The sequence below is a fragment of the Oncorhynchus gorbuscha genome, linkage group LG14 (assembly GCF_021184085.1).
Source record: "Oncorhynchus gorbuscha isolate QuinsamMale2020 ecotype Even-year linkage group LG14, OgorEven_v1.0, whole genome shotgun sequence".
Classification (NCBI taxonomy): Eukaryota; Metazoa; Chordata; class Actinopteri; order Salmoniformes; family Salmonidae; genus Oncorhynchus; species Oncorhynchus gorbuscha.
In genome coordinates, this window is record NC_060186.1 from 3035748 (window position 1) to 3146768 (window position 111021).

At 46.1% G+C, this 111021-nt stretch overlaps 2 protein-coding genes, 1 long non-coding RNA gene, 8 other non-coding genes and 3 pseudogenes across 11 annotated transcripts; all 14 read left to right on the plus strand.

The window, feature by feature from the left end:
* Nucleotides 1-19277: 19277 nt before the first annotated feature.
* On the plus strand, nt 19278-42119 carry LOC123995974 (transmembrane protein 19-like). Its single transcript, XM_046299626.1, has 8 exons — nt 19278-19622; nt 20594-20744; nt 21553-21666; nt 26844-26981; nt 28532-28608; nt 28727-28904; nt 37838-38047; nt 41166-42119. The coding sequence occupies exons 2-8, from the start codon at nt 20615-20617 to the stop codon at nt 41324-41326; spliced, it is 1008 nt and encodes a 335-aa protein (XP_046155582.1). The 5' UTR covers nt 19278-19622; nt 20594-20614; the 3' UTR covers nt 41327-42119.
* Nucleotides 22952-24950, plus strand: LOC123995977 (annotated as a pseudogene).
* Nucleotides 32029-32101, plus strand: trnak-cuu. The gene has a single exon. It is a non-coding gene; the product is annotated as a tRNA-Lys (tRNA).
* Nucleotides 32558-32630, plus strand: trnak-cuu. Its single transcript has one exon. It is a non-coding gene; the product is annotated as a tRNA-Lys (tRNA).
* trnak-cuu lies at nt 32993-33065 on the plus strand. Its single transcript has one exon. It is a non-coding gene; the product is annotated as a tRNA-Lys (tRNA).
* Nucleotides 33840-33912, plus strand: trnak-cuu. Its single transcript has one exon. It is a non-coding gene; the product is annotated as a tRNA-Lys (tRNA).
* trnak-cuu lies at nt 36047-36119 on the plus strand. The gene has a single exon. It is a non-coding gene; the product is annotated as a tRNA-Lys (tRNA).
* Nucleotides 36913-36985, plus strand: trnak-cuu. The gene has a single exon. It is a non-coding gene; the product is annotated as a tRNA-Lys (tRNA).
* On the plus strand, nt 37587-37659 carry trnak-cuu. The gene has a single exon. It is a non-coding gene; the product is annotated as a tRNA-Lys (tRNA).
* A 2016-nt stretch (nt 42120-44135) lies between the features above and the next one.
* trnak-cuu lies at nt 44136-44208 on the plus strand. The gene has a single exon. It is a non-coding gene; the product is annotated as a tRNA-Lys (tRNA).
* A 396-nt stretch (nt 44209-44604) lies between these two features.
* Nucleotides 44605-48917, plus strand: LOC123995980. The gene is made up of 4 exons (XR_006831932.1): nt 44605-44754; nt 44967-45066; nt 48453-48530; nt 48689-48917. It is a non-coding gene; the product is annotated as an uncharacterized LOC123995980 (long non-coding RNA).
* A 2135-nt stretch (nt 48918-51052) lies between these two features.
* On the plus strand, nt 51053-90080 carry LOC123995849 (annotated as a pseudogene).
* A 7638-nt stretch (nt 90081-97718) lies between these two features.
* LOC123995978 (uncharacterized protein RP612-like) lies at nt 97719-98879 on the plus strand. The gene has a single exon (XM_046299629.1). It carries the CDS (start codon nt 97796-97798, stop codon nt 98732-98734), a length of 939 nt encoding a protein of 312 aa, XP_046155585.1. The 5' UTR covers nt 97719-97795; the 3' UTR covers nt 98735-98879.
* Nucleotides 98880-105068: 6189 nt separating this feature from the next.
* The window catches only part of LOC123995850, a 110988-nt pseudogene continuing 105035 nt past the window's right edge, over nt 105069-111021 (plus strand).

Genomic DNA, 111021 nt, shown 5'->3' on the forward strand with positions numbered 1-111021 from the left:
CACCCCCCTCTCTCACCCCCTCTCTCTCTCTCTACACCCCCTCTCTCTCTCTCTCTCTCTCTCTCTCTATCCCCCTCTCTCTCTCTACACCCCCCTCTCTCTCTCTACACCCCCCTCTCTCTCTACAACCCCCTTCTCTCTCTCTCTAGACCCCCTCTCTCTCTACACCCCCCCCTCTCTCTCTCTCTCTCTATCCCCCCTCTCTCTCTCTTTCTCTCTCTCTACACCCCCCCTCTCTCACCCCCCTCTCTCTCTCTACTCCCCCTCTCTCTCTCTCTCTCTCTCTCTCTCTCTCTCTCTCTCTCTCTCTCTCTCTCTCTCTCTCTATCCCCCCTCTCTCTCTCTACACCCCCCTCTCTCTCTATCCCCCCCTCTCTCTCTACACCCCCTCTCTCTCTCTATCCCCCCTCTCTCTCTCTTTCTCTCTCTCTCTACACCCCTCTCTCTCTCTACCGCCCCTCTCTCTCTCTCTCTCTGTCTCTACCCCCCTCTCTCGCTCTCTCTCTACACCCCCTCTCTCTCTCTACCCCCCTCTCTCTATCTCTCTCTCTACCCTTCTCTCTCTCTCTCTATCCCCCTCTCTCTCTCTTTTCTCTCTCTCTACACCCCCTCTCTCTCTACACCCCCCACCCTCTCTCTCTACAACCCCCTTCTCTCTCTCTCTAGACCCCCCTCTCTCTCTACACCCCCACTCTCTCTCTCTCTCACCCCCCCCTCTCTCTCTCTACACCCCCTCTCTCTCTACACCCCCCTCTCTCTCTCTACAACCCCTTCTCTCTCTCTCTCTACACCCCCTCTCTCTCTCTACACCCCCCTCTCTCTCTACACCCCCTCTCTCTCTCTACAACCCCTTCTCTCTCTCTCTCTACACCCCCTCTCTCTCTCTACACCCCTTCTCTCTCTCTCTGCAACCCCCTTCTCTCTCTCTCTACACCCCCGCTCTCTCTCTACCCCCCTCTCTCTCTGAGACACGACCACATGGTACAGCATCCAAGCTGGCAGCGCTGCCAGGCCAGTCTTATCATCCAGATCTCATCAACCCAAGAGACTACATCCTCAACATCAGGTAGCTTGACTGACATATATCCTCTGTCTCTGACAGCTATGGCATCAGGGGGAAACAGAACACAGGAGAGTGGGAGTGTCTCTGCCAGCTATGGCATCAGGGGGAAACAGAACACAGGAGAGTGGGAGTGTCTCTGCCAGCTATGGCATCAGGGGGAAACAGAACACAGGAGAGTGGGAGTGTCTCTGACAGCTATGGCATCAGGGGGAAACAGAACACAGGAGAGTGGGAGTGTCTCTGACAGCTATGGCATCAGGGGGAAACAGAACACAGGAGAGTGGGAGTGTCTCTGACAGCTATGGCATCAGGGGGAAACAGAACACAGGAGAGTGGGAGTGTCTCTGACAGCTATGGCATCAGGGGGAAACAGAACACAGGAGAGTGGGAGTGTCTCTGACAGCTATAGCATCAGGGGGAAACAGAACACAGGAGAGTGGGAGTGTCTCTGACAGCTATAGCATCAGGGGGAAACAGAACACAGGAGAGTGGGAGTTTCCATGCTTCCAATGTCTTTCCATGACTAAAGTTCCAAATGGCACCCTATTCCCTATATAGAGCCCTGTGGACCATGGTCGAAAGTAGTGCACTAAATAGTGAGTAGGGTGCAATTTGGGACGTAAGCCCATGTTTTCATGGAATTACTACAGTATCAGTCAACTGGCACGATTCTTAAGCTAATTCTATCAAGGACAGAGCGCCTCCCTTTACCCTGGTGTGTTGTCTACACTGGGGCTGCCTCCAAACCAAACTCTACTCCCTGTCATGTTTTGTCATTTATTATCTTGTCTTGTCCCTGTGCTTCCCATTCTATTCGTTTCCCTCTGCTGGTCTTATTAGGTTCTTTCCCTCTTTCTATCCCTCTCTCTCCCCCTCCCTCTCTCACTCTCTCGCTCTCTCTTCTCTCTATCGTTCCGTTCCTGCTCCCAGCTGTTCCTATTCCCCTATCAATCATTTAGTCTTCCCACACCTGTTCCCGATCCTTTCCCCTGATTAGAGTCCCTATTTCTTCCTTTGTGTTCCGTTCCTGTCCTGTCGGTTCCTTGTCTAGAATTCACCGTGCTGTGTTTGTGTATCGCCCTGTCGTGTCGTGTTTTCCTCAGATGCTGCGTGGTGAGCAGGTGTCTGAGTCTGTCTGGTTCAAGTGCCTTCCCGAGGCAACCTGCTGTTCACCTGCTGTTCAAGATCGAGTCTCCAGTTTGTCCTCGTCATTTCGAGTGAAAGTTGTGTTTTTTGTTTGTATTTACTTTACTGGATTAAAGACTCTGTTTTCGCCAAGTCGCTTTTGGGTCCTCTTTCACCTGCATGACACTCCCTTTACCCCGGTGTGTTGTCTACACTGGGGCTGCCTCCAAACCAAACTCTACTCCCTTTACCCCGGTGTGTTGTCTACACTGGGGCTGCCTCCAAACCAAACTCTACTCCCTTTACCCTGGTGTGTTGTGTATACTGGGGCTGCGTACCAAACCAAACTCTACTCCCTTTACCCTGGTGTGTTGTGCATACTGGGGCTGCGTACCAAACCAAACTCTACTCCCTTTACCCTGGTGTGTTGTGCATACTGGGGCTGCGTACCAAACCAAACTCTACTCGTTTTACATTTACATTACATTTAAGTCATTTAGCAGACGCTCTTATCCAGAGCGACTTACAAATTGGTGCATTCACCTTATGACATCCAGTGGAACAGCCACTTTACAATAGTGCATCTAAATATTTTAAGGGGGGGGGGTGAGAAGGATTACTTTATCCTATCCTAAGTATTCCTTAAAGAGCTGGGGTTTCAGGTGTCTCCGGAAGGTGGTGATTGACTCCGCTGTCCTGGCGTCGTGAGGGAGTTTGTTCCACCATTGGGGAGCCAGAGCAGCGAACAGTTTTGACTGGGCTGAGCGGGAACTGTACTTCCTCAGTGGTAGGGAGGCGAGCAGGCCAGAGGTGGATGAACGCAGTGCCCTTATTTGGGTGTAGGGCCTGATCAGAGCCTGGAGGTACTGAGGTGCCGTTCCCCTCACAGCTCCGTAGGCAAGCACCATGGTCTTGTAGCGGATGCGAGCTTCAACTGGAAGCCAGTGGAGAGAGCGGAGGAGTGGGGTGACGTGAGAGAACTTGGGAAGGTTGAACACTAGACGGGCTGCGGCGTTCTGGATGAGTTGTAGGGGTTTAATGGCACAGGCAGGGAGCCCAGCCAACAGCGAGTTGCAGTAATCCAGACGGGATATGACAAGTGCCTGGATTAGGACCTGCGCCGCTTCCTGTGTGAGGCCGGGTCGTACTCTGCGGATGTTGTAGAGCATGAACCTACAGGAACGGGCCACCGCCTTGATGTTCGTTGAGAACGACAGGGTGTTGTCCAGGATCACGCCAAGGTTCTTAGCGCTCTGGGAGGAGGACACAATGGAGTTGTCAACCGTGATGGCGAGATCATGGAACGGGCAGTCCTTCCCCGGGAGGAAGAGCAGCTCCGTCTTGCCGAAGTTCAGCTTGAGGTGGTGATCCGTCATTCACACTGATATGTCTGCCAGACATGCAGAGATGCGATTCGCCACCTGGTCATCAGAAGGGGGAAAGGAGAAGATTAATTGTGTGTCGTCTGCATAGCAATGATAGGAGAGACCATGTGAGGTTATGACAGAGCCAAGTGACTTGGTGTATAGCGAGAATAGGAGAGGGCCTAGAACAGAGCCCTGGGGGACACCAGTGGTGAGAGCGCGTGGTGAGGAGACAGATTCTCGCCACGCCACCTGGTAGGAGCGACCTGTCAGGTAGGACGCAATCCAAGCGTGGGCCGCGCCGGAGATGCCCAACTCGGAGAGGGTGGAGAGGAGGATCTGATGGTTCACAGTATCAAAGGCAGCCGATAGGTCTAGAAGGATGAGAGCAGAGGAGAGAGTTAGCTTTAGCGGTGCGGAGCGCCTCCGTGATACAGAGAAGAGCAGTCTCAGTTGAATGACTAGTCTTGAAACCTGACTGATTTGGATCAAGAAGGTCATTCTGAGAGAGATAGCGGGAGAGCTGACCAAGGACGGCACGTTCAAGAGTTTTGGAGAGAAAAGAAAGAAGGGATACTGGTCTGTAGTTGTTAACATCGGAGGGATCGAGTGTAGGTTTTTTCAGAAGGGGTGCAACTCTCGCTCTCTTGAAGACGGAAGGGACGTAGCCAGCGGTCAGGGATAAGTTGATGAGCGAGGTGAGGTAAGGGAGAAGGTCTCCGGAAATGGTCTGGAGAAGAGCGGAGGGGATAGGGTCGAGCGGGCAGGTTGTTGGGCGGCCGGCCGTCACAAGACGCGAGATTTCATCTGGAGAGAGAGGGGAGAAAGAGGTCAGAGCACAGGGTAGGGCAGTGTGAGCAGAACCAGCGGTGTCGTTTGACTTAGCAAACGGGATCGGATGTCGTCGACCTTCTTTTCAAAATGGTTGACGAAGTCATCTGCAGAGAGGGGGGAGGGGGAGGAGGATTCAGGAGGGAGGAGAAGGTGGCAAAGAGCTTCCTAGGGTTAGAGGCAGATGCTTGGAATTTAGAGTGGTAGAAAGTGGCTTTAGCAGCAGAGACAGAGGAGGAAAATGTAGAGAGGAGGGAGTGAAAGGATGCCAGGTCCGCAGGGAGGCGAGTTTTCCTCCATTTCCGCTCGGCTGCCCGGAGCCCTGTTCTGTGAGCTCGCAATGAGTCGTCAAGCCACGGAGCGGGAGGGGAGGACCGAGCCGGCCTGGAAGATAGGGGACATAGAGAGTCAAAGGATGCAGAAAGGGAGGAGAGGAGGGTTGAGGAGGCAGAATCAGGAGATAGGTTGGATAAGGTTTGAGTGGAGGGAAGAGATGATAGGATGGAAGAGGAGAGAGTAGCGGGGGAGAGAGAGCGAAGGTTGGGACGGCGCGATACCATCCGAGTAGGGGCAGTGTGGGAAGTGTTGGATGAGAGCGAGAGGGAAAAGGATACAAGGTAGTGGTCGGAGACTTGGAGGGGAGTTGCAATGAGGTTAGTGGAAGAACAGCATCTAGTAAAGATGAGGTCGAGCGTATTGCCTGCCTTGTGAGTAGAGGGGGAAGGTGAGAGGGTGAGGTCAAAAGAGGAGAGGAGTGGAAAGAAGGAGGCAGAGAGGAATGAGTCAAAGGTAGACGTGGGGAGGTTAAAGTCGCCCAGAACTGTGAGAGGTGAGCCGTCCTCAGGAAAGGAGCTTATCAATGCATCAAGCTCATTGATGAACTCTCCGAGGGGACCTGGAGGGCGATAAATGATAAGGATGTTAAGCTTGAAAGGGCTGGTAACTGTGACAGCATGAAATTCAAAGGAGGCGATAGACAGATGGGTAAGGGGAGAAAGAGAGAATGACCACTTGGGAGAGATAAGGATCCCGATGCCACCACCCCGCTGACCAGAAGCTCTCGGGGTGTGCGAGAACACGTGGGCGGACGAAGAGAGAGCAGTAGGAGTAGCAGTGTTATCTGTGGTGATCCATGTTTCTGTCAGTGCCAAGAAGTCGAGGGACTGGAGGGAGGCATAGGCTGAGATGAACTCTGCCTTGTTGGCCGCAGATCGGCAGTTCCAGAGGCTACCGGAGACCTGGAACTCCACATGGGTCGTGCGCGCTGGGACCACCAGATTAGGGTGGCAGCGGCCACGCGGTGTGGAGCGTTTGTATGGTCTGTGCAGAGAGGAGAGAACAGGGATAGACAGACACATAGTTGACAGGCTACAGAAGAGGCTACGCTAATGCAAGGAGATTGGAATGACAAGTGGACTACACGTCTCGAATGTTCAGAAAGTTAAGCTTACGTAGCAAGAATCTTATTGACTAAAATGATTAAAATGATACAGTACTGCTGAAGTAGGCTAGCTGGCAGTGGCTGCGTTGTTGACTTTGTAGGCTAGCTGGCAGTGTTGTCTACACTGGGGCTGCCTCCAAACCAAACTCTACTCCCTTTACCCTGGTGTGTTGCGTATACTGCGTACCAAACCAAACTCTACTCCCTTTACCCTGGTGTGTTGTCTACACTGGGGCTGCCTCCAAACCAAACTCTACTCCCTTTACCCTGGTGTGTTGTCTACACTGGGGCTGCGTACCAAACCAAACTCTACTCCCTTTACCCTGCTGTGTTGTGTACACTGGGCTGCATACCAAACCAAACTCTATTCCCTTTACCCTGGTGTGTTGTGTACACTGGGCTGCGTACCAAATCAAACTCTACTCCCTTTACCCCGGTGTGTTGTGTACACTGGGCTGCCTCCAAACCAAACTCTATTCCCTATGTGGTGCACTACATTTGACCAGAGTCCTGTGGGCCCTGGTCAAAAGCAGTGCACTAAATAGGGAATAGGGTGTCATTTGGGATGCAGAGGCTCTTTTCTTAATGTGCCTCTTCTACTCAAGTCAAAATGGCGCGCTTCATCTCAACTTGACTACTGGGTGAGCAGCATGCCACACCTTTCAGACAGACCACATCCAAGGAGTGTTTGGAAAAAACATCTCCCTTCCCCTTCACATCTCCCTTCCCCTTCACATCTCCCTTCCTCTTCACATCTCCCTTCCTCTTCACATCTCCCTTCCCCTTCACATCTCCCTAACCATCACTAACCATCTCTGTCTGTGGTGATCAATATGTTGAACATGGAGACACTAACCATCTCTGTCTGTGGTAATCAATAGATTGACATGGAGACACTAACCATCTCTGTCTGTGGTAATCAATAGATTGACATGGAGACACTAACCATCTCTGTCTGTGGTAATCAATAGATTGAACATGGAGACACTAACCATCTCTGTCTGTGGTAATCAATAGATTGAACATGGAGACACTAACCATCTCTGTCTGTGGTAATCAATAGATTGAACATGGAGACACTAACCATCTCTGTCTGTGGTAATCAATATGTTGAACATGGAGACACTAACCATCTCTGTCTGTGGTAATCAATATGTTGAACATGGAGACACTAACCATCTCTGTCTGTGGTGATCAATATGTTGAACATGGAGACACTAACCATCTCTGTCTGTGGTGATCAATATGTTGAACATGGAGACACTAACCATCTCTGTCTGTGGTAATCAATAGATTGAACATGGAGACACTAACCATCTCTGTCTGTGGTAATCAATATGTTGAACATGGAGACACTAACCATCTCTGTCTGTGGTGATCAATATGTTGAACATGGAGACACTAACCATCTCTGTCTGTGGTAATCAATAGATTGACATGGAGACACTAACCATCTCTGTCTGTGGTAATCAATATGTTGAACATGGAGACACTGACCATCTCTGGATGGATGCTTCTGTAAAAGTAACTCAACTCAGCATATATAGAAACATCCTCTCACTGTACATTTTAAGTTTATTTTCAGCAAACTTAACATGTGTAAATATTTGTATGAACATAACAAGATTCAACAACTGAGACATAAAATGAACAAGTTCCACAGACATGTGACTAATAGGGGAGGGCAAGTAGCCTCGTGATTAGAGTGTTGGACTAGTAACCGAAAGGTTGCAAGATCAAATCCCCGAGCTGACCAGGTAAAAATCTGTCGTTCTTCCCCTGAACAAGGCAGTTAAACCACTGTTCCTAGGCCACCATTGAAAATAAGAATTTGTTCTTAACTGACTTGCCTAGTTAAATAAAAATAAAAATAGAAATGGAATAATGTGTCCCTGACCAAAGGGGGGGGGGTCAAAAGTAACAGTCAGTATCTGGTGTGGCCACCAGCTGCATTAAGTACTGCAGTGCATCTCCTACTCATGGACTGCACCAGATTTGCCAGTTCTTCCACCAAGGCTCCTGGACATTTCTGGGGGGGGATGGCCGTCACCCTCTGGTCCAACAGGTCCCAGATGTGCTCAATGGGATTGAGATCTGGGCTCTTTGCTGGCCATGGCAGAACACTGACATTCCTGTTTTGCTAGAAAACACTCACAGTATGACTGGTGGCATTGTCATGCTGGAGGGTCATATCAGGATGAGCCTGCAGGAAGGGTACCACATGAGGGAGGAGGAAGTCTTCCCTGTAACGCACAGCGTTGAGATTGTCTGCAATGACAACAAGCTCAGTCCGATGATGCTGTGACACACCGCCCCAGACCATGACGGACCCTTCACCTCCAAATCGATCCCACTCCAGAGTACAGGCCTCGGTGTAACGCTCATTCCTTTGACGATAAACGCGAATCCGACCATCACCCCTGGTGAGACAAAACCACGACTCGTCAGTGAAGAACACTTTCTGCCAGTCCTGTCTGGTCCAGTGAGGGCGGGTTTGTGCTCATAGGTAACGATGTTGCCGGTGATGTCTGGTGAGGACCTACCTTACAACAGGGATCCTGGGTCCTGAAAAAGGGGCGTTTCTATTTTGAGTTTATGTGGCTCTTCTGAGTGGTTCTGTTCTCTTCTGGGTGTTGGAAACACACCAATACCCATTGGGTTGATTGGTTGACTGGTTTATTCTGTAAATGTTCCAAGAACTGCCATAGGCTAAGCACAGGACCAAATATTTATTGACCATGGAATCCAAAATATCCATCTCAGGTTCGTAAATGATGTCCTAGTTTTTCTGTGTATTTCATCTCTCTCTCCGTCTATCTTTGAAGTATGCATGCACACACCAACACACACAAACACACACACACATACACCACACATGCACACACACACACACATACACTACACATATACACACCAACACACACATATACACCACACATACACACACCAACACACACACATACACTACGCATACACACACCAACACACACACATACACTACGCATGCACACACCAACACACACAAACACACACACACATACACCACACATGCACACACACACACACATACACTACACATATACACACCAACACACACATATACACCACACATACACACACCAACAACACACACACATACACTACGCATACACACACCAACACACACACATACATACACTACACATACACACAACAACACACACACATACATACACCACACATATACACACCAACACACACATATACACCACACATACACACACCAACACACACACATACACTACGCATACACACACCAACACACACACATACATACACTACACATACACACAACAACACACACACATACATACACCACACATACACACACCAACACATACACACACCAACACACACACACACACATACACTACACATACACACACCAGCACACACACATACACCACACATACACACACCAACACACACACACATACACTACACATACACACACCAACACACACACATACACCACACATACACACACCAACACACACACACATACACTACACATACACACGCCAACACACACACATACATACACTACACATACACACACACACATACACTACACATACACACATACTCCACACATACACACACCAACACACACACATACATACACTACACATACACACACCAACACACACACACACATACACTACACATACACACACCAACACACACACATACATACACTACACATACACACACACACATACACTACACATACACACACCAACACACACACATACACTACACAAACACACACCAACACACACACACATACACTACACATACACACACATAAACAAGCACCGTCGCCCCACCTTCCACACACAACTACAGGGAAGCAACAACAAAAAACTTGCTCCCCAAGAGAAGTGCATTATGGGTATGATAATCTGGGACAGTGAAGGGAATACAGGCCATTCTTTCCCCAAGCAGACTGAACATCATGACATCACCTAGTTCTGGGAACAGAGGTCCATGTATCCAGCCATAGAGACGCAACTGTGTTCTATGTTATACAATCTAACTAGTGTTCTGTGTCCATTTTGAATGGCATGTCTTCATTCCTTCGTCCCCCACTATACCATGAGACAGACATGTCTTCATCCCCCCCACTATACCATGAGACAGACATGTCTTCATTCCTTCGTCCCCCACTATACCATGAGACAGACATGTCTTCATCCCCCACTATACCATGAGACAGACATGTCTTCATCCCCCACTATACCATGAGACAGACATGTCTCCATCCCCTCATACCCCACTATACCATGAGACAGACTATCTTCATCACCTCATACCCCACTATACCATGAGACAGACTATCTTCATCACCTCATACCCCACTATACCATGAGACAGACTATCTTCATCACCTCATACCCCACTATACCATGAGACAGACTATCTTCATCACCTCATACCCCACTATACCATGAGACAGACTATCTTAATCACCTCATACCCCACTATACCATGAGACAGACATGTCTTCATACCCCACTATACCATGAGACAGGCATGTCTTCATCACCTCATCCCCCACTATACCATGAGACAGACATGTCTTCATACCCCACTATACCATGAGACAGACATGTCTTCATCCCCCACTATACCATGAGACAGACATGTCCTCATCACCTCATACCCCACTATACCATGAGACAGACTATCTTCATCACCTCATACCCCACTATACCATGAGACAGACTGTTTCATCACCTCATACCCCACTATACATGAGACAGACTATCTTCATCACCTCATACCCCACTATACATGAGACAGACTATCTTCATCACCTCATACCCCACTATACCATGAGACAGACTATCTTCATCACCTCATACCCCACTATACATGAGACAGACTATCTTCATCACCTCATACCCCACTATACATGAGACAGACTATCTTCATCACCTCATACCCCACTATACCATGAGACCGACTATCTTCATCACCTCATACCCCACTATACATGAGACAGACTATCTTCATCACCTCATACCCCACTATACCATGAGACAGACATGTCTTCATCCCCCACTATACCATGAGATAGGCATGCCTTCGTCCCCCACTATACCATGAGGCAGACGTCTTCATCACCTCATACCCCACTATACCATGAGACAGACATGTCTTCATCCCCCACTATACCATGAGATAGGCATGTCTTCATACCCCACTATACCATGAGACAGACATGTCTTCATCCCCCACTATACCATGAGACAGACATGTCTTCATCCCCCACTATACCATGAGACAGACATGTCTTCATCCCCCACTATACCATGAGACAGGCATGTCTTCATACCCCACTATACCATGAGACAGACATGTCCTCATCACCTCATCCCCCACTATACCATGAGACAGGCATGTCTTCATCCCCCACTATACCATGAGACAGACATGTCTCCATACCCCACTATACCATGAGACAGACTATCTTCATCACCTCATACCCCACTATACCATGAGACAGACTATCTTCATCACCTCATACCCCACTATACCATGAGACAGACTATCTTAATCACCTCATACCCCACTATACCATGAGACAGACATGTCTTCATCCCCCACTATACCATGAGATAGGCATGCCTTCGTCCCCCACTATACCATGAGGCAGACGTCTTCATCACCTCATACCCCACTATACCATGAGACAGACTATCTTCATCACCTCATACCCCACTATACCATGAGACAGACTATCTTCATCACCTCATACCCCACTATACCATGAGACAGACATGTCTTCATCCCCCACTATACCATGAGACATGATACCATGAGACAGACATCTTCATCCCCCACTATACCATGAGACAGACATGTCTTCATCCCCCACTATACCATGAGACAGACATGTCTTCATCCCCCACTATACCATGAGACAGACATGTCTTCATCCCCCACTATACCATGAGACAGACATGTCTTCATCCCCCACTATACCATGAGACAGACTATCTTCATCACCTCATACCCCACTATACCATGAGACAGACTATCTTCATCACCTCATACCCCACTATACCATGAGACAGACTATCTTAATCACCTCATACCCCACTATACCATGAGACAGACTATCTTCATCACCTCATACCCCACTATACCATGAGACAGACTATCTTCATCACCTCATACCCCACTATACCATGAGACAGACTATCTTCATCACCTCATACCCCACTATACCATGAGACAGACTATCTTAATCACCTCATACCCCACTATACCATGAGACAGACATGTCTTCATCCCCCACTATACCATGAGATAGGCATGCCTTCGTCCCCCACTATACCATGAGGCAGACGTCTTCATCACCTCATACCCCACTATACCATGAGACAGACTATCTTCATCACCTCATACCCCACTATACCATGAGACAGACTATCTTCATCACCTCATCCCCCACTATACCGTGAGACAGACTATCTTCATCACCTCATACCCCACTATACCATGAGACAGACTATCTTCATCACCTCATACCCCACTATACCATGAGACAGACTATCTTCATCACCTCATCCCCCACTATACCATGAGACAGACTATCTTCATCACCTCATACCCCACTATACCATGAGACAGACATGTCTTCATCCCCCACTATACCATGAGACAGACATGTCTTCATCCCCCACTATACCATGAGACAGACATGTCTTCATCCCCCACTATACCATGAGACAGACATGTCTTCATCCCCCACTATACCATGAGACAGACATGTCTTCATCCCCCACTATACCATGAGACAGACATGTCTTCATCCCCCACTATACCATGAGACTGACATGTCTTCGTCCCCCACTATACCATGAGACAGACATGTCTTCATCCCCCACTATACCATGAGACAGACATGTCTTCATCCCCCACTATACCATGAGACAGACATGTCTTCATCCCCCACTATACCATGAGACAGGCATGTCTTCATACCCCACTATACCATGAGACAGACATGTCTTCATCCCCCACTATACCATGAGACAGACATGTCTTCATCCCCCACTATACCATGAGACAGGCATGTCTTCATACCCCACTATACCATGAGACAGACATGTCTTCATCCCCCACTATACCATGAGACAGGCATGTCTTCATCCCCCACTATACCATGAGACAGACATGTCTTCATCCCCCACTATACCATGAGACAGACATGTCTTCATCCCCCACTATACCATGAGACAGACATGTCTTCATCCCCCACTATACCATGAGACTGACATGTCTTCATCCCTTCGTACCCCACTATACCATGAGACAGACATGTCTTCGTCCCCCACTATACCATGAGACAGACATGTCTTCATCCCCCACTATACCATGAGACAGACATGTCTTCATCCCCCACTATACCATGAGACAGACATGTCTTCATCCCCCACTATAGCATGAGACAGACATGTCTTCATACCCCACTATACCATGAGACAGACATGTCTTCATCCCCCACTATACCATGAGACAGACATGTCTTCGTCCCCCACTATACCATGAGACAGACATGTCTTCATCCCCCACTATACCATGAGACAGACATGTCTTCATCCCCCACTATACCATGAGACTGACATGTCTTCATCCCCCACTATACCATGAGACTGACATGTCTTCATCCCCCACTATACCATGAGACAGACATGTCCTCATCACCTGTAATGGCATTGAATAGAAAACTACAAAACCTACAAAAAAAATACTTCCTGAATGGATTTTTCTCAGGTTTGCGCCTGCCAAATCAGTTCTGTTATACTCACAGACACGATTTTAACAGTTTGGGGAACTTTAGCGTGTTTTCTATCCAAATCTACCAATTATATGCATATCATATCTTCTGGGCCCGAGTAGCAGGCAGTTTAATTTGGGCACGCTTTTCATCCAAAATTCCGAATGCTGCCCCCTACCCTAGAGAGGTTAAAAGCTTACAAACAGGGTTGTCAAACGTTGAGATACTGTTGAGATACATATTTTTTTAGATACATTAAACATCAATTATCTAAAACGTGTAAACTCCGATTTTTTTTCATAATCAGATATGTTGTAGCTTAGTCACTATTCTACATCATCTGAGGTTTTTGTGTTGGGCCCACCATCAGTTGAGACACAACATGCTCTCTGAATACAGGGTGGGTGTCATGTTTTGGCTGATAAATGTACTAAAATAGGAATCAAATTGAAATGTCAACTTTAAAATGGTACCACAAAGATGGTTGGAGGTCCACACATCAGAGAATGGTACCACAAAGATGGTTGGAGGTCCACACATCAGAGAATGGTACCACAGAGATGGTTGGAGGTCCACACATCAGAGAATGGTACCACAAAGATGGTTGGAGGTCCACACATCAGAGAATGGTACCACAGAGATGGTTGGAGGTCCACACATCAGAGAATGGTACCACAAAGATGGTTGGAGGTCCACACATCAGAGAATATTGACTCGGTGTCCACATCACTAAGGAATTATCATGGTCCACATACACCAACACAGTCGTGAAGAAGGAACGACAACATCTCTTCCCCCTCAGGAGGCTGCTAAGATTCAGCATGGGGCCCTCAGATCCTCAAAAAGTTATACATCTCTACAATTGAGAGCATACCTCTTGGTATGGCAACTGCTTGGCGTCCGACTGCAAGACATTACAGAGGGTAATGAGTATGGCCCAGTACATCACTGGGGCCGATCTCCCTGCCATCCAGTACTTCTACACCAGACAAGGTGTCAGATGAAGAAACCTAAAAATTGTCAAAGACTCCAGCCACCCGTCATAGACTGTTATTTCAATTACCTTACAGCAAGCGGTACCGATGCACCAAGTCTGGAACCAATTAGGACCCTGAACAGCTTTACCCCCAAGCCATAAGGCTGATAAATAGCTAATTAAATAGTACCTGGATTATCTGCATTACCTTTTTTCACATATTATTGCTTTGACCATTTATTATCTTATTAAATTATTATTATTATTATTATTATTTTATTATTTTTATTATTATTTTATTATTATTTTATTATTTATTATTTTTATTATTATTATTATTATTTTTTTTATTTTTATTATTATTACTATTATTATATTATTATTATTATTATTATTATTTTATTACATTGTGTATTTATTCCTTGTGTTATAATGTTTCTATTATTTTTCCTCTGCATTGTTGAGAAAGGGCCTGTTGGTAAAGCTCACTGTTTACACCTGTTGTTTACGAAGCATGTGACCAATGACATTTGAGTTGACTTGGTAATGGACAAATGTATTCAAATGTATTGACCCTCCTGCAGTCCCTTCGCTGTGGATCAGGCATGTTCCCTCCTCTGCTTCCTGAAGTCAACAATCAACTATTTTGTTTTGCTGACATTGAGGGAGAGGTTGTTGTCCGGACACCACTATTTCACTTACCTCCTCCCTATAGGCTGACTGTCCAGGCCTACACCACAATGCCAGTTCACTTACCTCCCTCCCTATAGGCTGACTCGTCGTTGTTGGTTATCAGGCCTACAACCGTGATGTCGGACCATGGAGACTAGATGATGGAGTTGGTGTCAGGCCTAAAGCCACACAGTGATGGAGTTGGTGTGAACAGGGAGTACAGCAGAGGACTGAGGACACACCCCTGGGGGGGCCCTGTGTTGAGTCAGTGTGGAGGATGACTTGTTGTCAATCCTCACAGCCTGTGGTCTGCCCATCAGGAAGTCCAGGATCCAGTTGCAGAGGGTGGCGTCCTGACCCAGGGCTCTGAGCTTGGTGTCCTGACCCAGGGCTCTGAGCTTGGTGTCCTGACCCAGGGCTCTGAGCTTGGTGTCCTGACCCAGGGCTCTGAGCTTGGTGTCCTGACCCAGGGCTCTGAGCTTGGTGTCCTGACCCAGGGCTCTGAGCTTGGTGTCCTGACCCAGGGCTCTGAGCTTGGTGTCCTGACCCAGGGCTCTGAACAGGGTCCTGACCCAGGGCTCTGAGCTTGGTGTCCTGACCCAGGGCTCTGAGCTTGGTGTCCTGAGGAACCAGGGCTCTGAGCTTGCTGAACTGTAGTCAATGAACAGCATTCTCACATGGGTGTTCCATCACAACACGTTATTTGTTTATTATACAACGTTTGGGTCTAATCCTGAATGCTGATTGGTTAAAACCGCATTCCAGACGGTGTCTATTCCACAAGTTACCACCGGCTAAATCTAGGATGTTAAAATGCCCATTTACTCTGTTCCATCAGACTGCACAATCCACAGTCTCATCAGCCCAGCCAGGCAATTTATAAACTTGATCTCCACTATAAAAAGCATCTAGACATTATCTCACATTTCTTTTAGACTAACATGTAGTTTTCAACAGCTTGGATTTGAATAAATCTCTCTGACATTTGCAAAAAAAAATAAAAAATTCTAATTCGATCTCCACCAGTCCCATTGAAGTGAACGTGTCGGGGACGAGAGACAGGCAGCGTTTCTCAGCCAGTCAAAATCAGGAATCAGTTGGCATCATTTTGATGGATATATGCAAAAAAAATGTAAATTGAAAAAAGGTCAAACAAAACGAAGTGCAGCTAGTTTGCAGACTTTCCTCGACGAACTACACCCCGGTGTCAATATATCCTCCAAACACCAGCTTCTCGGGCCTTAACACCTAAACGCCAACTGCTTGAGAGTGCTTAGTCATTATGAGTATAATGTGTGTTAGACCGAGCTGAATACATGGGTTGAAATCTGGTTTGAGTGGATTCATGGATCATGGATTGATGTGATTTAAAGTGGGGTGAGGTCCCCCTCTACTGGCCGGATATTGTAACTACAGTGATCCAGTTCTACTCCTGAAATAGTTTACTGTCTCGGCCCTGCCTGTGGTTTTGTTGGGTGTTTTGTAACTCTGATAGGCCTATTCATTAATTAGTCTCGGTCCAGCCTCGGGGTTTATCGAGGGTTTTGAAACTTTGATAGACCTATTACTTAATTAGTATGTTCAGCCTGGGGCTTTATCAGGGGGATTTGCAAATCTGATAGGCCTATTCCTTAATTCATGCTTCTGAATGTTGCAAGAATCTCCCCCACATATGTCCTATAGACCAGACGTGGTTATTACTCTGACGTAGATACGATCTAAACCCTCTATGAATGTATTGTGAATGTTTATAAACGCGTTAATCGACCCTGCCACACGAGCATGCTTTTGCGGCACAGTCGATAGCGCGCCGGACCTCGGGCTCGATGGTCGAGGGTTCGAGACCTGCTCCCTGGCTCGTCTTTCTTGAAGGCAGGGCACATTGAAAATAATAATTGGTACGAATCAATATTTTTAACGACATACTTCTGAGATAATGTCCGTGTGGTTGAACTGTTGGAACCAACACACCACTTTGAAGCCGTGTTTCCTGGTATTACAGGAAAACAGCTATGAAGTTTCCTGGTATTATGAGGCTCAATCAAAGAGTCCTCAGTCAGTGGCTGGGGCTTCTTGATATCACGTCATACTACTAATTATTTGACATGCTTTTTGATTCAGGGTGAATCCAAGTCCGCTTTAAAAAGTCACTATGACTGTTTGATTTCAGAAGGTAGTAGTGATAGAGGATTTTCGACCAGCAGACAATTTCGTTAGATTTGGGTAGGTAACAAGGGCTTTTAATCATAATGCTTTATAGTGTACACACTATTGTACTTTGATGGTAAACTATTGGCGGTGAGTTTGTTTGTAAAGAGTATTATGTTTAGCTTATATTTTAACAGAAGACCACTCTACTCCCGGAACTTGATGGTTTTATGAAATTGTAGTAATAGCCAATGCCTGCTAATCACTACTCTTATATTGACACACAGGTGAATTAATTGTTCATAAGTATATTCAACATGTAAGATACCTAGTAGCTTAGTTTATACCACTTTCTCGGATTCGATCCATATCTGGGCGCGAACTCGACCTCAGCCTTCTTCCATTAAAAGACGGTCATGTTACCTCAACAGCTAACTAATGAGGCGATGTAAGCGGGACACCTCGGCTAAGGAGTAAGTTTGACACATCTCCATGTGCTACGCTAGCCACTATAATAAAACACGCCTGGCTTACACTCTTCATAAAATGTCAAATTTATCAACATTGCAGAAACTATTCTAAAATACTACTTATGAACAATGTAGATGTTCCTACGCATAGAAAAAGTGTGATTTGTTTCACTTTTTCTATTTAAAATAAATAAACAAATCACACTTTTCTATGCGTAGGAACATTCTACATTCCGTTCATAAGTAGTATTTTAGAATAGTTTCTAGCAATGTTGATAAATTAGGCCCCCCTATATATATATATATATATATATATATATATATATATATATATATATATATATATATTTATACAATGGTTTAATTCATAATGAATTAATCTGATATATATATATATATATATATATATTATATATTTCAATATATATTTTCCATATATTGACAATAATTTATATTTAACTTAACTTCATTATGAATTCAATATTAATTAACCTTTATTTAACTAGGCAAGTCAGTTAAGAACAAATTCTTTGGGGAACGATATCTGATAAACCAATCTGTACTTTCTGTAAAAGTACCACCGGTCTCTAAAAACGCGCTCTGATGAATGCAGTGTACCAGATCTTGTAACAGCGCATGATCAGCCATCTCTCATGTGATTTCCATTATCTCAGTCTTTTATAGTATTTCTACAATGGTTTAACTTTAACACTTGCCTCTAATTTAACAAATGACTGTACACTATATGGATTATTATCATAACAAATGCACTGATGTGGTCAAATGATATATAGCCTGTCAATATGTGTTGCATGAATTCACAATTGAAATACAATTAAATCGAAAAATGATTTAATTATTACTCGGAAGAATTTCACACATTTTCAACATATATTTTCCACACGCTTGACAAGCAGTTCCCTTATTCCACCACTTGGCACTGTGCCTACGCATGTTTATGGCTGTGCGTACATTTACTCAGTCACGCTCAAGCAAACGTTCATATTGATTCATCTCACAATTTGCGTGGAAATTATCCCACGCGTGGTTTATGCACAGATTTGTGCCTGCACATGGTTGATACATGAGGCCCCTGAAATTCATGATGTTTAAATGTATGTAAGTAATACATGGATATCCTAATAGTGAAAATAAAAATCACATTAACGCCGAATAATATATTTCATTTTGTATTTATTACTCAAACGTATTGATGGATTTGTTTTTGGTGAATAATTTATTTTTTGTGAAATATGAAGTTTTAATATGACAGATTAGCGGAAGTACGCGTGTATTTCTTTAAATCCACATCCGGTTCTCAGTCAACAATGAAAGTGAACTTGCTGGGGAAATAACAAGGGAATGTATAGTATTTCATTACGTATTAAGTTTTCTTAGGGAGTTGAGAAAATTGAGTAGGATTTCCACTTTGCCTGTCTTTGGTCCACACTCCAGTCCAGTTGGTGGCGGTAGTGCACCTTAAAGTTGGTTTCCAAACGCCATATATAAAATCCACAGAAGATGAAACAACGAGTCCTGTGTTTTGAAATCTGACTCCGCTACAGGACTGTGACAGCTGTGCATCGTTTCATCTCGCTAAGTTATCTTACAGGGAGAGACAAGTTTCATTAACGAGTTATATTGGCACTTCCCCCACAATGGAAGAAGCAGGATACAAAGCCATGGCTTCGGCTACTTCAGGTGCAACCTTTTACCCTATTTTCTTTAGTCCACTTTCCGACTTATTAGTTTGCTAGCTAGCTGCTAGTCCCACACCAGTAGACAACTAACGTTAGCTAGCTGCTAGTCCCACACCAGTAGACAACTAACGTTAGCTAGCTGCTAGTCCCACACCAGTAGACAACTAACGTTAGCTAGCTGCTAGTCCCACACCAGTAAACAACTAACGTTAGCTAGCTGCTAGTCCCACACCAGTAGACAACTAACGTTAGCTAGCTGCTAGTCCCACACCAGTAAACAACTAACGTTAGCTAGCTGCTAGTCCCACACAACTAACAGTAGACAACTAACGTTAGCTAGCTGCTAGTCCCACACCAGTAGACAACTAACGTTAGCTAGCTGCTAGTCCCACACCAGTAAACAACTAACGTTAGCTGCTGCTAGTCCCACACCAGTAGACAACTAACGTTAGCTAGCTGCTAGTCCCACACCAGTAAACAACTAACGTTAGCTAGCTGCTGCCCACACCAGTAGACAACTCCCACTGCCAGTCCCAGACAACCAGTAACAACTAACGTTAGCTAGCTGCTAGTCCCACACCAGTAGACAACTAACGTTAGCCCACACCAGTAGACAACTAACGTTAGCTAGCTCCCCACACCAGTAGACAACTAACGTTAGCTAGCTGCTAGTCCCACACCAGTAGACAACTAACGTTAGCTAGCTATCCGGTCAGTCTTAGGTTTTTAGGAGTAATGGCCTGGTCCTACCTAGCCTGGGCAGCTGTTAGTGGGTTTATGATGGAGATCCATAAAGCCCACCAGCCGCTGCTCAGACTAGCCTGGTCCGAGTTCTCCCTGGTGTATCAATGTGCCCACAGCAGTTGGCAAGACAGTACAAACAGACCTTGGACCAGGCTACTAACCGTCCCCTGTAAGCCATCTGTCATGTAACTAAACCAGTGCCCAAGGTAATGTCGATGACTTCCACAGGTTCTATTCACTTCTTCCACGATGATTTTTGAGGATGAGATACAAATGAAAGAATACCTCATGACGATGACTGATATGATCGTGTTGTGTGCCACCCTGGCCATCTCCCTCTTCTTCTGGATCATTTCCATCACAGCCAGCACATATTACGGTAAGACACACCTGCCTGCGTGGACATGCTCACACACACACCTTGTCAGTCATGTCCAGTGTTTTCCCTACCGTTGTGGGTTATAAAAGCTTGTTAACCCTTTTAAAATAATAATAAATGTTCTGCATAAATGTCATCAGATCTTCATCTAAGTCCTATTTCTAATAATAGATCAAGTTCATCTGATTTAAACTAATAAAACACAAACAATTGTCCTTTTGAATTTCTTTATTGAGAAAATTGATCCAACATTACATTTCTTTGTGGGGGGGAAAAAAGTATGTAAATCTCAAGATTTAATGAGCTCAAAGTGGATTAAAGTAGTCAAAAGTTTAGTATTTGGTCCCATATAGAAGATGTTTCAGAACACTTCTAAATTCATCTTGATAGTGCCATGATTAAGAAAAAAACACGAATGAATCATGAATCCGGATGAGTGAGAAGTTTAGAGGCTGCAAAACATGCTCTCACGGTTACCCATAAGAGGGGAGAATGTTTTGTTGCAGAAATCGACAATGCTAAAGAGTGCAAACTCTCAACACTATATAAGCAAGATGGGCCCCCCTTCCTAGCTCTGTTGGGCCCCCTTCCTAGCTCTGTTGGGCCCCCTTCCTAGCTCTGCTGCCCCCCCCTCCCCGCCTAGTTCTGTTGCCCCCTGCCTAAAAAGAGAGGCTTCTATTCACCTCATTCCAGAATATAGACAAGGAGAGATGGTTTCAGTAGTAGTTTGTTAAAGAGGATGAAGCACGACTTGATGAAACACTGATTATTATCTAGAGCTATAACCTAATTCAATGTGTCATTCCAGGCACTCTCCAGCCGGTGTCTCCGTGGCGATGGTTGTTCTCCATCCTGGTTCCTCTGACTCTCACCACACGGGCCCTGAAGAAGAGGAGTCTGGACCACGGCGGAGCCCTGGGAGGTAAACAAACAATGGAACATAAATCAACTAATCAAAATAAAAACCTTCCTGCTCAGGAGGTATTCTATGACTTTCAGCGGAAGAACTTCCTGTGTCTTCACCTTGTAGTTCTGTGTGTTTAATCAATCAAAACGTGTTATGACAGCCTCACCTACATGTTAATTCCCACGGATGTGTTGTGCAACCAGAAGCACGCCCCGGCACTTACTTAGGTCTACTTCATGTAGGAATTCAGCAGGGAGAATATGTATCGAATGAAAAATATCACTTTTATATACAGATGTTTAAGTTAACCAGGCAAGTCAGTTAAGGAAAAACATCTTATTTACAATGACTAGGAACAGTGGGTTTACTGCCTTGTTCAGGGGAACAGTGGGTTTACTGCCTTGTTCAGGGGAACAGTGGGTTTACTGCCTTGTTCAAGGGAACAGTGGGTTTACTGCCTTGTTCGGGGGAACAGTGGGTTTACTGCCTTGTTCGGGGGAACAGTGGGTTTACTGCCTTGTTCGGGGGAACAGTGGGTTTACTGCCTTGTTCGGGGAACAGTGGGTTTACTGCCTTGTTCGGGGGAACAGTGGGTTTACTGCCTTGTTCGGGGAACAGTGGGTTTACTGCCTTGTTCGGGAACAGTGGGTTTACTGCCTTGTTCGGGGAACAGTGGGTTTACTGCCTTGTTCGGGGGAACAGTGGGTTTACTGCCTTGTTCGGGGAACAGTGGGTTTACTGCCTTGTTCGGGGAACAGTGGGTTTACTGCCTTGTTCGGGGAACAGTGGGTTTACTGCCTTGTTCGGGGAACAGTGGGTTTACTGCCTTGTTCGGGGAACAGTGGGTTTACTGCCTTGTTCGGGAACAGTGGGTTTACTGCCTTGTTCGGGGAACAGTGGGTTTACTGCCTTGTTCGGGGAACAGTGGGTTTACTGCCTTGTTCGGGGAACAGTGGGTTTACTGCCTTGTTGGGAACAGTGGGTTTACTGCCTTGTTCGGGGAACAGTGGGTTTACTGCCTTGTTCGGGGAACAGTGGGTTTACCTTGTCAGCTTGGGATTCGATCCAGCAACCTTTCGGTTACTGGCCCAACGCTCTAACCATTAGGCTCCCTGCCGCCCCAATATGACAAATATGGGAAAAAAATAGTTGTTGTGTGTTGATGCAATGTCTTCCACTATATTCTCAATCCCTCGTGGGACCAACTGCTTATCTATTGGTCCTGTGGCGACTCGCCTACTCAGGAATGGAAGGTGCTCAACCAACAAGTCTGAACAGTTTACAACGGCTGCCTGGGGGAATTACTTCCAGACTGAAGTACAGTCCTTCAGTTTCACCAGGTCTGCACACGGAATAAGAGCTTCCCTTCCCTTAAACAGACTCACTTGGCGTGGAGGACTCTAGATGACTGCTTTTCCTTCTTAAGGATTCGGACAGGATCAGGCTTTGACTGTAAAAAGGGGACAGGTTTTGCCAGCTTCATATTATGGAAGAGGATCTTCTGAACGATAACTGCACAGCAGATAATCTGCCCTTGTATACATTCTACGCCTCTGTGATGATTGTGGAGTTCACCCTGGCTCTGCCTCTTAACCTCTCAGTGCTTTACCTCTTCATCTTCAAGCTGGAGTTCTGGAAGCTGAACTCCAACAACCTTTTCCTGTTCAATCTGGTGTTGGCTGACCTCCTTCTGCTGGGCTGTTTGCCAGTGAACGCCTACAACTTTCTACGCGAGAGCGACAGAGTGTGGACGGAAAGATCTGCAAAGCCATGCTCTTTATGCTGTTTCTGAACCGAGGCGCCAGTATCGGCTTCCTGGCTGTGATTTCACTCGATCGCTACTTCAACGTGGTTCATCCTGGGAACAAGGACTTTGTCCTCAAAAAGTCCCCTCATATATCTGTGGTCATCTGGCTACTACTGCTCCCTTTGACGGTCCCCACCATGCTGAAGACCGGCTGCTGTAGCAGTCATGGGGACATCACTGACACTCTGAGAGAGGTTGTGTTCTTCACCCAGATTCTCATCCCTTTCTTTGTGTTGGTGTACTGCACGGTCCGCATTGTCAACAGACTCAAAAAGAAGACGGTAGGTGACAGGACCAAGCTGCGTCGAGCAGTGTTTCTGGTCACCTCTGTCATGCTGCTCTTTTCTCTCTGTTTCCTGCCTTGTACCATCGCTAGAATTGTTCTGTTGACTGTCCGAGCCATGGATTTAGACAATGCTGAGAATATAGCTGTTCAGGTCTATGATGGTTTCATAGTGTTTTCCCACATGGACTGTCTAGTGGACCCAATTGTGTACTGTTTAAGCAGCACTAAGTTCAAACGCCTCTACCTGTCAACGTATTGCCCCTGTCTACTGAGAAACAACGCAGAAACGGTTGAAAGGACAAACCCCACACGAACCAACTTAAATCTAAAACGTAACAACAACACACTGTAGCTAGTAGTCTAAAACGCAACAACACACTGTAGCTAGTAGTCTAAAACGCAGCAACAACAACACTGTAGCTAGTAGGTAATGATACTTCTGGGTGTGGGCGTGGTTGTGGGTGTGGTCGTGGGCGTGGCCACAGTTTTTAAAGGGTTTCTTGCAGTTATACACTTTAATGGGGCTGAGAATTTTTTTGTATTAAAAAAAAAAAGAGAATTTTCTGCAATTCTACACATTTGACCATATGGCTTATGTCATATAACTAAAACTTTGTTAAAACAAGTCTATTGGGGCCCCATGCCAGGACATTTTTTAAAAAACATTTTAGATTCTCTCTCACTGTCTAGTTTTTTTATTTTGGTGATTGTTAGTTCTCAAAAATGATCTTATTTCAAAAGATATCGCTCCGTTTATCTTTTCTACATACTTTCTATCTGGTTTTAGTCGTTTTAAGTTCACACTGAAAACGTTTTCACCATGTTCATCTGTTTTGATGTGGCGGCCCGCCGCTGCTAAATGAATATAGGGGAAGCACTGGCATGTTCAGCTTTTGTTTGCCAAATCAGACTGTGATTCAATACGGGTTTCTGTTATGATCAGTCATCGGTTTCGTTCACCTGTGAAATCATCATGTTACATGCCAAGAGTGTGCAAAGCTGTCATCAAAGCAAAGTGTGGCTACTTTGAAGAATCTCAAATATAAAACATTTTGTTTTAACACTTTTTTGGTTACTACATGATTCCATATGTATTATTTAATGGTCTCTCGACTGGTACTGCATAATACTATTTTGTACATGCTTTGTTTGTTGATGAAACAATGTCCAATGTTTCCACATTAATTAGTTATTTTGAATATGAAATGCCAACCAAATAAAGATTGCCATTTCAAAAGCAAAGACTTGATAACGTGAATAATTTGCTGCAAGGCAGCATGGGAACAAAGAAACAGCAAGCAGAAACTGAGCAGAAATGTTTTAAAACATCCTTAAAAAATATCATTCATGTTTTATCTTCCTCATTTAAAAAAAATGTGTAATAATTTGTTGGGTGAGTTTGAGTTTGAGATTTGATGGATCTATATATATATTTATATTATATATATATTATATATATATATTATATTATATATATTATATTTATATATTATATATATATATAATATATATATTGATCCATCAAATCTCAAACTCACCCAACAAATTATTAGGGGAAAAAACTATTAAAGATTTTGTTAATGAGGCTCTTTGATCAGATGACCTCATACCATTTGTATGTCTCCGTGTCCAGTATGAGGGAAGTTACATGTAATTTTGTGAGCCAACGCTAACTAGCATCACCCATCTACTTCAAAGCAATGTGCTATCTACATCTTAACTTCCTTTATACTGGACATGGAGACATAATGTTATCCGAGAGTTCATCGGACTCTGGGGAAGTACATAAAGGGCCTCGTTGCCAATATCCCAAGTATCAGTTTAACCTTAGGAGTCTCTGTTGTGTGTTTTAATGCTATTATTAATTCTAAGATTCATCCCACACAGTTCCAGCAGCCCCAGGCGTATGCGTGTGAGAAGAGGGGTTGCCCCTGATGTCAGTCACACGTTAGCCAGGCCATCAGCAGTCCTCGTGATCTGGATCTGAGAGGAATTAATTAGTCACCATTCTTTTAATCAGGGTCTGTGCTGAATCACATTATTCAACTGACTAAAGCAGTTTATTCATGTACTAATTGGTACATTCCACAGCAGAATAGCCCATAAATATTTTTGGTATAACAGATTGTTCTTGCAATTCTCACAAGGAAACTGTGAGGAATGTTTTTTTGACATTTTGTATCCCAAACTATTTTTAAGAAAATCATGAGGGAGGTGTTAATTTTAGGCTCTTTTTAAACCTATTCATGCCTCCTGTAAGACCCTATGACCCTTGAACCGTACATGATACAGACATTTTGGAGTCAATATACTCCGTGTCCTCTCAAATATGGAGTACATCAACATTTATTTTTGAATCTAATCACATTTACTTTACCCAACATAACAAAAATATGAATATTAATTTGACAATATACTCCTCAACGTGGGTTCTCTAGTACTTTTGAAGATATAAACCCATTTTATACATAGAAATGTGCATTATAGGTAATTGACCAATGACATGATTGCACATTCAGCAAATCACCAGCAGGGGGAGTTTAAAGAAAACAACCGTTTTCCCCCATTCACTGTGTTGGTGTTCATAAAATGTATCATAACTTAAATCAGCAGAGAGCCCACTCTGGCAATGTGATGTATTTGTAGAGTATATTGTCCCAAACAATATAAAATGAACTAAATTTTAAAAAAAGTTCATTTTCAGATATTCATTTGAATATTTAATGTTGAATAAATGAATGCAATAATAAAAAATCAAGACATACTCCATATGACACACTATAAGGAGTATGTTGACAACAACACAGATCATAGGGTCTTACAGGAGGCATATATACAGTAGGTCTAAAAAGGGCATAAAATGGCCACTTTCATCATGATTTTCTCAAACATACCGAGAGAGTAGAGGTTCTGTAGCACTGTTCTGATAAGGTAGTTAGACCTAGTTTGTAACCTGGTCCCAGATCTGTCAGAGCCGGCTCCCGTGGTCATAACAACGGCCCAAAGAGTTGGCTATGAACAAGTACAAACAGATCTGGGATCAGGTAAGAGTGTTTTGAGTTGTATTGTTTTCATGCTTTTGTTCCCTGTCCCCTACAGCCCTGCTGGTCGGCTTCATCCTCACCATGGCCAACATAAGTTTCTTCTCTGCCCTGCTGGCTTTCTTCATCACTTCCTCCAAGCTGACACGCTGGAAAGGAGACGTCAAGAAGAAACTAGACTCGGATTATAAAGAAGGTAACGAGTTACAGCAGCTAGGACAGCGGCTAGGACAGCAGTTAGGCCAGCAGCTAGGACAGCGGCTAGGCCATCAGCTAGGCCATCAGCTAGGCCATCAGCTAGGCCATCGGCTAGGCCATCAGCTAGGACATCGGCTAGGCCATCAGCTAGGCCATCAGCTAGGCCAGCAGCTAGGCCAGCGGCTAGGCCAGCAGCTAGGACATCGGCTAGGCCATCGGCTAGGACAGCGGCTAGGACAGCGGCTAGGACAGCGGCTAGGCCAGCGGCTAGGCCCATCGGCTAGGCCATCAGCTAGGACATCGGCTAGGCCATCGGCTAGGACAGCGGCTAGGCCATCAGCTAGGACATCGGCTAGGCCAGCGGCTAGGCCCATCGGCTAGGCCATCGGCTAGGCCATCGGCTAGGCCATCGGCTAGGCCCATCGGCTAGGCCAGCGGCTAGGCCAGCGGCTAGGCCATCGGCTAGGCCATCGGCTAGGCCATCGGCTAGGCCAGCGGCTAGGACAGCGGCTAGGCCAGCGGCTAGGCCAGCGGCTAGGCCAGCGGCTAGGCCAGCGGCTAGGCCATCTGCTAGGCCATCGGCTAGGCCAGCGGCTAGGCCATCGGCTAGGCCAGCGGCTAGGACAGCGGCTAGGACAGCGGCTGGCCATCGGCTAGGCCATCGGCTAGGCCATCGGCTAGGCCATCGGCTAGGCCAGCGGCTAGGGACAGCGGCTAGGACAGCGGCTAGGCCAGCGGCTAGGACAGCGGCTAGGACAGCGGCTAGGCCAGCGGCTAGGCCAGCGGCTGGGCCAGCGGCTGGAGCCAGCGGCTAGGCCAGCGGCTGGGCCATCTGCTAGGCCATCGGCTGGCCAGCGGCTGGGCCAGCGGCTAGGCCAGCGGCTAGGCCAGCGGCTAGGCCATCTGCTAGGCCATCGGCTGGGCCAGCGGCTAGGACAGCGGCTAGGACAGCGGCTAGGCCAGCGGCTGGCCAGCGGCTAGCCAGCGGCTGGGCCAGCGGCTGAGGCCATCTGCTAGGCCATCGGCTGGGCCAGCGGCTAGGCCATCGGCTAGGCCATCGGCTAGGCCATCGGCTAGGACAGCGGCTAGGACAGCGGCTAGGCCATCGGCTAGGCCATCGGCTAGGCCATCGGCTAGGACAGCGGCTAGGCCATCGGCTAGGCCATCGGCTAGGCCATCTGCTAGGCCATCTGCTAGGCCATCTGCTAGGCCATCGGCTAGGCCATCGGCTAGGCCATCGGCTAGGCCATCGGCTAGGCCATCGGCTAGGCCAGCAGCTAGGCTTAATGACTCTCGAGATAGTCAGGCCACACTCCAGTAAGCAACAGCCCGCTACTGGATTGCATAGTCTGCCTCAGTCAGTAATATCTGGTTTATTTTTTTATTTTTTTAAACACCTGCGTAAGTCATTTGTCCTTAAAGGGATAGTTCACCTGTTTTGAAGTGTATCTTATTTAACAAGGAAACCCACCCCCAGGGAAGTCAAAAGGAAGTGAAACATTTTGGAGGTGAACTATCATTTTAATGTGTGTCCCCTTTGCCCTCCAGGTGGTCAGAGGAACTGGGTGCAGGTGTTCTGTAATGGTGGTGTCCCCACAGAGCTGGCGCTGCTATATATGATCGAGGTCAATCAGTCAATGAATTATATATTTGAATACATATAACAGCTGCCTCAGCCAAGTGAGCCGGCCACACATCTGTCACTCATCTGAGGTTATTTCCTTTGTGTGGTCCTGGTTCTAGGTGGGTCCAGGGGAGATGCCGGTGGACTTTGGGAAGCAGTACTCAGCCTCCTGGATGTGTCTGTCTCTGCTGGGCGCCTTGGCCTGCTCTACGGGGGACACCTGGGCTTCAGAGGTGGGGCCCGTCCTCAGTCAGACCAAACCCCGCCTCATCACCTCCTGGAGAGAGGTTCCTACAGGTACACACACACACACACACACACACACACACACACACACACACACACACACACACACACACACACACACACACACACACACACACACACACACACACACACACACACCTGGGAATCAGGGGTGAGGCACGCCCTCAGTCAGACCAAACCCAGGCTCATCACCTATGTAAAGGGCCATAGAGAGAGAGTGTGTGTGTGTGTGTGTGTGTGTGTGTACTACCATTCAAAAGTTTGGGGTCACTTAGAAATGTCCTTGTTTTTATGGAATATCTACATAGGTGTTCAGAGGCCCATTGTCAGCAACCATCACTCCTGTGTTCCAATGGCACGTTGTGTTAGCTAATCCAAGTTTATCATTTTAAAAGGCTAATTGATCATTAAAACTATTTTGCAATTATGTTAGCACAGCTGAACTTTTGTGCTGATTTTAAAGAAGCAATTACAACTGGCCTTCTTTAGACTAGTTGAGTATGTGGAGCATCAGCATTTGTGGATTTGATTACGGACTCAAAATGGCCAAAAACAAAGACCTTTCTTCTGAAACTCGTCAGTCTATTCTTGTTCTGAGAAATAAAGGCTATTCCATGAGAGAAATTGCCAAGAAACTGAAGATCTCGTACAACGCTGTGTACTCCTCCCTTCACAGAACAGCGCAAACGGTCTCTAACCAGAATAGAAAGAGGAGTTGGAGGCCCCGGTGCACAACTGAGCAAGAGAACAAGTACATTAGTGTGTCTAGTTTGAGAAACCGATGCCTCACAAGTCCTCAACTGGCAGCTTCATTAAATAGTACCCGCAAAACACCAGTCTCGAAGTCAACAGTGAAGAAGCGACTCCGGGATACTGGCCTTCTAGACAGAGTTGCAAAGAAAAAGCCACATCTCAGACTGGCCAATAAAAATAAAAGATTAAGATTGGCAAAAGAACACAATCTTAATATTTTATTTCTTTGGCCAGTCTGAGATATGCCTATCTAGATATTCCATTTAAAAAAATCAGCCGTTCCCAGCTACTATAATCATTTACAACACTAACAATGTCTACACTGTATTTCTGATCAATTTGATGTTATTTTAATGGACAAAAAAAAATGTGCTTTTCTTTCAAAAACAAGGACATTTCTAAGTGACCCCAAACTTTTGAAATTTAGTATATTTATGCAATGTAAAAATTTGGACACCTACTCATTCCAGGGTTTTCTTTATTATTACTGTTTTCTACATTGTAGAATAAGTGAAGACAAACTATGAAATAACACACATGGAATCATGTAGTGTTAAACAAATGAAAATATATTTTATATTTGAGATTCTTCAAAGTAGCCACACTTTGCTTTGATGACAGCTTTGCACATGCTTGGTATTCTCTCAACCAGCTTCATGAGGTAGTCACCTGGAATGCATTTCAATTAACAGGTGTCCCTTGTTAATTTGTGGAATTTCTTTCCTTCTTAATACGTTTGAGCCAATCGGTTGTGTTGTGAAAAGGAAGATAGCCCTATTTGGTATGAGACCAAGTCCATATTATGGCAGGAACAGCTCAAATTAGCAAAGAGAAACAACAGTCCATCATTACTTTAAGACAGGAAGGTCAGTCAATCTGGAAAATATCATGAACTTTGAAAGTTTCTTCCTGTGCGGTCCCAAAAACCACCAAGCGCTACGATGAAACTGGCTCTCATGAGGACCGCCACAGGAAAGGAAGACCCAGAGGTACCTCTGCCTCAGGATAAGTTCATTAGAGTTAACTGCACTTCAGATTGCAGCCTAAATAAACGCTTCACGGAGTTCAAATAACAGATACATCTCAACATCAACTGTTCAGAGGAGACTGCGTGAATCAGGCCTTCATGGTCGAATTACTGCAAAGAAACCACTACTAAAGGACACGAATCATAAGAAGAGACTTGCTTGGGCCAAGAAATACGATCAATGGACATTAGACCGATGGAAATGTGTTCTTTGGTCTGAAGGGTCCAAATTTGAGATGTTTGGCTCCAACTTCTGTGTCTTTGTGAGACGCAGAGGAGGTGAATGGAAGATCTCTGCATCTGTGGTTCCCCCCGTGAAGCATGGAGGAGGAGGCGATGTGATGGTGCTTTGCTGGTGACACTGTCAATGATTTATTTAGAAATCAAGGCACACTTAACCAGCATGGCAACCACAGCATTCTGCAACGATACGCCATCCCATCTGGTTTGCGCTTAGTGGGACTAGCATTTTGTTTTTCAACAGGGCAATGACCCAACACACCTCCAGGCTATGTAAGGGCTATTTGAGCAAGAGGGAGAGTGATGGAGTGCTGCATCAGATGACCTGGCCTCCACAATCATCTGACCTCAAGCCAAATGAGATGGTTTGGGATGAGTTGGACCGCAGAGTGGAAAAGCAGCCAACAAGTGCTCAGCATATGTGGGAACTCCTTCAAGACTGTTGGAAAATCATTTCTCGTGAAGCTGGTTGAGAGAATGCCAAGAGTGTGCAAAGCTATCAAGGCAAATGGTAGCTGCTTTGAAGAATATACAATATATACTACATGATTCCATATGTGTTATTGCATCATTTTTTCTTCACTATTGTTTTACAATGTAGAAAATAGTCAAAAATTAAGAACCCCTGGAATGAGTAGTTGTGTCCACACTATAGACTGGTACTATAGGTCAGTGTATTTGCACAGGAAGAACTCTCAACCAACTGGGAATTATTTGAAAAACTTTAAACCCGTGTTCTGCGATTACTAAAACTTACTGTATGCTTCCCAGTTGAAACCGTTCGTGCATACTGTACATTTAGTGATGTTTTTGTTCATTTTGGTGTCTACCCCCTTCCTCAGAGATTTCGTCAACAATAGGGATTTTTCAATTAAGTGTTTGTTGTCATTCAACGACAGACAACTAGTTTTCATACATATTTTTTTTCACTTGAGAAATACTACATCAAACATTTAGATGTAAAATTGCTTCCTCTGCAAAGATGACAGATGTCTGGAGTGTCAACTTGTGACTGTTATTGATATATATATATATATATAGAGAGAGAGAGAGTCTCTGTCAGGTCTGTCAATGGTCAGGGTTGGTTCACGCCCTGTGAGGCCTGTATGTGGGTGGTGTTAAATAGTGATGCAAGCCCGGCTAGCTCAGTCGGTAGAGCATGAGACTCTTAATCTCAGGGTCGTGGGTTCGAGCCCCACGTTGGGCGCTAAATGCTTTTGATTCGAAAGCCTTTCTTCTGATAAATGCGAGCAAATCAAATGTTATTTGTGTGATATAATACACAGTACCAGTCAAACGTTCACTCACTTACTCATTCAAGGTTTTTTTTTAAATTAATTTGCAACAATTTCTACATACCTGTCTTTGCATTGTCATTATGGGGTATTATGTGTAGATTGCTGAGGATGTTTTATTTAATCCATTTGAGAATAACGCTGTAAGGTAACACATTTGGGGGGAAACCAAGGGGTCTGAATACTAACCAACCTGGTCTGACAGTTATTACATGTTGGTGTGTTATTTACCAACCTGGTCTGACAGTTATTACATGTTGGTGTGTTATTTACCAACCTGGTCTGACAGTTATTACATGTTGGTGTGTTATTTACCAACCTGGTCTGACAGTTGTGTTATTTTGCGATGTTGTGGGTTGTGTCTCCAAGCCCGGCTAGCTCAGTCGGTAGAGCATGAGACTCTTAATCTCAGGGTCGTGGGTTCGAGCCCCACGTTGGGCGCTGACCTTTTGATTTGGATAACATTGATCCTCAGAGGCTTGGGCCTCGTTTCCTGGACACAGATTATAGTCCTCCACTGAAAAGCACTACCTCTGAACAATATCAAATGGACATGTTTTTTAGACTAGGACTTCATGGGTGTCTGGGAAACCAGCCTTAGAGGTATAGTGGTTAATACACATGCAACATAGTATTGGTTGACTGTTGCTTCATCACCCTAGGGATAAGTACATGGGTGATGAAATAGAGGACTGCTGAAATCCAAGATTCAGGGTTGGTTCAGACCCTGAGATCTGTCAGTGAGCAGGGTTGGTGCACGCCCTGTGAGGCCTGTATGTGGGTGGTGTTAAATAGTGATGCAAGCCCGGCTAGCTCAGTCGGTAGAGCATGAGACTCTTAATCTCAGGGTCGTGGGTTCGAGCCCCACGTTGGGCGCTGACCTTTTGATTTAAAAGCCTTTCTTCGGATAAATGCGAGCAAATCAAATGTTATTTGTGTGATATGATACACAGTAACCAGTCAAACGTTCACTCACTTACTCATTCAAGGGTTTACTTTTAATAAATTTGCAACAATTTCTCCATACCTGTTTTCGCGTTGTCATTATGGGGTATTATGTGTAGATTGCTGAGGATGTTTTATTTAATCCATTTGAGAATAACGCTGTAAGGTAACACATTTGGGGGAAAACCAAGGGGTCTGAATACTAACCAACCTGGTCTGACAGTTGTGTTATTTTGCGATGTTGTAGGTTGTGTCTCCAAGCCCGGCTAGCTCAGTCGGTAGAGCATGAGACTCTTAATCTCAGGGTCGTGGGTTCGAGCCCCAAGTTGGGCGCTGACCTTTTGATTTGGATAACATTGATCCTCAGAGGCTTGGGCCTCGTTTCCTGGACACAGATTATAGTCCTCCACTGAAAAGCACTACCTCTGAACAATATCAAATGGACATGTTTTTTAGACTAGGACTTCATGGGTGTCTGGGAAACCAGCCTTAGAGGTATAGTGGTTAATACACATGCAACATAGATGACCAGTATTGGTTGACTGTGTTGCTTCATCACCCTAGGGATAAGTACATGGGTGATGAAATAGAGGACTGCTGAAATCCAAGATTCAGGGTTGGTTCAGACCCTGAGATCTGTCAGTGAGCAGGGTTGGTGCACGCCCTGTGAGGCCTGTATGTGGGTGGTGTTAAATAGTGATGCAAGCCCGGCTAGCTCAGTCGGTAGAGCATGAGACTCTTAATCTCAGGGTCGTGGGTTCGAGCCCCACGTTGGGCGCTGACCTTTTGATTTAAAAGCCTTTCTTCGGATAAATGCGAGCAAATCAAATGTTATTTGTGTGATATGATACACAGTAACCAGTCAAACGTTCACTCACTTACTCATTCAAGGGTTTACTTTTAATAAATTTGCAACAATTTCTCCATACCTGTTTTCGTTATCATTATGGGGTATTATGTGTAGATTGCTGAGGATGTTTTATTTAATCCATTTGAGAATAACGCTGTAAGGTAACACATTTGGGGGAAAACCAAGGGGTCTGAATGCTTTTTGAGGGCACTTGGATATACAGTGAGGGAAAAAAGTATTTGATCCCCTGCTGATTTTGTACGTTTGTCCACTGACAAAGAAATGATCAGTCTATAATTTTAATGGTAGATTTATTTGAACAGTGAGAGACAGAATAACAACAACAAAATCCAGAAAAACACATGTCAAAAATGTTATAAATTGATTTGCATTTTAATGGGGGAAATAAGTATTTGACCCCTCTGCAAAACATGACTCGGTACTTGGTGGAAAAACCCGTGTTGGCAATCACAGAGGTCAGACGTTTCTTGTAGTTGGCCACCAGGTTTGCACACATCTCAGGAGGGATTTTGTCCCACTCCTCTTTGCAGATCTTCTCCAAATCATTAAGGTTTCGAGGCTGACGTTTGGCAACTCGAACCTTCAGCTCCCTCCACAGATTTTCTATGGGATTAAGGTCTGGAGACTGGCTAGGCCACTCCAGGACCTTAATGTGCTTCTTCTTGAGCCACTCCTTTGTTGCCTTGGCCGTGTGTTTTGGGTCATTGTCATGCAGGAATACCCATCCCAGACCCATTTTCAATGCCCTGGCTGAGGGTAGGCGGTTCTCACCCAAGATTTGACTGTACATGGCCCCGTCCATCGTCCCTTTGATGTGGTGAAGTTGTCCTGTCCCCTTAGCAGAAAAAAACAGTTATTACATGTTGGTGTGTTATTTACCAACCTGGTCTGACAGTTATTACACATTGGTGTGTTATTTATCAACCTGGTCTGACAGTTATTACATGTTGGTGTGTTATTTACCAACCTGGTCTGACAGTTATTACATGTTGGTGTGTTATTTACCAACCTGGTCTGACAGTTATTACATGTTGGGCTGGTGGGTTATTTACCAACCTGGTCTGACAGTTATTACATGTTGGGCTGTGGTTATTTACCAACCTGGTCTGACAGTTATTACATGTTGGGCTGGTGGGTTATTTACCAACCTGGTCTGACAGTTATTACATGTTGGGCTGTGGTTATTTACCAACCTGGTCTGACAGTTATTACATGTTGGGCTGTGGTTATTTACCAACCTGGTCTGACAGTTATTACATGTTGGGCTGTGGTTATTTACCAACCTGGTCTGACAGTTATTACATGTTGGTGTGTTATTTACCAACCTGGTCTGACAGTTATTACATGTTGGTGTGTTATTTACCAACCTTACCAACCTGGTCTGACAGTTATTACATGTTGGTGTGTTATTTACCAACCTGGTCTGACAGTTATTACATGTTGGGCTGTGGTTATTTACCAACCTGGTCTGACAGTTATTACATGTTGGTGTGTTATTTACCAACCTGGTCTGACAGTTATTACATGTTGGTGTGATATTTATCAACCTGGTCTGACAGTTGTGTTATTTTGCGATGTTGTGGGTTGTGTCTCCAAGCCTGGCTAGCTCAGTCGGTAGAGCATGAGACTCTTAATCGCAGGGTCGTGGGTTCGAGCCCCACGTTGGGCGCTGACCTTTTGATTTGGATAACATTGATCCTCAGAGGCTTGGGCCTCGTTTCCTGGACACAGATTATAGTCCTCCACTGAAAAGCACTACCTCTGAACAATATCAAATGGACATGTTTTTTAGACTAGGACTTCATGGGTGTCTGGGAAACCAGCCTTAGAGGTATAGTGGTTAATACACATGCAACATAGATGACCAGTATTGGTTGACTGTGTTGCTTCATCACCCTAGGGATAAGTACATGGGTGATGAAATAGAGGACTGCTGAAATCCAAGATTCAGGGTTGGTTCAGACCCTGAGATCTGTCAGTGAGCAGGGTTGGTTCACGCCCTGTGAGGCCTGTATGTGGGTGGTGTTAAATAGTGATGCAAGCCCGGCTAGCTCAGTCGGTAGAGCATGAGACTCTTAATCTCAGGGTCGTGGGTTCGAGCCCCACGTTGGGCGCTGACCTTTTGATTTAAAAGCCTTTCTTCGGATAAATGCGAGCAAATCAAATGTTATTTGTGTGATATGATACACAGTAACCAGTCAAACGTTCACTCACTTACTCATTCAAGGGTTTACTTTTAATAAATTTGCAACAATTTCTCCATACCTGTTTTCGCGTTATCATTATGGGGTATTATGTGTAGATTGCTGAGGATGTTTTATTTAATCCATTTGAGAATAACGCTGTAAGGTAACACATTTGGGGGAAAACCAAGGGGTCTGAATGCTTTTTGAGGGCACTTGGATATACAGTGAGGGAAAAAAGTATTTGATCCCCTGCTGATTTTGTACGTTTGTCCACTGACAAAGAAATGATCAGTCTATAATTTTAATGGTGGGTTTATTTGAACAGTGAGAGACAGAATAACAACAACAAAATCCAGAAAAACACATGTCAAAAATGTTATAAATTGATTTGCATTTTAATGGGGGAAATAAGTATTTGACCCCTCTGCAAAACATGACTTAGTACTTTGTGGAAAAACCCGTGTTGGCAATCAGAGGTCAGACGTTTCTTGTAGTTGGCCATCAGGTTTGCACACATCTCAGGAGGAATTTTGTCCCACTCCTCTTTGCAGATCTTCTCCAAATCATTAAGGTTTCGAGGCTGACGTTTGGCAACTCAAACCTTCAGCTCCCTCCACAGAATTTATATGGGGTTAAGATCTGGAGACTGGCTAGGCCAATGGGCAGCGTTGGTTCACGCCCTGTGAAGGCTGTATGTGGGTGGTGTTAAATAGTGATGCAAGCCCGGCTAGCTCAGTCGGTAGAGCATGAGACTCTTAATCTCAGGGTCGTGGGTTCGAGCCCCACGTTGGGCGCTAAACTTTTGATTTGAAAGCCTTTCTTCTGATAAATGCGAGCAAATGATATGTTATTTCTCACATGTTCCGATTACAACAGATAGACCTTACATTGAAATGCTTCCTGATTACAACAGATAGACCTTACATTGAAATGCTTCCTGACAAGGTCTTAACCAACAATGCAGATCAACAAATAGAGTTAAGAAAATATTAACCAAATAAAACTAAAGTAAAAAATGAAATAAAATGTAACCTTAAAGAACAATAACGAGGCTATAATAACGAGGCTATAATAACGAGGCTATAATAACGAGGCTATATACAGGGGCACCGGTTCGTCAGACACGAGAGGCTTGGTTGCAAAGAAAATCTGTTGACTGACTGTTCAGTCAACAACTTTTCACATTGAGAATAAGACTGTGGGTGAAATGCAGAAGGGTTGGAGTCAGTTCATTGAAATGTAATGTAAATAATGTCTATCTATTGACATCTCCACTAACAACTATTCACAGTGTTGCGTAACTGACTATGGCAGGTGATGTGAAAACTAGAAGGGGCGGGGGTTCCTGACTCATTTTGACATTCCTATGTGCTGGGGAATTCCAGCTACCCTCAGGCCCGGCTAGCTCAGTCGGTAGAGCATGAGACTCTTAATCTCAGGGTCGTGGGTTCGAGCCCCACGTTGGGCGGTTGTGTTTTGCGTTGAGTGCTCTCCTCTGAGACAGACTTTGACACAGTTTCAAAGTAGATCCATTAATCACTTCCTGTAAATAGTGTAGTCTTGCTGCATCCTGTTCCTAACAATGCTCCTCCCCATGAGACTAGTGAAACAACATGGTGTTAACTGTTCAACTGTTCTTTTCACAGGGACCAATGGAGGAGTGACCCCAGTGGGTCTACTGGCTAGCTTCCTGGGGGGCCTGGCAGTGGGCGTGGCTTACTATATCTCTCAGATCCTATTGGTCCGTGACCTGCACCTGGCTGATCCCCAGTGGCCAATCATAATCTATGGAGCCATGGCTGGCCTAATGGGGTCCATGTTGGACTCTGTCCTGGGAGCACACTGGCAGTACTCAGGTGGGTCTGTCAACGATGAGTTATTCATGTGTTATTATCAGGGATTAGTTATTATCAGGGATTAGTTATTCACGTTATTATCAGGGATTAGATATTCACGTTATCAGGGATTAGTTATTCACGTTATTATCAGGGATTAGATATTCACGTTATTATCAGGGATTAGATATTCACGTTATCAGGGATTAGTTATTCACGTTATTATCAGGGATTAGATATTCACGTTATCAGGGATTAGTTATTCACGTTATCATCAGGGATTAGTTATTCACGTTATTATCAGGGATTAGATATTCACGTTATCATCAGGGATTAGTTATTCACGTTATCAGGGATTAGTTATTCACGTTATCAGGGATTAGTTATTCACGTTATCAGGGATTAGATATTCACGTTATCAGGGATTAGTTATTCACGTTATCAGGGATTAGATATTCACGTTATCAGGGATTAGTTATTCACGTTATCAGGGATTAGATATTCACGTTATCAGGGATTAGTTATTCACGTTATTATCAGGGATTAGTTATTCACGTTATTATCAGGGATTAGTTATTCACGTTATCAGGGATTAGATATTCACGTTATCAGGGATTAGTTATTCACGTTATCAGGGATTAGTTATTCACGTTATTATCAGGGATTAGATATTCACGTTATCAGGGATTAGATATTCACGTTATTATCAGGGATTAGTTATTCACGTTATCAGGGATTAGATATTCACGTTATCAGGGATTAGTTATTCACGTTATCAGGGATTAGTTATTCACGTTATTATCAGGGATTAGTTATTCACGTTATCAGGGATTAGATATTCACGTTATCAGGGATTAGTTATTCACGTTATCAGGGATTAGATATTCACGTTATTATCAGGGATTAGTTATTCACGTTATCAGGGATTAGTTATTATCAGGGATTAGTTATTCACGTTATCAGGGATTAGTTATTCACGTTATTATCAGGGATTAGATATTCACGTTATTATCAGGGATTAGATATTCACGTTATTATCAGGGATTAGATATTCACGTTATTATCAGGGATTAGTTATTCACGTTATCAGGGATTAGTTATTCACGTTATCAGGGATTAGTTATTCACGTTATCAGGGATTAGATATTCACGTTATCAGGGATTAGATATTCACGTTATTATCAGGGATTAGTTATTCACGTTATCAGGGATTAGTTATTCACGTTATCAGGGATTAGTTATTCACGTTATCAGGGATTAGATATTCACGTTATCAGGGATTAGTTATTCACGTTATTATCAGGGATTAGATATTCACGTTATCAGGGATTAGTTATTCACGTTATCAGGGATTAGTTATTCACGTTATCAGGGATTAGATATTCACGTTATTATCAGGGATTAGTTATTCACGTTATCAGGGATTAGTTATTCACGTTATCAGGGATTAGATATTCACGTTATTATCAGGGATTAGATATTCACGTTATTATCAGGGATTAGATATTCACGTTATCATCAGGGATTAGTTATTCACGTTATCAGGGATTAGATATTCACGTTATCATCAGGGATTAGTTATTCACGTTATTATCAGGGATTAGTTATTCACGTTATTATCAGGGATTAGATATTCACGTTATTATCAGGGATTAGTTATTCACGTTATTATCAGGGATTAGATATTCACGTTATCAGGGATTAGATATTCACGTTATCAGGGATTAGTTATTCACGTTATTATCAGGGAAAAGTATAAATAACTACAGATATTGAATATATACTATATATATTCAGACCCCTCATCTTTTTTCACATTTTGTTAAGTTACAGCCTTATTCTAAAATATGTATATTTTTAAAGTCAATCTACACACGATGCCCCATAATGACAAAGCAAAAACTGTTGTAGAAATTTGAGCAAAAAAAAAAAAAAAAATCATATATAATTTACATAAGTATTCAGACCCTTTACTCGGTACTTTGTTGAAGCACCTTTGGCAGCGATTACAGCCTAGATTCTTCTTGGGTATGATGCTACAAGCTTGACACAACTGTATTTGGGGAGTTTCTCCCATTCTTCTCTGCAGATCCTCTCAAGCTCTGTCAGGTTGGATGGGGAGCGTCACTGCACAGCTATTTTTTAGGTCTTCAGAGATGTTCGATCAGGTTCAAGTCCGGGCTCTGGCTGGGCCACTAAAGGACATTCAGAGATTTTTCCCGAAGCCATGTCGTCTTGGCTATGTGCTTAGGGTCATTGTCCTGTTGGAAGGTGAAATTTGGCCCCAGTCTGAGATCCCAAGGGCTCTGGAACAGGTTTTCATCAAGGATCTCTCTGTACTTTGCTCTGTTCATCTTTCCCTTGATCCTGACTAGTCTCCCAGTCCCTGTCGCTGAAAAACATCCCCACATCATGATGCTGCCGCCACCATGCTTCACTGTCTTAGATGGTGCCAGGTTTCCTCCAGATGTGACACTTGACTTTCAGGCCAAAGAGTTCAATCTTGGTTTCATCAGACCAGATAATCTGGTTTCTCATGGTACCCATCCCCAGATCTGTGCCTTGACACAATCCTGTCTCTGAGCTCTACGGACAATTACCATGTCCGTGTGTCTTGGTTGTTGCTCTGACCTGCACTGTTAACTGTGATACCTTTTATATAGACAGGTGTGTGCCTTTCCAAATCATGTCCAATCAATTGAATTTACCACAGGTGGACTCCAATCAAGTTGTAGAAACATGTCAAGGATGATCAATGGAAACAGGATTAATCTGAGCTCAATTTCGAGTCTCATAGCAAATAAGGTATCTGTTTATTTTTTTATACATTTGCAAAAATGTCTAAATCTGTTTTCACTTTGTCGTTATGGGGCATTGTGGGCAGATATGTCTTCTTCGTTTAATACATTTTAGAATATGGCTGAAACAAAATGTGGGAAAAAGTCAAGGGGTCTGAATAATGTCTGAATGCACTGTGTGTGTTATTCATTTATTTGGATAAAAATGATTTATAGATGTTTGATATCCAAGTATTAGCAGGTGCTTGAAGTGTCTTTCTTGAATTTAAAACATTGCAGTCATTTAAAAAAAAACATGTCTTCTCCACTCTTACGGCTGTATGATGTCCCTTCTTCCCCAGGTTATGACGTAAGCCTGGGAAAGGTCGTGAACTATGCGTCTGTGACTACTAAGCGGATATGTGGGAAGCCTATCCTGGACAACAATGGCGTTAACCTCTTCTCTTCCATCATTGTAGCTCTGGTACTTCCTGGTGTTGCTTGGAGCTTCTGGCCTCACTAGGGAAGGAACTCTGTGCGCTTCAATGATTTTTGTATTTTGTAAAAAAAAAAAAATGTTTTGCTTGTTGTATTGAAGTCTAGTGTTTTTATACTTTACCTAGTATGGTGTAGCTTGCTGTCTAAGGAAATAGAGTTGCCATGCTACAACTAACCTTTACAACTCTGTGTTTGTCTTTGTGGTAATACATTTGTTGATCTTAGTTTAATCATCGAGATTTCAGTTGTTTCCTAAAATGCATTAAGTGTATGGACTATAGGAGAGGGATTTTTTGTTGGTTTGATTGATTGAATATTTTGCTAAACTTGTTGTAATACTCTTGAATAGGCCTACACCCTACACTAGAGAAGGGGGGAGAGAAGCCTACACCCTACACTAGAGAAGGGGGGAGAGAAGTGAAGGGGGGAGAGAAGCCTACACCCTACACTTGAGAAGGGGTGAGAGAAGCCTACACCCTACACTAGAGAAGGGGGGAGAGAAGTGAAGGGGGGAGAGAAGCCTACACCCTACACTTGAGAAGGGGTGAGAGAAGCCTACACCCTACACTTGAGAAGGGGGGAGAGAAGCCTACACCCTACACTAGAGAAGGGGTGAGAGAAGCCTACACCCTACACTTGAGAAGGGGTGAGAGAAGCCTACACCCTACACTTGAGAAGGGGTGAGAGAAGCCTACACCCTACACTTGAGAAGGGGTGAGAGAAGCCTACACCCTACACTAGAGAAGGGGGGAGAGAAGTGAAGGGGTGAGAAGCCTACACCCTACACTAGAGAAGTGAAGGGGGAGAGAAGTGAAGGGGGAGAGAAGCCTACACCCTACACTAGAGAAGGGGTGAGAGAAGCCTACACCCTACACTAGAGAAGGGGGAGAGAAGTGAAGGGGTGAGAGAAGCCTACACCCTACACTAGAGAAGGGGGAGAGAAGTGAAGGGGGAGAGAAGCCTACACCCTACACTAGAGAAGGGGGAGAGAAGTGAAGGGGGAGAGAAGCCTACACCCTACACTAGAGAAGGGGAGAGAAGTGAAGGGGTGAGAGAAGCCTACACCCTACACTAGAGAAGGGGGAGAAGTGAAGGGTGAGAGAAGTGAAGGGGGAGAGAAGTGAAGGGGGAGAGAAGCCTACACCCTACACTAGAGAAGGGGGAGAGAAGTGAAGGGGGAGAGAAGCCTACACCCTACACTAGAGAAGGGGGAGAGAAGTGAAGGGGGAGAGAAGCCTACACCCTACACTAGAGAAGGGGGAGAGAAGTGAAGGGGGAGAGAAGCCTACACCCTACACTAGTGAAGGGGTGAGAGAAGTGAAGGGGGAGAGAAGTGAAGGGGGAGAGAAGCCTACACCCTACACTAGAGAAGGGGGGAGAGAAGTGAAGGGGGGAGAGAAGCCTACACCCTACACTAGAGAAGGGGGGAGAGAAGTGAAGGGGGGAGAGAAGCCTACACCCTACACTAGAGAAGGGGGGAGAGAAGTGAAGGGGGGAGAGAAGCCTACACCCTACACTAGAGAAGGGGTGAGAGAAGCCTACACCCTACACTAGAGAAGGGATGAGAGAAGCCTACACCCTACACGAGAGAAGGGATGGGGTAGGGGTGAGTGTTATGTTGCCAGCCCCCCAAACATAACACTGTCCTATAATATAACCGGATGAACTCCTTTATGAATGTGCTTTGTAATGGTTGTTTTGATCAAGTGTCTGGCAATGCTGTGGTAAGTGATTCATTAATGCTGAAAAGCAATTAGCATTGGAATAAATACTGGAATAAATGCTTGATGGATCTTTTGCCTTATTGCATCATATGAATGTTGAGAGGGCAACATTACCAGTGATGATTACCCTTTCCAAGACCATTACCCTTTCCATGACCATGACCCTTTCCATGACCATGACCCTTTCCATGACCATTACCCTTTCCAAGACCATGACCCTTTCTTTCCATGACCATGACCATGACCCTTTCCATGACCATACAAGACCATACCCTTTCACCAGCAGCCCCATGACCCTTTCCATCCCTTTCCATGACCATGACCCTTTCCATGACCATGACCATGTTTCCTCTGACCATTACCCTTTCCACCATGACCAACCCTTTCCAACCATCTTTCCAAGACCATGTAACCAGTGACCATGATCTATGATCATGTTTCCATGACCATTAGACCATTTTCCATGAATAAGATGACATGGACCAGGAAGGAACCTTTCCATGACCATGTTTTTCCATGACCATGACCCTTTCCATGACCATGACCCTTTCCATGATCAGACCCTTTCCACCCTTTCCATGACCATACCCTTTCCATGACCATGACCCTTTCCAACCATGCTGTGACCATGACCATGACCCTTTCCATGACCATGACCCTTTCCATGACCATGACCCTTTCCATGACCATGACCCTTTCCATGACCATGACCCTTTCCATGACCATGACCCTTTCCATGACCATGACCCTTTCCATGACCATGACCCTTTCCATGACCATGACCCTTTCCATGACCATGACCCTTTCCATGACCATGACCCTTTCCATGACCATGACCCTTTCCAACCATGACCCTTTCCATGACCATTACCCTTTATGACCATGACCCTTTCCATGACCATACCATTACCCTTTCCATGACCATGTCAGTCTTTGGGGCATGGTTCAGTGCTGATCTATGATCAGATTTACATTGAATAAGATGACATGGACAGGAAGGAACCTGTTTCGAGATCAGCACTCCTACTCAGAAGCTGTGTGAATGCAGTGGTTTGGGGCATGGTTCGCGATTCATGGTTCGTAAAGGGGGAGTTTCCTCTTGTTACGCAAGCCCGGCTAGCTCAGTCGGTAGAGCATGAGACTCTTAATCTCAGGGTCGTGGGTTCGAGCCCCACGTTGGGCGCATATCTTTTTGAAAGATCGCTTTAAACCTTCTCAATATATAATAAACGAAGTTCTTAGTTTGAGCAAAACATTTGATATTCTCTGGTGCTGTGTGTTTAATATATAGAACAAGTGCATGTTCCTCCTGTACATAAAATGTAATGAATGTAAATTAATTTAAATAAATAAATGCCCAAAACATTCTTGTGCACTCACAAGGCATGTTTGCGTTAAAGCAGAAAAGGGCTTTTATGTGTTTTACAATAATTAAAAGTATTCGACTCGGAGTTTATTTTTCCCCCCAAAATCACAACGTACTCTGAGAATAAATGATGAGGTATGTCAACAACAAAATAATCTGAGAGGGTGGGGTTTGTTATGCTTGTTCCGTGGCAACTACCAATGAGAGGAGCGTATTTGAAATACGTCACGGAGCACCACTTTCGAAATGTCCTATTTGACACGAACTCAGCTGATCGTTACTAAACTAACTGGATCTCAAGCCTTGTCTACTTTTTCCTAATTGTTACACGACTGTGGCTAATAAGATTTTTTTTTAAAGAAGGTGGGTTCTTAACTGCTACAATGAAAATGTGCTTGGTATAATCAATTACACAATTTCAACGATTAACAGTTCGTATTAGTAACAATGTTGCATGCAGCAACGCTACAGCGTACGTTATTGTATGCAAGTTACACTAATGTTTACCTAATTAGTTATGGATACAATGTATTAAAACACTAAACTGTCGCTAATGTCGTGATGGCTTTCTGCAGAGAAAATGAGCTCTGGAAATGCACTACAGTCAGTGTCTCCTCACAACAATCAACCGCCGCCGACACCAAGCCTGGCGAAAAGAAAGAAGATTCAAGAGATGTAAGTTATGAAAGTAGGATTGTTAGATTAATGCATGTTAAGCCAACCGTTGTTTTTAATACAGTATTACAATAGTGGCTTGTCGCCTTCCTTCCCGCCCGAGAGCCCCTAAGTGGAGGTGTCATAATACCCATAAAACCTAGCGGTCAAGCAGGGACATGGTTTCAGTCGTTTTTCCAATAAGGGATTTGAGAAACACTTAATAAGGTCTGTGTTTTGTGTAGGTTTACGTGACATTTTGATAACTATGTAAGTCTCTCGCGGACATGGTGATCTCTCTCTAAATATATATATATATAGATTGAAAATGTTATTTAGCGTCAAAGTAGACATCGTGCAAGACTACAAATCCCTGCAAGCTCTTGGACATTACCTCTAGCTGGAACCTTTGCAAACAGGTACATTTAAAGAAATTTAGCCCATTTTTTAAAATTACTACATTTCGTCAATATTAGATGGTTAATCCAGAGATTCATACCTTTGCCTCGATTCGGCAGTCTCGTCCAGAACATGGCATTTGTAGTTATTTATGATAGCCACATTAGCAGCTAACTAGCATTTAATTTGTTGGAAGCAAATATATTGATAAAAGTCACTTTGTCCCGAGAGACTTGTTATCAAAACGTCAAGCCAGGGTAAGCCTACATGAAACACAGCCCTTATTGTAAGTGTTTCTAAAATCCCCTACGAGGAGAAATTTAATGGTGAAACCCCATTTGGAACCATTTCCCTGTTTGACCGCTAGGTGTTATAACTCATACTGACATGAGCATCTCCTCCATTATATACAGATTTGCCTCTCCTCAACTCAATTTAGAGAGGAAGAGAGGCCCCACTCAGTAGAAAATCTGTCTTCCTCCAGCAGGTGGTGTTTTTTTCCCACCCACCAAGCCAGGAGTTTGTATGGAGTGTTGAATTTGTTCAACCAAAAAATAAATCCAACAATCCAAAGAAAGGATAGGCGGCAGCTAGACAGTCCGCCGTGCCGCTTTGTGGACAACAACTCCCGTTTAGAGCGGTGAGACGTGTATCTTGCCAGTATATTAATTCTTTGATTCAATTCACCCACTGAGGTATAATAAGCTCTCACCTTTTCAAATAGTTCCGGTTACCATGTGAGAGGTGACTTATAACCCACGGAGAGTGCCCCTAGTCAGGGTCATGGCTAGAAGGGATTAAGACCGCTCTCAACCAACTCTGAGGCCATAAGCAAAGAAGAAAATGCTCACCCAGAAGTGGCACTCCTAGTGGTCGGGGACTGCATCGATAACGACGTCCCCACAGTGACTGTACGTACATATCCCAACCAGAAGCCATGGATTACAGGCAACATCCGCATCGAGCTAAAGGCTAGAGCTGCCGCTTTCAAGGAGCAGGAGACTAATCCGGACGCTTATAAGAAATCCCGCTATGCCCTCAGACAAACCATCAAACAGATCAGAATGTGGCGGGGCTTAAACTATTACGGACTACAAAGGGAAACCCAGACATGAGCTCCCCAGTGGCGTGAGCCTACCAGACGAGCCAAATGCCTTTTATGCTCGCTTCGAGGCAAGAAACACTGAAGCATGCACGAGAGCATCAGCAGTTCTGGATGACTGTGTGATATGCTCTTGGTAGCTGATGTGAGCAAAACCTTTAAACAGGTCAACATTCACAAAGCCGCTGGGCCAGACGGATTACCAGGACTTGTACTCAAAGTATGCACGGACCAACTATTAAGTGTCTTGACTGACATTTTCCACCTTTCCCTAACTGAGTCTGTAATACCTTAATGTTTCAAGCAAACCTGTGCCCAAGGAAGCGAAGGTAACCTGCCTAAATAACTACAGGCCCGTGACACTCACGTCAGTAGCCATGAAGTGCTTTGAAAGGCTGGTCATGGCTCACATCAACAGCATCCTCCCAGAAACCCTAGACCCACTCCAATTTGCATACCGCCCCAACAGATCCACAGATGATGTAATCTCAATCGCACTCCACACCGCCCTTTCTCACCTGGACAAAAGGAACACCTATGCGAGAATGCTGTTCATCGACTACAGCTCAGCGTTCAACACATTAGTGCCCACAAATCTCATCACTAAGCAAATGACTCTGGGACTAAATCCCTCTGCAACTGGATCCTGGACTTCCTGACAGGCTGCCCCCGGTGGTAAGAGTAGGCAACAACACATCTGCCACTCTGATCCTTAACACTGGAGCCCCTCAGGGGTGTGTACTTAGTCCCCTCCTGTATTCCCTGTTCACCCACGACTGCGTGGCCTAACACAACTCCAACACCATCAATGTTTGCGAGGAATAAGAGATCAAGGAATAACAAATATATCTAACGAAAGTAAACTATATACAAGTAACAATGGTGTGTGTGGTTGTGTACATAGATGTGTTTTAAAAGGTGCCAAAACAAAACAGCCAAACCCAACAGTTTGTCTATGTAGAGAGTCTCCTCAATGAATGTGGGGAAAGGTGTATTTATCTCCAGGACGCACCCGAGCCCAGGTGTGTCCCTTTTCGCTGACGACCCTCCCGACTCCGCCCACTGACATCCTATTAAGGAAAACCTGAGCAGAGAGAGAATTCAGCAGATCGAGTGATCTGGATTTCTAAACCATTAATATTAATTTTGGATCTGATTTTTAAGAACTAACATTTTCAATGGCAATAATAAATAGATATGCTGATAGTGGACAACCTTGTTTTACTTCTCTTGACAGTGTTTAAAACTTTCTGAGAAGTAGCCACTATTTTACACCTAGGATTACTATACATAACTGTAACCCATTTTATAAACGATTCTCAAAAATGGAAATATTCCAGGCATTTATATATAAACTTCAGTCGTACTTTATTAAAGGCCTTTTCAAAGTCGGCTATGAAAGAAAACCAGGCCTGGTTTCCCAGATTTTTCATAGTGTTCTATTGTTTCCAGTACTGTGTTATATTATCTCCAATGTATTGTCCATGTAAAAAAAATAAAAACCTGTCTGATTAGGATGAATAATATCTGTCAACACCTTTTTTAATTCTATGCGCTAAAGCATTTTGCTTGAGTTTTTGCATCACAACACTGAAGTGTAAGAGGCCTCCAATTATTTTTTTAATGGACTGGATCTTTATATTTACCACATGTCTCCTGTTTCAGTAATAATGAAATATGTGTGTGTGTGTGTATGAGTGGTTAAAATGTGCTAATAATGGTCCTCTGAGTATATCAAAAGGTTTGGTATACCTCCACTGGTAGGCCATCCAACCCTTGAGTTTCCTGGACTTAAAGGCTTTAATTGCATCAAGAAGTACCTCCTCTGTAATTTGGCTTTCACTAGTTGGCTGATTGCCTGATATATTCTCTCTCTCTCTCTCTACTGCCTTGTGTGGCAATGTAGGTCTGCAATAAGGAGTCCAACAGACAGTGTGATGTCCCCATGTACAAGACAGCTCATGAAGAAAGCTATCAAGGACATGTACGTATAATTCAAATGTTATTGGTTTTGTTTTTGGCATTTGACTTGACATTTGGAGTATGTGGTTTTGACTAAATGAAGTTGACCCCCTTTCTGTATCTGGAGCAGGCTGTGTTGTCTAAATGCCATGTTTAAAACGTGTTTATTCTTGATTCCAGACCGTCATCTCCCAGACCCAGACGGGAAGCGAAAGAGAACACTGCAAATAAATGAATGACCTTTTTATGTACAGTGTGATGTCTTTACGGTATTCCTCTCTCTGCTAAGATGGTCAGATCAATCAATCATTGACACTTTCCTGACATTATACTGTCTTTTTAAGATGTTCCTACTAACCAAGCTGCTCACACTTTATTGATCCATTATGCAATATGGTGTATCTGGGGGGTGGGGTTTTATTATTCATTAATATGGGGGGAGGGGGTTACATTCCTCATCAATATGGTGTTTGTGGGGGGGGCGGGTTATATTGTTCATCAATATGGGGGAGGGGTTACATTCTTCATCAATATTGTGTATATGGGGGGAGGGGGTTATATTTTCATTGTTATTCTTGTGAATGTATAATGCTATTTGCACTTTAGAGGACATATGCTGTTCATTGTACACTACTTTAAGTGGTGGGGGTGTTATCTCAAACAAGTGTTCTGTATGTGTGCCCTTTGCACAGGTAGATTTCCATGGTTTAAGAAAATAAAACAAAAATTAGACTACTTTATGTTCTGTTTGTACATTGGCTTTATGTTGCTCAGTTTTCAATATGTAACTAGCAACAAAAGGGACTTAGCTCACTGCTTTCAATAAACATATTTAATATGGAAGAGATCACTTGTGTCACTGAGTCATCAGGCATGTATGAAAATACCCGTCTTACGTTTTGTTTGTTTCCATTGAAAGTGATATTCAAGAGGTTTGTTGTGACCGTAACTAGTGTTGGCTAAGGATGTAGTGAAGCTCTTTGTTTGGTTTGATATGTCCAAGAGATCATTTCAATACCAATTTGATCAGAAGTCCCACCAGCGCGTTGCGAATCATGCGCCACCCTGAAGAAGGCCGGTGAGCCGCTCGTCGTTTGGGCGCTTACATTTGTTTTGCTATGCGATTGCTGCTAAAAGAGAAAGGCTTTAACTTTTCCACAACAGTGCCTTGGATTTTTTTTTAAAGTATGAACGTTATCTAGTTAAGATTAGGGTAGACATTCAGAAAATTACCCCTCAAGTCTCTAGTAGAAACATAAATAAGTTGAAGTTTGAACAAAACAAGCATACTTCTTTCTGAAACGTAGATTCAAGGAAATCACTTAGTCTTCGCTCACTGTGTGTATGTACAGCATGGGGGATTTCCACATCTTGTTCTGGGAGCCTTCCAAGAATTATGATCTTTTGATGTGAAAATAAGCAGATTTGTCAGAAATTCATAAATAAAATAGCACTGCGGTATGGCTCAGAGGAGAAATAGTTTCCTCATGATTTTTGTGTGACAAATTATTCTCACTCGGGAGGGTCTTGCAGTGATAATGATCCTGGGTAAACCAACCAACCACAATAATGATAGCCAATCATAATACGGTCAAAACAATATATTTTTAGGAGTTATACTGACTTCTGGGTTTCTTTAATTTCCGTCTTTCAAACTGTCTTATTTTTATTTTTTAAATAAAATGTCCTAGTTCCTGTATTCTTTACTCTTAACATGTATTATGATTGATGATCCATTGGGGGAAAATAGACTGAGCTTCTCTGTTCAGCTCCAGCACTTTGGGATTGTTGCTGTCCAGTTGATCATATGATCCCAGAGCATGACGCAGAAAGCGACGCCATTAGGAGGAGGAGGGGAGGGGGTTGAGAGGGGAGAGCAGAGCAGAGGGGGAGAGCAGAGGAGGAGGGGGAGAGCAGAGGAGGAGGAGGGGGAGAGCAGAGGAGGAGGGGAGAGCAGAGGAGGAGGAGGGAGAGCAGAGGAGGAGGGGGAGAGCAAAGGAGGAGGAGGGAGAGCAGAGGAGGAGGGGGGAGAGCAGAGGAGGAGGAGGGAGAGCAGAGGAGGAGGAGGGAGAGCAGAGGAGGAGGGGGAGAGCAAAGGAGGAGGAGGGAGAGCAGAGGAGGAGGGGGGGAGAGCAGAGGAGGAGGAGGGAGAGCAGAGGAGGAGGGGGGAGAGCAGAGGAGGAGGAGGGAGAGCAGAGGAGGAGGAGGGAGAGCAGAGGAGGGGGAGCAGAGGAGCAGAGGAGGAGGAGGGAGGAGGAGGGAGAAAAGAGGAGGAGGGGAGAGCAGAGGAGGAGGAGGGAGAGGGGGTTGAGAGGGGAGAGCAGAGGAGGAGGGGAGAGCAGAGGAGGAGGAGGGAGAAAAGAGGAGGAGGGGGAGAGCAGAGGAGGAGGGGGAGAGCAGAGAGGAGGAGGAGGGGGTTGAGGGGAGAGCAGAGGAGGAGGAGGGAGGGTGTTGAGAGGGGAGAGCAGAGGAGGAGGAGGGAGAAAAGAGGAGGAGGGGAGAGCAGAGGAGGAGGAGGGGAGAGCAGAGGAGGAGGAGGGGAGAGCAGAGCGAACCAGCCAGCTGAGGGTGTGGGGGGGAGGAAATCAGTTTGGGTCTACAAAGAGCTGGGCGACTGTAACATTGGTTCCTATTCTGATTCTGATTGATTTCGATTTGACACATCTCATGTGATTAGAGGGACATTACATTCGACTGGGCTACTTATACTCCTAATCATATCTATTTGACCATGGCGGCTGGCAGCGGAGCGGGCAACAAAACCTACTCGTTCAAGGTGGTTTTGTTGGGAGAGGGTTGTGTCGGCAAGACCTCGCTCGTGTTGCGCTATTGTGAAAATAAATTCAACGACAAACACATCACCACACTTCAGGTACGTTGATTTACGTGGCTAGCTGGATGTGTGAGTCAATCTTGTCCGGACGACAACAAAAGGGGGTTAAATTTGCTGTAGTTTAGGACGGTCCACCCACAACAAGTAGAAAACAGGAAAAGGTGAGCTAGCTAACGTTAGCCTAGCTGCTTTAGCTGCAACAAGTCAGCAACCTGTCACTAACTCATCTGTGTCGCAGCTAGCTAGCTAGTTTAGGACAGTCCACCCACAACAAGTCACTGCAACCTGTTCAACATGGTTATTTAAGGTGTTTACCAAGATAGCTAGCTAGTTTAGGACGGTCCACCCACAACAAGTCACTGCAACCTGTTCAACATGGTTATTTAGGGTGTTTACCAAGATAGATAGCAATTCTGATAACGCCAACTAAAATTGACAAAACGCCTGCTAGCTACTGTAGCTAGCTAGTTTTCCTATGAGCCAACTGTCACAGCTGTAAAAAATAAATAAATAAGCGAGCTAAAAGCTTTCTCAACTATACATTGGTGCTAAATGTAATGTAAATGTCTATTCAACATGAAACAAGTGTTCTTCAACGTGAATGTGGTAGAGGTGAATTTGCCCCAATGAACAGGAAGTAGCCCACTCAAAGAGTTACCAAATCAACAACAACCAGCCAGGTTTCAAGTTCCTGTCCAGTGGTCAGAAAGCTTCACTAGTTGCCCCAAACGTGGCCCTGCAGGACAGTTGACTGAACTGAACAAGGATTGAACTACTATGACATAGCATTTATGCAGAGTAGAGAAAGGGTCACGTTTACTCCACACCTACAATCGCATTGAGATGGACAACACAGACTAGATCTGTCAGTAAGCTTCAGGGCCTCTCATAGCAGTAGGTTGCACAATATGTGGTTTTGCAATGCCGGACGTGATAAGGTTTCTAGGTGTCTGTAGCAGGCCTTTACAGTGCTGTTGCTAAACTTATCCTCTTCTATGAATCAATACGATTGTGCTGCCACATAATCACACATTACTAGGGTATCAAATTCAATCCTATACGATCACAGTTGCTGTCAAGCAGTCGAACTAGTGTACTAAGCAATTTGTTTGTACTTTGCATTACTGCAAACAGTTAAATCTGTTGCCGACTCTCTGGAAACTGTAGTAACTGTAGTGAAGTTGGCTTAGCGATAGGTTAGTTATGAACTTAGAATGGACTGTGTTTATTGCTCTCCTGAAAGAGGCAGCATAACTCCTTGTCATTTTCTACCAGGACATCACCAGAGGGTGTTTATTACTCAAGGCAATGGTGAGAGGAGCTGAATGGGAAAGTGGTTTCACTGCTGTACTGCCAGTGGGCCTCAGTCTTAGAGACTAGAGAAGTGGTCTTCTCGGATCCTGAAAATGAGCTCTAAAAATGAATTGGATCTGTGAAATTCCCACCTGAGAAAGACAGGACCCAGTCATTTTTTTTCTTCTTCAAAATCCATATTGGATCTGAGATGGGCCAGGGTCTGTACCAGATCCAAAAGATTTAAAATGCCGTTTTTATTTACACAAAAGCAAGCAAAATATAAAACGCAACAATTTCACAGATTTGAACGAGTTCAAGTTAATATAAGTAATTGATTAGGTCGTTATCTATGGATTTCATATGACTGGGAATGAAATAATGCAACATATTTGGTGGACGTTCCTGCATGTCAGTAGCACATAACCTCAACTTGAGACATCTGTGGCATTGTTGTGTGGATGTGTTATTTTGGCAAAGAAGAAATGCTCACTATCAGGGATGGAAACAAATTTGAGGATGGTTTTGTGTGTATGGACATTTTCAGGGATCTTTTATTTCAACACTTTACATATTTTAGTTGTGTAGTTTTGACTTGTCTGGCAGTGAATGTTAATGTTACACATGTGTTTTTAGATGTATTTAAAATAATTTATTTTTTTGTTTTAGTATTTTCATAAGTGACATCCATAATTTAAAATGTTGAGACGAAGACGAGAAGGGACAGGGTGTGTGGTGGAGATGCATCGGCGTGTCTCTCTACAGAATGCGCTCTGTCTCCTGCTAATTCGTGCACATTCATTATTTAATTGTTTACGCTTTTGAATGTTTATTTGTTTTAATATATTTTGCTTGAGCATGAAGTACCTGGCCTGTGTGGAGATGTAGGCCTGTAGGTCTAAAAGTTTCCATTTGCTCATGTCTGATAGTATTTCTCATTAACTCACCATCACTTGAGCTGCGCAGCTTCTGACTATTTTTTTATGTCACATTACATCAATGCATCCATTGCAAATAGTTCCTTACTGTATTCAAAACATCTTTTCAACACTCCTTGATAGGCCTAACCGTCGTGCCTCTGTGTGAATTAGCATCATATTTCTGAAACTCATATCTCCACTGGAAACTGGTCATAAGATAGGCTACCTTAACACTTATCCCTTGCACAAATACACCTGTCTGTCCTGAGCGCATCATTGGCATGGGAGACGGTGAGGGGCCCAAGCGGCCCAGTTGAAACAAGTTCCCTGTAGGGAGAACTGCTCAAGCCAGACAGAGACAGGCAGAGGATAGAGATTCATATATTGAAAGAACCTGAACCAACTGCCATGCGCAGCAAAAGTGATTTTAATCTGGATATTTTCTTCAAATATAATTTCAGATTTAGTCGGCATTTCACATATTTTCACACAGATCTGAGTTCCTTCTCGGGGTAATAGGTTTCGGGTATATTTGGCACAACATTGCTAGCATTCTATGGACACTGCACTAACTCGGCAGCTGTTTCATGGAAACTAGCTAGTCCATTGTAATTTAATTATGTCAACCAGCTACAGTGGTTAGCTGGCTTGGAGGAAGTATTTAGTGTTGTGTGGACTTAGGCTGTGTGATGGTAGCTAGTTATGTAGCATATTTGATTTATTTCACCTTTATTTAACCAGGTAGGCAAGTTGAGAACACCTTTATTTAACCAGGTAGGCAAGTTGAGAACACCTTTATTTAACCAGGTAGGCTGGTTGAGAACACCTTTATTTAACCAGGTAGGCTGGTTGAGAACACCTTTATTTAACCAGGTAGGCTGGTTGAGAACACCTTTATTTAACCAGGTAGGCTGGTTGAGAACACCTTTATTTAACCAGGTAGGCTGGTTGAGAACACCTTTATTTAACCAGGTAGGCTGGTTGAGAACACCTTTATTTAACCAGGTAGGCAGGTTGAGAACACCTTTATTTAACCAGGTAGGCTGGTTGAGAACACCTTTATTTAACCAGGTAGGCTGGTTGAGAACACCTTTATTTAACCAGGTAGGCTGGTTGAGAACACCTTTATTTAACCAGGTAGGCTAGTTGAGAACACCTTTATTTAACCAGGTAGGCTGGTTGAGAACACCTTTATTTAACCAGGTAGGCAAGTTGAGAACACCTTTATTTAACCAGGTAGGCAAGTTGAGAACAAGTTCTCATTTACAATTGCGACCTGGCCAAGATAAAGCAAAGCAGTTCAACAGATACGACACAGCGTTACACATGGAGTAAAACAAACATGCAGTCAATAATACAGTATAAACATACGTCTGTATACAATGTAAGATAAGGGAGGTGAGAAGGGAGGTAAAGGCAAAAAAAAGGCCATGGTGGCAAAGTAAATACAATATATCAAGTAAAACACTGGAATGGTAGATGTGCAATGGAAGAATGTTCAAAGTAGAGATAAATAATGGGGAGCAAAATAAATGAATACAGTAGGGGGGAAGGTAGTTGTTTGGGCTAAATTATAGATGTACAGGTGCAGTAATCTGTGAGCTGCTCTGACAGCTGGTGCTAGAAGTGTGATTGGTGTGATATGAAGTGTGATTGTCTCAACTGTGGATGTATGGAGAAAATGGCCTCTTTTTAAGTTAACTTTAAAATTTTACATGCTCTCTGATTGGCTCAAAGTCAACTTGTTGGCCACTGACGAGCATTGCGATAGGTTGGTTCGGCATGCCCCAGGTACCGTTTTTGTTCTAGCAGGAGAAGGAACAGCCTCAAGGCCTATTGCAATAGGCCTAGTTGTCAGGTGACCATTTTCTCCTGTCAGTAGTACTGGTATTGTTTTGTTTACAGTAGTAGGCCTACTTTAGTAGTAGTGCCAGCTCATACACTGGATAGTAGTTAGTGAATACTTACTAGGGCCCATGTTGACAGCAGTAGGGTAGGCTACAGTCAGTCTCCTCATGACGATGGTGCTCTAATCTCACGCCCACTAAGCAAGGTAATTGTGGTTAAAAGGGCAGCTGTGATGCCAACAGGCTGGAGTCACACCCGTATTACTAATACCAATATAATCTCTCCGGGAGCTTGCCCTTGCTTGTGGATTCTCTCACAGGTGACTGGTAGGTCTCTCTCCTCAGTGCAAAGGGAATATTAGCATTTCTTTGATGTCAATCCTTTGGGGTCAAAGTAAAAAATGTGTTAAACCTGTCTTGACTGGCCAACTTGAAACTGCTATTTCCCAGCAAACATTGTTTAGAATATTTGGAGAGAAAAAAACCTTTGAAACTACACGCTCAGGCAGAAAACAGTTTTGAAACTGCTTGTGTGAACTAACTACAATTTCCACCGTGGTCCTACTTTGTTTCCTGTTCAACGTGTGGTCATTGCATTGTTTCCTGAGATACAAACAGGCCCAGTAAACACACAGGTCTAGTGTTTAATCTTTTATTACTGATCATCTGTCCCCATGCTGACCTACCCTAGGCTAGACTTATTACTGATCATCTGTCCCCATGCTGACCTACCCTAGGCTAGACTTATTACTGATCATCTGTCCCCATGCCGACCTACCCTAGGCTAGACTTATTACTGATCATCTGTCCCCATGCTGACCTACCCTAGGCTAGACTTATTACTGATCATCTGTCCCCATGCTGACCTACCCTAGGCTAGACTGATTACTGATCACCTGTCCCCATGCTGACCTACCCTAGGCTAGACTTATTACTGATCATCTGTCCCCATGCTGACCTACCCTAGGCTAGACTTATTACTGATCATCTGTCCCCATGCCGACCTACCCTAGGCTAGACTTATTACTGATCATCTGTCCCCATGCTGACCTACCCTAGGCTAGACTTATTACTGATCATCTGTCCCCATGCTGACCTACCCTAGGCTAGACTTATTACTGATCACCTGTCCCCATGCTGACCTACCCTAGGCTAGACTTATTACTGATCATCTGTCCCCATGCTGACCTACCCTAGGCTAGACTTATTACTGATCATCTGTCCCCATGCTGACCTACCCTAGGCTAGACTTATTACTGATCATCTGTCCCCATGCCGACCTACCCTAGGCTAGACTTATTACTGATCATCTGTCCCCATGCTGACCTACCCTAGGCTAGACTAAATGTCAACATCCATTGATGCCGTGGAAACATCAGCCTGAAATGACAACACAAGAAGATTAGCCTGTACAGCCCCTAGCAGATGTTATGCCATGTTTGCTCTTCCCTCTGAAATGAGCCATGAAATGAGCCACTCAGAGACCACTACAGGCTACTACAGACTCGACGATGAGTGAACTTTGGCACAAGCCCATAATTCTACTGTCATGTAATCTAGTTGTAGTGTAGTAGTCATGCCAACCTCGAGTTGTGCTGAACCCGGTCTTCAGACCACCCTAGACCTCTCAGACCCTTTTCACACTACTGAGCCATGCTGTTCTGATCCCTGTCTTCAGACCACCCTAGGCCTCGCAGACCCTTCTCACACTACTGAGCCATGCTGTTCTGATCCCTGTCTTCAGACCACCCTAGACCTCTCAGACCCTTCTCACACTACTGAGCTAAGCTGTTCTTGTCTTCAGACCACCCTAGACCTCTCAGACCCTTTTCACACTACTGAGCCATGCTGTTCTGATCCCTGTCTTCAGACCACCCTAGGCCTCGCAGACCCTTCTCACACTGCTGAGCCATGCTGTTCTGATCCCTGTCTTCAGGCCACCCTAGACCTCTCAGACCCTTCTCACACTACTGAGCCATGCTGTTCTGATCCCTGTCTTCAGGCCACCCTAGGCCTCTCAGACCCTTCTCACACTACTGAGCCATGCTGTTCTGATCCCTGTCTTCAGGCCACCCTAGGCCTCTCAGACCCTTCTCACACTACTGAGCCATGCTGTTCTGATCCCTGTCTTCAGGCCACCCTAGACCTCTCAGACCCTTCTCACACTACTGAGCCATGCTGTTCTGATCCCTGTCTTCAGGCCACCCTAGACCTCTCAGACCCTTCTCACACTACTGAGCCATGCTGTTCTGATCCCTGTCTTCAGGCCACCCTAGGCCTCTCAGACCCTTCTCACACTACTGAGCCATGCTGTTCTGATCCCTGTCTTCAGGCCACCCTTGACCTCTCAGACCCTTCTCACACTACTGAGCCAAGCTGTTCTGTTCTGGCCACCCGAGAAAGCTGATCCGAGAGCAGCAGTACCTTTTTTTTTTGTCTTTCCATCCTATCAGTATTGACAAACGCCTCAACGACGTGACCGTTCCCCCTGCGTGCTGTTTAGGGAAACACGTTACAACTTCGGCCGTTGTAGGAAAGATGATCGATAAAACACTCAGAAGCGTAAATTCCATCGCTATCTGGAAACTGGGCCCAGGTTGTTAGCTTAGCCTAGACGCGCTCCGGTTGTTAGCCTGGCCTAGACGCGCTCCGGTTGTTAGCCTGGCCTAGACGCGCTCAGGTTGTTAGCTTAGCCTAGACGCGCTCCGGTTGTTAGCTTGGCCTAGACGCGCTCAGGTTGTTAGCCTGGCCTAGACGCGCTCCGGTTGTTAGCTTGGCCTAGACGCGCTCAGGTTGTTAGCCTGGCCTAGACGCGCTCCGGTTGTTAGCCTGGCCTAGACGCGCTCCGGTTGTTAGCCTGGCCTAGACGCGCTCCGGTTGTTAGCCTGGCCTAGACGCGCTCCGGTTGTTAGCCTGGCCTAGACGCGCTCCGGTTGTTAGCCTGGCCTAGACGCGCTCCGGTTGTTAGCCTGGCCTAGACACGCTCAGGTTGTTAGCCTGGCCTAGACGCGCTCAGGTTGTTAGCCTGGCCTAGACGTGCTCCCGTTGTCCAGAGGTCAGCAAGGGTCAGGTTTAGAGAAAGTGTCCTGAACTGACTTGGCCTACCACCACAGCCGTTTAACCTCCACAGTAATGGTTGCTGTGAAGTGTAGATAAAATATAGCCTTAGCATTTTATTTTCTTCTTGCATGTAAACAGTGAGGCCTAGATAGCACACGTGTTTACGTATGGTTAACCTAATCAACGTCCATATTTAGAAGAAAGGTTTCGTCTACTAACTCTGAATTGTAATCAATAGCTCTTCACTGGCTTTGTGCTGTCAGTGTTCTAAACTCTTCAACAAACCCTTCCGCACAGGCTCCTGGTTTCTACATGTCTGAAAAGGAAAGGAAAGTGCCTGTTTTCTAGCACAGCTACCTCAGAGCCAAGTTGCTTTTGTTTCTAGTGAAAACACTGCCTTGGCTGTAACCTGACCCTCCCACAAGTAGAGAGAGAGAGAGGAAGGAAGGAGTACGAACTCGGGTCGTATTCATTAGGACACACAAATGAAAACGAATGTGAGTGTTTCTTATTGGACACCAGGTAGTAGTCCGTCCCCTCGTTTCCGTTCTGTTTCTTCCGTTTGTTGCCTAATGAACACAACCCAGGCCTATTGTTTTGGGTAACTGGGTCTTTTAGGTTCACACACTCCTCAGCTGAACAGTAAAGGAGAAACCAGGGGGGGGAGAATAACTTGCAGTTAGTTAGCTGGAGAGGATTCAGGTTTAGTTAATCATTACTGACTCATTTAAATACTCGTCCAGACTGTCAGCTCCATTAGGCAATGTTTGGACATAGTCCCATGATGACTAATACGTAACCCAAATGGCACCCTATTTGCTATGTAGTGCACTACTTTAGACCAGGGCCCTATGGTCAAAGGTAGTGCACTATATAGGGAATATAATGCCATTTGGGACGCAAATCTGTAATCCAGCTTTGTTTCATCACACTCTAATATGAATATAAGTTTTAGAATATTAATCTTTTAAGCTACAGAACCAAGGTAATGTAATTCAATCATCGTTGGTGAGTTGTGTGAATAACATGCTGGTGTTGTGTGAATAACAGTCTGTGTTCCCCTGGTCCAGTAGACTGACTACATGCTGGTGTTGTGTGAATAACAGTCTGTGTTCCTCTGGTCCAGTAGACGACATGCTGGTGTTGTGTGAATAACATTCTGTGTTCCTCTGGTCCAGTAGACTGACTACATGCTGGTGTTGTGTGAATAACAGTCTGTGTTCCTCTGGTCCAGTAGACTACATGCTGGTGTTGTGTGAATAACAGTCTGTGTTCCTCTGGTCCAGTAGACTACATGCTGGTGTTGTGTGAATAACAGTCTGTGTTCCTCTGGTCCAGTAGACTGACTACATGCTGGTGTTGTGTGAATAACAGTCTGTGTTCCTCTGGTCCAGTAGACGACATGCTGGTGTTGTGTGAATAACAGTCTGTGTTCCCCTGGTCCAGTAGACGACATGCTGGTGTTGTGTGAATAACAGTCTGTGTTCCTCTGGTCCAGTAGACTGACTACATGCTGGTGTTGTGTGAATAACAGTCTGTGTTCCTATGGTCCAGTAGACTGACTACATGCTGGTGTTGTGTGAATAACAGTCTGTGTTCCTCTGGTCCAGTAGACTACATGCTGGTGTTGTGTGAATAACAGTCTGTGTTCCTCTGGTCCAGTAGACTACATGCTGGTGTTGTGTGAATAACAGTCTGTGTTCCCTGGTCCAGTAGACTACATGCTGGTGTTGTGTGAATAACAGTCTGTGTTCCTCTGGTCCAGTAGACTACATGCTGGTGTTGTGTGAATAACAGTCTGTGTTCCTCTGGTCCAGTAGACTACATGCTGGTGTTGTGTGAATAACAGTCTGTGTTCCTCTGGTCCAGTAGACTACATGCTGGTGTTGTGTGAATAACCGTCTGTGTTCCCCTGGTCCAGTACACTACATGCTGGTGTTGTGTGAATAACAGTCTGTGTTCCTCTGGTCCAGTAGACTGACTACATGCTGGTGTTGTGTGAATAACGGTCTGTGTTCCCTGGTCCAGTAGACTACATGCTGGTGTTGTGTGAATAACAGTCTGTGTTCCCCTGGTCCAGTAGACTACATGCTGGACTGGAGCTTCTGCAGTGTTATAAAACCCAAACACACATAACAATCATCCTTTTGTTGTGGGTCCCTGGGAAGTCATTGAAATGGCCAGTTAACCACTGCGCCACCCGGGAGGCCGTTAAGGGAGCTGTACTGCAGCGCCAGCTGTGCCGCCAGAGACTCTGGGTTCGGGCCCAGGCTCTGTCGTAACCGGCCGCGACGGGGAGGTCCGTGGGGCGATGCACAATTGGCCCAGCGTCGTCCGGGTTAGGGAGGGTTTGGCCGGTAGGGATGTCCTTGTCTCATCGCGCACCAACGACTCCTGTGGCAGGCCGGGCGCAGTGCGCGCTAACCAAGGTTGCCAGGTGCACGGTGTTTCCTCCGACACATTGGTGCGGCTGGATTCCGGGTTGGATGGCGCTGTGTTAAGAAGCAGTGCGGCTTGGTTGGGTTGTGTATCGGAGGACGCATGACTTTCAACCTTCGTCTCTCCCGAGCCCGTACGGGAGTTGTAGCGATGAGACAAGATAGTAGCCACTAAAAACAATTGGGGAGAAAATGGGGTAAAAATAAAAAATAAAAAAAAGTGTTTCTATGTTTCTATTCTTGAGGGAATATTCTTATTAGGTCAGTATTGTATAATAAACATTTTTATTATAATTTTTTCCCCATTTGCAATACAGCTGAATTGAGCTGTTTTAGAAATATATTGTTCCTTTCAATAGATTCAATCATTCACATGCAAATGAGGCCTAACTGCCATGTATAATGACATCACCACGTAAGATTTGATACAGAAGCAGGTGTTTTTCATCCACTTGAGTGATAAGCCCTCATTGAAAGCCAACACCCCCACCCCAAAGTGCCTGAGATCCATAACCTCTCCAGTGCCCAGCATTTTCCCTTAAATGTCCTGGGGGGTAGGCAGCCGTGCCCTAGGCAGTCCTGGGGGTTAGGCAGCCGTGCCCTGGGCTGTCCTGGGGGTTAGGCAGCCGTGCCCTGGGCTGTCCTGGGGGTTAGGCAGCCGTGCCCCGGGCTGTCCTGGGGGTTAGGCAGCCGTGCCCCGGGCAGTCCTGGGGGTTAGGCAGCCGTGCCCCGGGCAGTCCCGGGGGTTAGGCAGCCGTGCCCCGGGCAGTCCTGGGGGTTAGGCAGCCGTGCCCCGGGCAGTCCCGGGGGTTAGGCAGCCGTGCCCTGGGCAGTCCCGGGGGTTAGGCAGCCGTGCCCTGGGCTTGTCCCGGGGGGTTAGGCAGCCGTGCCCTGGGCTTGTCCCGGGGGGGGGTTAGGCAGCCGTGCCCTGGGCTTGTCCCGGGGGGTTAGGCAGCCGTGCCCTGGGCTTGTCCCGGGGGGTTAGGCAGCCGTGCCCTGGGCTTGTCCCGGGGGGGGGGTTAGGCAGCCGTGCCCTGGGCTTGTCCCGGGGGCGGTTAGGCAGCCGTGCCCTGGGCTTGTCCCGGGGCGGTTAGGCAGCCGTGCCCTGGGCAGTCCTGGGGTTGTCCCGGGGGCGGTTAGGCAGCCGTGCCTGGGCTTGTCCCGGGGGCGGTTAGGCAGCCGTGCCCTGGGCTTGTCCCGGGGCGGTTAGGCAGCCGTGCCCTGGGCTTGTCCCGGGGCGGTTAGGCAGCCGTGCCCTGGGCTTGTCCCGGGGTTAGGCAGCCGTGCCCTGGGCAGTCCCGGGGCGGTTAGGGCAGCCGTGCCCTGGGCAGTCCCGGGGCGGTTAGGCAGCCGTGCCCTGGGCAGTCCCGGGGGGCCTTAGGCAGCCGTGCCCTGGGCAGTCCCGGGGTTAGGCAGCCGTGCCCTGGGCAGTCCTGGGGGTTAGATGCAGCCGTGCCCTGGGCAGTCCTGGGGTTAGGCAGCCGTGCCCTGGGCTTGTCCCGGGGCCTAGGCAGCCGTGCCCTGGGCTTGTCCCGGGGGGGCTTAGGCAGCCGTGCCCTGGGCTTGTCCCGGGGGTTAGGCAGCCGTGCCCTGGGCTTGTCCCGGGGGGTTAGGCAGCCGTGCCCTGGGCTTGTCCCGGGGGCGGTTAGGCAGCCGTGCCCTGGGCTTGTCCCGGGGGCGGTTAGGCAGCCGTGCCCTGGGCTTGTCCCGGGGGCGGTTAGGCAGCCGTGCCCTGGGCTTGTCCCGGGGGGGTTAGGCAGCCGTGCCCTGGGCTTGTCCCGGGGGGTTAGGCAGCCGTGCCCTGGGCTTGTCCCGGGGGGGAACCTTAGGCAGCCGTGCCCTGGGCTTGTCCCGGGGGGTTAGGCAGCCGTGCCCTGGGCTTGCCCCCCACAAGGGGCGGTTAGGCAGCCGTGCCCTGGGCTTGCCCCGGGGCGGTTAGGCAGCCGTGCCCTGGGCTTGCCCCGGGGGCGGTTAGGCAGCCGTGCCCTGGGCTTGTCCCGGGGCTTGTCCCTGGTTAGGCAGCCGTGCCCTGGGCTTGTCCCGGGGGCGGTTAGGCAGCCGTGCCCTGGGCAGTCCCGGGGGCGGTTAGGCAGCCGTGCCCTGGGCAGTCCCGGGGGCGGTTAGGCAGCCGTGCCCTGGGCAGTCCCGGGGCGGTTAGGCAGCCGTGCCCTGGGCAGTCCCGGGGGTTAGGCAGCCGTGCCCTGGGCAGTCCCGGGGGTTAGGCAGCCGTGCCCTGGGCAGTCCCGGGGGTTAGGCAGCCGTGCCCTGGGCAGTCCCGGGGGTTAGGCAGCCGTGCCCTGGGCTTGTCCCGGGGGTTAGGCAGCCGTGCCCTGGGCTTGTCCCGGGGGTTAGGCAGCCGTGCCCTGGGCTTGTCCCGGGGGTTAGGCAGCCGTGCCCTGGGCTTGTCCCGGGGGGAGAAGCTAGGCAGCCGTGCCCTGGGCTTGTCCCGGGGGTTAGGCAGCCGTGCCCTGGGCTTGTCCCGGGGCGGTTAGGCAGCCGTGCCCTGGGCTTGTCCCGGGGCGGTTAGGCAGCCGTGCCCTGGGCTTGTCCCGGGGGCGGTTAGGCAGCCGTGCCCTGGGCTTGTCCCGGGGCGGTTAGGCAGCCGTGCCCTGGGCAGTCCTGGGGGGGAAGCCACAACCACGTGGCGTATGGCAGATCAGGCATGGTCAGTGGAAAGGCCTTAGCAGCCAGAGATTTGTAATGATGTAAGTCTAGGTGAAAGGATCATCATCTAGCCCAGCTCACGTGAGAGGGGTCTGCTTCTGTGCTGCTAAAAGCCTAATCTGCATGTTTCACATTCCCCCATGTTAAGCGTTATGGATCAGGATTGGAGGTGGATGCTGTAGGCCTATTTTAGTATATTTTTCCATGCAGGTTGGAGTTAACCTTGTTCCTGGATTTGTTTGTGCTGTCTTGCCAACTCTTATGGTTGAAATTAGCACAGGGTTGGCCTGGAAGACAGCACAAACAGATCCAGGATCAGGCTGACCAGGACCAGTACATCTGAATAGTGGGTTATTTTGGCTGGCAATTAGATGTTCTGGGCCCTGCAATCTGGGCCCAGCCCCTGGTCCTCTGCTGTACTGTACTATCTGGGCCCAGCCCCATGCAGAGGGACCTAGCCTAATTATAGTGTCATGTTAATTGGACAACCTGTTGATATGACAATTTAACAGAACCATACCGAGACAAAGTGTTGATGACCAACCAAGAATCCGACCAACACCCCTGGTGAGACAAAACCGCGTCTCGTCAGTGAAGAGCACTTTTGCCAGTCCTGTCTGGTCCAGCAACGGTGGGCTTGTGGCCCATAAGCGACGTTGTTGCCAGTGATGTCTGGTGAGGACCTGCCTTACAACAGGCCTCCAGCCTCTCTCAGTCTATTGCGGACAGTCTAAACACTGATGGAGGGATTGTGTGATCCTGGTGTAACTCAGGCAGTTGTTGTTGCCATCCTGTACCTGTCCTGCAGGTGTGATGTTAGGCTGTACTGGTCCTGTGCAGGTGTTACACGTGTGCTGCCACTGCGAGGACGATCAGCTGTCTGTCCTGTCTCCCTGTAGCGCTGTCTTAGGCGTCTCACAGTACGGACATGGCCACATCTGCAGTCCTCATGCCTCCTTGCAGCATGCCTAAGGCACGTTCACGCAGATGAGCAGGGTACCTGGACATCTTTCTTTGGTGTTTTTCAGAGTCAGTAGAAAGGCCTCTTTAGTGTCCTAAGTTTTCATAACCGTGACCTTAATTGTCCACCATCTGTTAGTGTCTTAACGACCGTTCCACAAGTACATGTTCATTAATTGTTTATGGTTCATTGAACAAACATGGAAAACGGTGTTAAAACCCTTTACAATGAAGATCTGTGAAGTTATTTGGATTTTTATGAATTATCTTTGAAAGACAGGGTCCTGAAAAAGGGACTTTTTATTAGTTTATTTTTCTTAGCTTTTTAAAGCATTTTTGGTTAAGTGCTTGTAAGTAAGCTGTAAGGTCTATTCGGCGCATGTGACAAATACAATTTGATTTAGTGCACTACTTTTGACCAGAGCCCTACATCGACCTTGAATTCTCCATCTGAATCCATCCATACAGACTTTACAGTGATATCACTAACAGGCCCTGAGAGAAGCTATTGTAATACTCCATCCATACAGACTTTACAGTGATATCACTAACAGGCCCTGAGAGAAGCTATTGTAATACTCCATCCATACAGTGATATCAGTAACAGTCCCTGAGAGAAGCTATTGTAATACTCCATCCATACAGTGATATCACTAACAGTCCATGAGAGTAGCTATTGTAATACTCCATCCATACAGACTTTACAGTGATATCACTAACAGTCCCTGAGAGAAGCTATTGTAATACTCCATCCATACAGTGATATCAGTAACAGTCCCTGAGAGAAGCTATTGTAATACTCCATCCATACAGTGATATCACTAACAGTCCATGATAGAAGCTATTGTAATACTCCATCCATACAGTGATATCACTAACAGTCCATGAGAGAAGCTATTGTAATACTCCATCCATACAGACTTTACAGTGATATCACTAACAGTCCCTGAGAGAAGCTATTGTAATACTCCATCCATACAGACTTTACAGTGATATCACTAACAGTCCATGAGAGAAGCTATTGTAATACTCCATCCATACAGACTTTACAGTGATATCACTAACAGTCCCTGAGAGAAGCTATTGTAATACTCCATCCATACAGACTTTACAGTGATATCACTAACAGTCCCTGAGAGAAGCTATTGTAATACTCCATCCATACAGACTTTACAGTGATATCACTAACAGTCCCTGAGAGAAGCTATTGTAATACTCCATCCATACAGTGATATCACTAACAGTCGCTGAGAGAAGCTATTGTAATACTCCATCCATACAGACTTTACAGTGATATCACTAACAGTCGCTGAGAGAAGCTATTGTAATACTCCATCCATACAGACTTTACAGTGATATCACTAACAGTCGCTGAGAGAAGCTATTGTAATACTCCATCCATACAGACTTTACAGTGATATCAGTAACAGTCCATGAGAGAAGCTATTGTAATACTCCATCCATACAGACTTTACAGTGATATCACTAACAGTCGCTGAGAGAAGCTATTGTAATACTCCATCCATACAGACTTTACAGTGATATCACTAACAGTCCCTGAGAGAAGCTATTGTAATACTCCATCCATACAGACTTTACAGTGATATCACTAACAGTCCCTGAGAGAAGCTATTGTAATACTCCATCCATACAGACTTTACAGTGATATCACTAACAGTCCCTGAGAGAAGCTATTGTAATACTCCATCCATACAGACTTTACAGTGATATCACTAACAGTCGCTGAGAGAAGCTATTGTAATACTCCCCATCTGTATGTTAATTTCCTTGCCTCCTGCGCTGTGATTGGATGCCAGGAAGCATGCCAGGAAATGCATTAAAATACTACCTTTAGATGGATCCAGGCTACAGAGGCGAGCGAGGCTATGCTGGAGAGGGGCTTGCATCCCAAATGGCCCCTCATATCTCCTATATAGTGCACTTCTTATGACCCCTGGAATAGATTGAACGTAGCTCAGAGATATAACATTCAAAATGGGTGAATTGTTCCTTTTTTTTTTTAAAGGAAACGATTTCAAACAGCGCATGAACCCAAGGGGTGTGACGTGATGCAGGAGGTGTTGCAGCCAGGAGGCTTCCTGTTAGAGTTAGCTGCTATTTCAGGAAGATTCGCACACCAAGGGATTTACATGGAAAGAAATAGCCTAAATAATGTCAGGTTGACAGGCCCTCATGATGTAATGGGAGGTATTAGTGTCAGGTTGACAGACCCTCATGATGTAATGGGAGGTATTAATGTCAGGTTTACAGGCCCTCATGATGTAATGGGAGGTATTCATGTCAGGTTGACAGACCCTCATGATGTAATGGGAGGTTGACAGGCCCTCGTGATGTAATGGGAGGTATTAATGTCAGATTGACAGGCCCTCATGATGTAATGGGAGCTATTAATGTCAGGTTGACAGGCCCTCATGATGTAATGGGAGGTTTACAGGCCCTCGTGATGTAATGGGGGTATTAATGTCAGATTGACAGGCCCTCATGATGTAATGGGAGGTATTAATGTCAGGTTGACAGGCCCTCATGATGTAATGGGAGGTTTACAGGCCCTCGTGATGTAATGGGGGGTATTAATGTCAGGTTGACAGGCCCTCGATGTAATGGGAGGTATTAATGTCAGATTGACAGGCCCTCATGATGTAATGGGAGCTATTAATGTCAGGTTGACAGGCCCTCATGATGTAATGGGAGGTTTACAGGCCCTCGTGATGTAATGGGGGTATTAATGTCAGATTGACAGGCCCTCATGATGTAATGGGAGGTATTAATGTCAGGTTGACAGGCCCTCATGATGTAATGGGAGGTTTACAGGCCCTCATGATGTAATGGGGGGTATTAATGTCAGATTGACAGGCCCTCATGATGTAATGGGAGGTATTAATGTCAGATTGACAGGCCCTCATGATGTAATGGGATGTATTAATGTCAGGTTGACAGGCCCTCATGATGTAATGGGAGGTTGACAGGCCCTCGTGATGTAATGGGAGGTATTAATGTCAGGTTGACAGGCCCTCGTGATGTAATGGGAGGTATTAATGTCAGGTTGACAGGCCCCCATGATGTAATGGGAGCTATTAATGTCAGGTTTACAGGCCCTCATGATGTAATGGGAGCTATTAATGTCAGGTTGACAGGCCCTCGTGATGTAATGGGAGCTATTAATGTCAGGTTTACAGGCCCTCATGATGTAATGGGGGGTATTAATGTCAGGTTGACAGGCCCTCATGATGTAATGGGAGGTATTCATGTCAGGTTGACAGACCCTCATGATGTAATGGGAGGTTGACAGGCCCTCGTGATGTAATGGGAGGTATTCATGTCAGGTTGACAGACCCTCATGATGTAATGGGAGGTTGACAGGCCCTCGTGATGTAATGGGAGGTATTAATGTCAGATTGACAGGCCCTCATGATGTAATGGGAGGTATTAATGTCAGGTTGACAGGCCCTCATGATGTAATGGGAGGTTTACAGGCCCTCGTGATGTAATGGGAGGTATTAATGTCAGGTTGACAGGCCCTCATGATGTAATGGGAGGTTTTAATGTCAGATTGACAGACCCTCATGATGTAATGGAAGGTATTAATGTCAGGTTGACAGGCCCTCATGATGTAATGGGAGGTTGACAGGCCCTCATGATGTAATGGGAGGTATTAATGTTAGGTTGACAGTCCCTCATGATGTAATGGGGGGTATTGATGTCAGGTTGACAGGCCCTCATGATGTAATGTCAGATTGACAGGCCCTCATGATGTAATGTCAGGTTGACAGGCTCTCATGATGTAATGGGGGTTGAGGCCTCAGGATGACAGGCCCTCATGATGTAATGGGAGGTACTAATGTCAGATTGACAGGCCCTCATGATGTAATGGGAGGTTTTAATGTCAGATTGACAGGCCCTCATGATGTAATGGGAGGTTTTAATGTCAGATTGACAGACCCTCATGATGTAATGGAAGGTATTAATGTCAGGTTAACAGGCCCTCATGATGTAATGGGAGGTTGACAGGCCCTCAGGATGTAATGGGAGGTATTAATGTTAGGTTGACAGTCCCTCATGATGTAATGGGGGTATTGATGTCAGGTTGACAGGCCCTCATGATGTAATGTCAGATTGACAGGCCCTCATGATGTAATGTCAGGTTGACAGGCTCTCGTGATGTAATGGGGGGTTGACAGGCTCTCATGATGTAATGGGGGGTTGACAGGCTCTCATGATGTAATAGGGGGTTGACAGGCTCTCATGATGTAATGGGAGGTTGACAGGCCTCATGATGTAATGGGAGGTATTGATGTCAGGTTGACAGGCCCTCATGATGTAATGTCAGGTTGACAGGCCCTCATGATGTAATGGGGGTTGACGGGCTCTCATGATGTAATGGGGGTTGACGGGCTCTCATGATGTAATGGGGGTTGACGGGCTCTCATGATGTAATGGGAGGTTGACAGGCCCTCATGATGTAATGGGGGTTGACAGGCTCTCATGATGTAATGGGGGGGTGACAGGCCCTCATGATGTAATGGGGGGTTGACAGGCCCTCATGATGTAATGGGGGGTTGACAGGCTCTCATGATGTAATGGGGGGGTTGACAGGCTCTCATGATGTAATGGGGGGGTTGACAGGCTCTCATGATGTAATGGGGGGTTGACAGGCTCTCATGATGTAATAGGGGGGCTCCTTGACAGGCTCTCATGATGTAATGGGGGGGGGTTGACAGGCTCTCATGATGTAATGGGGGGGGTTGACAGGCTCTCATGATGTAATGGGGGGGGGGTTGACAGGCTCTCATGATGTAATGGGCGGGGGGTTGACAGGCTCTCATGATGTAATGGGGGGGGTGACAGGCTCTCATGATGTAATGGGGGGGTTGACAGGCTCTCATGATGTAATGGGGGGGTTGACAGGCTCTCATGATGTAATGGGGGTTGACAGGCTCTCATGATGTAATGGGGGGTTGACAGGCTCTCATGATGTAATGGGGGTTGACAGGCTCTCATGATGTAATGGGGGTTGACAGGCTCTCATGATGTAATGGGGGTTGACAGGCTCTCATGATGTAATGGGGGTTGACAGGCTCTCATGATGTAATGGGGGTTGACAGGCCCTCATGATGTAATGGGGGGTTGACAGGCCCTCATGATGTAATGGGAGGTATTAATGTCAGGTTGACAGGCCCTCGTGATGTAATGGGAGGTTGACAGGCCCTCGTGATGTAATGGGAGGTTTTAGGTGCCCGTTTACAGACCTTTTACTTGGTGACTTCAAGGTGGTCAGTCAATAATGACCTCCGTAGAGAATGACTGCTAAGTGTGTTTTTATTGATCAGATCTAATAGTAGCATATGAGAGAGAGGGGCTGTGCCTTGGTACTGTACAGTGTATCGGGTCTAATGGGCTGTGCCTTGGTACTGGACAGTGTATCGGGTCTAATGGGCTGTGCCTTGGTACTGGACAGTGTATCGGTCTAATGGGCTGTGCCTTGGTACTGGACAGTGTATAGGTCTAATGGGCTGTGCCTTGGTACTGGACAGTGTATAGGTCTAATGGGCTGTGCCTTGGTACTGCACAGTGTATAGGTCTAATGGGCTGTGCCTTGGTACTGCACAGTGTATAGGTCTAATGGGCTGTGCCTTGGTACTGCACAGTGTATAGGTCTAATGGGCTGTGCCTTGGTACTGCACAGTGTATAGGTCTAATGGGCTGTGCCTTGGTACTGCACAGTGTATAGGTCTAATGGGCTGTGCCTTGGTACTGCACAGTGTATAGGTCTAATGGGCTGTGCCTTGGTACTGCACAGTGTATAGGTCTAATGGGCTGTGCCTTGGTACTGGACAGTGTATAGGTCTAATGGGCTGTGCCTTGGTACTGGACAGTGTATAGGTCTAATGGGCTGTGCCTTGGTACTGTACAGTGTATAGGTCTAATGGGCTGTGCCTTGGTACTGTACAGTGTATAGGTCTAATGGGCTGGGAAATGAAGCTTTCATGTCCTGCTTTTCCATAAGCTTCTATGTCTTCCACTCCATCGCTTGTTACACCAGGAACAGACCCATAAGCAACATCCATCTGATGAGGAAGAGATGTGGTAAGGAAACGGTTCAAGGGGATTGGATCAGATTGTTGTATGGGGTTAAACATCGCTGTAGGAGGTTAAACATCGGGGGGTTAAACATCGCTGTAGGAGGTTAAACATCGCTGTAGGGGGTTAAACATTGCTGTAGGGGTTAAACATTGCTGTAGGGGGTTAAACATTGCTGTAGGGGGTTAAACATCGCTGTAGGGGGTTAAACATCGCTGTGGGGGTTAAACATCGCTGTGGGGGTTAAACATCGCTGTGGGGGTTAAACATCGCTGTGGGGGTTAAACATCGCTGTGGGGGGTTAAACATCGCTGTGGGAGGTTAAACATCGCTGTGGGAGGTTAAACATCGCTGTAGGAAGCATGGACATTGACCTGAGCTGACCTTGGGGATTGGATCAGATTGTTGTAGGAGGTTAAACATCGCTGTAGGGGTTAAACATCGCTGTAGGAACATTGGACATTGACCTGAGCTGACCCTGTAGACTCCAGCTGCTGCATGTACAGTAAAATAAGCAGACATGAGTTGTAGGCCCACAGCCTGGCCATCTGCCGACAGATCCACAGGCCCACAGCCACAGGCCCACAGCCTGGCCATCTGCCGACAGATCCACAGGCCCACAGCCTCCACAGGCCGACAGATCCACAGGCCCACAGCCACAGGCCCACAGCCTGGCCATCTGCCGACAGATCCACAGGCCCACAGCCTGGCAGGCCGACAGATCCACAGGCCCACAGCCTGGCCATCTGCCGACAGATCCACAGGCCCACAGCCACAGGCCCACAGCCTGGCCATCTGCCGACAGATCCACAGGCCCACATCCACAGGCCCACAGCCGACAGATCCACAGGCCCACAGCCTGGCCATCTGCCGACAGATCCACAGGCCCAGATCCACAGGCCCACAGCCTGGCCGTCTGCCGACAGATCCACAGGCCCAGATCCACAGGCCCACAGCCTGGCCGTCTGCCGACAGATCCACAGGCCCAGATCCACAGGCCCACAGCCTGGCCATCTGCCGACAGATCCACAGGCCCAGAGCCTCCACAGGCCCACAGCCTGGCCATCTGCCGACAGATCCACAGGCCCACAGCCTGGCCGTCTGCCGACAGAGCCACAGCCTGGCCATCTGCCGACAGATCCACAGCCTGGCCGTCTGCCGACAGATCCACAGGCCCACAGCCACAGGCCCACAGCCACAGGCCCACAGCCACAGGCCCACAGCCACAGGCCCAGCTACAGCCTGGCCATCTGCCGACAGATCCACAGCCTGGCCGTCTGCCGACAGAGCCACAGGCCCACAGCCTGGCCGTCTGCCGACAGAGCCACAGGCCCACAGCCTGGCCGTCTGCCGACAGAGCCACAGGCCCACAGCCTGGCCGTCTGCAGACAGATCCACAAATTCATGAATGTGTTAAACCATCAATTTGGCAGCGAGTTAGGCTCTGGTTCTGCTCCCTTGGAGAACAACTGTTTCTTTGTTGCTATAGTCAGACCTGCTGTCTGAAAGGTCTCTGACTCACTTCCTCACCTCTCCCCTCTCCTTGCCTAGTTTGCTATAGGAGACCAATGCAAATTAAAGTCTGCCTGGAAGTTATTTATTTTAGATCTTAAAATATAACTAGGCAAGTCAGTTAAGAACAAATTCATATTTTCGATGACTACCTACACCGGCTGTAATCGCTGACAAAGGTGTTGCAACAAAGTACTGAGTAAAGGGTCTGAATACTTATGTGAATGTGATATATATATTTATTTTTTTCTTCTTATATATATATATATATATATATATTTTAAATATAAATTAGCAAAAAAATTAGCAAAAAAAGTCAAAAACTGTTTTTGACATGTCATAATGGGGTATTGTGATGTCATTATGTGGTATTGTGATGTCATTATGGGGTATTGTGTGTAGATTGATGGGGGGGGTTAAAACAATTGAATCAATTTTAAAACAAGTCTGTAACCCAACAGTATGGAAAAAGTCAAGCGGTCTGAATGCTTTCTGAATGCGCTGTATGTGATAGGACTACCATTTGTAAAACACAACAGACTGCGGTCTGAATGCGCTGTATGTGATAGGACTACTATTTGTAAAACACAACAGACTGCGGTCTGAATGCGCTGTATGTGATAGGACTACCATTTGTAAAACACAACAAAAAGACTGCGGTCCCGTACAGCACAAAAAGAGCCGTGCTTACTGGGGTGTAACCTACCATGTCGGCGTAACCGATGTGAAACGACTAGCTAGTTTGCGGTGGTGCGCGTTAATAGCGTTTCAATCGGTGACGTCACTCGCTCTGAGACCTTGAAGTAGTTGTTCCCCTTGCTCTGCAAGGGCCACTGCTTTTGTGGAGCGATGGGTAACGATGCTTCGAGGGTGGCTGTTGTCTCTGTGTGCAGAGGGTCCCTGGTTCGAGCCCAGGTAGGGGCGAGGAGTGGGAGAGAACATGTACTGTGACATCGGCCCTCAATGGAATGTTATGAATGCCCATCCGTGTGTGAATGCTCATGTGGAATGTTATTAATCCCCATCCGTGTGTGAATGCTCATCTGTGTGTGAATGCTCATGTGGAATGTTATGAATGCCCATCTGTGTGTGAATGCTCATGTGGAATGTTATGAATGCCCATCTGTGTGTGAATGCTCATGTGAATGCCCATCTGTGTGTGAATGCTCATGTGGAATGTTATGAATGCCCATCCGTGTGTGAATGCTCATGTGAATGCCCATCTGTGTGTGAATGCTCATGTGGAATGTTATGAATGCCCATCCGTGTGTGAATGCTCATGTGGAATGCTATGAATGCCCATCCGTGTGTGAATGCTCATGTGAATGCCCATCTGTGTGTGAATGCTCATGTGGAATGTTATGAATGCCCATCCGTGTGTGAATGCTCATGTGGAATGTTATGAATGCCCATCTGTGTGAATGCTCATGTGAATGCCCATCTGTGTGTGAATGCTCATGTGGAATGTTATGAATGCCCATCCGTGTGTGAATGCTCATGTGAATGCCCATCTGTGTGTGAATGCTCATGTGAATGCCCATCTGTGTGTGAATGCTCATGTGGAATGTTATGAATGCCCATCTGTGTGTGAATGCTCATGTGAAATGTTATGAATGCTCATCCGTGAATGCTCATGTGGAATGTTATGAATGCCCATCTGTGTGAATGCTCATGTGAATGCCCATCTGTGTGTGAATGCTCATGTGGAATGTTATGAATGCCCATCTGTGTGAATGCTCATGTGAATGCCCATCTGTGTGAATGCTCATGTGGAATGTTATGAATGCCCATCTGTGTGAATGCTCAAATGCCCATCTGTGTGTGAATGCTCATGTGGAATGTTATGAATGCCCATCTGTGTGTGAATGCTCATGTGAATGCCCATCTGTGTGTGAATGCTCATGTGGAATGTTATGAATGCTCATCCGTGTGTGAATGCTCATGTGGAATGTTATGAATGCTCATTCGTGTGTTAGGCCCACCGTCTGTAAAAACAGGTCGTTGCATTGGCTTCATTAGTCCTGATTCCTGTGACTAATCAATCTGGCTATTTAAACTCTGAATATCAGCAACCTGACTTTATCAGGAGGAGATATATCCTGAGTCTATTTGTAATGTTGTTTACACAGCGAGAAATGCACAAGTATTTTCTTTTCGCTATGATCAGCTCGTAAAAAATGTACAGATACAAAACTTGAAACCACTGATTTCTAAAAGTTTCAGTCTCGTTACTTTGTCGTCCATTTTATCTCCAGCCTGAAGGCTACAGAACAGGCCACATACTCTTTCTACCGTATCCTATATCTGCTACATGATTGATGATAGATTAGTTTGGTTTTTGTCGTGGTGTTGGTGGAAAGCTGCAGCGACCGATCTCTCCAACAGCACGCTGGGAATGGACAAGATAAATATTTTATGCCCCTGCCTTTGACAAAGTGGGCACTTCTTATCACCGGGCGACATCCGCGCTCACCTAAAAAAGCCAATATGCCACTGGTTGAGAGAAATTGTCATTGTTTTTGGGCAGAATTATGTGAGGTTTTATGTGTTGTTGGGGAATGCGTCTTGGTCAGTTGAGCTCAGAAAATGTCGACCTTGTCAATCTTGCCTGATAAGAGATCCGACCCTGGTCTCACCTCATCCCTCTCTCTCTCTCTCTCTCTCTGTCTCTCTGTCTCTCTGTCTCTCTGTCTCTCTGTCTCTCTGTCTCTCTGTTCTCTCTTTCTCTCTGCCTCTCTGCCTCTCTGCCTCTCTTTCTCTCTCTCTGTCTCTGTCTCTCTGTCTCTCTGTCTCTCTGTCTCTCTGTCTCTCTGTCTCTCTGTCTCTCTGTCTCTCTGTCTCTCTCTGTCTCTCTGTCTCTCTGTCTCTTTCTCTGTCTTTCTGTCTCTCTGCCTCTCTGCCTCTCTGCGTCTCTGTCTCTCTCTCTGTCTCTCTGTCTCTCTTTCTCTCTCTTTCTCTCTGTCTCTCTCTCTCTCTCTCTCTGTCTCTCTGTCTCTCTGTCTCTCTGTCTCTCTCTCTCTCTCTCTCTCTCTCTGTTCTCTCCCTCAGACCCCAATTCTCCTCAGGGCACTTTATTTATTCCTCTGTTAGTCTCCACCTCTTCAGAGCAGACAAAAGCTTTTTTATTGGTCACTCAGTCATCAATGGGCTGGTCCTGGCTGAGAGACCGAGGCTCCAGGCAGACATCCAGGCCATTAGCTCTGCCCAGAGCCAACTATAGATCCTCGTCAGTTCTAGAGGCTAAGGATGCTGGGTAAAAATACCCTCCTGCTGGAGAAAGTCTGCCTGTGATTGTGATGTGGTATGTTGTCTGAGTTCACACCTTTTTTAAAAAACTTTCGTTGTTAGTTTCTGTCTTGGAGGAGAACGAGCTGCTTTGGAGGTAACTGGTGTAGTTGGCAGGGAGTCAGTCTTTCTGCCCTCCTCCACCAAGGCACATCTTGAACATGTCTCTACCCTAACTGGGCATCTGGATGCCTGGGTGAAGCGTGTGGAAATGGCCTGGTCTGTGTTGTCTTTACAGCTGCAGAAAAAGAAAACCATAGCGACAGGTCAACATTTGAGAGGTGTTGCGTCATGTATGAACTGAACACTGATGGTCAATACTTGACCCTGGCTGTCATACCTCACACAGTAGGCTTCGTCTTCAGACTACTTTCCCTGACATTCATTGGTTAGAATCTGTATCCAAATAAAAACTACATCTAAATGCTCCCCAATGTATTTTTAATTAGATTTTTTTTTTCTTTTTTTCCCTTTTTCTATCCAATTTAACCATGGCCCGTGCCAATTGGTAGTTGGTCTTGTCCCATCGCTGCAACTCCCGTACGGACTCGGGAGAGGCGAAGGTCGAGAGCCGCGGGTCTTCCCGAACACGACCCCCGCCAAGCCGCACTTCTTCTTGACACAATGTTCGCTTAACCCCGGCCAGCCGCACCAATGTGTCGGAGGAAACACCGTACAGCTGACAACCGTGCATCTCCTCAGCCCGCCACGAGGAGCGTGATGGGACGAGGACAGCCCATGTGACCAAACCCTCACCTAATCAGGATGACGCTGGGCCAATTGTGCGCCGTCTCCCGGGTCGCGGTCGGCTGCGACACAGCCTGGAATCGAACCGGGGTCTGTAGTGACGCAGCTAGCACCACTGCTCCCCAGTGTTTTAACAAGACCTAGAAATCCCATCAGGATCCTCAGGTATTCCTGGATTAGACTACGTGACTGTTCTGCTGTACTATCTGGTTACCGTGGATACAGGGGACTGACTGGAATTCTAGAACCCTGCTGAGCAACAAGTGATTGTGATCATGTGCTTGTGGACTGAGAGTGGTGATGCAATGTGTCCTCAGATAGCCTAGTATATCTGGCTGGGCCTTAATGACATTAGCAGATGTTGTTGTATCTTCATGCTGTTTTGAGCTATTTTAAAACTCATTATCTGTTTCTCACTGTTTCTCTCACTCTCTCCAACTGTCAGTTCTTGTAAAAATCTAAAGCTCCGAGGCAGGCAGGTGCTGAGATGTCAGTCTGAGAAAGAAATGAAGATCTCCTTTCTGGTAATCGTTCCTCTGACGGTCGGGTGAATTATAAAGTTACTGCCTAGCCTTTCCTGAGTAGAACACCCATTCAACTGTCTTCCTATTCCGCCTGCATTTCTCATCAGAGCTCTTTCCATTATGGAATCTCTTTATGTCTTAATGAGGAAGAGAATGGAGAGATGACGATGTTACCGCAACAGAGATGCTTAGAACCAGATCATTACTGTGGATGAGAACAGAATGACTTAACTTACTAAAGTTGTCAAAGTATATGGTGTAGTTCTTACTTTACATTAAGAAGGAACGTGTTCCCCACGTGGACGGTTTTCCAGGTAGATAACTGGCCTAAAAGGGGGACGGTCTTCCAGGTAGATTTCCAGGTAGATAACTGGCCTAAAAACGGTTTTCCAGGTAGATAACTGGCTAAAAGGGGGACGGTCTTCCAAAACTCCCTAGAAAGGCCAAAACCTGGGAAGAAAACTGGGGTGTCCAGTCCTCTTCTGGCTGTGCCGCGTGGAGATTATAACAGAACATGGCCAAGATTACTTATTGATGTAGTCAAATGTCTCAACTGATGCTTGTCCCTGTTCACCAGGGCCCGTGTCTCAGCTGATGCTTGTCCCTGTTCACCAGGGCCCGTGTCTCAGCTGATGTCTGTCCCTGTTCACCAGGGCCTGTGTCTCAGCTGATGCCTGTCCCTGTTCACCAGGGCCCGTGTCTCAGCTGATGCCTGTCCCTGTTCACCAGGGCCCGTGTCTCAGCTGATGCCTGTCCCTGTTCACCAGGGCCCGTGTCTCAGCTGATGCCTGTCCCTGTTCACCAGGGCCCGTGTCTCAGCTGATGCCTGTCCCTGTTCACCAGGGCCCGTGTCTCAGCTGATGCCTGTCCCTGTTCACCAGGGCCCGTGTCTCAGCTGATGCCTGTCCCTGTTCACCAGGGCCTGTGTCTCAGCTGATCAAATCAAGTGTATTTATATAGCCCTTCGTACATCAGCTGATATCTCAAAGTGCTGTACAGAAACCCAGCCTAAAACCCCAAACAGCAAGCAATGCAGGTGTAGAAGCACGGTGGCTAGGAAAAACTCCCTAGAAAGGCCAAAACCTAGGAAGAAACCTAGAGGAACCAGGCTATGTGGGTTGGCCAGTCCTCTTCTGGCTGTGCCGGGTGGAGATTATAACAGAACATGGCCAAAATGTTCATAAATGACCAGCATGGTCGAATAATAATAAAAGCTGATGCCTGTCCCTGTTCACCAGGGCCCGTGTCTCAGCTGTTGGCTGTCCCTGTTCACCAGGGCCCGTGTCTCAGCTGTTGGCTGTCCCTGTTCACCAGGGCCCGTGTCTCAGCTGTTGGCTGTCCCTGTTCACCAGGGCCCGTGTCTCAGCTGATGTCTGCCCCTGTTCACCAGGGCCCGTGTCTCAGCTGATGCCTGCCCCTGTTCACCAGGGCCCGTGTCGCAGCTGATGCCTGTCCCTGTTCACCAGGGCCCGTGTCTCAGCTGATGCCTGCCCCTGTTCACCAGGGCCCGTGTCTCAGCTGATGCCTGTCCCTGTTCACCAGGGCCCGTGTCTCAGCTGATGCCTGCCCCTGTTCACCAGGGCCCGTGTCTCAGCTGATGTCTGTCCCTGTTCACCAGGGCCCGTGTCTCAGCTGATGTTTGTCCCTGTTCACCAGGGCCCGTGTCTCAGCTGATGCCTGTCCCTGTTCACCAGGGCCCGTGTCTCAGCTGATGCCTGTCCCTGTTCACCAGGGCCCGTGTCTCAGCTGATGCCTGCCCCTGTTCACCAGGGCCCGTGTCTCAGCTGATGCCTGTCCCTGTTCACCAGGGCCCGTGTCTCAGCTGATGGCTGTCCCTGTTCACCAGGGCCCGTGTCTCAGCTGATGGCCTGTCCCTGTTCACCAGGGCCCGTGTCTCAGCTGATGGCTGTCCCTGTTCACCAGGGCCCGTGTCTCAGCTGATGTTTGTCCCTGTTCACCAGGGCCCGTGTCTCAGCTGATGCCTGTCCCTGTTCACCAGGGCCCGTGTCTCAGCTGATGCCTGTCCCTGTTCACCAGGGCCCGTGTCTCAGCTGATGGCTGTCCCTGTTCACCAGGGCCCGTGTCTCAGCTGATGGCTGTCCCTGTTCACCAGGGCCCGTGTCTCAGCTGATGGCTGTCCCTGTTCACCAGGGCCCGTGTCTCAGCTGATGCCTGTCCCTGTTCACCAGGGCCCGTGTCCCAGCTGATGCCTGTCCCTGTTCACCAGGGCCCGTGTCTCAGCTGATGGCTGTCCCTGTTCACCAGGGCCCGTGTCTCAGCTGATGGCTGTCCCTGTTCACCAGGGCCCGTGTCTCAGCTGATGGCTGTCCCTGTTCACCAGGGCCCGTGTCTCAGCTGATGGCTGTCCCTGTTCACCAGGGCCCGTGTCTCAGCTGATGGCTGTCCCTGTTCACCAGGGCCCGTGTCTCAGCTGATGGCTGTCCCTGTTCACCAGGGCCCGTGTCTCAGCTGATGGCTGTCCCTGTTCACCAGGGCCCGTGTCTCAGCTGATGGCTGTCCCTGTTCACCAGGGCCCGTGTCTCAGCTGATGGCTGTCCCTGTTCACCAGGGCCCGTGTCTCAGCTGATGGCTGTCCCTGTTCACCAGGGCCCGTGTCTCAGCTGATGGCTGTCCCTGTTCACCAGGGCCCGTGTCTCAGCTGATGGCTGTCCCTGTTCACCAGGGCCCGTGTCTCAGCTGATGGCTGTCCCTGTTCACCAGGGCCCGTGTCTCAGCTGATGGCTGTCCCTGTTCACCAGGGCCCGTGTCTCAGCTGATGGCTGTCCCTGTTCACCAGGGCCCGTGTCTCAGCTGATGGCTGTCCCTGTTCACCAGGGCCCGTGTCTCAGCTGATGGCTGTCCCTGTTCACCAGGGCCCGTGTCTCAGCTGATGGCTGTCCCTGTTCACCAGGGCCCGTGTCTCAGCTGATGCCTGCCCCTGTTCACCAGGGCCCGTGTCTCAGCTGATGGCTGTCCCTGTTCACCAGGGCCCGTGTCTCAGCTGATGCCTGCCCCTGTTCACCAGGGCCCGTGTCTCAGCTGATGCCTGCCCCTGTTCACCAGGGCCCGTGTCTCAGCTGATGCCTGTCCCTGTTCACCAGGGCCCGTGTCTCAGCTGATGCCTGTCCCTGTTCACCAGGGCCCGTGTCTCAGCTGATGCCTGTCCCTGTTCACCAGGGCCCGTGTCTCAGCTGATGCCTGTCCCTGTTCACCAGGGCCCGTGTCTCAGCTGATGCCTGTCCCTGTTCACCAGGGCCCGTCTCAGCTGATACCTGCCCCTGTTCACCAGGGCCCGTGTCTCAGCTGATGCCTGTCCCTGTTCACCAGGGCCCGTGTCTCAGCTGATGCCTGTCCCTGTTCACCAGGGCCCGTGTCTCAGCTGATGCCTGTCCCTGTTCACCAGGGCCCGTGTCTCAGCTGATGCCTGTCCCTGTTCACCAGGGCCCGTGTCTCAGCTGATGCCTGTCCCTGTTCACCAGGGCCCGTGTCTCAGCTGATGGCTGTCCCTGTTCCTCCCTGAGTCGTACGTGTTTCTTCACCTTGTTGCTAGGAGCTGAATCTAGTTAATACTGTGTCAGGGCCTGTTACTGTGTGTGTTTCTCCAGACACAAGACTAATGTGTTTTGTCTCTTCCAGGCGTCCTTCCTCACCAAGAAGCTCAACATCACAGGGAAGAGGGTGAACCTGGCCATCTGGGTAAGGCCTTCTCTCTCTCTCTGTCTCTCTGTCTCTCTGTCTCTCTGTCTCTCTGTCTCTCTGTCTCTGCGTGTCGGACACTCCTCTGGGTCCCAAATGGCATCCTGTTCCCTACATGGTGTACTGCTTTTGACCAGAGCTCATATGGGGAACAGGATGTAGATCCCTTAATCTGCTTTGACTTCCTGTTAATCCTCGAAGAAATGATATGGTCCTGCAGTGATCTCTCTGTCCTGTTACATATGGTCCTGCAGTGATCTCTCTCTCTCTGTCCTGTAACATATGGTCCTGCAGTGATCTCTCTGTCCTGTAACATATGGTCCTGCAGTGATCTCTCTGTCCTATAACATATGGTCCTGCAGTGATCTCTCTGTCCTGTAACATATGGTCCTGCAGTGATCTCTCTGTCCTGTAACATATGGTCCTGCAGTGATCTCTCTGTCCTGTAACATATGGTCCTGCAGTGATCTCTCTCTCTCTGTCCTGTAACATATGGTCCTGCAGTGATCTCTCTCTGTCCTGTAACATATGGTCCTGCAGTGATCTCTCTCTCTCTGTCCTGTAACATATGGTCCTGCAGTGATCTCTCTCTCTCTGTCCTGTAACATATGGTCCTGCAGTGATCTCTCTCTCTCTGTCCTGTAACATATGGTCCTGCAGTGATCTCTCTGTCCTGTAACATATGGTCCTGCAGTGATCTCTCTCTCTCTCTGTCCAATAACATATGGTCCTGCAGTGATCTCTCTGTCCTGTAACATATGGTCCTGCAGTGATCTCTCTCTCTCTGTCCTGTAACATATGGTCCTGCAGTGATCTCTCTCTCTGTCCTGTAACATATGGTCCTGCAGTGATCTCTCTCTCTCTGTCCTGTAACATATGGTCCTGCAGTGATCTCTCTCTCTCTGTCCTGTAACATATGGTCCTGCAGTGATCTCTCTCTCTCTCTCTGTCCTGTAACATATGGTCCTGCAGTGATCTCTCTCTCTCTGTCCTGTAACATATGGTCCTGCAGTGATCTCTCTGTCCTGTAACATATGGTCCTGCAGTGATCTCTCTCTCTCTGTCCTATAACATATGGTCCTGCAGTGATCTCTCTGTCCTGTAACATATGGTCCTGCAGTGATCTCTCTGTCCTATAACATATGGTCCTGCAGTGATCTCTCTCCCTGTCCTATAACATATGGTCCTGCAGTGATCTCTCTGTCCTGTAACATATGGTCCTGCAGTGATCTCCCCTGTCCTATAACATATGGTCCTGCAGTGATCTCTCTCTGTCCTATAACATATGGTCCTGCAGTGATCTCTCTCTGTCCTATAACATATGGTCCTGCAGTGATCTCTCTGTCCTATAACATATGGTCCTGCAGTGATCTCCCCTGTCCTATAACATATGGTCCTGCAGTGATCTCCCCTGTCCTGTAACATATGGTCCTGCAGTGATCTCTCTGTCCTATAACATATGGTCCTGCAGTGATCTCCCCCTGTCCTATAACATATGGTCCTGCAGTGATCTCTCTGTCCTATAACATATGGTCCTGCCTCATTTGATGCAATAGGAACAGGAATCCGGCATCCATTCTGATTTGAGTCAGTCTGTTGCAGGCAGGGAGAGATGCATCGTTGACATTATTTGTCTGAATCAGTCTGGCTTGCAGGTGTTTCTTCCTGGTGTGTAATGTTGTTCTCGCCACCAAACTGTAGCCAGAGTCACTGTCCATGTCAAACAGTCTTTTTCCAGAGGCTTGAACAGTGGACTCTCTCTCTCTCTCTCTCTCTCTCTCTCTCTCTCTCTCTCTCTCTCTGTCTCTCTCTGTCTCTCTCTGTCTCTCTCTCTCTGTCTCTGTCTCTCTCTGTCTCTCTCTGTCTCTCTCTGTCTCTCTCTCTCTCTGTCTCTCTCTCTCTCTGTCTCTCTCTGTCTCTGTCTCTCTCTCTCTCTCTGTCTCTCTCTCTCTCTGTCTCTGTCTCTCTCTGTCTCTCTCTGTCTCTCTCTGTCTCTCTGTCGCTCTCTCGCTCTCTCGCTCTCTCGCTCTACCCCAGGATACAGCAGGTCAGGAGCGCTTCCACGCCTTAGGTCCCATCTACTACAGAGACTCCAACGGAGCCATATTGGTCTATGACATCACAGATGAGGACTCTTTCCAGAAGGTGGCTATGATCTCCTCGGGGAGAACAGCGGAGAGCCGTGTCCCAAAGAGCACCCTAATTCCCTATACAGTGCACTACATTTGACCAGGGCCCATAGGGAAACGGGGTGCTATTAGGAACACAGCCTCTGGAGAGAAGAACATCATTTCAAAAATGAGTTACATAGAAATGTCAAGATGTATGATTATGGAAAATGGTTTCTTTTGATATTCATATTTAATTTGCATCGGTGTCTCTGTGTTCTAATGTTGAAATGTTCTTTTCTTGAACTGTAAATCGATCTGAAATGTAATGTCTTTGCTTTGTAGGTGAAAAACTGGGTCAAAGAATTGAGGAAAATGTTGGGGAATGAGATTTGTTTATGTATAGTAGGTAAGTTATTGCAGACCATAGCAAACTTTTCACTTTTCAACACTTCTTTTATAGTTTATCACATTTCACCCTGTAAATGGATCAATCTTGGGTAGGGTAGCCTAGTGGTTAGGGGCGGGGGTGGCCTAGTGGTTAGGGCGAGGGTGGTTGGTTAGGGGCGAGGGGTGGCCTAGTGGTTAGGGGCGAGGGGTGGCCTAGTGGTTAGGGGGCGAGGGGTGGCCTAGTGGTTAGGGGCGAGGGGTGGCCTAGTGGTTAGGGGCGAGGGGTGGCCTAGTGGTTAGGGGCGAGGGGTGGCCTAGTGGTTAGGGGGCGAGGGGTGGCCTAGTGGTTAGGGGGCGAGGGGTGGCCTAGTGGTTAGGGGCGAGGGGTGGCCTAGTGGTTAGGGCGAGGGTGGCCTAGTGGTTAGGGGCGAGGGTGGCCTAGTGGTTAGGGGCGAGGGTGGCCTAGTGGTTAGGGGCCCTAGTGGTTAGGGGCGAGGGGTGGCCTAGTGGTTAGGGGCGAGGGGTGGCCTAGTGGTTAGGGGCGAGGGGTGGCCTAGTGGTTAGGGCGAGGGTGGCCTAGTGGTTAGGGGTGGCCTAGTGGTTAGGGGTGGCCTAGTGGTTAGGGGTGGCCTAGTGGTTAGGGGTGGCCTAGTGGTTAGGGGGCGTGGCCTAGTGGTTAGGGGGGTGGCCTAGTGGTTAGGGGCGAGGTGGCCTAGTGGTTAGGGGTGGCCTAGTGGTTAGGGGTGGCCTAGTGGTTAGGGGCGAGGGTGGCCTAGTGGTTAGGGGGCGAGGGGTGGCCTAGTGGTTAGGGTGGCCTAGTGGTTAGGGGTGGCCTAGTGGTTAGGGGTGGCCTAGTGGTTAGGGGTGGCCTAGTGGTTAGGGTGGCCTAGTGGTTAGGGGTGGCCTAGGGTTAGGGGGTGGCCTAGTGGTTAGGGGTGGCCTAGTGGTTAGGGGTGGCCTAGTGGTTAGGGTGGCCTAGGGTTAGGGGTGGCCTAGGGCGAGGGGTGGCCTAGGGGCGAGGGGTGGCCTAGGGGCGAGGGGTGGCCTAGGGGCGAGGGGTGGCCTAGGGGCGAGGGGTGGCCTAGGGGCGAGGGGTGGCCTAGGGCGGGGTGGCCTAGGGCGAGGGGTGGCCTAGGGGTTAGGGGTGGCCTAGTGGTTAGGGGTGGCCTAGTGGTTAGGGGTGGCCTAGTGGTTAGGGGTGGCCTAGTGGTTAGGGGTGGCCTAGTGGTTAGGGGTGGCCTAGTGGTTAGGGGTGGCCTAGTGGTTAGGGGTGGCCTAGTGGTTAGGGGCGAGGGGTGGCCTAGTGGTTAGGGGTGGCCTAGTGGTTAGGGGCTAGGGGCGGCCTAGTGGTTAGGGGCGAGGGGTTGCTAGAGGCGAGGGGTGGCCTAGTGGTTAGAGCGTTGGACTAGTAACCAAAAGGTTGCAAGTTCGAATCCCCGAGCTGACAAGGTACAAATCTGTCGTTCTGCCTAACTGTTCCTAGGCCGTCATTGATAATAAGAATTTGTTCTTAACTGACTTGCCTGGTTAAATAAAGGTTAAATAAAGGTTTAAAAAATAATTTAAAAAAGTGGCGTGGAGAATTTAGTTTAGTTACGGGGCACTGCAATTGAAAAGAAATCCTAATCATTTCTTAATATGTTGCCAGGATGGAGGGAGTCTAGAATATAGTTTGTTTGTCTCTGATATTCTCTTGCCTCCCAATTTCAGTCACATAAGACCATCTGTCGGACAGCTCAATGTGCTCCAGACACATCCCGCTGTTCTCTCCCTCTGAAATGTCAACGCCTACAACTTTCAACCCTGACGTTCAGTCTTTCAAATGCAGGACGAGTTGCACGGAGTAGATCATTGACATTGTTGCGGTGACATCCTCCTCAATATTTATGTGATATCTTAACTAGAGCCAGACCCGTATGAGATTTGTGGGTCCGATACTGATTTTAGGGAGGCAAAAGTCACCGATTTTGATATTGGTTTTTAGATGTGGCATGAAAAACACACCTTTTCTCACAAATTGTTTTCTAAAGGTTTAACAGATACTCAAAATTATGATTTCTAAACGAACAATTAAAAATAACACATAATTTAAGAACATTTTATTTGTTGTTTACAAGAGAACCACCAAAAAGCTACTATATCCTAAATAAATACGAAAGTAAATACAAAACCGTTGTTCAGTTTACCACCTTAGACAAATATTTAAGTTGTACCCATCTATGGCAGTGCATAAGAATGCAGAGGTGTCTGTGCTGAAACACCACAAGTACACTAATAAACAAGAAGGTCTCAAAGTCAATCTGAAACTGCACTGTTCACAACTTAGGCATTGAGATGCAGGCTAAATACCTTGCTGGCTAGCTAGGCTAAATACCTTGCTGGCTAGCTAGGCTGAACTACCTTGCTGGCTAGCTAAGCTAAATACCTTGCTGGCTAGCTAGGCTGAACTACCTTGCTGGCTAGCTAAGCTAAATACCTTGCTGGCTAGCTAGGCTAACTACCTTGCTGGCTAGCTAGGCTGAACTACCTTGCTGGCTAGCTAGGCTGAACTACCTTGCTGGCTAGCTAGGCTTAACTACCTTGCTGGCTAGCTAGGCTTAACTACCTTGCTGGCTAGCTAGGCTTAACTACCTTGCTGGCTAGCTAGGCTTAACTACCTTGCTGGCTAGCTAGGCTTAACTACCTTGCTGGCTAGCTAGGCTTAACTACCTTGCTGGCTAGCTAGGGCTTAACTACCTTGCTGGCTAGCTAGGCTTAACTACCTTGCTGGCTAGCTAGGCTTAACTACCTTGCTGGCTAGCTAGGCTTAACTACCTTGCTGGCTAGCTAGGCTTAACTACCTTGCTGGCTAGCTAGGCTTAACTACCTTGCTGGCTAGCTAGGCTTAACTACCTTGCTGGCTAGCTAGGCTTAACTACCTTGCTGGCTAGCTAGGCTTAACTACCTTGCTGGCTAGCTAGGCTTAACTACCTTGCTGGCTAGCTAGGCGAACTACCTTGCTGGCTAGCTAGGCTTAACTACCTTGCTGGCTAGCTAGGCTTAACTACCTTGCTGGCTAGCTAGGCTTAACTACCTTGCTGGCTAGCTAGGCTTAACTACCTTGCTGGCTAGCTAGGCTTAACTACCTTGCTGGCTAGCTAGGCTTAACTACCTTGCTGGCTAGCTAGGCTTAACTACCTTGCTGGCTAGCTAGGCTTAACTACCTTGCTGGCTAGCTAGGCTTAACTACCTTGCTGGCTAGCTAGGCTTAACTACCTTGCTGGCTAGCTAGGCTTAACTACCTTGCTGGCTAGCTAGACTTAACTACCTTGCTGGCTAGCTAGGCTTAACTACCTTGCTGGCTAGCTAGGCTTAACTACCTTGCTGGCTAGCTAGGCTTAACTACCTTGCTGGCTAGCTAGGCTTAACTACCTTGCTGGCTAGCTAGGCTTAACTACCTTGCTGGCTAGCTAGGCTTAACTACCTTGCTGGCTAGCTAGGCTTAACTACCTTGCTGGCTAGCTAGGCTTAACTACCTTGCTGGCTAGCTAGGCTTAACTACCTTGCTGGCTAGCTAGGCTTAACTACCTTGCTGGCTAGCTAGGCTTAACTACCTTGCTGGCTAGCTAGGCTTAACTACCTTGCTGGCTAGCTAGGCTTAACTACCTTGCTGGCTAGCTAGGCGAACTACCTTGCTGGCTAGCTAGGCTTAACTACCTTGCTGGCTAGCTAGGCTTAACTACCTTGCTGGCTAGCTAGGCTTAACTACCTTGCTGGCTAGCTAGGCTTAACTACCTTGCTGGCTAGCTAGGCGAACGTTAACGAAGTGAAAGGTGTGATAAGGACAGGGCTGCTTACTTGGTGAAGTGTACTTTATTTACTTATTCAACTATGCTGTCGCTGGCTGTGGAAAACTACTCACTGTCAAGTCACCATGGTTACTGTTTCTCACATTGTGACGTAGGGCTGAATGATGCTCAGTGAGCAGTCCATAGAGCGCCCTCTTCAGACGGATTTGTTTATTCTATCTATATAATATCTGCGCTTTAGCTGTGGAATAAAGATACAAATATTTTTGTAAAAGACTCATATCAGCCGATATATATATATATATATATATTGGTCAATCAAATGTATTTATAAAGCCCCTTTTTGCATCAGCCGATGTCACAAAGTGCTTTACAGAAACTCTAAAACGCCTAAAACCCCAAACAGCAAGCAGATATAGAAGCACGGTGGCTAGGGAAAAACTCCCTAGAAAGGTCAGAACCGAGGAAGAAACCTAGAGGAACCAGGCTATCTGGGGTGGCCAGTCCTCTTCTAGCTGTGCCGGGTGGAGATTATAACTGAACGTGGCCAAGATGTTACAATGTTCATAGATGACCTGCAGGCTCAGATAATAATAATCACATATTGGTCAACTGATTTTATAGGATCTCATCTTAACTAGACTAACTGCTGTGGGAAATGTATTTTCCTCACAAAAATGAGGGGGGGAAATGACAAAAATATTAATGCAATGATTTTACTGAGTTACAGTTCATATAAGGAATTTGGTCAATTGAAATGAATGCATTAGGCCCTAATCTATGGATTTCTCATGACTGGGCAGGGGTGCAGCCATAGGTTGGCCTGGGAGGGTGTAGGCCCACCCACTTGGAAGCCGGGCCCACCCACTGAGCAATCAGAATATTTTTTCCCCCCCAAAAGGCCTTTATTACAGACAGAAATTATGGTAGAGAAATGAACATTCAATCCCCTGGCAATGGCTTTGGTGCCAATTCCATGCTCCCTTAACTTCTGTGGTGTTGTGTGACAACTGCAATTCTTTTTAGACTGGCCCTTTATTGTCCCCAGCACAAGGTGCACCTATGTAATGATCATGGCGTTTAATCAGCTTCTTGATATGCCACACCTGTGAGGTGGATGGATTATCTTGGAAAAGGATAAATGTTCACTAACAGGAATGTAAATACATTTGTGCACAACATTTGAGAGAAATACACTTTTTGTCAGTATGCAACATTTCTGCATTATTTTCGCTCTGGATAAGAGCGTCTGCTAAATGACTTAAATGTAAATGTAAATTTCAGCTGTTGGGACCAACACTTTACATATGTTGCATTTTATATTTTTGTTCAGGGTGTGTACACACACGTGTGTGTGTGTGTGTGTGTGTGTGTGTGCACATTGAACAAAAATCTAAAATGCAATTTGGTGTAATTGTGTGTGGCGGTCATTGACTTCTGCATTGTAGATCATGAGTTAAACTAACGCTGTCAAGATAAACGTAACTGTTGCAGTCACGCCCCAGAGGGTTATAACCTCCATGGTCTCTTCCTGGTTAAATAAAGTGTGCCTTCGATCAACTAGACGTACAGTTGGTGGTGCTAATGTTTAAATATACCGTATGTGATCTCTAAACTAATACATCCTCTGTGTTCTTCTCTTTAGGTAATAAAGTAGATCTGGAGAAGGAGAGACATGTATCAGTTGAAGAGGCAGAAGGGTTCGTTTTGTCCCTCTTCTCCTGTAACTGTACCGTAGAGAGACCTTGTACAGCAGGGGGTGTTCAGTCTTGTCAGCTTATGGTGCTGTACTGCTTTGGCAATACCTTTTCATAACGTTGTCTAAACATGAAGTCCACAGCCTTCTTTTTGTTATGTGAACGTTGAATTGAATGGTGATTTGGTCGGAATATTGATAACTAACCAATCACCATTCAATTGTGTTGACAATGGAATGGTGATTGGTTCTAACGGATCGGTGTGTGTTTCTCTGTGGATTCCTCTCCTCCACAGGTATGCAGAGTCGGTGGGGGCAAAACACTATCACACATCAGCCAAACTAAACAAGGGGATAGAGGAACTCTTCCTTGACTTGTGTAAAAGTAAGCAGCCGTTCTCACATGTTATGGAATAGTGATGATGAATGGAATGGCTCCGGGTTCAGACAAAAATAAAATACTTGAAACGATTATATTATAATGGACCAAGTAGTGGGACTTCTGAATTTTGTAGATTGGACTTATAAAGCTTTTTGTTTGTAGGATGTTTGGCTTTTCTTGGTTGTAAGGACTTTCAGCTTTTGTTGGTAGGACTTTGTCTCCCCACAGTACTGACTCTCCCTCTCGTCTCCCCGCAGTACTGACTCTCCCTCTCGTCTCCCCGCAGTACTGACTCTCCCTCTCGTCTCCCCGCAGTACTGACTCTCCCTCTCGTCTCCCGACTCTCCTCTCGTACAGTACTGACTCCCCTCTCGTCTCCCCGCAGTACTGACTCTCCTCTCGTCTCCCGCAGTACTGACTCTCCCTCTCGTCTCCCGCAGTACTGACTCTCCCTCTCGTCTCCCCGCAGTCTCCCCGCAGTACTGACTCTCCCTCTCGTCTCCCGCAGTACTGACTCTCCCTCTCGTCTCCCCGCAGTACTCTCCCTCTCGTCTCCCCGCAGTACTGACTCTCCTCTCGTCTCCCCGCAGTACTGACTCTCCCTCTCGTCTCCCCGAGTACTGACTCTCCCTCTCGTCTCCCCGCAGTACTGACTCTCCCTCTCGTCTCCCCGCAGTACTGACTCTCCTCTCGTCTCCCGCAGTACTGACTCTCCCTCTCGTCTCCCCGCAGTACTGACTCTCCCTCTCGTCTCCCCGCAGTACTGACTCTCCCTCTCGTCTCCCCGCAGTACTGACTCTCCCTCTCGTCTCCCGCAGTACTGACTCTCCTCTCGTCTCCCGCAGTACTGACTCTCCCTCTCGTCTCCCCGCAGTACTGACTCTCCCTCTCGTCTCCCCGCAGTACTGACTCCCCTCTCGTACCCCGCAGTACTGACTCTCCCTCTCGTCTCCCCGCAGTACTGACTCTCCCTCTCGTCTCCCGCAGTACCCGCAGTACTGACTCTCCCTCTCGTCTCCCCGCACTGACTCTCCCTCTCGTCTCCCCGCAGTACTGACTCTCCCTCCCCCCGCAGTACTGACTCTCCCTCTCGTCTCCCCGCAGTACTGACTCTCCCTCTCGTCTCCCCGCAGTACTGACTCTCCCTCTCGTCTCCCCGCAGTACTGACTCTCCCTCTCTCGTTGACAGGAATGATGGAGACGGCCCAAGCAGAGGAGAGGGCGAAGGGTAACGGAGCCAGCCAGTCAACGACATCACGAAGGGGGTACAGATCGTGGACGATGACCCTCAAGCCGCCACGGCCGCGGGGGCTGCTGCTCATCCGCTTAACCCCCACGTCCCAACTTACCCCATCCTCCCTCTTTTCCCCCTTAAGCAACCAGGACTGTTGCCTCCCCTCTCATCTCCCTCCTTATGACATGAAGACTGCTGTTCTCCCTCTGAGTCGTCATCCACTTTACTCACTACACTTCTCCCTCTATGGAACAATGTGCTTATATACCATTCTTTATACTGTAATATTCATTCATTGCCCCCCCTCCTGAACCATCCATATGAGACCTCTGACCCCCCCTCCTGACCCATCCATGTGAGACCTCTGACCCCCCCCTCCCTGACCCATCCATGTGAGACCTCTGACCCCATCCATATTAGACCTCTGACCCCCTCCTGACCCATCCATATGAGACTTCTGACCCCCCCTTTCTTACCCATCCATATGAGACCTCTGACCCCCCTCCTGACCCATCCATATGAGACCTCTGACCCCCCTCCTGACCCATCCATATGAGACCTCTGACCCCCTCCTGACCCATCCATATGAGACCTCTGACCCCCCTCCTGACCCATCCATGTGAGACCTCTGACCCCCCTCCTGACCCATCCATGTGAGACCTCTGACCCCATCCATATTAGACCTCTGACCCCCTCCTGACCCATCCATATGAGACTTCTGACCCCCCTTCTTACCCATCCATATGAGACCTCTGACCCCCTCCTGACCCATCCATATGAGACCTCTGACCCCCCTCCTGACCCATCCATATGAGACCTCTGACCCCCCCCATCCTGACCCATCCATGAGACCTCTGACCCCCCCTCCTGACCCATCCATGTGAGACCTCTGACCCCCCCCTCCTGACCCATCCATATGAGACCTCTGAATGAAGAGAACATGGAAGGAATGAATCTGCCTCTCCTCAGTCTTTCTACAAACTAGCAGATGGACTTCTAACACACTAGTGTGAAATACACACTCACACACTGTCCCCACCTCTCTCAAATGAACACAAACCAACAGACCGTACTAAATTCTAAATCCTAAACACTCATACCCCAGATGTGAGGATAATGTGCATGATGGGGTGATCCGTCTCTGAAGGATTCATTTTGTTTCACTTTAGAGAAAGAAGAAAAGAACACCCTGATCTTTCTTTATTGTTGATAAACTAATGTACATGTTGTATGGACATGTGTCCACGCCTTGGTACTGCTTCTTCTTCTGTGGTGGTGAAGTGGTGAAAGCCCTTTGATTCCATCATCCAGCTCTTTTCTTGGCCTGTGTTCATTAAGCTTCTCGGTAGGAGTCCCACCTTTGTTCTTTAAGCTTCTCGGTAGGAGTCCCACCTGTCTTTAAGCTTCTCTGTAGGAGTCCCACCTGTGTTCTTTAAGCTTCATTCCCACCTGTCTTTAAGCTTTAGAGTCCCACCTGTGTTCTTTAAGCTTCTCGGTAGGAGTCCCACCTTTGTTCTTTAAGCTTCTCGGTAGGAGTCCCACCTGTCTTTAAGCTGTCTCGGTAGGAGTCCCACCTGTGTTCTTTAAGCTTCTCTTGGAGTCCCACCTGTCTTTAAGCTTCTTCTGTAGAAGTCCCACCTGTGTTCTTTAAGCTTCTTAGAGTCCCACCTGTGTTCTTTTCTTCTCGGTAGGAGTCCCACCTGTGTTCTTTAAGCTTCTCGGTAGGAGTCCCACCTGTCTTTAAGCTTCTCGGTAGGAGTCCCACCTGTGTTCTTTAAGCTTCTCGGTAGGAGTCCCACCTGTGTTCTTTAAGCTTCTCGGTAGAGTCCCACCTGTGTTCTTTAAGCTTCTCGGTAGGAGTCCCACCTGTGTTCTTTAAGCTTCTCGGTAGGAGTCCCACCTGTGTTCTTTAAGCTTCTCGGTAGGAGTCCCACCTGTGTTCTTTAAGCTTCTCGGTAGGAGTCCCACCTGTGTTCTTTAAGCTTCTCGGTAGGAGTCCCACCTGTGTTCTTTAAGCTTCTCGGTAGGAGTCCCACCTGTGTTCTTGAAGCTTCTCGGCAGGAGTCCCACCTGTGTTCTTGAAGCTTCTCGGCAGGAGTCCCACCTGTGTTCTTGAAGCTTCTCGGCAGGAGTCCCACCTGTGTTCTTGAAGCTTCTCGGCAGGAGTCCCACCTGTGTTCTTGAAGCTTCTCGGCAGGAGTCCCACCTGTGTTCTTGAAGCTTCTCGGCAGGAGTCCCACCTGTGTTCTTGAAGCTTCTCGGCAGGAGTCCCACCTGTGTTCTTGAAGCTTCTCGGTAGGAGTCCCACCTGTGTTCTTGAAGCTTGTTGATTTAAGTTCTAAAAGACTAAACTGATCCTAGATCAGCATTTCTGCTCTGAGACCCTTTATGAATACAGACATTGTGCTTTTTCAACAACAACAACAGAGAAATGGCAGTTCTCTCTTCCCCTCCTCTCTCTCTCGATCTTTCTCTGATTTAAAATGCAGGTGTTTTGCACTGACCCGTCACTATCAATGCTTTTGTTCCACTGTTTGCCGAGTTGCTCTGTGAAAAATGTAAATGACACACAAAAAAATACATTGTTAAAAAAACAACCCCAAAAAAATGTATGAATAACGTTGGATGTTTAATCTGCTTTTTACAAGCTTTGGGGAAACGATACGCAGGTGTAGAGAAGTGTACAATAGTCTTGTTAATGATTGTAAAATGAAATAACAATTGTGGATGAAAGCACACTTTCTGGAATTGTAATTTTTTTAAACTGCTAGTGTCGTGTGTTTTGTAATAGAACAATTATAACTATTTACAACACATAGGTGTCAAATACATCGTCATTTCTTTTTAGTGAAACAATTGAAGCTTCACTTCACATCCTCCAACTGTTTTGAACTTAGACTCAAACATATTCAGAATACATAGTTCTACTGCTTCTGATTGGAGGAGGACATGTTCTACTGCTTCTGATTGGAGGAGGACATGTTCTACTGCTTCTGATTGGAGGAGGACATGTTCTACTGCTTCTGATTGGAGGAGGACATGTTCTACTGCTTCTGATTGGAGGAGGACATGTTCTACTGCTTCTGATTGGAGGAGGACATGTTATACTGCTTCTGATTGGAGGAGGACATGTTGTAAAAGTGTAACTTCCTGAGACGATACCAACTGCTCCGGATCCACCAAGAGGAGACCTACGGGGAGGGAGACTTCATTCCAGATCTCATGTTATTTAATTACATGTCAATGGTGGATTTCTGCAGGGAAACGGGAGAGATTCATGATTGGTCTCTACTGACAGACCTGGGTTCAAAGACTTCAACAATGTTTGCTTGTGCCAGATAGGCAGGGTTTACACTTTTAGTTCCAAACTCAGTCACAGCTGAAGTATTGGTAATGATATGGAATAGTGTTGGTAATGATATCGTATTGTGTTTGAACCCAGATGTGCTACTCTGCCCTGGTTTATTCTGCACCAGGATGAAAAGCTTCATTTCATTTGCTGACTGGTTAAACCCAGTCACTACAGCCTCTGGTCTCCATAAGAATTAACCACACAGTTCTGACTGGTTAAATCCAGTCACTACAACCTCTGGTCTCCATAAGAGAACAATACAGTGACCAGGTAGACCTACATACTGTATCCACACCGTGATAAAGAGAGATTCCCCTACACCAGGGTTCTCCAAACCCTGTTCCTAGAGATCTACTGTCCTGTAGGTTTTCACTCCAACCCTGTTCCTAGAGATCTACTGTCCTGTAGGTTTTCACTCCAACCCTAATCTAGCACACCTGATTATAATAATTAGCTGGTTGATAAACTGAATCAGGTTAGTTACAACTGGGGTTGAAAGGAAAACCTACAGGAGGGTAGGTCTCCGGGAACAGGGTTGGAGTGAAAACCTACAGGAGGGTAGGTCTCCGGGAACAGGGTTGGAGTGAAAACCCGGGAACAGGAGGGTAGGTCTCCGGGAACAGGGTTGGAGTGAAAACCTACAGGAGGGTAGGTCTCCGGGAACAGGGTTGGAGTGAAAACCTACAGGAGGGTAGGTCTCCGGGAACAGGGTTGGACAGCCCTGCCCTCCACATTTGACAAGCTCAGTCTTCAATGAAGCAGTCTTCATGGTTTGGGTTGTTCTAGAGGCTGGGTTGTTCCCGAGTGGCGCAGCGGTCTAAGGCACTGCATCTCCGTTCAAGAGGCGTCACTACAGTCCCTGGTTTGTAATCCAGGCTGTATTACATCTGGCCGTGATTGGGAGTCCCAGAGGGCGGCGCACAATTGGCCCAGCGTTGTCCGGGTTTGGCCAGGGTAGGGCCGTCATTGTAAATAAGAATTTGTTCTTAACTGACTTGCCTAGTTAAATAAAGGTTAAATAAAAACTCAAATGTGGAAGTCTACCTAAATATCAATTTACACCACTCAGATATGACCCATGTTATTTAAACCATACAAATGGGTGATTCTGCTGACTACTGAGATACTTTTATGTGTGTATATAGTGAATCCCCTTAAAATGAGTGGTTTTGGCTATTTCAGCCCCACCTGTTGCTGACAGGTGTATAACACCGAGCACACAGCCATGCAATCTCATTGGCAGTAGAATGGCCTCACTGAAGAGCACAGTAACTTTCAACGTGGCACCGTCATAGGATGCCACTTTACCAACAAGTCAGTTCGTCAAATGTATGCTCTGCTAGAGCTGCCCCGCTCAAATGTAAGTGCTGTTATTTTGAAGTGGAAACGTCTAGGAGCAACAACGGCTCAGCTGCAAAGTGGTAGGCCACATAAGCTCACAGAACGGGACCGCTGAGTGTTAAAGCACGTAACACGTAAACATTGTCTGTCCTCGGTTGCAACACTCACTACCGAGTTCCAAAGTGCCCCTGGAAGCAACATCAGCACAATAACAGTTTGACTGGAGCTTCATGAAATGGGTTTCCATGGACGAGCAGCCACACACAAGCCTAAGATCACCATTCTCAATGCCAAGCGTTGGCTGGAGTGGTGTAAAGATTGCCGCCATTGGACTCTGGAGCAGTGGAAATATGTTCCCTGGAGCGATGAATCACTCTTCACCATCTGGCAGTCCAAGGGTCGAATCTGTTTGGTGGATGCCAGGAGAACGCTACCTGCCTTTATGAATAATGCCAACTGTAAGATTTGGTGGTCTGGTGCAGTTTTTCATGGTTCGGCTAGGCCCCTTATTTCCAGTATAGGGAAATCTATATTCTACAGCATAAAATGACATTCTAGATTGTTCTGTGCTTCCAACTAGGATCACCACCTTATTTTAAGAATGTGAAATATCAGAATAATATGAGAGAAAGATTTATTTCAGCTTTTATTTCTTTCATCACATTCCCAGTTGGTCAGTTTACATGCTACCAAATACTAATTGAGTGGATTGCCATTAAATTGTTTAACTTTTGTTAAATGTGTCGGGTAGCCTTCCACACGCTTCTCACAATGTCTCTAAGAACGTGTTTCCTTCCTGAGCGGTATGATGGCTGCGTGGTCCCATGGTGTTTATACTTGCCTACTATTGTTTGTACAGATGAACGTGGTACCTTCTGGCATTTGGAAATTGCTCCCAAGGATGAACCAGACTTGTGGAGGTCTACAATTTGTTTCTGGAGGTCTTGGCTGATTTATTAATCAAAGAGGCACTGAGTTTGAAGGTAGGACTTGAAATACATCCACAGGTACACCTCCACTTGACTTAAATGATGTCAATCAGAAGCTTCTAATGTCATGACATAATTTTCTGGAATTTTCCAAGCTGTTTAAAGGCACAGTCAATTTAGTGTATGTAAACTTCTGACCCACTGGAATTGTGATACAGTAAATTATAGGTGAAATAATCTGTCTGTAAACAATTGTTGGAAAAATGACTTGTCCTAACCGACTTGCCAAAACTATAGTTTGTGAACAAGAAAAGTGTGAAGTGGTTGAAAAATGACTTTTAAATCCAACTGTATGTGCACCACGTCATTGATCTCTCTCTCTGCTGTGTCCACTGAGTCCTGCAAACCCATTGGGTAACGCTGGGCAGGCCTCTTGCTAGCTGTCACTCAAATGCAGGAGGTTGGCGCTCATTGGCTATAACTTGAATTGCTAGGGGGCTGGCCCACGTTGGGGGAAATGTAGAGAAAATGGCTTTAAAAACCAGTTGCTTTTAAGCTTGTTTTGATGGTTAATTGAGGTAAAGTAATTTGGCTCATAGATTAAGCATGTATGACCTATACATGGACACATCCAGCCCAAAGAGGGAGGTTTAAAATAAATACTTTCTTATTTGCCAAAGTACTGTCTGTAACTGACTTTCTGCACTCTACATCGTATATATTTTTATAAGACAAGTTAATTTCATTCTCTTTATATAAAGAATTCTGTCAACACAGCAAGTATTTCAGAGAGTGTTAACTGTCTGCCGTTGGATAAATAAAAACTTTGAACTTAAACATCAGAACATCGCTACATCGGCACCTTATCCAAGGACAGTTTAAGTATTAACAATGAAAGACTGACTAAATGGTTCACTATTTATCTGTATAGAACTCCTGAGTTTAGGCGTTTTGATACCAAAGGATCCCAGAGTTGATCTGAAAGATGAGGACCTTCGTCGCTCTGCTGTTTGTTCTCGGCAGCTGTCTCTCTGAGCTGCAGGTTTTTCAAAGTAGAGACATTGACAAGAAGTCAATCTTTATGGAAACCACAGGGAGGACCTGCGAGCCAGTTGGAGGAACAGAGAGTCCTACTCCAGGAGCTGAGAGCCATTGTGGCTCAACAGAGCACCAAACTGAATGAGATGGGAGCCACCGTGGAGGAACAGAGAGTCCTACTCCAGGAGCTGAGAGCCATTGTGGCTCAACAGAGCACCAAACTGAATGAGATGGGAGCCACCGTGAGGAACAGAGAGTCCTACTCCAGGAGCTGAGAGCCATTGTGGCTCAACAGAGCACCAAACTGAATGAGATGGGAGCCACCGTGGAGGAACAGAGAGTCCTACTCCAGGAGCTGAGAGCCATTGTGGCTCAACAGAGCACCAAACTGAATGAGATGGGAGCCACCGTGGAGGAACAGAGAGTCCTACTCCAGGAGCTGAGAGCCATTGTGGCTCAACAGAGCACCAAACTGAATGAGATGGGAGCCACCGTGGAGGAACAGAGAGTCCTACTCCAGGAGCTGAGAGCCATTGTGGCTCAACAGAGCACCAAACTGAATGAGATGGGAGCCACCGTGGAGGAACAGAGAGTCCTACTCCAGGAGCTGAGAGCCATTGTGGCTCAACAGAGCACCAAACTGAATGAGATGGGAGCCACCGTGAGGAACAGAGAGTCCTACTCCAGGAGCTGAGAGCCATTGTGGCTCAACAGAGCACCAAACTGAATGAGATGGGAGCCACCGTGGAGGAACAGAGAGTCCTACTCCAGGAGCTGAGAGCCATTGTGGCTCAACAGAGCACCAAACTGAATGAGATGGGAGCCACCGTGGAGGAACAGAGAGTCCTACTCCAGGAGCTGAGAGCCATTGTGGCTCAACAGAGCACCAAACTGAATGAGATGGGAGCCACCGTGGAGGAACAGAGAGTCCTACTCCAGGAGCTGAGAGCCATTGTGGCTCAACAGAGCACCAAACTGAATGAGATGGGAGCCACCGTGGAGGAACAGAGAGTCCTACTCCAGGAGCTGAGAGCCATTGTGGCTCAACAGAGCACCAAACTGAATGAGATGGGAGCCACCGTGAGGAACAGAGAGTCCTACTCCAGGAGCTGAGAGCCATTGTGGCTCAACAGAGCACCAAACTGAATGAGATGGGAGCCACCGTGGAGGAACAGAGAGTCCTACTCCAGGAGCTGAGAGCCATTGTGGCTCAACAGAGCACCAAACTGAATGAGATGGGAGCCACCGTGGAGGAACAGAGAGTCCTACTCCAGGAGCTGAGAGCCATTGTGGCTCAACAGAGCACCAAACTGAATGAGATGGGAGCCACCGTGGAGGAACAGAGAGTCCTACTCCAGGAGCTGAGAGCCATTGTGGCTCAACAGAGCACCAAACTGAATGAGATGGGAGCCACCGTGGAGGAACAGAGAGTCCTACTCCAGGAGCTGAGAGCCATTGTGGCTCAACAGAGCACCAAACTGAATGAGATGGGAGCCACCGTGGAGGAACAGAGAGTCCTACTCCAGGAGCTGAGAGCCATTGTGGCTCAACAGAGCACCAAACTGAATGAGATGGGAGCCACCGTGGAGGAACAGAGAGTCCTACTCCAGGAGCTGAGAGCCATTGTGGCTCAACAGAGCACCAAACTGAATGAGATGGGAGCCACCGTGGAGGAACTGAAGAGAGAGAACGGAGAGAGACCGAAGGTGGCCTTCTCAGCCTCGCTGTCTGAATCCAAAGGACCAAATAGTGAAGGTGTCATCCTGGCCTACAAACATGTCTTCAACAATATTGGTGAGGCTTACAGTCCGGTGACAGGTATCTTCAGAGCACCGGTTAATGGAGTCTACTACTTCACATACACTGCCTTTACAACCTCCAGCAAGGGGAGAAGAGTGTCGCTGTATAAAAATGGACATGTAATGGTGACTGTGACCGATGACGTTTCAGACTCGGAGGACGGTGGAACCAATGGTGTCACACTGCAGCTGGATGCAGGAGACGAGGTCTACACTCGACTGATGGAAGGATTTAACATCTTTGATGACAATCACCACAGCACCTTTACTGGCTTTCTGCTCTTCACTTAGAAAACAGTTTATTCTATCGCTGAATCCTACTGCTTTAGAAGGATTTAATGACATATAGTACCATAATTTATGACATATAGTACTATGATTTAATGACATATAGTACTATGATTTATGACATATAGTACTATGATTTATGACATAGTACTATATGTCATTAAATCATAGTACTATGTCATTAAATCATAGTACTATGATTTATGACATATAGTACCATGATTTATGACATATAGTACTATGATTTATGACATAGTACTATGATTTATGACATATAGTACTATGATTTAATGACATATAGTACTATGATTTATGACATATAGTACTATGATTTAATGACATATAGTACTATGATTTATGACATAGTACTATGATTTATGACATATAGTACTATGATTTATGACATATAGTACTATGATTTATGACATAGTACTATATGTCATTAAATCATAGTACTATGTCATTAAATCATAGTACTATGATTTATGACATATAGTACCATGATTTATGACATATAGTACTATGATTTATGACATAGTACTATGATTTATGACATATAGTACTATGATTTAATGACATATAGTACTATGATTTATGACATATAGTACTATGATTTAATGACATATAGTACTATGATTTATGACATAGTACTATGATTTATGACATATAGTACTATGATTTATGACATATAGTACTATGATTTAATGACATATAGTACTATGATTTATGACATATAGTACTATGATTTAATGACATATAGTACTATGATTTATGACATAGTACTATGATTTATGACATATAGTACTATGATTTATGACATATAGTACTATGATTTATGACATATAGTACTATGATTTATGACATATAGTACTATGATTTATGACATATAGTACTATGATTTATGACATATAGTACTATGATTTATGACATATAGTACTATGATTAATGACATAGTACTATGATTTAATGACATATAGTACTATGATTTATGACATATAGTACTATGATTTATGACATATAGTACTATGATTTATGACATATAGTACTATGATTTATGACATATAGTACCATGATTTATGACATATAGTACTATGATTTATGACATATAGTACTATGATTTATGACATATAGTACTATGATTTAATGACATATAGTACTATGATTTATGACATAGTACTATGATTTAATGACATATAGTACCATGATTTATGACATATAGTACTATGATTTATGACATATAGTACTATGATTTATGACATATAGTACTATGATTTATGACATATAGTACTATGATTTATGACATATAGTACTATGATTTATGACATATAGTACTATGATTTATGACATATAGTACTATGATTTATGACATATAGTACTATGATTTATGACATATAGTACTATGATTTAATGACATATAGTACTATGATTTATGACATAGTACTATGATTTATGACATATAGTACCATGATTTATGACATATAGTACCATGATTTATGACATATAGTACCATGATTTATGACATATAGTACCATGATTTATGACATATAGTACTATGATTTATGACATATAGTACTATGATTAATGACATAGTACTATGATTTAATGACATATAGTACTATGATTTATGACATATAGTACTATGATTTATGACATATAGTACTATGATTTATGACATATAGTACTATGATTTATGACATATAGTACTATGATTTATGACATATAGTACTATGATTTATGACATATAGTACTATGATTTAATGACATATAGTACTATGATTTATGACATATAGTACTATGATTTATGACATATAGTACTATGATTTATGACATATAGTACTATGATTTATGACATATAGTACTATGATTTATGACTATGACAAAAAAAAATGTTTATGATTTTATTTTTGTATGTGAACTAAGCATTGATAACAAGGTGATAAACAAACAATCGTTTGTGTCTTCATCATTTAACCCAACGCATCTGAATCAGAACCAACCAGTCCAGTAGGATTTATTAACAAGCTCAAGTTATTTTTCAGTTATTTTTTTTTACGTACTAATCAGGTGATGCAATCTTTGTCCTGCTTTGTGGAAGAATGAAAGTGTAGACCTGATTCTCTTTTCAATAACTGACTAGTGAATTTTTTTTATAAATCATTTGTTTGAACAATGAAACAGAATGGGAAGTTGGACAGTGTCCTCCATGTTGTCTAATGCATAAAGAAATGTTCTCCAATTAAGAAAGATAACGACGAAATAATATTTCAGTTAAATGATTTCTTTCTTTTTTTGGGAGGTAAAGTAGTTCATAAATAACTGGTAATCATTGACACTGTTTTGGTTTCACTTCACTCTTAGAAGCCAGATGGCACGTTGAGAAACAACTGATCTAATATTAAATAAATTCAACGAAACAATAAGGAAAGAACATCTATCGGTAAGTAATAATATAACGATGTTCTCTTCTTCTTTTTAAATATCATAAACTAAACAAGACACACAAAAAAAATACAAACAGAAAAAAAAGGCCATTTACATAATTTGAAAAATAAATCTGACTTCAACATCCATCATGTAGTAAGAAACAACATGTTACAGGCATGATCCTAACATGTTACAGGCATGATCCTAACATGTTACAGGCGAGAGTTGCACCCCTTCTGAAAAAACCTACACTCGATCCCTCCGATGTCAACAACTACAGACCAGTATCCCTTCTTTCTTTTCTCTCCAAAACTCTTGAACGTGCCGTCCTTGGCCAGCTCTCCCGCTATCTCTCTCTGAATGACCTTCTTGATCCAAATCAGTCAGGTTTCAAGACTAGTCATTCAACTGAGACTGCTCTCCTCTGTATCACGGAGGCGCTCCGCACTGCTAAAGCTAACTCTCTCTCCTCTGCTCTCATCCTTCTAGATCTATCGGCTGCCTTCGATACTGTGAACCATCAGATCCTCCTCTCCACCCTCTCCGAGTTGGGCATCTCCGGCGCGGCCCACGCTTGGATTGCGTCCTACCTGACAGGTCGCTCCTACCAGGTGGCGTGGCGAGAATCTGTCTCCTCACCACGCGCTCTCACCACTGGTGTCCCCCAGGGCTCTGTTCTTGGCCCTCTCCTATTCTCGCTATACACCAAGTCACTTGGCTCTGTCATAACCTCACATGGTCTCTCTTATCATTGCTATGCAGACGACACACAATTAATCTTCTCCTTTCCCCCCTTCTGATGACCAGGTGGCGAATCGCATCTCTGCATGTCTGGCAGACATATCAGTGTGGATGACGGATCACCACCTCAAGCTGAACCTCGGCAAGACGGAGCTGCTCTTCCTCCCGGGGAAGGACTGCCCGTTCCATGATCTCGCCATCACGGTCGACAACTCCACGGTGTCCTCCTCCCAGAGCGCCAAGAACCTTGGCGTGATCCTGGACAACACCCTGTCGTTCTCAACCAACATCAAGGCGGTGGCCCGTTCCTGTAGGTTCATGCTCTACAACATCCGCAGAGTACGACCCTGCCTCACACAGGAAGCGGCGCAGGTCCTAATCCAGGCACTTGTCATCTCCCGTCTGGATTACTGCAACTCGCTGTTGGCTGGGCTCCCTGCCTGTGCCATTAAACCCCTTCAACTCATCCAGAACGCCGCAGCCCGTCTGGTGTTCAACCTTCCCAAGTTCTCTCACGTCACCCCGCTCCTCCGTTCTCTCCACTGGCTTCCAGTTGAAGCTCGCATCCGCTACAAGACCATGGTGCTTGCCTACGGAGCTGTGAGGGGAACGGCACCTCAGTACCTCCAGGCTCTGATCAGGCCCTACACCCAAACAAGGGCACTGCGTTCATCCACCTCTGGCCTGCTCGCCTCCCTACCACTGAGGAAGTACAGCTCCCGCTCAGCCCAGTCAAAATTGTTCGCTGCCCTGGCCCCCCAATGGTGGAACAAACTCCCTCACGACGCCAGGACAGCGGAGTCAATCACCACCTTCCGGAGACACCTGAAACCCCACCTCTTTAAGGAATACCTAGGATAGGATAAGTAATCCCTCTCACCCCCCTTAAGTTTTAGATGCACTATTGTAAAGTGACTGTTCCACTGGATGTCATAAGGTGAATGCACCAATTTGTAAGTCGCTCTGGATAAGAGCGTCTGCTAAATGACTTAAATGTAAATGTAAATGATCCTAACATGTTACAGGCATGATCCTAACATGTTACAGGCATGATCCTAACATGTTACAGGCATGATCCTAACATGTTACAGGCATGATCCTAACATGTTACAGGCATGATCCTAACATGTTACAGGCATGAACCTAACATGTTACGGCATGATCCTAACATGTTACGGGCACGATCCTAACATGTTACGGGCACGATCCTAACATGTTACGGGCACGATCCTAACATGTTACGGGCATGATCCTAACATGTTACGGGCATGATCCTAACATATTATGGCCATGATCCTAACATTGTGTTGTTGTCATGGTGTTGTTGTCATGGTGAATCATTGTGTTGTTGTCATGGTGTATCATTGTGTTGTTGTCATGGTGTATCATTGTGTTGTTGTTCTGGTGTATCATTGTGTTGTTGTCATGGTGTATCATTGTGTTGTTGTTCTGGTGTATCATTGTGTTGTTGTCATGGTGTATCATTGTGTTGTTGTCATGGTGTATCATTGTGTTGTTGTCAGTGTGTATCATTGTGTTGTCATGGTGAATCATTGTGTTGTTGTCGTGGTGTATCATTGTGTTGTTGTCGTGGTGTATCATTGTGTTGTCGTGGTGTATCATTGTGTTGTTGTCATGGTGTATCATTGTGTTGTCGTGGTGTATCATTGTGTTGTTGTCATGGTGTATCATTGTGTTGTTCTGGTGTATCATTGTGTTGTTGTCATGGTGTATCATTGTGTTGTTGTCGTGGTGTATCATTGTGTTGTTGTCATGGTGTATCATTGTGTTGTTGTCATGGTGTATCATTGTGATCTTCGTGGATTTGACATGTTTTTTTACGTCTCATCCTTACCTGCTGCTAAACCAATTGCCCTCTGGGACAAATCAAATTCCATCCATAAATCCCTTTCTATATCATCAGTCACAAAGTGCTTTTACGGTAAGCCGGCCTAGATCCCTATGCAAGCAGCAGTAGAGTGACAAGTCAACATCTCCTTAGAAGGAAGAAACCTTGAGAGAAACAAAGAGTCAGGGAGAAACTTAATTTCTCCTCGGCTCCTCAAAACCCACTGGAGGAGAAGTTCAGAGGGGAAGGACCTCTAGCTTTTTCCCAATGTGTTTTGAGAAGGAGACGAGGAGAGAGAGGATGCGGAGTATGCATTTGAGATTCTCCCTCATGCGGGAGGAGGCCCATCCTTCTCGCAGGTTGACGTTTATTGTCATTAATCTTGCCCTGGAGGCAGAACTGTGTGATTTTCATTACATGGGCCAGCTGCAAAGTCAAAATAGTCTGTATTGTAAAAATTCATGAAAACAATCATTTGCTTTTTGGTCTTCATTTAAGTTTGGAATTAGTCATTAGGGTTAGCAGTGTGGTTAAGGCTAGGTTTTAATGTATATTTTATGACTTTGTGGCTGTGCCAGCTAGTGACCACTCTGCAGGCTGCCTCTAGGGCAAGATTCATGACAATAAATGCTAAACTGCGTTCTCCTCTTGCTGTACTGGTTAGAAGCTAATAATACACAAGACCACTAGGTGGTGACATCACACCAGGAAATCTAATGGGAACCATGAACACAGACCAAGGTGGTGACATCACACCAGGAAATCTAATGGGAACCGTGAACACAGACCAAGGTGGTGACATCACACCAGGAAATCTAATGGGAACCGTGAACACAGACCAAGGTGGTGACATCACACCAGGAAAACTAATGGGAACCGTGAACACAGACCAAGGTGGTGACATCACACCAGGAAAACTAATGGGAACCGTGAACACAGACCAAGGTGGTGACATCACACCAGGAAAACTAATGGGAACCGTGAACACAGACCAAGGTGGTGACATCACACCAGGAAAACTAATGGGAACCGTGAACACAGACCAAGGTGGTGACATCACACCAGGAAAACTAATGGGAACCGTGAACACAGACCAAGGTGGTGACATCACACCAGGAAAACTAATGGGAACCGTGAACACAGACCAAGGTGGTGACATCACACCAGGAAAACTAATGGGAACCGTGAACACAGACCAAGGTGGTGACATCACACCAGGAAAACTAATGGGAAAACACAGACCAAGGTGGTGACATCACACCAGGAAAACTACTGGGAACCGTGAACACAGACCAAGGTGGTGACATCACACCAGGAAAACTAATGGGAACCGTGAACACAGACCAAGGTGGTGACATCACACCAGGAAAACTAATGGGAACCGTGAACACAGACCAAGGTGGTGACATCACACCAGGAAAACTAATGGGAACCGTGAACACAGACCAAGGTGGTGACATCACACCAGGAAAACTAATGGGAACCGTGAACACAGACCAAGGTGGTGACATCACACCAGGAAATCTACTGGGAACCGTGAACACAGACCAAGGTGGTGACATCACACCAGGAAAACTACTGGGAACCGTGAACACAGACCAAGGTGGTGACATCACACCAGGAAAACTAATGGGAACCGTGAACACAGACCCACGGTGGTGACATCACACCAGGAAAACTAATGGGAACCGTGAACACAGACCAAGGTGGTGACATCACACCAGGAAAACTAATGGGAACCGTGAACACAGACCAAGGTGGTGACATCACACCAGGAAAACTAATGGGAACCGTGAACACAGATCAAGGTGGTGACATCACACCAGGAAAACTAATGGGAACCGTGAACACAGACCAAGGTGGTGACATCACACCAGGAAATCTACTTGGCAGGTTTCTTGGAGAAATTCACTGACACTTTTTACAGAATGACATCAATAACCTCGTGAAAACAGTGACCTGTGTTTTTAAAGACGCTAGTCAGTGTGTGTGTGTGTGTGTGTGTGTGTGTGTGTGTGTGTGTGTGTGTGTGTGTGTGTGTGTGTGTGTATAAATTTGTGCTCGTGCGTGTGTAGAGGGGCACCATGGAGAAAATATTCATTTTTAGTCATACACGAAACTGCACTCGTACTCTGTCTAACTGTAGGAGTCATCATCACGTTTGTGGTTGAGTGAACCAGAGACCAAGCCGTTCTTCACGGAGTTGTGTGTCCTTGAACTTAGAGCATTATTACTGACTGCTGTGGCCTCCAGTGGGAACAGGCTGAGTGGTGAGGTAGAACAGTTTATGAGAAAGTGATACACACTTTCCTTCAGACTCATCCAGGGGCCATCCCAGAGACACCTTCTCCCTCTGTCTCTCCTGAATTATTAGCCTCATCCATCCCAGAGACACCTTCTCCCTCTGTCTCTCCTGAATTATTAGCCTCATCCATCCCAGAGACTCTGTCTCTCCTGAATTATTAGCCTCATCCATCCCAGAGACTCTCTCTCTCTCTCTCTTAAACTCTCTCTCTCTCTCTCTCTCTCTCTCTCCAAATCTCTCTCTCTCTCTCTCTCACTCTCTCGGAAACCTTAGATCACAGCTTCTCCCTCTCTCTCTCTCTCTCTCTCTCTCTCTCTCTAAAAGGGAAGAATCCATCACTCTCTCTATCTCAAAATGTCTCTCTCTCTCTCTCTCTATCTCTCTCTAAACATTTAAAGAACAAACTCTCTCTCTCTCTCTCTCTCTCTCTCTCTCTCTCTCTCTCTCTCTCTCTCTCTCTCTCTCTCTCTCTCTCTCTCTCTCTCTCTCTCTCTCTCTCTCTCTCTCTCTCAGAAGAGGTCTTACAGGAGCCAAAGAGGTAAATGTGTGAGCTGGTCTGGAAATGGAGCAATTCCAGCTTTAATTTGCTATTAAGGTGAGAACAAGATGCACTAAATTATACATTAGAAAGAGAGAGAGGAGAAAGAGGAAACCCCACTGACTACCCTTATCAGATCAGCAAAATCACATTCTACTTGAACAGAGCAATATTCAATCATGAGGCATCAAGCTGAATAAACTGCTCCATTTTAGAAATGTTATAGATAAAAGGAAGTAGCGTGACACCGACCAGAAAGTAATTAATCACAACAAATTCAATCCCTTTTAACAACTTTCTGGACAAAACGTTTCAGTGCAGTGCAAGGTGTAAACTGGTGTAGAAAGCCTAAATAGCTTCACTATCAGATCTAAACATTTAAACACAACCTAACAATATGAACAACAATGACAAATGGTTGGATGAAAAGTGCAAAATCCTAAGAAATAATTATACAGAAACATATCTAACCAAGGCCTGGACACTAATGACACATTAAAACCTGAGTCTTGATGGTGTCCTATACATTATTAATAACCAGACACAATACAACACTATCCCTAACAGGCCTGTGTGTTGACGGTGTCCTATACATTATAATTATGAATCACTGAAACAATACAGAAATACATTATTAATTATACAGAAAACCTGAGTCTACGCCTTCACTATAGTGAATCACTGAAACAATACAGAAATACACTAGGAAAAGGACAACCCACGTCAAAACAGGCCTGTAACTGAAGAATCCATAGACTCTAAACACTTCTGGGAAAAACACAAATAGTTATCTATCCAAAAGGAGATGGTGTTGATGGTGTCCTAAAACATATGTTTTTTTATAACAAAGAACAAACAGCTCCAACACCTAACAGGCCTGTGGTGTAGAAAATATTAGTCAGCTATTAAAGACAACCAGAACCCACTGAATTCTCCAATTACATTGAATGAACTACAGGACACAATACAACCCCTCCAACCCTAACAGGCCTGTGGTGTTGATGGTGTCCTATACATTATTAATTATACAGACACAATACAACCCCTCCAACCCCAACAGACCTGTGGTGTTGATGGTGTCCTATACATTATTAATTATACAGACACAATACAACCCCTCCATCCCTAACAGGCCTGTGGTGTTGATGGTGTCCTCAATGACATTATTAATTATACAGACACAATACAACCCCTCCAACCCTAACAGGCCTGTGGTGTTGATGGTGTCCTCATACATTATTAATTATACAGACACAATACAACCCCTCCAACCCTAACAGGCCTGTGGTGTTGATGGTGTCCTATACATTATTAATTATACAGACACAATACAACCCCTCCAACCCTAACAGGCCTGTGGTGTTGATGGTGTCCTATACATTATTAATTATACAGACACAATACAACCCCTCCAACCCTAACAGGCCTGTGGTGTTGATGGTGTCCTCAATGACATTATTAATTATACAGACACAATACAACCCCTCCAACCCTAACAGGCCTGTGGTGTTGATGGTGTCCTATACATTATTAATTATACAGACACAATACAACCCCTCCAACCCTAACAGGCCTGTGGTGTTGATGGTGTCCTATACATTATTAATTATACAGACACAATACAACCCTCCAACCCTAACAGGCCTGTGGTGTTGATGGTGTCCTATACATTATTAATTATACAGACACAATACAACCCTCCAACCCTAACAGGCCTGTGGTGTTGATGGTGTCCTCAACATTATTAATTATACAGACACAATACAACCCCTCCAACCCTAACAGGCCTGTGGTGTTGATGGTGTCCTATACATTATTAATTATACAGACACAATACAACCCCTCCAACCCTAACAGGCCTGTGGTGTTGATGGTGTCCTCAAATGACATTATTAATTATACAGACACAATACAACCCCTCCAACCCTAACAGGCCTGTGGTGTTGATGGTATCCTATGACATTATTAATTATACAGACACAATACAACCCTCCAACCCTAACAGGCCTGTGGTGTTGATGGTCTCCTATACATTATTAATTATACAGACACAATACAACCCCTCCAACCCTAACAGGCCTGTGGTGTTGATGGTGTCCTCAATGACATTATTAATTATACAGACACAATACAACCCCTCCAACCCTAACAGGCCTGTGGTGTTGATGGTGTCCTCAATGACATTATTAATTATACAGACACAATACAACCCCTCCAACCCTAACAGGCCTGTGGTGTTGATGGTATCCTAGACATTATTAATTATACAGACACAATACAACCCCTCCAACCCTAACAGGCCTGTGGTGTTGATGGTGTCCTCAATACATTATTAATTATACAGACACAATACAACCCCTCCAACCCTAACAGGCCTGTGGTGTTGATGGTCTCCTATACATTATTAATTATACAGACACAATACAACCCCTCCAACCCTAACAGGCCTGTGGTGTTGATGGTGTCCTCAATGACATTATTAATTATACAGACACAAATACAACCCCTCCAACCCTAACAGGCCTGTGGTGTTGATGGTGTCCTATACATTATTAATTATACAGACACAATACAACCCCTCCAACCCTAACAGGCCTGTGGTGTTGATGGTGTCCTCATGACATTATTAATTATACAGACACAATACAACCCCTCCAACCCTAACAGGCCTGTGGTGTTGATGGTGTCCTATACATTATTAATTATACAGACACACAATACAACCCCTCCAACCCTAACAGGCCTGTGGTGTTGATGGTATCCTCAATGACATTATTAATTATACAGACACAATACAACCCCTCCAACCCTAACAGGCCTGTGGTGTTGATGGTGTCCATACATTATTAATTATACAGACACAATACAACCCCTCCATCCCTAACAGGCCTGTGGTGTTGATGGTGTCCTCAATGACATTATTAATTATACAGACACAATACAACCCCTCCAACCCTAACAGGCCTGTGGTGGATGGTATCCTCAATGACATTATTAATTATACAGACACAATACAACCCCTCCAACCCTAACAGGCCTGTGGTGTTGATGGTGTCCTATACATTATTAATTATACAGACACAATACAACCCCTCCAACCCTAACAGGCCTGTGGTGTTGATGGTGTCCTATACATTATTAATTATACAGACACAATACAACCCCTCAACCCTAACAGGCCTGTGGTGTTGATGGTGTCCTATACATTATTAATTATACAGACACAATACAACCCCTCCAACCCTAACAGGCCTGTGGTGTTGATGGTATCCTCAATGACATTATTAATTATACAGACACAATACAACCCCTCCAACCCTAACAGGCCTGTGGTGTTGATGGTGTCCTCAATGACATTATTAATTATACAGACACAATATAACCCCTCCAACCCTAACAGGCCTGTGGTGTTGATGGTATCCTCAATGACATTATTAATTATACAGACACAATACAACCCCTCCAACCCTAACAGGCCTGTGGTGTTGATGGTGTCCTCATACATTATTAATTATACAGACACAATACAACCCCTCCAACCCTAACAGGCCTGTGGTGTTGATGGTCTCCTCATACATTATTAATTATACAGACACAATACAACCCCTCCAACCCTAACAGGCCTGTGGTGTTGATGGTGTCCTCAATGACATTATTAATTATACAGACACAATACAACCCCAACCCTAACAGGCCTGTGGAATTGTTGATGGTGTCCTCAATGACATTATTAATTATACAGACACAATACAACCCCTCCAACCCTAACAGGCCTGTGGTGTTGATGGTGTCCTCAATGACATTATTAATTATACAGACACACACAAACCCCCTCCAACCCTAACAGGCCTGTGGTGTTGATGGTCTCCCTATACATTATTAATTATACAGACACAATACAACCCCTCCAACCCTAACAGGCCTGTGGTGTTGATGGTGTCCTCAATGACATTATTAATTATACAGACACAATACAACCCCAACAGGCCTGTGGTGTTGATGGTGTCCTCAATGACATTATTAATTATACAGACACAATACAACCCCTCCAACCCCAACAGGCCTGTGGTGTTGATGGTGTCCTCAATGACATTATTAATTATACAGACACAATACAACCCCTCCAACCCTAACAGGCCTGTGGTGTTGATGGTCTCCTATACATTATTAATTATACAGACACAATACAACCCCTCCAACCCTAACAGGCCTGTGGTGTTGATGGTGTCCTCAATGACATTATTAATTATACAGACACAATACAACCCCAACAGGCCTGTGGTGTTGATGGTGTCCTCAATGACATTATTAATTATACAGACACAATACAACCCCTCCAACCCTAACAGGCCTGTGGTGTTGATGGTATCCTCAATGACATTATTAATTATACAGACAACAAATTTCACTTCACTATATTTAAACTCTTTAAC

Bases quoted from the DNA above. Each gene is read 5' to 3' on its own strand.
- LOC123995974 (XM_046299626.1), top strand. From the start codon at position 20,615: ATGATTTTTGAGGATGAGATACAAATGAAAGAATACCTCATGACGATG. The intron at 20,745-21,552 runs GTAAGACACACC...GTGTCATTCCAG, and splicing joins CACAGCCAGCACATATTACG to GCACTCTCCAGCCGGTGTCT. The intron at 38,048-41,165 runs GTGGGTCTGTCA...CTTCTTCCCCAG, and splicing joins AGCACACTGGCAGTACTCAG to GTTATGACGTAAGCCTGGGA.
- LOC123995978 (XM_046299629.1), top strand. From the start codon at position 97,796: ATGGGAGCCACCGTGGAGGAACAGAGAGTCCTACTCCAGGAGCTGAGA.